We start from the raw sequence: 144,179 nt of genomic DNA on the forward strand, positions 1-144,179 counted from the left end.
TCTCATTAAAAAATTTCCAGAAATAATGACGGCTGACTAGACAGAGTGAAGAGACAAGTATTTTGCCTGGACAAATCTGTCCAAAACAAGTTTTTTCTAATAGCAGTCGTCCCTCGGAAGACAATGGTAAAACTCCGGGTGTATGTCTGCCATTAAAACAGCTCCTAATAAAAATAGAGAAAAATATCTGCCGTTCAGAGTCGGTTCTGTAGTACCCAAAAAAGGTGTAAGCGCCAAATATATATATGGGTATATAATCGGTCCCTTTTTCAGTGAATGAGTATCTGTTTTCTTATTAGGCCTTGATGGCTTGCTCAACACAACCTAGTTTCAGAATAAATACTTACCTACTTTACATAAAATCATAGAGCATAGGAGATAATTTATACAGCACTTTGATTTATGCAACAGACAGGCAAAGCGCGTGCGACTAACAGTCGATTGAGCTTACAACAACGATTCGACAGTCGTATACGGAATATTATAATTACCTTTACCTGAAGTTGTCTGATAGTTTCGTTTCAAACAGGATCGCAATACCTACATTGCAAGTGAACTTTGCAGGTTTTCAAGACATACTTAGGGCCTCTGTATGAACTAGTAACAAAGTACCTATTAAATGAATCGCACAGTTTTCAACCAGGCAGTAGGCTATTGATACTAAAGAGCATTGATTTATTCACTTTCATTATCTTTTCCAGACCAAATAAATATCTTACTTTGACTGGTTAGATTTGGTTAGATTGAAATGATTGACTTGTAGTCGCGCATAGACCGATTCAGTCCATAGCGATAAAAGATGGAGATCATTAGTTAGGCGTCCTGAAATAGTCCACCCGCATGATGTCTGTTTCTATTGCGAGTTTATGGAGATATTCCCAAATTCCAATCCATCAAACAGTGGTGCCCCCAGATATTTTAAGCGTGATTTGAATAGCACAGGGCATCCGCAAATGAGATGCTTTACAGTTTCCCTTGAGCCCTGCCTCCTACAATTCCTGCATTTCTCGCTGTTCGAGACTCCTACCTTAATCGTAATCGACCAATATCGCTTAAGCGGTTATCACGCCAATCAAGAAGAAGAGGAGAGTTCCAACTCGATTCACATTCTCCCTATTTTCCAGACTTCGTTCCCTCGGATCCTTTGAACAACTATGGTGATGGTTTTATCCAAACGAAAAGGTTAGGATTGTCTATTTTTCAGACTTTGACAAATTATGGTTCGGAAGCGATGAACAAAATTTATTGCACTCTTTATGTAAGCAAAGACAGCCGAGCATATTCCACTAGTTACCAACAGAGCTAGGCTATCTGAAACCATATAAGAGGACTAGGCCAATCGACCTAGATTGCAATATTACCTTTTTCAGTTGTTTGGCAGCCTTCAAGTGTTTTCTGATTGGTAGTCCTATAAGATTTTAATGGAGAAATCTCAGCTCTTCATAATGTATCTCACCATCATCATCACAGAATGATTGAAAGATGCAAGATGTCTACTTCTATTGTTTCCTTACCGACATGCCCTGCGCTTTTCAAAATCGTCTCATTAAAGTTTTAATTACAAATTTTATTAAAAAACTTCGCTAAAACTATGCCGTATCGGTGGTGTTAGGTATATCTACCTCTAAATCTCACATAGACCACAAGGATCCGTAGTATCACCAGTATTGTTGGAGTTGTGTCAAACAAAGTTCGTGATACATGTCTCAGCAAGTTTTAATAAACAGTGCAAACTTTTGTCAGCAATATCCGCCAGAGATGAAAAGTATACGGATTCCAGACAGTTGTTACGAGTTATGTTTAGAGCAGGGCAGTATTTTCGAAACTTAATTCTCATTTTTTTCTTGCATCTTCTAAGAGTCAGTTTTATTTATATGTCAGAAAAATATTTCGAATTGGAAGACTCGTAGCTATCTGACCTGCAATAGAGGGAAGTGATTTACGGTGCGAAATCACTAAGTAGCTACTCATTTGCCATTGCTTTTACTCAAAGAAAATATGATTTCTCATATCAAATGTATATTCGATGCACGAATGATTGACGAAACTTCTGTGGCTTTCGCATTCTTTAGTCAGTGCCAGTACGAATTTTCGCGGTTGAATTTTTCACTCTTTTCGAAAGTTGGATTTTATATTAACAATTAAATAAATGCTTTTTTTTTTTAAATTGAATCATGTGCGATTAAAATCTCCTTTGATCGAATAATTTCACAGATCTGATAAGTGCCAAGAGACAGTTTTTTAATGCGATTTAACTCATACATTTGTGAGTAAGTCTGACAAATTTTAGCGCTTATGTAAGTTTACCAAAATTAACATTTTCCATGCGTGCACTTTAAGTTACAGGGTCTAATATAAGTATGCAATATCTTTACGAGCACAAACCCGTATATGCCTGTGGCTTTGTTCCGTTTTATAATATTATTAAATATTTACTATCTATGTTTCATAATACAAATACAATTCGGTTTCGCTGTTATATCTGCGTTTTACGATTTGTTTTAATTTTCCGACATACAGTATGCAAAATTCGTATTAGTACACCCCTTTATATGGTACATACAAAGTAAATTCGTTTATTCTTAAAAAAAAAATTAATTTTCTTCAAAATCAATTTAGAAGTATGCACGTATATAAATAATTTAATAGAGTATTTAACAAAAATATTGAAAAAGGGATACTCTTTTGAATTAAAAAGCATAATAAAAGCAGCATATCTAGTTACTCGTAACCAGATTCGATGATTTTTTGAAAGATAATCGTATTATCACACAGAAAGTATTTTATGGGGCATCTTCCTCCCGGAACATCAAAAAAATTTTTGTTCAAAACTTGAAAAATTTGAGATTTTTTTTTATTTTTGTTTTGTTTTTACCTACATATTTTGAAAAAAATCTGGAAATTATTTTTCAAGTTTTGAAAAAAAAAAAAATTTGTTTTATTCTTGCTTACATATTTTGAAAAAGCTCTCGAAAGAATTATTAGGAAAAATGTTTAACAAATATTTTTATACTACTTGGTGAAATACCTATATTTCGAGACATTGACACTTAAATTTTTTTTCGAAGCCATGTTTTGCAAACCTCTGAGCCGCATCGAATTCATCCTTTGCGATCTTTGGACCACACAACTCGTAGTAACTTAGTAGCTTTTTCAGATAAATATATAAGCCCTTATGCACACCTGGGTCGTAATAATTTCTTTTGGAATGAAGTTGCAAATTACAAGTAAATGCATTGGGTAGTCAATGCCTTCAGTTCCAAACAAAGGAATTTTTTACACTTTCGGTTACTTGGAATTAATTTTAAGGGGGGAGCCTGGTTTACAAGGTAAAAAAAAATCAATTTTTTTTCATTTTAAGCGATTCCTAATATATTTCAGAATATTCACACAAAGTTACAGAGCCTAATTCTCAATTTTTCCCTAGATACAAAGCCAAAGGTAGGCGAGCGTTAGGTAGTTACGCTGTGACCGGACAGCTATAGTACAAACTTTATCTTCTTTTCTCGACTTTTCATTTTTATGATTTCTTTGAATCGGCGTACATGAATGAAATAAAACTAATGAACCTTTTGAAATGAATCATAGCCCTTCAGTATTAAATTATCTTCTATTTGAACTAACAAAATAGATAAAAAAAATTTTTTCAAGATTTTTATACCAAGTTGAAGTGAATTTTTTTTTTATAGAAAGGCATTTTTTTTCTTTAAAACCTTCAAAAAGTTGGCATTTTGGATTTTCTCCCAGTTTTCTTAGTTCATCTAGAATAAAAAATCATGATAATTAGAAATCCATTTGAATTTTTTGCTTTAGATAATAATTACGAGCTGTATCTTGAACGCCAGTTGGAAACTTCAGCGTTGCAGCGCTCTACTAATTTCTATGTTAAACATTTTTTTCAACTTATTTTAACCAGTACAAAAATTTTTTATACTTTTTAAATGTTCAGTAAAATATAGAAAAAACTTTGCAGTGCTAAATTAATTTTTTCCTTAAAAAAAAATCGCAAAGAGATGCAATTTTTAGACCTCATAAACCAGGTTCCCCCTTAAAAGCGTTATTTTTTTAGTTCCATTACAAATATTTGTGCAAGTAATTTTGCTTTGTAATTTTTATTTCCTTTGAAAAAAAGTGTTTTGAAAAGAATTGAATATTTAGTAAATGTTTATCAACGCCATTGCGTTTAATTGAAAAATATATTTTTTGTAAATATATTTGTAAATATAACTTCTTCAAAGTAATTTGAACAGCAATCGAAAAAAATTTAGCAATTAATTTGTTGACTGATAGATTGAAAACGTTCGCCTAAAATGCTTAGTCTTAAATACGAAAACTCACACGCCAGAATTGGATGACAACTACGAGTAAATGCTTCAAGTAGTTTAGCAAGACGCTTGTGACAGCCAGTCGTTAACTCAAATAATTTGCTATGGCTCTCAAGTGTATTTTGAAGAAAATGTTAAAAATTTTTGAGAGTTCAGTTATTAGTGTAGTAAGAGTCTCAATTTGTATTAAAATAATGTCCAGTAGTCAGTCCTCGGTAGCCTACTTGCCCCGTTTCTAAAAACAAAAAAAGCATCTTATTCCTCAAACCCAAAAACTTATCCTTTCCATCCTTACTCCCGCACAATAGTCATCGCATTATTTGCATTGTGGCTGCTAAAATAAGCAAAAACAAAGAAAAGCACACAGTTACACACTGCAAGAGGAAGCGGGCAACGGCGCTAATTAGCGCTGACACACCAAATTTAGCGAAGTCCTCGACCATCTGTGCGAACCTTCTGGCAGAAAAACGTGAAACACAGATAGCGCTCCAAGCAGTAAGAAGGCATTGTTCACAAGCAATGACCGGTGGGCATTCCCACTATTTAGGACTGGTAGCGGCAGGCTAATCAAGGTGATGTCAGAAATGTAAGAAATCAAATAGATTAACGAAAGCAACGGAAGACAAGAGTATTGTCGAGTCCATGTCTTGTCGAGGAGTGAAAAAGGAAAAAACAAAAAAAAAAAAATGTCCAGTAAATGTCTACTTTGACACAAATGCATTGAAAATAATGAAATATCCAAAAAATTTTAATTTAAAAAGGAAGAGCACTCATTCGTGAATGAGTTTTCTTCTTTACAACTACTTTTACAATTCCTTTGAGGAATTGAAAACAGCTAAAGTACTCTTGCAATTCGTTCACCTGGATTATATATTATATTAAATTCCTTTCAATGAACTCAAAAAAAAATAAATACTAGCACATAACTCATTCCATTTGCAAAATATAATTTCTTGTAATAAAATTGAAAAAAAAATACAAACTTTTCAAATTATTTCCAAAGAATTGAAAAAGTAACCAATTTGCTGCAGTCTGAAAGAATTGATTACCTTCTACATGCCTCAACAACTTCCCAATTTTCTCAAGCCCAAAACCTGCAAACGCGGTAGTTGTTTTTAGTAGAAACGTATTATTAGACACCGTTAATTCGCCACAGTTGAGAGAATACAGATATTTTGACAATCTGCGGAACACAGCTCTGCGCTCAATGAGTTTGGCAGAATCAGTTGTTTAGCTGACAGAATTGTAGACTTTTGTTTAGATGCTTGTGTTCACAAATAACTTTTCCTTTATAATATTTTTTCTATAACTTCTTTATTGACATAAACTTAACCTAGCATTTTTTGTTTGTTTACTCTCGCTGGCTCTTTATACATCTCTCTTGCAGCTAATCTTCACTTATATCGTAGCAAAGTTACACTGCGGTCAATGACTATTTGGCAGGCATTCCTCGCGACTAGGAGTTTTCTCCCATGAATTCTGCAGAAGTTGCAGAGATGAGGAAGAAACAGTTGAGCACTTCCTTTGCAATTGTTCATCCCTAGCTAAAATCAGAGCAGGTTGTGTAGGTAAATACTTTTTCAATTCTCTTACAGAACTGTGTAGCGTGGGGTTGGGATCAATTCCACGTTTCATAAGAGCCACAAAATAGTTCCACGAAGGAAAGTAAATTGGGTTCCCGTGCAGTAGAGTGGTATCACAACGGGCCTTTAAGGTCTAAGTGAGTTGGTCATGCAGACCGACTACCACCATAACCTAACCTAATCTACACTGCTGCCGATGGTAGCTCCTACCTCGTTTTGAAAGAAATAAGGACCGTTGATGCTGCGCTGCCAGCGTGTAAACCGCACGTAAACTGGCCGAAGTGCTGTAGGAACTTACGTGAACAGATTTATTTTTTCAAAGTTAGTTTCCATTATTTGGAAGTGTTGTTATGGTGTTAAACCATTAATGATGACTTGCCAAACCATATCTTGTGAAACAGAAATGTCAACATAGTTTGCCACTCTCAGCTGTCGAAAAATATTAGTTATCGATGTCGATAGTTGTCATGCAGATAAAAACATCCTTTGCTTATATTGAAAACCGAAAATATCTGCTCCCGCTTTTTGAAAACTTAAGAACTCGTCGCATTTAAACACTTTTTGCATAAAGCCAAACCATTTTTTGATAATTAATTGAAATAATTCAAATAATACACAAAAAAATAGTTGAAAGCAAATAGCAGCTTAAAAAAAAAAATAAACAAATAAATCGCTAATTGAAACGGATGATGAATGAAATAATATTTTTTTATAGTAAAATTTTTTTTATTTGTTTTATTTGGCGTGCATTTGTACCAACGAAGGCTCCCGAAAACCAATCAATACGTTAGTCGTTTGCCGTGAAATGCCCCGTGTATGAATTTGTGCCGCAATAAGGATTTAACTCACCATTTACTTTTCTTCTCTTTCTAAGTTCTATGGGCACAGAATAGTTGTGGTATTTTATTGTACTTTATTTTATTGTTTAATGGTGGTGCACTAAAGGAATTTTGCAAACTGTGCTATGTACATAACTATGCAAAAGTATGTACAAGGTGGCACAAAATCAATAACCCTATCGGAAGGTGGATCATTTTTGCAAATGGCGTCTTACGTCAAACATATTTAACACTTGTGGAATCGACAGACAAGCAATGGAGCGCATAAAGATTTAAAAAGAGATATCTATCACTGAAAATATTTTTTTTTAATTAGTAAAAAAAATATTCAAAAACCAAAGTGGATAATTAATTTTGCGCCACCTTGTATAATATAAACATTTTGATTGGTTACTGTTTCTGTTTTTTTTTAGCATTTCTGTTAACACATTTCTGTATTTGATACACTAAAACCTTACAATTTAACTACTTACTAATTTATTTACAAAGCTCATTTTACCGGGTATTTTGATTATAATTTGCATGGCAATATAAATTGTTGTTATATTATATTACATATTTCCAATTATGTAGACACCTTCTCTTTATAAATGTTTTTTTATGTTATATTTGAAAAGGTTAAAAATATCCATACGATATTTTTGGTTGCAGTGATGGTTATATGCGGAAGTATTTTTGTTTTTTTTGTAATTAAAGTTTTTATATCTACTTAGTAGCTATACATCAGTATATATTGTGTAGAGAATAATTAGTTTGAATATTATCAGTTAATTTACTTTATTTACGTGCTAAGAAACATTTTTACTTAAATTTTTTTTCATATTTTTTTAACTAATTTTATGTTTACTTGTGTATAAATTTTTCAACTAATTTAAAATGATATGTATGTGTATATTTTGCATATTATATGCAACTATCGTCTAGCTTAAAATAGAGCTCAAATATTTTTTAAGTTACATACACAAAAGCATGCGCATAAGTTGCATATGCAATTTTACTACTTTACATAGAAATAAAATTAATTTTTAAATGGCAACTTTTTATTTTTTATACATGGAGATATGGTATATATGTAAAAAACAAGTATTCTAGCATTTAAGAAAATATTAATTAATATGAATTAATATTTTTTTCCTCCCCAAAAGTTAAGTGTCTCTAAACGACCTGATTTTTTAAATATCCCGCCATAGAGTATTAATCTGTGATCAAGCGCCTCAGAAGGTATTGAAATTTAGCTATGATTGAGTTTTAAAGTTCTCTACAAAAAAGCATATAAATAAATAATAAATAATCAGCCTGGATTTACAGAACAGAACTACCCTTGAGGTGTTTGGAGGGCCGTCTAAGGTCTCTCCGTTTGTTTTCCAGAAACAAAGTTCATTGCTTCATGAATAGCATACACCTCCTCTGCTATCAATGAAGCGCTTACACGAATGTTGCCTAATATTGACGGCCCGCAAGGCAGCAAAAGACGTACCTTCTCGACGGTTGTAGACTCCGTAGTCTTTTACGCTGCCCCGATATGGGCCGGAGCTAAAACGTCCAGCATACAATATGCAGCACAGGTACTTCACCGAAGTGCAATAAGGGTGGCTAGTGGCTACAGAACGGTCTCGAGAGACGCAATGCGAGTTATTGCAGGCAAACTACCAGCCGAAATTCAGGCAAAGGAATTGAGTCGCCTCTATGGCAAGCGACGGGCTAAGCCGTCATTAGAAGAAAAAGCTGCAGAGAGACTGCATTCGATAGAAGAAACAGATGGGATTCGTCCACTAACGGACGTTGGACTCATAGGCTTATTTCAAATATTAGCCAATGGGTGATCAGGAAACACGGAGACGTTGACTACTATCTCACTCAAATACTGAATGGCCACGGTTGTTTTTTGGGGTACTTCTATCGATTTAATCTGGAGAAAACCTCGTTCTGTCCAAACTGCAACAACGCGATAGAAAGTGCGGAACACGTATTCTTCTACTGCGGTCGAAATTTTACAAGAATGATAGGGCGCAGAGTGGCAACGCAACACGCAGCGAAGAATTGAGCAGCAGCTTTTAACTGGAGGTAGACTACCACCTGACGACAAATCACAGACGCCTGAGCTTAGTGCTCAACACGATATCAGACTACGACATGTCGATAATACTTACGACACCTTTTCCGATGTTGCATTTGCTGCAGAACCACTTATGAAGTGGAAGCAATGGATACTATCGACAGCGTATAACCTCCATACGCCCATGTCAGAGGAACCAGGACGCAGGTACTTGTTGTGACAATAGACAAAAACGCGGCTCCACCTTGACGAAATATTACCACGGTCCCAGGGCGGAACAACCTCCTTAAAACCAAAAAAACAAAGAGATACGTACATTCCACAACCAAATTGTAGTTTTGTCCCGCTAGATTCACTAGCGTAACCGCGTTCGATCTGGGAGCCATCCGTGAAATTGCGAAAACAGTATTTGCCGGGCTCATTTTCCGAGTTTGACCACAATTGAGATTCTGGCAGCATCCCACTCTATCTATCTTTTTTCAAGTACGACTCTTGATGGCATGGGGTCAAGGGGCATGGAGAGGATCATTGGATCGGAGTCCATGCCTTCTTTGTTGTCCAATGCCGAACAAGGGGCGTACCAATTCCCGTTATGTTTCAGCCTGCAGATGTCCTACAAGACCTCTCCTTGGATGAAAATATGAAGTGGTGGTAGACTAACCAGAGTATCCTATGCTGGGCACAGTGCTTTGTAGTCTGTACTGACTCACACGAGATAGAGTCTACTCATACAGACCATTCATGCATGGGTCTTATCATAGTTGTGTAGATTCATAGTATCTTGCTAGGAGAAAAACCTCTCGTTGTCCTATAGACACCTTTGCACCGCCAGAAGGCTGTCAGTGCTTTGGATATCTCTGTTTCAACGTGTGACTTACAAAGGAGTTTACTATCGAGGATTCCTCCAAGATATTTGATTTCTTTGAATACCTGGATTGTGACTCCTTTTAGCTTAGTCAGAATGAGTCCATGAGGCTTCCTCCTTCTGGTAGAGGGGACAATACTAGTCTTGGTAAGGTTTGCCGATAGGTTATTCGCACTGCACTAAGTGCCAATCATATACAGAGTTTTCTGCACTTTTCTACAGATATTCATAGGCGAAGGGCATGTTACCAAATAGGCAACGTCGTCCACATATGCTTGTGCATAGACTCGAGATCGAGGATCGATCACCATGCACCAGAGCAATGGAGACAGCACACCGCCTTGAATTCTACGATTCTTTGGGCTAGCATCGAACAAATTCTATTCACTAGCACCCGGTCTACGCCATACCTACAAGCAGAGCCACACATACTGTCAAAAGCGGCATTATCAAACGCCCCCTCTATGTCTCTCCTGCCGATGGCTAGCACTAGCCTAGCAACAAAGTTTTGCAGTGCCGACCCGCAGGATTTTTCGTTTTGATATTTTGAATTTCCCTAATAGTTTGAGACTTTTCAGCATGAAAGAAGTCGTACTCATGGGTCTGAAGCTTTTGGCGCTGATGTAGTCATGTCATCGAACCTTAGGGATGAAGGGTACCCTCACTATCCACCAAGAGCGTGGTATATAGACCACTGCCAGGCATGCAGTGAAGATTTCCCTCAAGGCCGCAGCCACGTACTCTAGGATTCCCTTCAGCATGACAGGATATATTCCATCTGGTCCAGGCGACTTGTAGCCGCCTAAAGATTTGATGGCTAATCGAATGGCGGTCTTATTCACCACAGATCTGGTAACGTACCAGTCGTGCCGAGAAGGTGTAGCAGCTCTGACAACAGCCTCTATCAATAAGGGCTGTTGCCGGCCGACGTTTATCTGATTACTTGGAAAGTGAGATTCCATCAGCAAGCCGACTGTAAGCGATTCCAGCTTTGCGGTTAGATGCCTTTTCAGAATCCTAACCGACAACTTGTTTCGATTCGCGAATAAGCTTCTTATAGTTTTTCTTTCACACCGTAGTGGTTTCCAAATCTGTGGCTAACATTCTAAGGCCGCCAATCCGTTTTTTCGTAAATTTGTTTCGCTCACAAACCGTGCTGTGAGCTTTTTCGGCCTGCCACTGGATATGTGTTGCACGAACACATCAGGTGTATTGCAATAGGAGCACGGCGGCTTTGACGATCCGTTTTAAAAAAGGCTATGTGTGGGAATCGAATGTTGGACTCTTAGTCGCATATAAGATTTTCTACCTCTACAGGAAGAGTGTGCTTTAGTTCCAAGAGGGCTACTTTATTTGCAGTAGTGTCGGTAAGTAGACCAATCATTTGTGACTTTGCTGACTAAAACTATAAATATTGTACCAAAAATTGTCCATGGCCAGCAAAAGAGGAAGCTTGATAACTTTAGACGACAATTGTATGGCTCTAAAAACACAACCCGTTTCTAAAGTTCTAAATAAATTTTGTGACAGATCTCAGTATTGGCATAAGACTTGTGAAGAAGGTAAGCCAACACTTTCTATACTAAGAAAGAAACGAATAATTGCATACATAATTTTACATCCTTTTTCTTCATACTCTGAATTTTTAGTAACTATGTTAAAATATCAGGTCGTCTTGAGACACCCTTTTACGTATTTAGCAGTTTCATTAAATCCAATGAAAATTAAATTTTTTTCTATTTCGGTACTAAACTGGAATTCAAAATCATTCGCTTACATATGTAGATAGGTAGGTAGGCACAATAATTCTCTCATATTTCATATTGTATGTTTAAAACAATTGTAATTAAGTTAACGGTGAAGTTATAAGCAATATTGTATAGTATTAAATTATTCGCGAATAGCCAAAATATGCATATATATGCATATGGCATCCACTTTCGCATTAAGTGTTTAAGTATATTAATAAAATAAAGTCTCAGCAGCTAGGTAAAAAACTATTAGTTAAAACAAATAAAAAAAATTAAAAGTGATGACTTAAGAACTTATCTAGCTACGTAAAAAACTATTAGTTAAAACAAATAAAAAAAATTAAAAGTGATGACTTAAGAACTTATCTACATTTTTATTGGTTCTCATTGGTGCAATGATCATTTATGGATTAGGGTAATGTACAAAAGCCTGCCGTCAGCACCTTAACCACAATGTTCCTTGTCCACGAGTATATGAAACCCCATCTTCAGTCGACTTTAATGACCCGTATTTGGCATATTTGAGCTTTCTTCTCAAATTTAATCAATATGTGCTATTACATGCACGCATACATACATATGCACAATATTATAACCTATGTAAAAAATTTTACCAGAGAAACTCATACTCGACTGCAAATAATTTATGCATATGCCAAAAATAAATAAATATCCAGAAGCACTGCGCGCGAATGTGGCGTACAAGGCTAAGTGGACAATGAATAATCGTAGGCCATTTATTTATTTTATTTTCCTCTATTAAATATTTAAAATTACTCCTTGTTTTAAATTAATTTAATTTTTCGTTTCTTTTTTTTTTTTTTTTGGTTTTTTTATTTTTAATTGTGCACACATTTTGGCGAATGAATTGATTCTTTATTTGTTGATTTTGTCAAAAACAACTGAAACCAAAGCCGAAACCAAAAAACTGTAAATGAAGTTCACTTTAAATTTTTCATTCACCACCAAATTTGCATACAAATATTGCATATATACATATAAAAACTACAATACATACATATAACTGTCTGTAAATACGCAGTAATGCATACATACATACTTACGGTACATATGTGTATAAGTATTTGTGAGCATGCATATTGTTTGCATCCACAATGTTGCTCATACGCCACGCACTCACCCTGCCCATCATTCGTTTTAATTTGACTTTTGTTTGTATTTGTATTTCATAAGTCACGTGATGTTGTTTTGTTTCTTTTTTGGTTTTTTTGTTTTTTTTTTTATTTATTGTTTGTGTGGATTTTTGTTCAAGAATACTGATGGTTTTTGCCGCTCTATTGTGGCGCCAACGCAGCTGCTGCATTGGCAACGCCATTTGTAAGGCTTAATGCCAAAGTGTTGGTCATCAAGCTGGTTGTTGTGCTCGAGGTGGTAGCTGCTTCCTGTTATATGTGTTGAGAGCCAAAGAAGGGGCGCAAAAATGAAATAAAAAAGCAAACAAACAACACATACAAATAAATAAATGAATAATTGTCAATATTTTGCTTTTAAATTTAACTGTTTGCGAAATTGATCACGCCCAACTTGCGGCTGAGCGCATGTGTCGCATTATTTAAAATTATTTGTGTGTTATGTGAACTGACTATTTGTTTGTGGTCGAGCAAAACCGTGTGTGCGTATGGGTATGCGTGCGCTTTTACGCTTCTGGCCAGCAATTAGTGCTTTACGCTGTTAACTTAATTTATGACGAAACCATTTTTTATTGCTCACAATTGGGCCTATTTGTTTTTTTGTTTTATTCTTTTTTCTTGTTTCTTTTATTAATTACATATAAATGCTATGTATGCAGGCCAAAATACACTCCCCAACACACAAATGCACAGATGCAGACAACTAAATAGAGCCAGGCAGACCCAGCAGAAAAGAAGAGAGTCTAATCTCGCAGACCTTTCGGTACGGGCCCGTGGTGTTTTTTGGCGGACCCGTTGATGTATATAGCATACTTTTCAGATAATATCTTAAAAACTGCTTAAGGGGGCAGATACCTGTAAACGGCCATATTTTCTCTGATTTTCATTAAAATTATTTAAAATAAAGAAATCAATATATTTTTTTCAATTGTAGCATGGCGTCAGTGTCCTGAATACAAAAACCCAAAAATTTTTTGTTTATTAATGTCATATTTTTGCTTCGAAAAATTTTCGAATTGTAAATTCACATAGAAAGCAGTATCATAAAAAAGATGTGTACAAAATTTCAAGGAGATCGATTAATAACTTTTCGTGTTATCGTGTACTCCAATTCCAAAAATATAGTTTTGAGAAAAACGCGTCTAAAGTTTGAATACATGAAAATTCCTCTCCCAGCGTTCGAGCGCAAAAAATAGAGTCGTCACGGTTAACGATCTATAATATAAGAAATACTTAAATTTGCGTTCTAAAAATTTTTTGACATATTTTTAAAGGATTATATTAACATTTTATGAAAAAAAATTCTTTTCTTCGAAATTTTGCAGGTATTTGTCCCCTTAAAGTAATTTATAAAGTTCTGCTTAATAAATTTCTGAATATATCAACAAATATATTTAACTTTGCTTCGAAAACTTCAAATAAAAAATCTACTGGCCTAAAAGTATGCAATATAAAATCGACTAACTTCGCATATTTGAAAAGCAAATAATGTTGACCTTCAGTGTTCGCACACTTTTTGGACACTTTTATTAACAATAACTTAAGCTACTTACCATATTTTGAGAGATTCTGGTATGAAAATATTTCTTTAAGGCCTGTACTAGGGATACCTAGGGATACTGGGATCACGTGATTCCGATATTTTCAGGAAGGTAGTCTCGGGAATTTCGGTATTTTTAATTTTTCACACACATATGAAATGTAGACTTAAAAGTCCCCTTTTATAGCAGAAAAGAAACCACATTGATTTACACTTTTTAGCAAATATGGATGTGCATGAACATTTTTGTTTTCAGTTTCTTTTTAACTCAAGATTACTAAACTTAAATCAGTGCTGCTCTGTCACTAGTCATTCGTCCACAGACTACGAACTAAAAACTTTTTTAACAAATTTCTTTTAAACTAAATTTTTTTTATATCAAACAAATGAATATAAATTAAATTATTATTTCTATTTACCTATTTATGAAAATTCTGTTAGTGAGGTACCGTGATGAGAAAATGCCGAACACAACCATACAGGACATGAAAAAACTCAGAATTCAATATTGAACTCTCCGTGCCTGACTGTCTGTGATAAGATGGTAAGAAAACTAGAATCCCCAAGAATTTCAAGGTGGTTTTTAGTGGTCGCTCAGCGTGGCGAAATAATGAAATATCTTCAAAACAGGGCGCACAGGTATGGTTTACTGGTGGGTTCAAAATGGAAGACGGCAGTGCCGGGGAGTTGTCGGACCACACTTCAATAAGGCAATTGCAATGAGAAAATCGACTTCCATTTGTCAGGTGGAGATTCCAGCCTAAGAGCTATGTGCCAGGGAATATCTTCGTACAAGCAGGAGTGTTGTCAATATCAACATTCTCCCAAACAGCCAAACAGCTCGAAATTCGCTCACTTCGATCAAGGTTAGTCTGCAAGATCGGGCATGTGACATATCGCGAGAGAGAGGGCATTACTGTGACGAACATTTATTCAACCAAACATGAAAATTTCGTCGTCAAGAAGGTTTCTTCCGTTGGATAGCGCATAATTTTACAATTGCCCATAAAAGGACTCGTGTCGATGGGTGTACAGAAATGTTGAAGAAATTCAGCCTCAGTAGCTCAAAATACGTCTGTGATATTGTAGTAGGTGAATAATATTGGATCTATGCATATGAGCTGGATGTAAAACGACAACCGACTCCGTGAATGTTCAACGACGAGTTTAATCCAACAAAAGTCATTCGCGCTGCAAAATGTCCCCAGGTCATATCGCAACATAACCAACCGCCGAAAACTAATTCTTCATCAAGGCAATGCAAGTTTTTGAGCAGGATCGACTTAATGGGTCATCCATCCCCTTTACAGTCCTGATTTGGTGGATTTGATGGATTTGATGACTTCTTTTCATTTGCATTTCTGAGTGGTATAATACCTTTAAAAATTAGTTCAGGCGAATGCAGAAGTGTATTAACTTTTAAGTGGAATATTTTGAAAAACAATATAGCTAATTTCACTATTGGTTCACTGTATTTTATTTATGGGAGCAGAAGATACAAAAACCAAGCACTCTTGTATGGAGTAATTGTTGCCAATTTCTTAAGTTAAGTTAAGTTAAGGGGTAACACCACTGTACACGCGTAAAATAAACACGATTTTTAAAGAATTTTTTTGTATAGAAGGAAAGGGGAAACAATCACTCTGATTTGGGAAGTTATTACTTATATACTAAAATACAAAACTACAAAGTTTGATCGAAAAATTTTACAAAATAGCGGCATTGGAGACATTTTTGTAATGTGGTTTCTCTTGAAGGAGCTCCGCGGCACGCAGCACAGAGGGTGCAAATTTTAATCTGGAACAAAGAAACATTTTTTTTCTTAATCTAGATAAGAATAGCTAGAGAAACACGTAGGGGAATTTAAAAAAAATTATTTTTGTGGAATTAACAAGCATTTGAAGGAAAAAACTCTATTTTGGACTAAAAAAACGGCACTTAAATAATTATAACAATCGTTTAAATTAATCTATCGAAAATCCCCTACGCTCTTCTCTTAAGAAGGTTATTATACAGACGTAGTGAAAAACCTGATTAAAAATATTTAAAATTGTTTGAGTTATGCTGCGTGCCAATTTCAGAAAACGTGTTTCGAGAAAAACGCGTTTAAAGTTTGGAAATTTGGAGAAGTCGTTAGGTAGCAGTCACTAACGCTTGGTTAAAAGCTTAAAATATTTATGAAATAGACTTCGGTAACGTATAAAACTTTTTGTTCTGTATTTTAAAAGGTTCAAAGAATTTTTTAAGCTTATAAAAAAAAATCAATTTTTTGAAATTTCTACAGTGGTGTTACCCCTTAAGCCCACACTAATTGAGTTTTTAATTTATAAGCGGGTTTCGGGCAGATGAGAAAAATGTTAAAGAGTTTAAGTTAAAGTTTTTTTTTCAAATAATTAGAAAATGTTCAATTTTTTGTGCGTATTTTAAAGGGATTTTTTTTCAGTATGTTTGAAAATTGAAGTGCAAGTGGAAGTGAACTGAATAAAGTTTTTTATTTCATTTTTCTATACGTTTCATAACACCTTAGGTAAGGAATCTAATTGTACGTATGCCGCAAATAGTGCTTCCCTAAAAATCTGAAACGGATTTGTCAAAGCGCGCTTCGTTCCCGCAAGAAAGTGTTATACGTCACCATATTTTGATATTCCTTCTTCTATGAAGCTCCTGCAGAAGTGTTGAAGCGGCGAATCTCCGTTAGTATTTGCCTTGGGACTAGTTTATTCATTTCTTAGACTCTTAGTCAGTACCACCCCCTGTGTGGATCGAATTTCAAAAAAAGCGAAGACTATGCAGGTCATGGTGAAAAGAATGGTATTAACATAAACATCAACCAATGAAACTTTGCTGCTATCTGAACAACGACTGATTGGACGAGAGTGTGAATACATTGGAAATGATCGTGCAGAATTTGGTTGCGTCGGAGAGGGTACGTTGGGTAAATTCATAAATAAAACTAATTCATATAAAATATAAATAAATGTATTTATTATAAATAAATAAAAATAAATTTATAAATATAAATAAATAAATATAATTAAATTCATTTATATTTTTTAATTTATTTATAATTAAATTTCTTTATATTTCTTTACATATTTATTTATTATTTTAATTTATTTATTTATATTTTTTTATTTATATTTTTAAGTTATTTATAAATAAATTCGCATTCACAAACGAAGGGGTGTCCTTATTCAAATATTCAACTAGAAAATTGGCAAAGAATACCCCCCAAAAAAAATCTTTAAATAGTCTGCGTTAAAAAACTATTTCACAGGGATTTAGTTACAAAGTTTTAAGAATTTTTTATTTTTATTTATGGAATTTCGGTATGATAAAGTACCTGAATGTTTTTTGTATTGAAACCAAAAATACTAAAAAAATTACCAAAACTCGATGGGCTATAGCCACTACAAACTCAAAACTACTAAATTGCGATTAAAACTCTTGAAATTTTTAATAAAAATTTTTGATTTTTTTTTAATTTACACAAAGTTCGAAACCTGCATTTATATGGTTTTTGCAGGCGAATGTAAGAAATTTTTACAAAAACAAAATCATTCAAATCAAATAAGAAATAAATGAATTGCTAAATCTTGTCTATAAGTTCCTCTGCTTTAGATATTTAACGCAGTGTATTTCTAATTCCTCTGCATGTCACAAGAAAGAGAAACTGGCAAACTGGCTCTATTTAGTTATCCACCTCTGTACTTAGCACCATGTGCACCTACTTACATTTTCCCCACTCACACCTACACACATGCATTAGTGTACATATTTACGTATTATTTTATTTGCTTACTTTGCACTTACAATGCTCAGTGTGCGCACAATGCAGGCGGGTTGCGCGTTTTGCTGCTGCCGTTGTTGTTGTTGCTCTTCTTGCTCATCATGCTCCAGAGCTGGTGAACTGCCACGCGATGACAATGAACCGTCCAACATTTTCACATCGTCTCCATCATGAGTGTGCGACAAAATCGAAATGTGGCCATCCAAACGGGCATTATCGCACTGAGTTGCATATTTTTGAAAAAAAAAGAAGATAGATAGGATAGGTAGAGGCAATTAGATGAGAGGAAAACTTTAGTTCAATTGTAATGGAAAATATTTATTATTATTAATCAGCCTTTCGTTAGATTTAAATTTTTTTACAAATGGTGGCGTACGTCAATAACATTAATAATAATAATATAATAATACACTTTGTACAAAAAGAATTTTAGAACAGCATTTTAAAGACACAGTTTCAGAATCATTTATTAAGAAAGCGTAAAAAATTTCAATTAAAAAGTGAAAATAAATATGTATATTTTGGTACTGCAGTAAAAAAACGCACAACTGAGCTTCGTAAATAAAAATTGTATGTATTGTAGAAATATATTATACAGATTAGTGGAGTGAAAATTGTTTTTCGTTATTTTTAAATGGCTTTCGGCAGACCTACAGAACGAAAGCTGACTTTCTATTCCAGAAATAATATCCTCGTAAAAGAGGTGTCTCTGGTGATACTATTTTTGTGCTCGCTCCAGTAATATACTGGTGATTTGAAGGTGTATATATGAGGTCTCGATCCTAGTAGTTGACATTCGTTTAAAGCGTAAAGATCCTTTTTTATCTGACGTCCAAAATGTCTACGTTCGTTCCGAAAAATAACATTTGTGGGAAGTCGTGCTTCACCATTACCTATAAAAAATTTCGAAGGTACTCAACTACAACAGTTATTGGATGAAGACGCATGTCGAACTTTTGATGATATGTCTAAAGAGTTCAACCATCGGTAAACGTTTACACGCGATGGGAATGGTCCAGAAAGCAGGTAACTAAGTGCCATATCAGTTGAAGGAGAGGGATATAGAGAATTGATTGGTGACGTGTGAGATGCTTCTTGAACGGCAGAAAAGAAAAGGTTTTCTGCATCGCATCGTCACTGGCGATGAAAATGGATCTATTATGATAACCCTAAACATCGAAAAAATTGGAGCCTGCCAGGTGAACCAGGTCCATCGACAGGGGAAAAAATATTCATGCTTCAAAGGTTATGTTGTGCATATAGTGGGATCAGAAGAGTAACATCTATTATGAACTCCTTAAACTATTTGAAACTACCACTAGCAATCGTTACCGACTGCAACTAATGCATTTGAATCGAGCTCTCAAAGAAAAGCGGCCGGAATGGGAGGGTAGACATGACAAACTGATTTTGCTGCATGACAACGCCACGCCACACGCTGCATTACAACGTCATGCCCATCGGTCCAGCCGCCGTACTCCGCAGACATTGCACCTTCGGATTACCATCTATTCCGATCAATTCAGTCAGCCCTTATGGGAGAGGTTCACTTCTTTTCTTCTTTCTTCAAAATAACTCAAATTGTTCGTCAGAGGAATTCGTATGCTGTCTGAAAGATGAAGTAAAGTGCTAGGTTTCATTGGCACATACATCACATAATGTTATGTAATGGGTTTTCCAATAACAGATGTTATTTTGAATAGCCCGCTATTTCGGTAGATGTCAGTTTTGAAGTTGTCATTTTCTGATATTTGACAAGTACAAGGAACAATGCATTGAAGTTATTAAAATTTACTAGAAAATTTGGCAGAGACGGTTCGTAAAACTCGAACGGTTTTGGGCCACCTTGATATTGATCTGGACAACGTTTATTTTCAACAAGATGGAGCTACGTGCCACACACGCAACCAAACCATTGATCTTTTACCAAAATAACACCTCTTATTGGAAAACCCTTTATTACTTCTTTGCTTAAATAGTTCGTAGCTTTGACTAAGAGAGGACGGAAACTTATTCCCATACTAAGTATTAGAGAATATTAGAGGGAGTCTAATTTTTTTGTTTTTATAATCGATTTTGGCAGACCTACAGAGAGTCGACTTTCTATTCCAGAAATAATAAACTAAAAATATTGTATATGAAATATTATTTCGCTCATCATATATTAAGAGCGGCCCCCCGGCACCATTAGTTGAAAAACCTTTTCATTTTAAATTACCAAAATTGTGCTAGAATTTACAATATACAAACCACCTTGAACAAAAAATTTTTTTTTTTAGGTTGCCATATCTATGATTAAAATTCGTATGAAATATATACCATTGCTTGAAATTGGTAAATGTTACGCCGTCTTGAGTAAATCTACCTTTTTACCTTTTGACTCCTTTTTTCTACAAAATATATTGAACGATGTGAAAAAAGTGTTATGAAACAGTTTCGAAAATATACCCTAAACAAAGGAAGAAAACAGTCTTTTACGGGGGGCAGAATGCTTCACAAGAAGTCGTGAGTACATCCAGGATGGCGAACGTAGTGCCAAGCCATCGACATCGAGAACTGATGAAAACATGTTGTGAAACAAAGCTGAAGGAAAAGTTAATCAATAACCGCAAATTAATCTTCAGAGAGGTTACAGAGGACTTAGATTAGATTTTTGGGGAGTTAGACAAGTCCAAGCACTCAGTCAGGAGAACATTGTACTACACCCGGATATATTACAGCGGATGAAATAGAGAGAAAGGATAGATACAATATGGGTGGTAAGACGGAAAAATTAGTTTGAGGTCACTCTTCCACATATCTCTTGGATGCATTGATGAATCTTAAGAGATCCGGAATGGGGAAGAGCATGAATTTTATCCATACTCAGTATATCGCAACCCAATATCCTAAGCCTGATTCTGGAAAATACAGGACCGCTACAGAGAAAATGCTCTGCAGTGCCGTCATCTTCAAGACAGAATTGGCATATCGAGCTGTCGACGACCCTCATGGCAGCCATATGCTGACCACAGGCGTTAATCGGGTGATTAGGCCGTGATTACACCCACCAGCACTCGCAGGTCCTTTCTGCTGAGTTTTAGGAGGAAGGCCGCTGTTTTCCTATTTGGTTCTTTCACAAAGCACTTGGTCACTCTGCACGAGTTCAACATAGACCAACGGCTTCTACGGGTAGACCTCATGAAGTCGTCAATCCATAGTTTAATCGATGCAGAATTGACACCTAGAAAGCTTTCAGGGTCTAGTGGCATACTTGCAAAACCTTCATTAGCCAGTTCATCAGTAAACTCGGTCCCTGGAATTCCACAATGTCCAGGCACCCAAATAAGAAAAACTTTGTTGTGTTTTGCAACACTGTTCAGTTTTGTCTTACATTCACAGACTAACTTCAAAAAGCAGCTTGGTTAGCAAGGGCTTTCAGTGCAGCTTGACTCTCACTACAAATTCCAATACCCCCACCCCGCCACTTTTTCTCAATTAGCCAGTATACCAGAGGACTTCAACGAAATACTTTTGATTATTTTGACTATTTTTCCGACACTTTTTTTTTAAGTTTTACAATTTATTTATACTGTCGTTAGAAACTTAAAAAATGCTGACAAATAAAAGTGACAATTTCTCTTTACCTACTCAAATGCTTTAAAAGCTCGAAAATTGAGAATACAAATTCTAGCAGTTGGTTGATAAACGAGCTTCAAGCGAGTATCGAACTACTCGCACTGTTCGATACCCGCATTCCTGCAGCTCTAATCAACGACTTTTTTGCCCCCTTTTTCGTGTACTTAGTTTGTAGTTAGCTGATATTTGCAGTCATTTAGACCAGAAGTTTTATACAGTAGCCCCTTGAAATGGTATCCACTATTTTTAGCGTTTTCTTTAGATCACAATTATAGGAAATGCTTAACTCTCGAATTTTTTTAACTGAGTGCCTGCACAAATATTCGATACCAATAAAATCGGCAATTTGTATGTTATTTTATATACTTTTTGGCACTTGTAGAGTGTCTACTTTCGCGAATTATTGGCAGTATGCTTAGAATCATTGTTAGCATACAGCTTCAAGTTTGAAAAATTTCAATTTTTTCATGCTAAGCTTACGATTTTAGCTAAATGCATTGCTTTCGAGTGTGCGCAACGTAGAGTAGCGAAATGCGCTCTACGCTCCAGAAATAATAGGAAATACATAAGTGTTCTTTTTAATACAAAATTTAGGGGAATCTTCCCTCATGCTTGTACATGAGGCAGTGAGTTAACGGCTTCAAAATCTCCTATCACTGATTGAAATCAATTAATTCATTTTCCACCACCAGTTTCAGTTCAACAGCTAAGCAAATAAAAACAAACAGTTCACAGGCCTAAGCTAATATGGCTTAATAATGTTGACAAGGAGAGCACAAGCGACAAACGTCAAACTCCAACCGAACAACAAATAGTACTCTCAACAAATGTAAATGCAAATATGTACAAATACTGGAACAGATACCAATACGGAGTGCAGCTGAGTGTATATGTGTGTGCACTTGCAAAAGCAAATACAAGCAACAGCGGAGAGGACATGTTTGTTGCATTTGCAAATGCGTCCAAAACAACGAATCTTTATACCCACCACTGAAACATTGCAACTGCAACGAATATAGGAATAGGAGTACCCGAAGCACCATCTCTCATACAGACTTACAGCACACAGAAAGCATCCGTACACATGTGCAACATATATATATGTGTGTGTGTGTGTGTATCACTTACCTCTTTGGCAATTGAGCCATTCGGACTATTACAAATGCCAAATTTGCTATCCATGCAATGATCAGCATCGCTAACATGTCCATGTCCATTGCTGGCTATGAAACCATTGTTGCCAGCAGTCGACAAAATGGTTGTTTCTGCATCGATGTGGTTGTTGTTGTTTTTGTTATTGCTCTCTAATTTGCCAAGCACCGATGTTGGTGCTGGCTGCGGTGGCAATGTTTCGGCTGTTGGCGACAATTGTATTTCATGGCCGCTACTTATGTCGGCATTTTTGATGCTGTTGTTATTGTTTTTGGCAATGTTCTTGTTACTATTGTTGTTGTTGTTATTATTTAACTCTATCTTAAACAGCGACGGTGACGACAACTGTGCACTGTTGGCCAAATCACCGGTGTCAGTTGTATTGGTGCTGTTGTTGTAGTTGTTGCTAATATTTGTGGCAGTGTTTGGTACCGCTGCTAAGGTAGCGCCGATATTGTTATTGTTGTTGCTGGTATTTGTACTGACACCGGCATCAGCACAATCGGTACTGCTGGTATAATTGTTATTAGCCTCATTGCCCAATTCGTAAATGTTGACCATGTGGGCGGCCTGGGCGTGCACCATCAAATCCCAGGGATTGGCAAAGGCGTCCTTGCAAACCGCACATAAAAGTTTGGCGCTCATTGGCGGTGTTTCTGTATGAAAATAGAGCGTAGAAAAAAGTTAATATTTCGCTTAGGTTAGAGAAGAATCAGCAGCAACTTTTAAACATAAATCGGAACAGTTTAATAAAGTGGAATTAAAGTTAGTAGCTGCTCAGGGAAACTGAAGCTAGAAGCGTAAACCTAAGAATATTTCAATTAAGCAACTGAGGTTAAATGGTGACTAACGGCTTTTAGTTTTAACATATAAAAAACATAACTGGTTTTGTTGCAATTTCGTTCTAATAATTAATTAATTATTTTTTATAATCTAATTTTTTCGGCAATAACGAAGAAAACTACAATTTAATTTTTATTTCCTAGAAAAAAATTGTGAGCCTTAGTAAGTAATGCAGCCTTTAACAGAGAAATAGCTACATCAGCACTTACGATAGTAAAATTGTCAACGCAAACCAACTTTATATTCCACGTTTCTCGGGCTTACGACCAGAGTCCACAAATTACTTTTTTAATTACAAGGGTCATTTGACAAGCCTGTGCAAATTAAAAACTAATTAGTTGTTTGCCGCAAACCTTTTTTATTTTACGACTTAATCTCCTACATTTCATCCAATGATGTTCTAGTTTTTTGATGCCTTCCGAATAATAGGATTTGTCTAAGTCTAAGAAATAGCCATTTATTTCTGCAAAAGCCTCCTCGTTTGAATAAAATCTTTTTCCTGTCAGCCTTTTCTTCAAATTGGCGAACAAATATACCTAAGTCTGAAGGATCCGAAGGAGACAAGTCTGGAGAGTAGGGTGGATGTGAAACGAATTAGAATCCTATTTCCACTAATTTTGCGACCATAAGTACTCAGGCGTGGGCTGCTGCGTTGTCGTCATGGAAAGGGAAAATCACTGGACTTCCTTTGTTCGAGCGAATGGCAAACACAAAGAAATAGACCGGGCTTAAACTTGGTGTGTGTTCTTTCTCGGCAAGACTCAGTCTCGCCTTGGTTCCTTTAATCTATTTTGCTTTCTGGCAGGGTAGGTTATTAGCCTGCCGCTACCAGAGAAACTTCAGTAGTAGCATCTCTCTGACTTTGTACAGACTTTTCAAACGATCCACGTAGTGCTCGGTAAAAAATATGTGCGTTTATGACGACGGCCACCGTAGCCGAATGAGCTTATTTTTCCAGAAAGGCAGCACTGTAAAAATCTCCAATGCCATACACAAAAGTTAAGGAGAAAACTGATCTTCCTACTTTCTAGAGCTTTGAAATTTAAAAGAAATAAACGATCATTATATGGTGAAAGAAGTTTAGTAAATCGCAACGACCGCAAAGTATACTTAAGAAAACCCTTTTGAATTCTGAAAAACCTACTGATTGAGAATTGATGATAAGGATACCAAATAAGAGTGACGTATGTACTCAAGGTGAGAACGTATGAAAGAGATGTAAAGTAATTTCAATGTATATGGGTTCGACAACTCTAAGCATCACGTAAGATTTAGAAATAACAAAGTTAATGGCTTACTGAATGTAAATTTCGCATAAAAAAGCCCCGAGGACTTTTATTTGATCAACACTTGGCAGAACATGGCTAGCAATACTAGGATACTAGGAGCTTTCAAAAATAAAAACCGATTTTCAGTAAGTGCCATTAAAGTATTTCTTTAATATTTAAGCGTAGATGAGATCTAGCGCACCACGAATAAAGATTTTCAATCTCTGCTTGAGGGTTCAACATATAATCTGCGGAATTTATTTTTAAGTCATAAGGGTACAACAGAAACTGACAATATGAGAAGCGAGAACTAATGTCATTAACGAACAATACAAAAAGCAACGGTCCCAGAACACTGCCCTGGGACAATGCACGGCAATTACACGGAAGGTTTCAGATGGCACGCTGTTGCTTAAGCCATTGCAAAAAAAGTGAGTGAAAGCCTAAGCAAACTAGTTTATGAATCAGTAACATTCTGCGACCGCGGCAGGCAAATGAGTTGGTGCGTGACTACCATTCGGAGTTCAGAGAGAACGTAGGTTCGAATCTCGGTGAAACACCCCAAAATGCCGAAAAAGTTTTTTCTAATAACAGTCGCCCCTCGGCAAGCAATGGCAAACCTCTGAGTGTATTTCTGCCATGAAAAGCTCCACATAAAAAATACCCGCCGCTCAGAATCGGCTTGAAACTGTAGGTCCTTCCATTTAATAGGAAGACAAGTTAGGCCAAACACCCAAAAAGGATGTACGCGCCAATTATATAGGTATATAAAGGGTTTTCCAATAACAGGTGCTATTTTGAATAGAATAGAGATGATTAACTATTTTTTATGGCCGGAATGGATGGTATTGATCTGAACAACGTTTATTTTCAACAATACGGCGGTGCGTGCCACACAAGCAACGAAACTATTGATCTTTTAAGGGAAAAGTTTCCGGACCGTGTTATCTCTCGAAGAGGTGATCACAATTGGCCACCGGTATCTTATGATTTAACACCTTGTGACTTTTTTCTTTGGCGGAACGTGGAAGAGAAGGTCTATGCCAACAGCCCAGGGTCGATTCAACATCTCAAAGATGGAATTCGTGAGGCTATCGAGGACATAGAGCAACCACTTTGCAATTCGGTTATGGAAAATTGCATGAAAAGGATAGAGTCCTGTAAGCGTGGTCGTGGTGGTCATTTGCCTGATGTTATTTTCCACTATTAACATCATACTTTCCTCTTTATAATGAAATAAACATCCAATGATTTATATTAAATAAAAAATAGTTAAAAAAAACTAAAAAACACGCTTTTATTGCTAATGGAACTAAACAGTAGAAAATAAATTTTAATGACAAAGGGACCTATAATGAAGTAATAGCAAATCGAACGATCAGTCATAGTCAACTACCTCAGAACAGAATTATAACAAAAATTAAGATACAAATAGAGTAATTCAAATTAGAGTTAAAAGCGTGGGATGCTTGATATAGTAAATATTACAATCATTCTATTGGCAACTACCTATGTACAGAGGGTTATGAAAGTGAAGCAAAATGCATCCCACGCTTTTAACTCTAATTTGAATTACTCTATTTGTATCTTAATTTTTGTTATAATTCTGTTAAATTTATTTTCTACTTTTTAGTTCGATTAGCAATAAAAGCGTGTTTTTTATATTAGTTTTTTTTTAAACTATTTTTTATTCTTAATTTCTCCCGATCTAAAGCATTCAAAAGGAATGTAATGATGCAATTTTGTTTTAAGTCTAATTATTGTAACAGTCTAACAAATGTCAAAAAAAAAATTATTTTCAGTAGTTTCTTTAAAAGTTATTCACGAAAAACCAAAAAAATGCACTGACAAAAGTGTACATACTTTATATTAGGACACTTATTTTGCTCTTCTTTTCTGCGAATACTTAACTGTAAAGTACCGTTTATTTTGTGGTTCTACTTTGCATTCTTCTTAAAATTTATGGCATTTTGTCTTTTGAAAAAGTGTACAATCGGAATAATGTCGCTCCGCAAAGAAATCTCTACTGATTTGAGAAAATTAGTTGTTGAGTACAGAACTAATAAGACATCCTTTGGTTAAATAGCTGATTTATTGCATTTAAGCAAGTCTACGGTACAAACTATTTGTAAAAACTTTGAAACAACCAATTCTCTGGAGATTAAGCCGCGTAGTGGCCGGTCCAAGAAGCTCAACCGGAGAGATGTATTCTATATTCGCATAGCATTGAATCAGAATCCGAAAATACATGCTACTGATTTGGCCCAGGAGGTAGCCGAGAGGTATCAAATTGTTGTCCACCCACGTACAATAAGCAGGACCCTTAATAATGAAGGTAACAACTGCAGAACTCCTCGCAAGAAGCCCCTTATAAGCGAGAAAAACTGAAAGCTTCGTATGGAGTTTGCAAAAAAGCACCTTATAAGGGAATAGAATTTCGGAAACTAGTTTTATTCACTGATGAGTCCAAATACAACATATTTGGATACAACGGCAAAGTCAAAGTTTGGAGAAAACCAAACACCGCCATGGATCCTAGGAATCTGATTCCGACTGTAAAGCATGGTGGTGGCAGTGTCATGGTTTGGGGAACAGTTGCAGCCACAGGAGCTGGAAACCTCGTTTTCATTGAAGGAAATATGGATCGCTTCTAATACAAGCACATTTTGAAACAAAACCTGATGCAATCCGTGGACAAACGAGGCCTAGGCTTGAGCTGGATCTTCCAGCAAGATAATGAACTGAAGCATTCTGCGCAAATCGTCAAGCACTAGCTGCTGTATTACATTTTATAATAAGTAATAAGAGGACAAAACGTTCATGGACACACGCTTTTTTCTGTAAAATGAATCTCTATTTAATAATATTTGACAAAAATTTGATTAGAATTATGTTTACAGACCTGTTTTCTTTCCCGGCATCCATTTCATTTAGCTTTTATTTTGATGTTTCTCCTTACATTCGTAATAATAATTATCGATAACACAGTAAACACAAGGTTGTATGCCAAAAAATATCGTTATTATCTAGGATTATTTTATAATCTCAGATTTTGGGAGACAAATTTTGTATGGGAAATCGCGCTTTTTAATTACAGATTTTGAGTTAAGCGCGAAAAAGTAGATCATCTACTTACATATATGTGAACGTATTATAAGACACATTTAGTAGAAACGGTAGATGTTGGGGTTAAATACGCATAAAAGACGGATTTCATTAGAAATAAACATTTTTCATTTTACAACCAAATTCACCTTACTTTTTGCCCACAGGTAAAAAAAGAAAATATTAATCCTGGCAATCCTAATAAGGATAATGGAAAACTTTTATCAAATTATTGCATTGTCATCGGTCTTTGATACGTGTGCAAAATTCCAAGTCGATCAGATTTTTAGAAGTCAGTGAAAATTAAGCTCAAAGATTCCGTTACATACATACATACGCACATACAACCCGAGCTAATAAAAGTGTGTTAAAAATAGCATTTTTCTTTGAATATAAAAATAACACCTTTTATTAGAAACCCCTTTATATACATATATTTCTTAGGAGACGCTTTATCGAACGTTTTGAAGAAATCTGTGTAGATTCAGTCGATTCGACATCCAGAAGAAGAAGGCACAGCCTTCACTAAAAACTATAAGGTTCGAAACTGTAGAACGCCCCGTAATAAAACCATGTTGGTTAGAGCAAATTTAACTTTTAACGGAGAAATAAATCAAAACCCTTAAGAATGCATTCGAATAACTGAGAAATATTAGAGAGTTTCGATATAGGTTTGTAGTTGTATGCATCACTTCTCTGGCTTGCGAACAGTGCTTGCAAATTTCTTATTAAAAATGGCAGATGACTGAATCAATGAGCATTATTTTTTCGACTTTATTAAATTCATAAACGTCTTATAGCCTAAACAGGCGGTGGCGTTAATCGGGCTTAACGACTTAATTGTTGCAGGAATTAAGCGCAACTAATGCGGACTGACAACTACACTTAATGCCCATAATGTAAGCGGATTTGGGGAGTTTTCGATGGCAACATTGCCGAAAAACGACAGTTATAATCTACTGAAAATGAAAAATAATTGAGCTTTCAAAGAGAAGAACAAGAAAGAATGGATGCTATGCTTGTTTCCACACGTTCGAAATTACATTAACTGTTTTGATATTATGGGGCAGTTTGAGAAATTGCAATTTAAGATTTTTTAAATAAATAATAAGTATTTGTTGCAAGCGGTTGATCTTTTACTGACGAAACTATCCAATAAGGAAATCAGCTGTTCACTAATCCACATAACAGCCGTCTGTCACACTACAATTTTAATCAGAATTAAATGCGCCGGTAATCCCGATTAACACCACCGTCTGCCCAGGCTAGTAAGGTCGGACTTTATACTTGATTTACATCTGAAAACCTGTTAATTCTAAATCCTGTGTAAATTCATACTGAGGTGTGAGGTTAAAACCAGAAAAAATTGTGCTGCGTCGAAATGTTTCATTCATTATACTTTAGCAGAATTAAATGGAAATCACGAAACTGCATGGAATTTAAATATTATTTGGCCATACCATCGGCCAAGATGCCAGGCTATCTACACTTGGTTGTGAACTGCCCTCATATGACTTTATTTTTTAACTTATTTTGCACTCAACACCTACACTCACTTTCATTCACTGCAGTAAACTGTAAACTCTTCCATTAAGACAATAGTAAAGCAACAACCATTACCAACTTATGCAAAAATTTTGAAATAATCCTTTTTGCCAGCAAATAACTTAAACAAAGGCACTTGAAAACTCAAACCTGCTATCACTTTCACCTTCGAGGAAAGAGAAGAGGTGTTGCAGAGCTGTGAATGCCTAAAACTATTTTATAAACTAAGCGTAAATGCAAAGAGGGCCTACTACCCTGCTGGAAATAGTGATAAAAAGCTAAAAATCAGTTACTATTGGATTGGGGAATAGGGTCATAGCTGTTTGGCAAAGGCTAAGTATTTGTTCGATAGAACTCTTTCTTCTCTAAAAAATCAATTGTATTTTTCAGTTACGGCGGCCGCCGTAGCCGAATGGCTTGGTGCGTGATTACCATTCGGAATTCACAGAGAGGTCGTTGGTTCGAATCTCGGTGAAAGCAAAATTAATAAAAACATTTTTATAATAGCGGTCGCCCCTCGGCAGGCAATGGCAAACCTCCGAGTGTATTTCTGCCATGAAAAAGCTCCTCATAAAAAATATCTGCCGTTCGGAGTCGGCTTGAAACTGTAGGTCCCTCCATTTGTGGAATAACATCAAGACGCACACCACAAATAGGAGGAGGAGCTCGGCCAAACACCTAACAGAAGTGTATGCGCCAATTATTTATTTATTTTTTTTTTAATTTTTAATTAGTTTTAAGACTTAGAAATGGAATAAGCAGGAGACGAGAAACAATATTTTCACCACCTGCTCTTCTTTGCTTTTAATCGAGGTCAAAACGCTGCCGAAGTAACCCGGGACATGTCAAATCATACTCCTTCACGATAACGCCAGGCCCCATCTTGCACAAGTTGTCAAATTCGCACCCCGAGAGCTCGAGTGGAAGATCCTTCAGCATTCGACATATTCTCCGGACCTTGCACCGACGGATTATCATCTTTAATGCTGCCTATCAAACCATGTGAAAGAGGTCCTTAAAAACTGTCTCAATAGTTTCTTTGACACCGAGAGGCGGGAAGAGATTGTAAACAGCAACGGCGAATATATAATTGATTAATTTATCGATAAAATTATTGTTGCTTGTTTAAATAAAAACGCTACGAACTTATTCCCAAGCCCAATAAATAAAATTTACAAAAATTCATTCATTTCAGAATATCCCTAACATTGATACTTTCCCTCTCCCTAATACGAGTATTTGTGCCCTGGCTGCCTGCCAAACATGTGCAAACAAGTGTCGGCCAACACGTTTGCAAAAGTGTTAAACAATAATAAATTAATTACAAACAACAGTAGAAACCAACGGCAGACAGCAAAGGGTAACAGCAACAACAATAATAAATATGGTATAATACGCAACATCAACACAAATTGCTGCAAGGAGATGCAAAACAAGAGTTGCAAAAAAACGTTGTCTGCCAAGGGTTGGGTAAGTCTGCATAAGGTTGCTCCGCCATCATCTACAGCAGCTGGATTGTGCAATTGGAATAGTGTGAGTGCAATACTCGTAGCAATAAAATAACAGCACTTGGCAAAATACTTACTTGCAGTAAACGCAACATCCTGGCACTTGCAAGTGAAGCGCAACTTGCAATAACTCCGTTTGTGGTCTAATAATTCATCCAGTTCGTTGAAACATTCCCGACAATTGCCGCAAATTAATGTGTCCGGATTGCCTAAAAAAAGTGAAAGTGTTTTTTATAATTGATAACATATGAGTGATTTTATGTTTATATGTGGCTGGCAATTCTTCTCTTAATAGCAAAAAGAAGGTAGTCACGCATTAACCCATTCGGCTACGGCGGCTGCCTTGTTCAAATTATTCATAATAAAAAGTTACTCGAGAAACATCATCTTCAGGGGAACCTTTGTAGATTTAAAACTTTCTTATGAAATACGATTCCAATTGGTATATATTATGATGCCGTTCATCAACGACCAAGACGTTCCAATGAACTTGTTGAAGCAGTGAGGGAGAGCGTTGCCAAGGAGCTAACAGTGTTGTATCGTCGTCGCGCTCAGCATTTTGGCGTCAGTGAAACCACAATGCGGCGCATTTTAAAGAATGATTTGTTTCCGTATAAAGTGCAATTGACACAAAGAATATTACCGACAGACCATTCAAGTCGCTTGGAATACGGCCAAACAATGGCTCTCTGACAGCGGGAGAGCATTTGGGGAACTGAGAGTCCACACGAGATCCATGAAACGCCATTGTATTACCGGAAAGTAACTGTTTGGGCCGGCATTTGCACCAAAACCATCATTGGGCCAACGGTCGATGGACACCGATATCGATGGATGTTGAATCATTATGTTTGGCCACAAATGCGTGAGAAAGGTTTAGACGGTTCTGGTTTCAACAAGATGGTGCGCCATACCACCCTGCGAATGCAACAATTGAATTGCTGCAACGAAGACTCCCGGGACATCTAGTGTCAAAAAGAGACGACATCGACCCAGATCACCTGACTTAACCTTGGAATACAACGGAGAATCTCTTTTGCCAACTATTGCTAATTTAGACTAAGTAGACAATTGAGTACTAACACTCTACAAGGCTCTCATCATGCCCATCCTAAAGTATTGCACAGAAACTTTTACGATAACGACATCCAATAAGGCGTCCTTTGGATTGTTTGAGAAAAAGATTTCGGAAGATTTTTGGCCCTTTGCACGTTAGTGACGGCGATGGGGACAAACGCGTCCAGGTGGCTGCAAACGCTTCGGCTCTGATGCGGTATAAGATGCTGGTGGTATAAGAGGAAAAGGAAGGCCTCCTCTCCGTTGGAAAGATTAGATGGAGAAGGACTTGACTTCACTTGGTGTTTCCAACTGGCGGTCGTTAGCACGTGAAAGAAACGACTGAAGTGCTCTGTGAAATTCGGTCAAAATCGCGTGAGCGGTTATCGCGCCAATCAAGAAGAAGAATAAGACATTTGAAAAGTATAGACCTATGCTAAGCGAATAAAGACAAAAAACATAAGTTGCTGCATATTTCTAGGCGAGGGCAATACCAAGTACAACCCACTTACGGCCACTTTTTCAGTATAAGTTTAACTGTACTTGTGGAACTAAGCTTATATATACGAGTATTTAGTACAATTGGCGCGTACACCCCCATTTTTGGCGTATGGCCGAGCTCCTCCTCCATATTCGTATGGATGTTGTTTCACAAATGGAGGGATCTACAGTTTCAAGCCGACTACGAACGGCAGATATTTTTTATGAGGAGCTTTTTCATGGCAGATACACTCGGAGGTTTGCCATTGCCTACCGTAGGGCGGCCGCTATTAGAACAAGTTTTTTTCATTTGGTCTTTCACCGAGATTCTAACCTACGTTCTCTCTGAATTCCGTTTGGTAGTTACGCACCAACCCATTCGGCTACGGCTAAGCTTAGACGTCCAATTTTCCCGGCAATAACTCAGTTTAAAAATTGATCACAGCCCAAAAAATAGCCTTTAAATAGCATAATCACTTGCGCTGCTACCAACAAAATTTGTTAGCTTAATTTTTCAATTACGATTTATTATTTCGTACTAAAAAAAAATTCCATTCTTATATTATACACCAACTTAATTGTTGAATTACAAAATGTGGATGGTTAATCAACTAATCAAAATCGGATGCCATTATTTACATCCATATTTCCTTCCCAGCTAAAAGGCAGGTCTGGCACATCCACATCTCTCCAATTTATCATATGACTATTGGATTCTGTGTAGATATGACGTGGTCGCCGAATAATTGACTGCCTGCGAGGGTTCACATGCTCCAGAAATCGCTCATGACATTCTTTCTCAACAGCTTTGCTGTGCTTATTTGTATGCCTGTTATGTGGTTCAGTGTTTAGTCCTATTTGTTCGTTACTTTTTCGTAGCTTTACCATTCGTGCTTGTCTATTTGGTGCTCGTCTGCGCTTTGTATTTACTTTATTTAACCTTTTTATTGTATTTTTATGATGCAGCAGTTCCTTAAGTTTTACTTTTTGATGACATTTATCGCAGCTTACTCTCGGTTTGATCCATTTTTCAAAAATCTTTTGCGCCATAGAAACACTTTTAGCTTTCGCACCTGACGATTTACAGGGTAGCTGGTTTGTGTCTCCCAACTTCGAGTTCCGTCCAAGCAAACGTCCCATAAAACTTAACTTTAGCTGCATTGGATCATTTGCCTGCGCCTCGCGAAAATTTTCAAGTGAAATTGTAGCTTTAGTATTCTTTTTTAATTGTGGTACTCCCAAGTCAAAGTCGTTAGATGCACCCAAATTAGGTCTCAGCAAATCATCGGTGCTGAAATCGGTATCTAATGTCGACTCATCAGCCCCATATTGCTTGCAAGAACCATTATTCGAGTCGTTGTCTATTTGTGGTATTGGTATTATAACTGGTGGCAATACATTAACGTGTATTTCCTCGGCGCAGGGGTTACGCTCGATTTCAGGCAATGCATTTTTTTGCATGTAATTCTTTCCCAAACACTTCTCGGCCATTGAAAACGGTGGTGGTGGTGCTTTAGTTGGACAAAGTGGCATCTTAACCCTCATGGTGTCTTCAAATATGCCAGACTGCTCATCTTCATTACCTTCCTCATAATCGGCCAAATGTATATTTTTACTACCCCTGGTGAGCTTTGGGCCAGTTTCTTCGTCGGGGTAATCCGCAATTTCATATTTATTGTGATTATCATTTGAGTTGGACGAACCCTTAAGTCCGCGCAAATAATACCTTTGATATCGTGGTTCACCCGCATAATGCATCAGAGTCAAAATTTTTTTCGCATCTATAGGTTTGTTTTCGTGGTCCTTGAGCTCTCGCACCACCCTGCTGAGCTTTGCTCGCATAGAAGGTCTACCCATAACAAAAAAATCATTTACAGTTTGTCGGCGTTGCATCTGCAATCTGCGTTTTTTCTGTACATGCAGAGGAAGCGCTGCCTTCCCAATTCCACTGTTCAGTGTCGGCGGCTTAGTCACAGGAAAACACATGGCAGCATAAACGGCGAAGGACGGAGTCGTTACTTCTTGAATGGCATTGGTAGGCTCAATTGTTGCAGTTTCATTACCTTGAGTTGTGTTCTTAGGCGGCAATATGAAGGACAAAACTGTTGGATACCCCCGGTTTATTACTTCTGGTGTACCATTAACTGGAGGTTGCGTTATCGGGGATGGAGCGCTTTGAGGTGCCTGTGTTGTATTCTCATGTGTGCTATTAGATGATGGTGTAAGACTCACATTTTGGTACGCCTCTGTTACTGCTGCTTGTGTGTCATTCGCGCGCTCTGTTACCGGAAAACACATGGTTTGATAAACTACAGGTGCACTTGGAGCTGTGACAGGTGTTTGATTCATAGTCGTGTTGTCGGTTTGTTCTGTTGAGTTATTTAAAGGTGTCTGATACGAAGTTTCTTCTACTTCTTCTTCGTCAGGTCCACATGTTGTTGGGCTTTCGTTGATTTCCTCGACCTTGCTTTCCATTTGTTTAGTAAAAGTTGGCTCGAGTATAATAAATTTGAAAGGCGACATTTGGAAGACGCTACCTTTGTCTTCCACTTTTTCTTTTTCGGACCCACCTTTTGTTTTTGTTTGTTCAGGCGCGTTTTCTGCTGTCGCTGCTTCTTCCTCATCTTCCTCTACACATTCTTCATCTTCTTCATCCGCTTCTTGTATAGCTTCAGTCGTGATCTCTGCTATTTTCTTCGTCGTCTGTTCTGTTGACTTATGCTCCATTGTATTTTCGGTCTCTGATTGATTTCTATGCGCGCTCTCAGCTGTTTCTTTCTGGTCATTACAGGGTTTTGAAGTTTGATATGACTTTGAATGTGGCTTCTCTATATTCGTTTCATATTCCCCATGCGGTCTTTCGCCAACGCATTTGCAACATCCATGCACTTTATAACTAACAGTACTCATCTCAATAGCAGTTTTATGAGTTGCTTCTTCAGTATCAACGCCGTGTTTTCTCGAATTCATTTCCTCCTCACGATTTTCGTTCGCATGCTGGCTTTTTGTTCTGCACCACTTATGGGTAAAGCCTTCATCATTCATGCCATATTTTTGCGTAATAATTTCTTTTTCATGGTTTTCGTTTACGCGCTGGTTATTCTTAAGAGTAGCCTCTTCAATATTCGTGTCATGTTTTCGGGTGATCACTTCTTCTTCATGTTTTTGGTTTGTATATTGGTTTTTCCTTGCGTAATATTTCTGAGTAAGATCTTCAACACCCATGTTTTGTTTTCTGGTGTGCTGATCACTCTTGCAGGTAACTTGTTTGTTATCTATATTATTTTTTCTGGAGATCATTTCCTCTTCGGCGTTTTCGTTCCCGTGTTGTGATTTTGCTTTATTAGTCTCGCGGGTAACATCTTCAATACCTGTGCCCTTTTTTCTTGTAACCATTTCCTCCTCACGGTTTTCATTTTCATACTCATGACTCTCGTGAGTAACCTCCTCAATATCTATACTGTGTTTACCGGTGACCATTTCCTCTTCGCAGCTTTCGTTTCCGTGCTGTATTTTCGCTTTACTACTCTCGTGAGTAACATCTTCACAATCCGTGCCTTGTTTTCCTGTAACCTTTTCTTCCTCCCCATTTTCATTTGCATGCTGATTACTCTTGTGGGTAACCTTTTCAATATCCGAACTGTGTTTTTCAGTGACTATTTCGCTTTCAGAATTTTCGTGAGGGTTCGTCTGATAGTTCTTCGTTTTATAACACTTTTGAGTATCCTCTTCAATATCTGTGTCGTGTTTTCTTGTAATCATTTCCTCCTCATCATTCTCTTTTGGGTGCTGGTGGCTCTTGTGGGTAACCTCTTCCATATCCAAACTATGTTTTGTGGTAACCGTTTCCTCTTCACGATTATCTTCTCTGGTTATGGTTTCGAAATTTGGACGATGATATTGCAAGCGGCTTGTCGTGGCAGTTACAGATACGGGTTCGGGAGCTGCGGTGTGGGTTACAGTAAACATATCTGGTGATGGCAATGTAAAGTCTTCTACATGCAATGTCCGTGGCGTTGCAATGGGATGACAACCGAGATCGCCAAACAATAGCCCATTGCCACCGGAATTGTTATTTTTGCTATTACTATCTGATTCGACCTTCTTCTGCTTAGCTGCCTTCATGGCGTTTACCAACATTCTGCCTTTCAATTTGAGCCATCCCTGGATGTATTCATGATTCATACTTGCCCTTCGTGCAACATTTCGTTTTACATAACGAGCATTTAATATAATTATTCTTGCAATAAATATAATAAAAATAAAGGAAACAGCTTTTGAAAAATACATTTTAGAAGTTTATACATGCATGAATGTATTTACACAATATGTACATAAGTGTGTGTAAATGTAAAGGCAGTATTCATTGTTTTTGACAAACTAGAGAAGAATATACGAAAGCTCAAAAAAAATATTTTTTTTAGAAATTTTTTGTGAACAGAATTTAAAATCGATAAGTGTATAGAATTGCTTTACAGAATTATCACCGTAAAGATTATAGCATAAGCAGGTGCCCAAAAAATATGCATCACATTTACAGTATTTCACATCACCAGCCGTGACCACTAAATATTTACAATAGGGGATAAGTGGTTTAATGTCGCACGCCTTGGGAAAAAGGTGTGAACTCCCTAAAACTGGCAAACTAAACCTCTGGAGGCTTATAGTTTTTAAGTAATTTGACCTTAAAATTGATTGCAAAAAATTAGCGCTTCCAGACACCTGAAAAGAACAAAGTACGTAAATTCCTTTGCATTTTTATGTCACCTAAACGGCTTATCAGTTTATTGGCGAAGAAATCATGCAGTGATACACCTTGCCTTCTCTGATTGTGAGCGGCGGTGTGTCAACTTGCTGAAACAATGTGTGTGTATTGAAGGACGGATGTTCTCTCACCATTGGCAGAAAATAATCGGTCAGCATGCGCCGATAAGGGACGTCGTCCTCGACGATTTTCAAAAAATATGGTCCAATCGTGCCACTGCTTGGCAGTGCAAACCAAACCAACATTGTTTCACAAAAAATTTCACTCGTTGCATGCACAATAGTTTTTGGTATCCCCAGGACAGCCGCTCTCTTGTGCACGAACTAACGCGGATTATCGTACCGTGGGCTGTTTGCCACCAAACTTGTTTGCCCGTAACCTTCAGGCCATGAATGAATGAAATCTTGACTTGGGACATCATGTAAATGCACGAATAACGAACCTAATGCGGTTCCCTTCCCGCTAATACGTTCAGCCGTTAGGGAGATACTTTACTTTTAAAACGTAAGTGGGTTGACAATATATGTACCTGTTCGGAAAAACTGCTTACGGTTCTTTATATATATAATTGGCGCGTACACCCTTTTTGGGTGTTTGGCCGAGCTCCTCCTCCTATTTGTGGTGTGCGGCTTGATGTTTTTCCACAAATGGAGAGACCTACAGTTTCAAGCCGACTCCGAATGGCAGATATTTTTTATGAGGAGCTTTTTCATGGCAGAAAATCCCTCGGAGGTTTGCCATTGCCTGCCTAGGAGCAACCTCTATTAAAAAAAACTTTTTCTTAATATAATTTTGGTGTTTCACCGATATTCGAACCTACGTTCTCTCTGTGAATTCCGAATGGTAGTCACGCACCAACACATTCGGCTACGGCGGCCACGGCCACCTTACGGTTTTTTACTGATAGCTCAAAGCTTAACGATAAAATTGGTTTTGGTGCCTACTGTAAGAAGCCAATAGTAATCGTTTCGTCTTCCTAACCACTGTAGCGTATTTCAGGTTGAGATTCTAGACATTAACGAGATAGCGGTCTGGTTGGGCAAAAATGTAACTACCTTCAGAGAAATCTATATGTACTCCGATAGCTAAGCGGCGCTTAGATCTCTTGGTGAGGTTGTCACTAATTCCATCATTGCTGGGGCATCTCTGAACGAAATAGTGGGTGTCAGCGGATAGCGGCATACCAGGAAATTGTAAAACAGAAAAATCGGCGAGAGAGGGCACTACCACTCTTCTCCCTCTTGATATGAAGATTATAAGTAACTTCTGCTCAAATATAAACGAGACGTTATCAATAAAATGGTCCGCGGATGACATATGGCAAAAATAATTTTTTTGTTTTTTGGTAGGACTGTTATAAGATTGGCAAAAATAATGTTAATATCGTTCCGCAAGCACCGTATTCGCCTGATATGGCTCCATGTGACTTTTTCCTGTTTCCCAAGCTCAAGTTGCCGCTCCGTGGAAAACATTTTGAGACAATTGAAGGCATAAAAGAGAATTCGAAGAACACACTCGAGCTTGACTTGTTTACAGTAGCACAGAAAACAAACTATGTGACATATCACGCTGAAATTTGCCATGTAATCTTATAACAGTCCTACCAAAAAACAAAAAATTTATTTTTGCCATATGTCATCCGCGGACCGTTTTATTGATAACGCCTCGTTCATATTTGAGCAGAAGGTATACCCAGATCAACCAATAAATTGCGTGCTGCAAGTAATATTGTCACCTCAGCCAACACGAGATGGATTGATAGTCCGACATGTAGTACTACTAAAAGAATTTGGCTCAAAAGCGCTACTTAATCGGTCAAGGAAAAACATTTCTATGTTAGTTGATTTTATCACAGGCCACTGTCTCATAGGTCGAAATTGCTCAAAGATTGAACTTACCTTATTTCAACTATTGCAGAAGTTGCAAGAACAAGGAGGAGGAAAAGCCAATGAGACATCTTCTCTGTTACTGTCGCGCGTGGTATTCCACTAGGTTTAGATACTTTGGCTCACCGTTTCTAAATGAAATGACTTTAGGGATATAAGAGTCAGCCTGATCGATGGGTTTGCCGAGGAGTAGCAGATAAACAACAACTGTGGTATCACAGCGGATCTGCAACGGTCTAAGTGAGTTGGTTTAGTGACCGACTGCCACTTCTACCTACCTTTGTCATTAATCTCTCAAAGTTTTATAATGACATTCCCACAACGTTTCGGGCTATATTGAAATATGGGAAGTGTGTTTTTCACAAATACCAAAAAAAAAAATTGTTTTCCTTAAACAAAAAAACTTTTTTCAAAGTACATTTTTTAACAAAACAACAAGAAAAGAAGTTTTTTAAATGCCAATATGAACAGAAGATATACAATTCAAATTATTAAATTTCGCAGAATTTCGGGACTAGTAACACTTTTAGTACTAGAAATACAGTTATACCGGGATTAGTAATAGAACAATAACTTAAAAAAAAATTAATTGTTATAACGATATCCCGAAGTCTTAGAATCAAAAGAAAAAACAAAATAGCATCCCTAATATGACATCATTTCTGTCTAGTATACGCATAATTAAGAAGGACGGGGAATTGGTACCTGCATAATTACTAATGGGCCCCTTAGTAAGCAGATTAGCTTCTTCCAAGTAGTAGAGTCCCAACCGAGCTATATATGGACTAGACTCGGAGGTTTGAACGCTCAATAAATGAAGACTAGCACAAAATGGTAATGAATCACTGCACCCGTTTCACTCTTCACTAAACAACTCCCTACTCGTCACGGGGAACGGTACTGGGGCAATGTTGATAGTGCCCTCAACACTTAACCTCTTATCTTGGCATCCCCTAACCAGGAGTCAACCCGTAATCTCCCATTAATTCCAATTGTACTTGTATATCTGTCACAGACTGCGCTTCGAAGTGGCTCGTATGTACGTTAGTACGCTTTCGATGTCTTTTTCCTCGGCTTATCTGTTTGTCCGCTATTGGCCAATTGTCAATAGTCGTGTGGATCAATACTTACTGTAAACTTTGAACGGTCCCCATTGTTGATTCGCAGTTAATTGCTCTTGTTGCTGATGGCTTTGCTGTTGTTGTTGCGGTGTTTGCTTTTGCAGCACTGATGACTTCGGTTGCTGCTGCTTTTGTTGTTGCTGCTGTTGTTGTGACTGATGGATGTTGGGTAGCGATAATGTTAACGGTTGCAAGGCACCACCCCCCACATACTGTGATTGTTGTTGCTGTTGCTGTTGCTGCGCTGTCTGACCATTTGCCATGCTACCGTAATTCGTGGCTGTTGTTGACATTTGCTCGTTACCCCCAACGCTTGCTGTGGTGCCACCATTCAGCAACGATGTTTGATTAGCGGCAGCAATTATTGCTGTAGCGGCACTTTGCACGGACGATGATTTCAATTGTAAACCACCAGACGGCGTCAATGTGTATTGGCCGACCGCCGCCGCTGCTGCCGCCGCCGCCGCTTGTTGCTGCTGTTTAATTTGCTGTTGTTGCAAAAATACGCCGAGATTGTGATGAGCTGTAGTTGTAGCGGCGCCGTTACCCCCACCAGCAGCACCATTGCATGTGGCCGCAGCTGCAGCTGCTGCGGCGGCTGCTGCTGCCGCACTATTAGCATTTCCCAACAAACTGTGCTGATGTTGATGTTGGTGTAGCAGCAACTGTTGCTGTGGCAATAAATTGGCCGTCATGGCGGCCATAGCGACAGCAGCCACCTGCTGTTGGTGCTGTTGCTGTTGCTGTTGATGGTGTTGTGCCTGTTGCTGTTGCACTTGTTGTTGTTGTGAATGATGCGAATGATGCGGATGCGGCAACAAGTGAGAAGTTTGCTGTTGCTGCTGCTGCTGCTGCTGTTGTTGCTGTTGCTGATGCTGATGCAATTGTTGTTGTTGTTGGGCAAGTGCTGCAGCAGCAACGGCAGCATTTATGTTGCTGCTATTCACAGCATCGCTGAGTAAACGCGACGTGGATGTCATTAGACGTTTGCGCTTCTTCGGACGGACGCCGGATGAGCGAAGCAGCGTCGATGAGCAGTAACTGTCATAGAAGTAGTCCCTGTGTGAAAGAAAGGAAGAGAGATAGAGAGAAAAGTGGAGAATAAGCATCTAAATGGTACAAAAGTGGCTTAATTAAATTGTCAACAGTGGTAAATGGTGCAACAGGGACATCAAATAAGAATTGAGTGAGCCAACAAAATGGGCATAGGAGCAATATTGACAAGGCAAATGCAGCGCGTCTCAAATCATTTTGGTTTTTCGACAAATCTCTGACATGGCGTTCTAAAAAAAGACTTAAAAAATGCTCTTGTGTGTTGTGCTCCAATTGTCACATTACTCACGAGGTCATTTTAAATCAAACTTTCCTGCAAAATACCGTAAATGTGTCTACTTCTGCATATTTACATTGCGACTGCGAGTTCAATCTGAAGCAAAAAAAAGGAAACACGCAAAAAATATTGCTAGCCTCAGCATTGATATTTAGTGTCAATATTTGATTTGTACAGTGGCTTCAAAAAGTCATCGTTCACTTATGATATGCAGAAAATATCAATGTCTTCCCTTAAATAAAAAAAATATTAATTATTCACTTCTTGCTTCGGTTTGGTTTGAATTTTATTACTTTATTCCAGTTAAAAAGAGAGTTTAATGATATTTATCAAAAATTCATATATTTGAAAAAACCAAAAACAAAACAACTATGCGAAAAAATAGTAATGTAATGAATCTAATTACAATTTTTTTTGTAGTTTATTGACTGAGATTCATATTCACTTTTATTTTTGTTATTACTTTATATGCACTTGTGCATATAAATGAAAAATGCAGTTTTGAAGAAATACCTACACTTTTTTGTTTGAATAATTTAATATCAATATATTTTATTCAAATAAGAAATAGAATTCAATCAATTAAAAAATTATAAATTTCTCCTCTTGAGCGGACATCTCTCTTAGGCAAACAAAAATTGACTGACGGTGAGTGTCCGCCCTAGGGAATCTTCACTGTATATTTTTAGAAGTAGCAACTAAAAATGAAAGAAGCAAAAGAAAAGTTGTTTGAAGTGGTGAAAATGTTGCGGTAATAAAGTTTTTCAACTGCTGTATATTGTGTTTACGAAGTGGGTTCAATAAGTACCCGTGTTAGAAATAAAGACACCATTTTATCAAAAACGAATTTTTTTATCCCAACACTCCGGGCATGTTTTTAGCCCCTCCAAAAAATAGAATTTGTCGAACTCTCCAAAATACGTCTCTGTACCGGCGATGACTTCCTCGTTTGTGCTAATTTCATTCCCGCGAGTCATTTTTTCATGTTAGCGAACAAGAAAAAATCACAAGGAACTGGATCGGGTGAATACGGGGACTGCGGCAGCAATTGATAATGCAATTCATGCAGTTTGGCAGCGACAGCTCCTTCTTTTTCGCCAAATGACACGGCCGCATTTTTGTGAAAGCGGTCCAGTAACTCACTGCAGTTTTGTCCAGTGATCGTTCTTCCTTTTTCTAAAAGAAATCCATCAAGATGACGTCGTTCGCACCCCATGGGACTGACTTCGCCTTCTTTGAAGCAGATTCACCAAGAGAAATCCATTGTTTTGATTGTTGCTTAGTTTCTGGTGTGAAACGATGAGTTCAGTTTTCATCAACGGCGACAACTCGATAAATAATTCCTCCGGATCCCGATTAAATTACCCCAAACACTGCTTCGAAGTAAACAGCCGCATTCGCTTGTTGTCCACCGTGAACACCCATCAAGCCGATAATTTTTTCATCGCCAACTTATCATGTAAAATATTAATTGCCGCTCCGGTCGACACACCTCGTGAATCAGCGAGAATAATGTCGTGGACTTTTTGAATGATTTCCTCGGTAACCGCGTCTGCCGGGCGTCCTGGTCGTTCCTCATCACAAATGGATGTTCGCCCACGTTTAAATTCGTTGAACCAATATCTAACTGTGGTCATAGATGCGGAAGCAGCCCCATTCGCAGCACCCAACTTTGCTTTCATCTAATCGCATTTTTCCCATACAAAACCAAAACGCGAATTACCTTCTCCAATCCATTCTTAGCGAAAATCACGAAACACGTCTTACTCATATAGCAGCCAAATGCAAACTAACTTATCAATCACTTTGAAATTTGTTTTGCCGTCATTTGATAGATGGCAGCGCACGATGCTAATACCAACTGTGCTCAAGAAGACCCTCTGTCATCAAACACGGATACTTATTGAACGCGCTCGTATAATTGCCCAACAAAATATGGTATGTGGCATACACAATTTTATAATTTTTTATTGCCGAAAAATAGAAATTCTTTCTCAACCGCTTATTAATCTCAAAAGACAACAAAAGGAAAACAATTTACTCATACCCAAATCCCTTCACGAACTTTTTAACCCGCTCACTAGCTATTTCACCGATTGACATAAGAGCAAACACATAAATTTAAGACTGCTTCAACCCGCCCTCTACAGTAGCGAACTCCTTAAACTCTAGGTCAACATGTTGCACATTTTTGAAGTGATTTTTCCATTCACACCCAATTTCTCAATCCATTGACTGCCGCCACTCAACCTCACTCAATTTGCGGTTGTTTATATGGATCGTTTTGTGTTTTGACCTTTCTGGCTGCTTTTATGGTTACACGGTGGTTGGGCAGCATAATTTTCGGTGGGCTGTATTGTGACAGAATTGAATTCAAGCTGTGCTGCATTTGTGGCGTGGCAACAATTTATGATCTAAATTTATATGTACATACCTATGTATGTGTGTGCATGACTGAACCAATTTGTGGTCTAAAGCGTTTGCTCATTTGCTTTTAATGATATTCAATCAAGGTGAAACTCGTACTGATGAACGCTGAATAGTTTCCACTTATTTATACGCACACATGCATGTAAGCTGGTATATGTGATTATGAATGAATGAACACCAGTTTATGATTCCGCTTATTAATTTGTATTTGACCAGTCGTAAAGGTTTCTATTCAGAACGACAACTGACAGAACGACATTTTCAGTATCAAGGCTGCAAGGATATTACCGCAACTTTAAACTTCGAATCTTATATTTTCCATTAACTGGGTAAGCCAGTGGCTGCTTTCAATCAAAACCAGGAAATACCAGGAAGGGGCTGTGATACTTATTGAAATGCATTCGAAACAAACACTTCACGCCACTGTGTATCACATTTTGACTAAGTCTAAAGCCTTCAAAAGCTAATTTCAAGATTTGTGCCACACAAGCTTACAGACGACAATGACACGCCATTTCATCCGCCAAGAGTTGTGCGTGAATTTCTGACAAAAAGGCAAATTATTTCGTTTCACCACACCACATTTTCATCTTATTCACGAGTGTACTTTAAGCGCCATTTTTCTCCGAAAAAATACAACACTTAAATTAAATATCTTTAGCATTTAAAAAAGGTATTTTATTTAAGCAACTTGATGAAACACAATCACGAAGAAATGGAAATTCACTTGACACTTCGCAACTTTATGCGTTCTCCTGCGCACAAAGGCCGAGTGTCGAAAATCGTTGAAAACTGCGCGACAATTGAATGTCAAAGTGGGGCGCATATAAGCCCAGAAGGAAAAAATACCAGTTCCGGTTCTTAATATCCTTAAATGGCATTTATGTAAACCATCTTTCTCTTGCAAGAAATGGAGAAACCGGGTGGTTTATGCCAGCCACAAATTTAGGATTTTCAGAAGTTTCTTCAGTAGCAGAAATAAATTCGGAGGTTTGCCTGCTGAACGGCGTCGGCAATTAAAAAAATCTTGTATACTTATTGATGTACTATAGGTCCTGAATGAGATTCGACATCTAGATAGCCGTAATCGACTTGTCCTCTGAAGACGACTAAATTTTTCACCTACTCGAAAAAGCGACTGCTCAATTAGGCAGGTTTAAAAATATATTATAGTCTAAAAAATCATCTAATTCATAAATGGCAGCTCTTATGTGATGACTTCATTCATCTTAAGCTGCTTTTATTTGTATTATAAAGGGTGACCAATTTAGAGGTATCGGATTTTAAATTGAAATAAAACAATGAAAATTCGAATTGATTGGGCACTCTTGATTATTTTTGTGTTGAACAATTCATGAACCATTCAACCATTCAACCATTCATTCAATTTATTTTTTAAAGATACTCCCTTTCAAATGTTGGCCGCAACTGCGTCGTAATTCGGTCATTCGCAAACAATAATTTTGAATGACTCGCTGGAGGACTTCGGTCGGTATCACAGGAATTACTTTAGTAATGTTGGCTTTCTACGTCTCAGTCGAAGCTGGTTTATACACAAATTATTTAGACTTTCCATACTCCACAAATAAATGTCCAAAGGTGTGATATCACACGATGTTAATGGATAATTTACTGTTCCCAGACGAGAGATAAATTCCTGACCGAAAAGATGATGCTGTAAATCCGCTGTTTCGCGGGCTGTCTAGGTATATGGCAAGCAGCGGCTTCTTGTTCGAAACAAGGGGGTTTCACTTTTCGCCATCAAAAGTCGCTTATCATGGCGCGATAGTTTTCGCCATTCACTGTTACATTGGCGCCAGCCTCGTCTGTAAAGAAATATGGGCCGATGATTCCATAGGTCGCACCAAACGGTTATTTGGTGCATGTAAGTAATGGCTCTTATTGAATGGCTTCTGGTTGCTCTTCAGTCCAAATACGGCAATTTTTCTTTTTGACGTAGCCATTACGCCAAAAATGGGACTCATCTCTGAACTCCATAAGTTGGTCTGAGTGCGCGATGAACACTTTTTACTTTTCGTAATGCAATTGTATAACGGCGCTGTTAGTTCTTCCTTCTCCCAACTGGATAAAAAGGCAAAGCGAATGGGTCTGGTGGTGAACGAGAACAAAACAAAGTACCTCCTGTTTTCAAACAAACAGTCGGCGCACTCGCGTATTGGTACCCACGTCACTGTAGACAGTTATAATTTCGAGGTTGTAAAAGACTTCGTTTATTTAGGAACCAGCATTAACACTGATAACAATGTCAGCCTTGAAATCCAACGTAGAATCTCTCTTGCCAACAACTGCTACTTTGGACTAAGTAGGCAATTGTGTAGTAAAGTCCTCTCTCGACGAACAAAACTAATACTCTACAAGACTCTGATCATGCCCGTCCTAACGTATGGTGCAGAAGGGTGGACGATGACAACATCCGATGAAGCGACGCTTCGAGTGTTTGAGAGAAATATTCTGCGTAAGATTTTTGGACCTTTGCACGTTGGCAATGGCGAATATCGCAGGCGGTGGAACAATGAGCTGTATGAGCTTTACGACGACATAGACATAGCGCATCGAATAAAGATCCAGCGGCTACGTTGGCTGGATCATGTCTTCCGAATGGATACAAACGCTCCGGCTTTGAAAGTATTCGATGCGGTGACAGCTGGTGGCAGCAGAGAAAGAGGGCGGCCTCCTCTGCGTTAGAAAGATCAGGTTAGCACGAGAAAGAAACGACTGGCGCACTTTGTTAAACGAGGCCAAAATCGCGTTAAGGGACTATTGCGCCAATTAAGAAGAAGAAGAAGAAGTGTACAATTTGTGAACCTTGTTGAAGCGTAAGTCTGCTCATGATAATATATCAATGAATACTGAAGATAATTATGTATTTAGTTTGACAGTAGTTACGCTTAATCCGTGAAAATAACCCTACTGGAAGAAGTACCTGCAATCTGAACACCCTTTACTTATAAAACGCCACTACAGAAGATGCCGCATTCTTACAAATTTTGGCATCATAATTTATAAGAATGATTTGTTCACAAAAAATTAACAATTCACAATGGCACTAGTTTACCCTTCGATTCCACCCAACTCTCAAATTTTTGAGAACTAAACTAAATGGCTCAGTGCGCATCCTTTACTCATAAAGCTTTCCTAAGGAGGTTAATACAGGGTGGCTGATGAAAGCCGCTACCAAAAAAAAATTGAATAACTTTTTTTCTTTTTAAGTTATCTGTTCCATTTTTGTTTTAATTTGCAGATTGATCTTTAAAATTTATTAAAATGGATAACTGGGACACGCAAACAAGAATTTGGATAGTCCGCCGCTATCACGCACTGGAGTCCGTAGTTTTGGTACAGAAAGAGTACAGGCGGATGTTTGGCGGCGATCCCCCGAGCAGATGGACCATAATGAGACTGGTGAATAATTTTGCTGAGCAAGGAACAGTCGCAAGAAGGCCTTATCATCGAAACCCACCAGTTCGGACGGAGGAAACGATCGCTGCTGTAGTGCAGCTATACAAAGCAATCCAAGGGTTTCAACAAGAAGCTTATCTGCTCAACTTGGTGTCAGCCGACAGTCTTTGCAAACAATAATGCACAAAGATTTAGACTTATTTCTCTACAAAATTCAAATGGTTAACAAACTGAATGCAGCAGACTTGCCGATTCGCTTGGAATTTTGCCAGAAGATCCTGCAAATGGTGGAAGAAGACCAAAACATGTTAAACTGCCTTTTCATGTCTGATGAGGCCCATTTCGATTTAAACGGCAATGTGAACAAACAAAATTGTCGAATATGGAGTACTTCTAACCCACAGATACTCCACGAGACGGAATTGCATCCTCTTCGCGTGACAGTGTGGTGTGCGGTTTCTTCACGCTATATTGTCGGGCCTTATTTTTTTGAAGAAAATGGTCACACCGTTACGGTTACTGGATACCGTTATTTGAAAATGCTGAAAGAATTTTTCTATCCAGAACTACGCCGAAAGAGAATTCCTTTCAACTCTGTGTGGTTTCAACAAGATGGGGCAACGTCTCACATAGCCCAGACTGTTATGACAGAGTTGCGACGAAAATTTCCCAATAAACTGATTTCAAGAAACTCCGAATTTCGTTGGCCCCCCAGGTCGCCTCACCTTACTGCACCTGACTTTTTCTTGTGGGGTTTATGTAAACAAGAAGTTTATAAAACAAAGCCAACAAATTTGGATGAACTAAAACAATCCATTCGGGCAACAATTGCGGCTATTCCTGTCGCAACTCTCAAAGGAGCAATGAACAACTTTTTACTAAGATGCCGCACTTGTGTCAACGAGCATGGGGGCATTTAAATTCAATTATTTTTAAAACTAGTTAAGCTACATTTAATAAAATTTAATGACCTTCAACTTGAAAAAAAAAAAATGAATTCCATACACTAAAAAAAAAGTTATTTGAGTTTCTTAATGTAGCAAAATTCATCAGCCACCCTGTATTAACACGATGCCTTTCGTTTTCCCAGATGCCCTACCCATGGTGAAAAAATTCAGAATGTGTGGCCAAGATCAGACCGTTAACCGGTTATCAGCGAACTTGAAGGAATCAGCTGATTGGCTGACGCAATCGGGATCATGACAACGGTTTGGGTACACTGCGACAGTTCTCGCTCATGTTGCTTAGTTGCCGTCTGAACAATGACTGATTAGACGAATGTGTGAATGCGCGTGAAAAGAGAGGGCAGAATTCGGCTGCCGAGTATCCGGTGATGTGGCAGTCTAAGTTGCTTCAACAATTTCGTATTTCACCATAACAGATTGGTCCAACCTGGTAAGCTTTTATCCTTGTGCCCAACTCAAATGCCCTAAAACTACTATTAACCAGGTGACGCTCTAAGCTAACTCATTTGAGCTCTGTTTATTTTTTGTTAGGTTAACATATCCAGAACAATAACTTTATTACTGTGTTTCTTAAAATACTCAGCTTTTACAAGCCTTTTATAGCGTTTTTGATGAAGCCTAATGAAAAACGATGTGCCTTTCCTACTGGGCATTGGTAGCAAAGTTGTGTTACACATTAACGCTCATCTGTCAGAAACACGAAAAACACAATGGTAACGACACTCCGCGACAGCAACGGCGACTACGGCAACTACATGAAGTGCACGCCAGTACTACCACTACTACCAGTCATCATTATCCTGGTCATCAGCGCCAAATGTCAACGCCATACAAAATGACGACAAGTGAGTGGAACACAACGCCCAACAGTATTATTTTTGCACTTGCCATCAAACACGCTGCCATCATGAGCGATATAGCCTACACATGTGTGGGCATGTGTGTGTGTGTAAGTTCACATAGACGGATGTATGTACCGATATGCACTAGTTTGATGTGTTTGTAGTGTTGACGGAACACTTCAACGCACATATCACAGCGCAAAGGCGAAAACCATACTGTAGTTCTCTTCAGTAGTGAAAGTGGACTTGTTAAAAAAAAAAGTTGTTGTATATATTAGGATGGCCCGAAAATTTTTTTTTTTTGCCTAGATGCTAGCCACTAAATTTGCACAATGGCTAAAAAACTGAGACACCATTTTTTTTTATTTAATATAATGTAAACTATTTTTTATATAATTTATGAGTGCCGCCAACGCTTTGAAAATTGCCAATGGATTTCTATGGATAAAATACCGTAAATTTGGTGTAAGTGTTTACAGATCGATATGTTTTAATCTCCTGTTTGAATTGCCCTTCACAAATGTCCAAAAAAATATACATTCAGCCCTATCATAGAATCCGTCATAGACTGGTTTTCGTAGAAACTAAGAAATTGCAAACATACAATTCGAATAGCTCCGAACGTACATTCGAAATTCGCAGAGTAGCATTCACCGAATACAAATCAAATTTTAGAGTTTCGTACAATTTTTCTGCGACGACGTTAGACTAAAGGACAAAAATTATTATAGAACGAATAATAAGAAGAGGATTTAAAAGGAAACAAATAAAAAAGTGTAAAATGTGAGTCTATATTAACTAAACTATAAATAAAAAGAAATTTTTGAAGTATGTATATGTGTTTTTATGTAATTTCCACAGGTGTAAAGTTGTAACAACACGGTAGAAGTATGCCTCTTTGTTGGAGCTAATAAAGGAGAAATCAATTATGCCATTGATCCTGTAGTAGCCCTTCCGGTTGTAGTAGAGGAATTTTTCTGTAGTGGGGAAATAATTTTTATGTGCGTCCCGTCTACACACAAATGATGCCAGGAAATCCATATTTTTAATAGAATTCCGTCTTGTTTCACGGTTTCCCTTGGCGCTCATGTCGAGATTTACTCACTGAGGACACAATCGTATTTGTAGTGAGACCAATACGTCTTTTAGTACATAGCTAAATGTCGAGTGCCCCTTTGCACGTTGAAATCTTTGCCAACTCCGTGCTGATAGTCTCCCTCCTCAAGAAACCGTAAAACAGAGGATAGTCGGAGAACTGGAGTTATGGACGACGACCTTGCTGAGCTTGCGCTGCCTTCAATGAAACTCAAAACGTATGTAAATGCAGCTTTATTTAACCCTTTCGCTACTGCTGGGACACTGATATCCCACAGCATCATCCTGAAACTTGCAATTTTCATAGGGAACTCATCCAAAATGTGTCAATGAGTAGCTGCGAACAATACTTACAATTTACCGTTATCTGCATTCCACACTGTTTAAATCGTGCTTAGTTTTGATCAGTTGTTTGTGAGCAGTCGCTAATATTGCATCAAATTTACGTGTAATTTTGGTGAAATAATACGTATTTTTATAAGAAGTGTTGATTTTTCTAGAGAAAAACATTGCCCTTTTACTGGTAAGTACAAATATATATTTTAATAAGAGTTTTGTGAAAAATATTTAGCGAAAATTAATTTTGGGATGCATGTGTCCCAGCAGGGCTTTATATAGGGACATATATGTCCCAGCAGTACGTTGTACATTATGTATCACACAGCTAATTTTTTTATTTTTGCAACCTCGTAGACACCAAAAATGTCGAAATTAAATCGCGATCAAATTAGTGCATTACTTCAAGAAGATAATGATGAATCCATGGAACCAGGAACTGATTTTAGTGACAAAAGTGATGATATTTATAGTCCTGAGTTAGATAAAACCACTGGCAATGACGATTATTCCAGCGATTCAGAGGAGACCGGATTAAGTGACGAGAATGGTGGCATAGACGATCAACCTGCACGAGGTGAGGAAGACTCAGGCACGGTTATTTGGAGCACACCGAATGAGTCATTTGTTTCGAGAAAATCGGTTAGTAACCACCGCGAATGCAAAATTGCAGTAAATATTGGGCGCCACTCAACCCCCTACGAAATTTTTCGCAAATTGTTTCCAAGAAGCATGTCTTTGTACATTGCCCAATGTACTAATGAGAGGCTCAGGAAAATACACATAACGGAGCGAAACAAAAAAAACTTCTTCAGGCGGACTCCGGTGAAATTGATATATTACGAGTACTTGGATGCATGTTTGTCATGTCGTATAAGCATGAGGCAGAGTTTCCATGCCCTGACATCGTAAAGACGTACCGCGCAATAATGAGCGGTGTGGACTTGACAGATCAAATGTCGGGATTGTATGATATAAACAGAAAATCAAATAAATGGTGGAAAAAAGCATGGTGGCATGATGATGGCTGCTGTAAACACTTGGGTTATATGTTCGGAGCTGAATAGGAAGAAACCTGCCTTCTTACCAGTGCTAGTCGAGATTGCTGAGTCGCCAATTGAAAAAGGAAAGGAAGCTACCACATATAAACGATCCCGTCGGTCTGGAAGATCATCGAATAGGTACAAATCAATGACAAATGTGGGGGATAATTTACCCATAGAGCAGTCTAAAAGACGTCGGTGCGTAGCATGCGCCAATCGAAAAGTCGCGAAAAAACTAAAATTATTTGCCGGGCTTGTAATTTGCCATTCTGTATACAATGTTTTGCTTCATCACATTCATAAAATAAATAAAAGTGCAAATCATGTGTTATTACCAAAAAAATGTTTCTACTTTCTAGGTGAAGTTTGTACCCTGTTGGGGCAAATATATCCCATTTTTAAATACTGTTGGGACACATATGTCCCACCTCAAAATACCGTTATCTACATAAGTTACAAGCTTCATCTAGTTTCTACGCACATAAAGTACCAATGGGTATCCAAAAACTCAAAAATAAAGTTTGAGCAAATCCCCTGCAAAAGTCGGAGCGAAAGGGTTAACCGGTCATTTTTGATAAACCTATTTTAAACCTAATTTAAGTAAACTTTTTATTTAACAAAAAGGCAAGCACTTACAATCGAGAGGGTTGCTGGCATCTATCAATATTTTTTGCTCAATTATGAGACTCCGTTTATTTCTCTCTTCCTCCATTAAAACAACCGCATATGCCAACGAATACATTTTAATATGAAAATTCAGCTAGCTTAACAAATAACTTAAAGATTAATTGCCAAATTGTCTTCTTTATATTGAGGTGAGCTGTTGTCGAAATATTAAAATTTGACATTTGAGTTTGGCAGCACGTATTCTATGATAGGGCCGACTATGTTTTATCTAAACAAACATTCTAACTATTTTTATAGGAAACCCTTGAGCACTCCAAAATTTAAGAAAGTGTATAAATTAAAAAATTAAAAAAAAATGATGAATGTGTGTCTCTCTTTTATGTAAAAAACATAGAAAAATAAGTGCATATCTCGCTATTTCGGGTCATCCTAATACATACATACAAACATACATACATACAAACATATGTGCACATTCAGCTATGCAAGTATTGTACATGATGACCCCTTGTATTGCTCGAACCAAAAAAGTTGCCAACAAACTGCGACAAATTTCCGACAGTCACAGCCAGCCGCCAAGCGCCCACAAGCTGCATAAAACAAAGAATTGCCCGGCTGAGGCAAACGAAAAGGACATTCAAGTGATGAATTGTTTGTTGTTATTTATAGAACGTAACCGCACCAAGCCAAGTGGCGCAGAGAGAGTGCATACAAACAAAGTTGGATAAATTATATAAATTGTGAAATGCCTTTCCATTTTCTGTGCTTTCTGGTTGGAATTTAATTTTTGTAGTAAATTTTGCATAAACGAACAAATAGAAGCGCCACATAGCAGAGTAAAGGCAAACATGTAAACGGTTTAATGATATGTAAATGTTTATTTCCATTAGTAGGAGAGTGGCACCGCATGAGAGTGGAAGAATCGATGCACACAAATACTTAATACTTAATAATAAAAAACCAAATAACTGGGTAAACGATGGAAAAGTGACCATCGAAAATTGTTAAATGACGCGATTTTGAAACTCATTTGTAAAAATTTGTCAAAATAAATCAATGAAACCGAAGGGCAGCTAGAAAGAAAAATTTAATTAAAATGGACATTGAAGCATGAATTCGTGTATTAATTCACTTGAGCCAAAATTCTCAGTCCTCCCCCTTTGCGTCATTTTCCTAATTTTATATATAATATATGTATACATATATAGGTGTTTTATGTGCATGTTTGTTTTTGTATTATTTATTTTACCAACATATTTACTTTCAATTGGCTTGGCGTGAGACGGGCATGAAAAGGGACACATGTTTACAATTCGTGCGTCATTAATAAATTTCAATGCCAATACTTGAGCAACGCAATCAATCATTTCTGAAGGAAAGCTATTAAATTGGCAGAAGGTACACACCTTTGAGCTCATGTCTATACTATGGGAGTAGTTATTACTCATGCGAAGTAATGTTAAACATGACAAGTACAGACGTGCTTACTTTTATGGGATAATAAGGGGAAATATCAAGGCGGAAAACAATTGCAATCTAGAATAAAGAAATGGTAATTTTGCTGGGTGCATTCATTTATTTTTTCTATATTTTTTCGCCATGAGTTTATGTTTAGTGTGTTACATAACTTTATTACAAAGACATATTTTTAGTCATTATACATTTAATTATTTTTAGGTCTATTTACAAATACATAGCATCTGCTTATTAAGGAATGCTCGACATTTTTTTTGGGAAGAATACAGCCAAAACCGCCAGAAAAAAATACCTAAAATCAACGAAATTTTTTAACCACTTCAAACCTTTACTTTCAAAAATTCAACGGGTTACAAAACTGCATACTCGAAATTCTTTATATACATACTGATTAAAATGTTTCAAATTTCGATGAAAATTTGTTGAATTTTTTTAATTTTTATTTTCAGAAAAAAATACTAATTTAAATGAGAAATTAATAAGTAATCAAAATCTTGTGAATACGTCGTTGTGCTAAAGTTATTTAAAGCAGAGTTGGCGCGAGGCTACCATTCGGAAGTGCGGGGGTTCGAATTTCCGCGCATGAAACAGCAAAATGAAAAAGTTGTTGCTAATAGCGGTCGTCTCCCGGCAGGCAATGGCAAACCTCCGCGTGTATTTCTGCCATGAAAAAGCTTCTCATAAGAAATATCTGCCGTTCGGAGGCGACTTGAAACTATAGGTCCCTTCATTTGTGGAATAGCATCAAGACGCACGCCACCAATAGTAGGAGAGCCAAATGCTGCCTATGTACTGATGCTAATCGCAGCTAGACAAAGCATATGCCTAGCTCGGGAAAATGCCCGATGACAAAAGAACATGCCAAGATATGATTATACTTCAAGCAAACATGTACAGGAGTAAAAATGCAGACCTGCTAAAGGAGGTTTTTGGAAAAGGAGTTCAAGCAGTATTGATAAGCGAATTGATATGCTCAATCCGAGAAGGTTTGGATCGAAGACGAGTCGGGAACTGCCTTCTTCTGGCTGCCTAGGGGCACAAATTTCGTAATAACCTCGAAAGGATGAGGCGATGGTTTCGTCTACGTTCAAAACAGCCAATTCACAATGATAAGCTGTTTCCTTACACCGAACGACAATATAGATGAATTCACCCGGAAACTGGAAAGTATTGAAGGCAAAGCCCTTAGTTTAGAGGGACGATTAATAATAGCGGGAGACGTCAACTCAAAAGCAACCGAATGGGGCTCGGCGACAACGAACTCCAGAGGTAGACGAGTGCTGGACATGGCAGCCAGACTAGGTTTAGTGGTGCTCAACACAGGAACGACTACGTAGCGAAAGCCAGGTTGCGAAGGCACCACACCCGACATAACCCTAGCATCGAAAAGTATAGTCACCTTTACTAAAGACTGGAAGATTACAATAGAAGTGAGGAGCTCGGCCAAACACGTAGCATAAGTGTACGCGCCAATTATTCACTTTATTTTGCAGGGTCGTCAGATAATCAGTTTTTATGTACAAGTATTTCCATTTATCTAAACGAGCATATAATAAAACTAGCGTACCCTCGGCCGCTTCGCTAGGCGATAAATTCAATGATTTGCTGAAAGAGAATAAAAAAACAAAGCAAATTCTTTGATACAATTTCATTCGAACTTTATTGTAACACTTTTTGGTAGACAACGTTTTTGGTTTTCCATCTTTCGCGTAAATGAATGATGACGATGGTTTGCCTACTCGTGAGCAAGCTACATACAATTGTCCATGAGAAAAAATTGGGTATTCTAAATTAATACCGCACATTTGTAGAGACTGTCCTTGCGCCTTATTAATTCTCATAGCGAAGGCAAGGCAAATAGGGAACTGCAAACGTTTGAAATCGAATGGTAAATCCGTCGGAATCAGTGGAATTCTGGGTATCAAAACGTCTTCTCCTTTGTACTTTCCTTTCAAAATTGTTGCACCGATAACGTTACCCATTAGCTTCTTCACAGTGAGTCTGGTACCGTTGCAAAGTCGTGGCACATTACTGTTGCGCAGCATAATAATCGATGCTCCAATTTTTTTTTATGAGGTGGTAGGCCCGGCAAATCGAGTGAGTTTAAGAATTCAGTTGGATAATTTACGACATCATCTTGATCAGTAATACTGTCCATTGACTTATATGCAACTATTTCACCAGGTATTTGATTCAAAATAGCTGCATTTATATCATTGACGTATTTATTTTCCCCAGCTAAAATTGCTCTTTCACTGAGCCAATTATGGTTTTTGAATTGTTGAACTATGTTTGGAAATACACTCTGTATCAATGCCTCTTTAGACTGTGCAAAAGTGCAGAAATTGTTAGGTCATTCAATTTCGTTAAATTTGATGTTACAAATGTGTTTAGTTCATTACAATCATAATGGTATTAACGCTCCAGTTCTCGATTGAGAACTTCGGATTGTGTTTTCGTTTAGTGATGAACAATTTCCGTCTTTGGCTCGTTGTTTGTTGAATTTTCGTCTGAAACAACAATCACATTGTCCTCATCGATCTCAATTCCCATGTCTTCAAACACGCTCATATCGTTGGAGTTATCTGAATTTTGTGTATTCATGTGTTCATCCTCTTCGGTAAATAAATCCACGACTTTATTTAAATCTGCCATTCCGAAAATGTAATGTTATTTTTTTCAATTCGTATCAAACCGAGAACAATGTATTCTATTGTAATCTTATCGATGTGAATACCCAAAGAAAACTGTCAACACACAAGGCCTATAGATTTACCAGGTCTGCTTGAAACTGCAAAAACAAATTTTTTCTGCCACATCACATAGAGAAATGTATGTATAAAGTGGTATGCGTTGGTGTGCGGTATTCGTAAACAAACCGTTTGAACATTTCCCTTGTTCTTCCAAAATGTATATCTCGTTTGACGTAAACCCAACAACAACTTGTGTCAAATTCTCTGACAGCCGAATAACTGTTTCTTGTCTGCAAACCTTGGTAAATCTATTATCCTTGATAAACACACTTGTTGCTCTCACAAATGAACTGCACAAAAAACATAAATCAGTAGTTCGGTGTTCGTGTATGTGTACTGAAGCATTTCTCTTCATAAAGAGCGTACAAACCTCTGTCTTCATGCTTACTCTCCGTCGAAAAATTTGGAGCTTAGCAACTCGACACAAATCGTTTCACAATAACAAAAAATTCGTATATTTATTCCAAAAAAGTTGTGCACATAAAATTAATGTTAATTCGAAACTTAATCTAAGAAGTTCTGCGGCAATTTTCACTGAAAACACAATTTGTACAATATTTTGAATTTTTCTTTTTTTTTTATTATATGAAGAAAATATTTAAAAAAAATTTTTTTGTGCTAAAAACCTTCCCCTAGTGGATCCCTATAATATGAAAAAAAGAACGAATAAAATTGGCCTCGTATCGGCCCAAAAAAATACGTACAAACGAACATCATTTCATTTTTATATATATAGATTTGCAAATATTTGGAACGAAAATTTCGAGTTTACGCCAAAAAAGTGCCATTTATTCCAATTTGCATTTCCTAAATTTGCAGTAAATCACTTTTTACAGAACTCAAATAGATAGACTTGAAATTTTGTGTTAAATAAATATTATATGGCTGCAAGTGAAAAAATTTCAAGCTAGAACAAAAAAATTGTAGTCGGAAAGAGTTATAAATAAGGATAGTATAAATAAAATAATGGCTGTCCTTCCTTCCGAAATCCTTCCATGGGCTTTAGTCAAATTTTTGGCAACGCTATAGTTTTTGTTTTGTAGCGGGTGTTTTTAAGAGCTTGAGAACTTAAAATGATAACACAAAACGATACAGGGTTTGATTGACAAGTAATGAGCCTTACTTTTTTTAAGCAGTTTTATTCAACATTTTGGCTTATACAACTAATATTCTTCAAAATAGGGCCCTTGAGCGTCAATACATCACCGGTGGCGGTTTTTCCACTGTAGGAAACATTTTTTAAACTCATCCGCCGGAATCGCGTTCAATTCGGCTGTCAGAGTTTTTTGGATCGTCTCGATGGAGTCGAAACACCTCTCCTTCAGCTTTCTTTTCAGGCGCGGAAACAAAAAGAAGTCCGGAGGTGACAGGTCTGGGATGTAGGTATGGTGGGAACCCCCATCTTGGCCAATGCAGAGGTGCAGAGGAAGGCGGTATGCGCCGGCACATTGTCGTGATGAAGGGTCCAATTGTTGACGAGGTCGGGCCGAACCCGGGCGACGCGGTTTTTCAGCCGAAGGAGCACTTCTTTGTAAAATGCCGCGTTTACAGTGCTTCCTGGAGGTACAAACTCCTTGTGGACGATGCCTCGAGAGTCGAAAAAGACAACGATCGCTGCATTTTCGCCACTGCAAAATCCTAACACACTTTTAAAACAGCTTTCACGCGCGGAACGATGTTGACTGCACCGCTGTTGCCAGCGAACTGGGACCGGTTTCTAGTGGAAGGGGAAGGTCCAACGATCATTTTTTCCCACCAGTCGATTCGGTTGATCGCTTAGCAGACGCTCCGCGCAGGAAGGTTCATTACTTTTCAATCAAACCCTGTATATATTGTTGGAACGACTTTTGTTTTATTACAATCTGGTAGATAGTTTCATGGCATTTATTTTTTGAATATGCTATCCAACATAGGTCTGCCGCGGTTAAGAGTTGCTACTAAGGTTTTATTGTTTGCATATCAACACCAGCTTTTGATCAGGAATAATTTTCTTAAAGAAATCATAAAGCTATTGACCGTATTGTGTTATATATTTGTATTAAAAAAAATTAATGAAACCATAAAAAATACGGGAAAAAGCGGGAGATCCTGGCCGAAATACACGTACGAAGCGTTTTTTTTCTTATCAAAAATTATTTTCCCTTAGACATGAAAACCCTAACTATTTGGTTGGCAATTAAGTAATTCCGGACATTTTTTTTGAAAATCAAGGACAATTTTTTCATAGAACTAATTAACTTTATTCTGTAATGTATTGTCCATTTTGATCAATGAGCTTTTGCCATCTTTCAGGCAGCATCATAATCCCACGTTCATAAAACTTCTGGTTTTATTAGCAAAAAACAGAATCAGGCACGATTTGACATCAAAATCATTATTGAAATTATTACCATTCAAGGAGTTTTTTAAAGATCGAAACAAAAAGACTCTATGGTGGATGTGGCAAAACATCCCAAACAAGCTCCAATGATTTTTGCCGAGTGGCCAAAGATGAAAAAAAATATTTTTTTAGCTTACCAATCATTTCCTGTTTTGGAGACATTCTGTCGCTTTCTTCCGATCTGGTGTGGCTTGGGCTCAGCAACCATATTAACATCTGCAAGAAAAAAATAAAATAAATAAAAATCACTTAAGGAATAGTTCGTTGATTGTGTTACATTTTTATAAAAATATCTAGAAAAAATTATAAACATTGTCTATCAACATAAAGTACTTAAAATCCAATTTAAAAAGAAAAAAGCTTTTTTCAATATGCTTACAGAGGCAGAAAATTTAGATTGTACCCAAAATGTCTCCTTAACCATTTCTTGTTTGATTAACTTTCAACTATTTTATTCCACAAAGGTAAATTAAGCGCAGCTCCACTAAACATTTCTTCGGCATCCATTATTTTTAACTAAGAAAGTACTGTAAGGTCTCGTTTTCTGTGGACTATTTTTATACGGTCTTGAAGTTATGCGGTTTATATTTCATTCAAATTTTAATTACTGCTTACATTGTCACAAAAGAAAGAGAATGAAGTTTGTGGAAATAAATCGCCTTTACCGCAAATATATACTGCAGTCTTCGACAAATACTTGGAACCACTTTGCAAACGGTGCAAACCATTATCAGTTAGCGATAACGATTAAATATGTAAAACTAAGTTTGAATACAAGTTTAGTTGCAGATTTTATATGAATTTCTATCGCACTTCGGAAGTAATTTATTACGCAGCCTATTTCTTTTAATTTCTGCAAACTTTTTTATGCTGTTTTAAATTAATTTTAACTCGTTGCTTAGGTTTTATGGGATTTTAGGAGATTACGAAACGTATCCCTGCTTTTTCAAGGCAAGTAAAGTCTTTATAATGCGAATTTTTTATATGCGCTTTTCTGTATAATGTATCCACAGCATACAACGAGACCTTACAATACTTTAATAATACGCACATCATCGCGCTGAAAATCAGACATATCTGGTTAAACAAAGGTATATAAATGAATGGACTTTACTCAGAAATTTACTCATCTCTAAGCCGCCTACAGTAATCGTTATGCTGTGCTAACGACGAGTGAACCAATGTTTATTAATTTTCTTAATAATGTACATACTTATATTTTGTTTTGTGCACGGAGGAAGCATCAAAACTCTAAAGCCGTCAGTGTGGGACTTTCACCCGCGGTAGACTTCCTCCTCCTACCGTCAAATTGCCGACCCTCCCGGTAATACTTTTAAGTATTTCATTCAAGCACTAGTCTCAATATCCGTTACTGTACTGATGCAATACATCGAAGGTAGCATCTGATTGTTACCACCCACTGTTTACGTCATTAGATGAGAGAGCCACCCTTCTCAGTCATAGGTAGGCACTTCGCAATAGCAGCAAATATGCAAAAAATATAATTTTTCACTGATATTGCAATTTGGTTTGCATTACCAGTCAACTTTTACTGATTACTGAAAAAAATTTTAGCAAAAATATTTTTTTACTGATAGCTGAAAAAAAACTGCAGAATAAATACTTTTTACTGATTACTGGAAAAACAGCAGTAAAAATATTGATGATATTAACTTTCAGTATATAAAAAATATTTTTTTTACTGGCTACCGGAAAAAATTCTAGCAAAAATATTATTTTTTTACTGATTACTAAACCAAATTGCAGTAAAATATTTTTTTACTGATTACTGAAAAAAGAAATTCCAGTGAACATATTTTTGAGTAATAATTATTAAAAAAAATGGTGGCAAAAATATTTTTTTACTGCTTACTAAAAAAATGACTGTTAAATATTTTTTTACCGATTACTGAAAAAAATTGCAGTAAAATATTTTTTTACCGATTACTGAAAAAAATTGTAGCAAAAATATTTTTTTACTGCTTAATAAAAAAAATGCTGTCAAGATGTTTTTTTACTACCTACTGAAAAAAAATGCAGTAAAAATATTGATAATAACTTTAATTATCAGTGAAATATTTACTATTTATTGGTAGTTAAAATGTAATGCACTCTCATCAGTGAAATTCAAACATTTATATACTCAACAAATATTTTTAGTATTAGCTTATCGTCTTTTTTTAGAAAAAGAAAAAAAGTATAAGCATGGCTCACTAAACACAAAAGAGTCAGAACTTAAAGCCGAAAATATTCAGCAAAGATTCAAATAAAAACTATGCGGAAATATATTTAGTATTAAGAACTGATTGAAATCATCAATAAAGAAAATGCAAATGCGTGAAGTATAATCTTGAAACAAATTTTTATTATGACTATGATGTGACTATGATATATTATATTAGATATAAACTATGAATTTATATGCAGAAAACCCCGATTAAAAATCTTGAGCTCTGACTCTTTGCATTTCATGTGCGATATAACAAAATCATAACCTCATAACTGTAACTGTCGTTCAATCCAAACAAAATAATTGCATAAAGAGGTAAAGAGATTTGGCAAGTACATCTTGATTCAGTCTCAAGCTTGGGATGCTATTTAGCCGCTATTTCTGTCCCGCTGAACCCGCAACAGCACAAACAGAAGATGAAGTAAAAAAAGTGATCGACGCTTATGTGGTGAAGTATGGACGGAACGAAGAAAAATAATTATTTTCTAAAAACAATTTTTAAATCTAGCTCAAGATATGTATACTGAAGCAAAAAAAAAAAAACAAAACAACAGCAACTCCCATCATGCAGAACACAATAATTTGTCTTAATAAACGTCGCAGCAGATTTTTCAAACCATTCACCATTTGCCACTGCTCGTTTCCTAACTGCTATGGTTGACTTTCAAAAATATCCAAAAACATATTTACACTCATCCATAACTACTGAAAAGGGTGTGACAACCGCAGAATCTGGGAAAATTACATTCGCTCGAAGTTACTCCATGCTACGACATGCCACTCATCATAATTCATAGCGGCTGCAGACCGTTGCCATCACACCACCAACACCATTTTTTAGGACTGTGTTTACAGACGCTGCCACTAGTTGAAAAGGGACGGGCGCACACATCACAACTTACATAGGAAACGGCGTAAATTTTGAAAATTTTTTTCAGCTTTTTTGTTTTGTCTTTCCTCTGAACCCTGAACACCCTCATCCATTATCAATCTCACTTCGCAAGTAGCTGATCCACCTTCTCTGTGCTTTTCCTTCTTCCTCGTTTTCCTCTTCTTCCTCTTGTTCTTCTTCTGATACTGGCAACTACAAGCACAAATTATCAGTATGGCTGTTGAGCAGTCTGGCGCTGAGAAATGTTACCCCCTCCGCCCACACAATCACAGCTTAGAGGGGGGAAAAATTTGCGCGCGTCTGTCTGCTAGCTATAATTAAGATTAAGGATAAGAAATAAGAAGGATTTCCGTACGACTTTAAGAGCTAAGCAGCAAAGCGGTTTAAATGTGCCGGATGGTGTATATGTTGGTGTGATGACTTTTTCAATTGTTGTTGTTGGTGGTGGTATTTTTCTTCGGTGCTTTGTATAATCTCTGTTTGTGGTAGAAGACTGAAGTGGCGTTTGGGAAAATGGAGAAATTTTAAGAAATTGAAGTTGTTCAATTACACTCCTTTTCTCTAGTTTATTGTCTTTATTAGTTGAGTGAGCGCGTAAATGGAGCGTGTCAACTAAAGTTGTTTAAAGTGTTTCGATGCCACGAGTGAGTAAATTAGAGGCTAAGCGCAGCTCAATAAAAAAATTTGAGATTTGTAATGCAACAGTTGATAATATTTTTCTTCTTCATAACAAATGTAGATCCGAGGTTAGATAAATAAGTATCTGAATATTGAAATAAGGCGCAGTATATCATTTAATTGATAGAACATAAATGAACTTTTCATTCGACCCAAATCATTTACCGCCGAACCAGGTCTTTGTGTTATATCGTCATAAGAAATGGCGAGGGTGCATCCCAATATGTAATTTTGATGAAAGATAAAATTTTCAGGCCTCAGCTCGGCTTTGAGTCGATCCCTCAACTCTTCATAGTACACGCCGGTGATTGCTCAACCTTCTTCATGGCAATTGTTGACAGGCTCACAACCCGACAATCTTCTGCTTAGATTCATCATGAGAAGTACACTGCCTCATCAAGTGTTCTTTGTTACCTTCTTATTGTGATAAATCCACGTTTCATCCACGGTTGGATCAAAAACACCTTATGGTGTAGGAGCAGGAGTAGTGGAACCCGGAATCCATAAATCATTCACTCTCACCAGGGACACCACCATCTTCCAAGCGGAATTATACGCAATAATAGAAGCAGCAAATATCATGCAACGTAGAAACCACAAGAGAGTAAATATTAGAATACTCTCGGACAGCCAATCACTTCTGCTTTAGATAGCTATACCTACAACTCAAAAGCTCTCTTAGAATGCCACAAGACACTCAATAATCTGGCATCCAAAAAAAATGTCTCATTAATTTGGGTACCAGGACATGAGGGATATGACGGCAACGAAAAGGCAGACTTTGAAGCCAAAAAAGGGGCTGATGTAAATTTCAGCCTAAACAGCTTAAAACAAAAAGTAAAATACTGGGCCAAAACTCTAATAAATCAGCATTGGAACAACGTAGAGGGTCTTAGACACTCCAAAAAGTTCCTAAGTTTCAATGCTAAAAGAGCTAACATGGCCCTCACTTTAAACAAAAAGAGCATTCGCACTCTCACAGGCGCCCTCACGGGTCATTTCACCTGCAACAAACACTTACACAAATTAGGCATAACTAACACCAGCACCTGCAGATTTTTCTGCGAAGATGAGGAGTCTATAGAACATCTCATCATCGAATGTCCGGGGTTGGCGCATAGAAGGAAAAAGTTTTTAAACAAGTTCATGCTTATAGATGAAGACCTACAATCACTCCCCCAGAAGAGCTAATACAATTCATAAGCATACTTAACAGTCAATAGACAGCATAGGGTGCACAATAGATTAATATGGTCGCAGTGGTAAAGGCCCATACCTTAACCCTTTACTACCATTAACCATTCATCCATGGTTATGAAATGGTAAAAAAACTAGTTCGCATGCGATTGGACATCGTAAAATACACATTTCAAGGTTTCAAACAATTGCCTTTGTTTTCATATCTGCAAAACTGACATCACTGGTCCGCATAATAAGCATCTTCATATTTCATACCGGTACTCGGTTGTTTGACCGAACTCTTTCTCCAATTAGTATTGATGGTTTCCCACTAATGGAGTGACCTACAGTTTTACGCCATCCCCAAGGGGCAGAAGATTTTTATGAGGAGGTTTGTCATTGCCAGGTAAGTGGTGGAAAGAAAAAGAAAAGAAAAAAAAAAAGAAAAAATCTTCTATATCGTTTTTGGCTTTTCTTGCATAAGGCGAGTTTCGATTCTGGGCACCATCGAATGGTTAGGTTAGGTTAGATTAATAAATAGATCTCACATAGACCACAAGGGTCCGTAGTGTTACCAGTGTTGTTGGAACCGTGTTGAAAATAGTTCGTTATACAGAGATGTTCGACATAGACAGAGGCATAGTTCATGCCTTCAGAGATAAAAAGTATACCGATCCCAGGCAGGTGTAACGAGTTCTGCTTAAAGCAGGGCAACGGCATAAGTTCCACGTGTAGTTCTAAACCAATGCCATTTTAGCTGCATGATATGGAGTAAGACAATGTCCCGTCAATGCACCAACCCATTTTTCCTTACTTTAAGTTGGTTGTTGGCCACAGAGACATACCAGGGAACTGTAGGGCTGAGCAACTTGTATGCCAAACATTAATAATTTTATGGGAGTACCTCTCGCAACATGTAAGTTTCTTGCACTTGCTAAGCACTGATCAATTCTGTAAATCCAATATGGATTTGTGCCAATACCTGTGTAATTGCTAAGCAAACATGGCCAGGGCTAAATCTACGAGTATCCTAGAATATTATAAAATTGAGTAGACTTCAAATTAGGACCTTAGTACGGGCCCCCATCGAACATTGCCTCATAGGAAATCACGCTAGGAGATTAGGAGTTTACATGCATGATTCCTGTCGTAGCAAAAGGAATCAGGAGGAATTGGAAACAATTCAACTTCTTTTTTGCACATGCCCGGCTCTAGCCAGAAGCAGGAACCGATATTTATGATCCCACTCCTTAATGGATATAGATAATCTATACATTTTAGGTATCAACAACCTTTTTTGCTTTTTCCAAAGGTCAGACTGGTTAAATCTGGAAGGAGAAATGTAGCCCAGCCTAACTGCAACTCACTACGGATCCATTTCGTGATCTAAGTGGCATCGCTGTACCTATGTGCGATGCGGCTCCCAAACCTAACCTAACCTAAGTTGGTTGTTTTTGTGTTCGCAAATTCGTAGCAGTATTTTGGCAATCCTGTGGGAGGTCGAGGCTTCCCATATTGGCTGTGCTTCCATAGTTGGTTGCTCATCTAGTTCCGTCTTCAAAACTGAGCGTGAGGGATATATGTTCGACGTACTCATTCTACTCAAGCGGGTGCTTGTCTTAGCAAACTCTTCAACTCTCTCATTTCCCTCTTTTCCGTTGTATTCTGCTACATCTGATACATTCATTATTGCTTGAACAGCAGCTTGACTATCCATGAAAATATTTGTGCAAGTGTCGAGTCGCGAATTCAGCTGATTTGGTTACAGCATAGATCTCACCTTGAAATATACTACAGTAATTAGGAAGCCTTTTGGAGATCAAACTGCGGGCAGAATACAGCCGGCACAGAAATTGTAGGTATAGTAATCGGATTCCAAACCCTTGCCAGCCATTCTGTTCTATTACAAAACCAGGCCTATTGCCAAAGTTTACTTGTGGAATAACGTAGTCCGGTGTTCCGTTTATATCCTGTATGTTACGGTGATCAAAGGCCTTGTGAGAATTTTCCAGCCATCATCCAACCGAATGGTAGCCACGCACAAATCCGTGATGCGACGGCTACGATCTGATTACCTTGGAATCCATCATTTCTGGTGGTATGTCCTCTATTGGGCAAACATAACATATGGCATAACATACAGTGATAGTGTTTGTATCCACACGATGGAGAAGAGCCTACATGTTACTTCTTCTGAGCTTCTGTTTGGTTTGCATGATTCGAGTTACCGCTTCTCTGAAAGCAGCAACAGTTTAGTAATGATCAACCGACTTTGTCTATATTTTTTTATTGTAGGATGCTTTGAAAAGCAATGGAATTGCAAACAAATTTTTGCGTGAGATGTGGTGAGGAGCAGGAAGCTGAAAGGTAATGAGATTGCATAACAGTTTGTCAAAACGAAAATATGCTAATTTGAAGTCAAGAGATTGTTTTTATTTTATCCACCACTCGCTAAGTGGTTGGTGGATCGAAAGCAGGTAGTCTTAAATTTGCCAGCGTAATTCACTTTTTTATTGACCTAATTTGCCAGCTTTCTAGGACTTATTGACCCACCCTCGTATGCTTTTTTCCGCCATAATTGAATTCCATAAAATACTCAACCAAACGTCCACGGAGCTACTGTTTTTCAGTTTCAAGTTAAGAACGCCACTGCCACTGTCACTTCCACTGCCAATGTCAGTGCCAATTTTCAATTTCCACAGGTGGTTACTGCCGCCAGAGAAAGGTGGGAAACGTGGGAGTGAGATGTCTCTCCGAGCAGTAGCAATGATACAGTGGCAAGCGAACGAAAAAAATATGCTTCCTTACATACCAAAAGTAAACACATACAGATGCATGTCAACACATACGTACGTCTGTGTGTGCTACTGTTAAGTGCATTAAGATGTTCTCACTGAAATCGCATATTTTCTGCATTGTTGAAAATAAATTTTCACCTCTACACATGGGGCGCACATATATGCATGTATGTGTGTATTCATGTATAAGTGCAAGTGATGTGCTCCAAGTAAAAGTGCGCGCTGGCAGGAAGTAACGCACTTAGTAACCAAACCAGCCGACTGCATTCATTCATTGCAACACTTACACGCGCAGCCACTGGCGAGCATACATACATATACAAATACAAATACGTGTCCGCTTACAAGCGCAAAGGTAAAAATACGCATATGCAACTCCATGATTTTTCCATATCCTTGCCGTGCCTCTTTTACACTTACTTACTTGTGTACATATATCCGCACACACACTTACATACACATACATACATATGTGTGAATGGAAATGTATGACGTTTTTAAACGCTAATGAAATCGGTGTATGCACAGATATGAATTGCTTACCTTCACCATCACGGAACAACAAAAAAACAACAGCTCTCACGTAGTGAAATTTCATTAAGTGCACATTACTGCGTCGCTTAAGTGCTGCAGTGCTTCAAAATATGCTGCGAAAGGGTCGTAGAGCAATTGATAAGATTTTTTTTGTTTTTTTTTTTTGCAATACGAGAAAAGGAAAAAATTAAGCCAGTTTAAGAGGAAATCACTTTAGCTTGAACTTAAATACTGGCCTCTTTATTGAATTTCAATTTTTTACACTTCACGGCAGATTCAACGCTAAGGCATGAAACTGCATGTCAGTCCTTTTTCAAGAGTGGACAAGGGTTTCTTTATACTTGATTTTTCTCACGCTTACCAAGCAACAAGAACCACATCAAATACTTTCACAGGTGAAGTTTTTAAATGTAAACACATGTCGTGATCTAATGGCGGTTTCTAATTCGCCGCCAACGTGTTGGCCTAACAACTCATCGTTCCATCGCCTCAAAAACTCAAACAGCCGCCTTATGGTATGCTGTCATGGTCCAAGACTCTGCGCCAAATTATAGACGCTTTTGATTTGTCACTTCTCTGCTCGCTATCTCTGGGCTCTGACGCTATATTACTTGACGAAAAAATTGCATAAGTAGGGGTGCCTACAACTTTATACAGGTTACAACGATCTTCGTTTAGGATGTTTAATCCGGTAGAGAGCAAAAGGACTTAAGATTCTGTGTCGCTAATTGACCATAGCGAGGTAATGACGAAAGTACAGGTGTGTGAAGGGCTGCTATAAAGGAAAAATTCATAAGCTATTGAATTATTTGTGAGCGACCACTCTACAGTATGCCACGTGTGCGAAACCCACTGTGGGGGAAATGGTTGAAGTACCAATCTGACACTCCTGATAATAGGCACTGTTTTATAACTTTCCAGGTATAGCTGCAGTTTAAAAATCTGGAGAGATTCGGGAAAATATGAAGAGCTGGATCCGAAATCAAGAGGAATTAATGGTAATAACCGAAAGGCAGACCACTAAAATAGGCAGAGCACATGCTGGAAAAGATAATGTGCCAAAACCTGGCACCAAAACCGAAATATGGTCACGCGAATATAATAAGACTGACGATTAGAACCTGACCTCACTTTACGCCAGTATCTCGGCAAATAGAAGATGTGGGCTTAAAATTTCTGATGATATAAATAACAGCCTTTATATGGTCTAGAAAGATCCAGACAAAAATTCAAAATGCGAGCCACTTCGTTTTCGGGCGTAAGATTAAGTCACTACGGAATGATATTGGTGGGTTCAGTTACTATGGAACGTGATTTTTCATCATAAACTCATGCGCAATGTATGAGAAGTGGGCTTCGATGAGTTCGGGCCGCACACGGTAAGTGTTTAACTTCAGGCGATCCAGACACATCACAACACATGAAATTGTCCAGTCACTGTCTGTCTAGTAGGAACATACTTACGATGAAAGATGAGACGAATGTCAAAAAAAATTACTAAATTATCAATGTCTATCAGATTTTCGAGAATCTTTTGCCAAACTGCACAAAAAATTGTATCTCAGTACGCTGCTATTTTTATGACACCACTAAAAAAAACTGCTTTCGAAAGGCTGAAACTGAAGAAAAGTTCCTTCTTTCTAGCCATGTAATGTAATCAATGTAATGCTATGGGCGTTCTCCCTTCGCCCTCTACTGCCTACAAGCTCAGTTTCATTAATAAATCTAAGATTGAGCTGGGTTGTGCTGAGCGTACGTAACTATCATATATGCCAGACATACCAGGCCGAGATCTTTACATCTTCCTCCCACTATGGCATCATATTCGGGAAGCAAGCGTAGTGGTGTTTCTGGAGATAGTTCACAGAAGTCGTTGGATCAATATCCCGAACATACTGAGTCTGTACGAGTTTTACGAGATGTTTAATTCTCCTCTGATTACATCCTCCTTTCTTAGCGAAGCCTCACAGTTTGGTACCACCTTACGTGCCAGCCTTGCTCTTCGTCTCTGAGCTCTTCGCTGATGGTATGTTGTTCTGTGGCAAGGACGCTTTCTGATCCTATTGGCTTCCGCTGCCCCGCTCCCGAATTTGTGCTTATGTTCAGATACCCATATGGGTCGAATGCGATTGCTCCCCGCTAATAAATTTTAGACTATTGAGAAATTTAACTCAAAGATTGGCTATGAGTATAGCCTGACTGTCGCTCAAAATGGCAACCAGCCAATTCCTTTTTTTAGATTGATCTCTGCGCACAGATGGCATAGAAGACATACAAACATGTGTAAGTAAGCTTATGAATGCAGCATTTGCTCGAATTATATCCAAATTCTCTAAACTTAATTGCCACACCTCGTAAGCGATACTTTCTTTTTAGCCTAACTACAGCTCGAATCCTCGAGCTGTAAACAACACCCACTAATATCACTAACCATTGATAGAAATTATAGTTCAAACTTCAATCTACAATTTTAATAAACCTTTGAGTGAAAAATTTCGCCAAACAAAACTTTAAAAAACACTTACTTCCGGATGTCATCAAACATGGAGTGAAAGAAACGCCAAAAGCAGTTTTTCGCTTTCAGCAAACGAAGCATAGGCAGACAGGTGGGGAATAAAGATACTTCAGCGCCTTCAAAATGCAAAGAACGTGCATTAGGGCGGTCGGCATCGTTGCTATTTGAATCTTCTATAAAATTATAGGTAAGATAAAAGGTTCATTAGAACACAGCTGTAAAAAAAATAACAAGCCAACCAAATTTTAAAACGAGCTGTCTTTAATTAATACAAAGTTATTATGAAGCGGCCGCCGCTGGATGCGTGACTACCATTCGGAATTCAGAAAGAATGTAGGTTTGGCTATCGTTTCTGAAACCAAGACTCGGTGGGCGGTTAATAGTTTCAGACCTTATAAATCACCTGATACCGATGGTATTGCTCCAGTAGAGCTTCAGCGAATGCTTGATCCGGTGATATCGTAGCTTCTGGTCATTTATCACGCTGTCATATACCCCTGATAAGTGGGGAAAACCCAATATAGTTTTCGCATATCTTTCCGACGGACTTTAGACCAATGAGCTTATCATCCTTCCTTCTACAAACCCTAATCGATCGTTTGAACGATCTTCACACAAAAGGTTGCTTGAACAGAAGCAACTTCTCGGCAGCTCAGCATACTTACAAACACTAAGGGTAGGTCAACGAATACTGCCTTGCGCCCACTTTTGGGTACTATTGAGAAATCTTTCTTAAAGCAGCATACCTAGGCATTGAAGGTGCATTTACTAATACTTATCCAGAGAAAATACTCTTGGCTCTTTGTTAGGTTGCAGTTAATTGTCAACTAGACAATTAGTATGTACATAGTTAGTCGGAAAATAATTTCGAAATTTGGTGCTTCTTGCACCGCTCGCACAGTCTTGAGAGGAACTCCTCAACGAGGCTTTCTTTCTCCTCCTCACCGTGGAAACTGGTTGTCAACAATCTGCTTTTGAAGCTCGGTAGTCGGGGCTGTAAAGTACAGGTAATTGCTTGTGCAGACGACATGGTTGTTGCCTCATGTGCCGCTCGTAATAAGCTGTCTAAATGGGCTATAAATAGCGGTTCAGTTGTGAATCTTCAGAAAACAGAATTAGAGCTGTTTTGGAGGAAATACAAAATTTCAGAATTTGTGAGGTCAAAATTAAATGGTGTAAGGCTAGAAGTAGGAGATAACGCCAAATATTATATTTAGGTGTAATTCTCGACAAGAAACTAAATTGCAACATGAATGTCGAGGGCAGAGTAAGATAAACTACTGTAGCTCATGAAAAAAGTCAATTGGACGCAGGTGGAGAATTTCTCCGAACACCACTCACCGGCTGTATAGTTTAATTAAAAGTTGTTTGAAGACTGAAGAAAATAATTCAATAATATTGTATAAAAAGGGGCAGTTATTGTTGTAAAAAATCATTTGTATATTCAAAAATACTCAATATATGAAAAATTTTGACGAAATATACAAATTACCCAATATTGAAATAATGGTGCTCGAATTTAAAAAACCGGTTTTTAGTAAAGTATAAAAGTGTGCAAAATTATGCATGCAACGTTTTTGGCATTTTCGTTCCGCGAGAGGGAAAAAAGATATAACGTAGAGGAAAAGGAGAGAGAGAGAGCTGTACCTTATATATATCTTGGACACACTTTAGGCTATTTTTCCTGAGTTTTTGCTTGTGGCTGCTGATTTCTAGTGGGAAGTAACGCTGCTTACTTTTTGGCGCTTGTTTGTTGGTGCAAACTTGTAGGAAATACATTCTTGGTGCCTACTTTTTAGCATTATATTTCCTTGGTGCCTACTGTTTAGGGCGTATTTTGGTCCCTATTTCTTGGCGTTTTTTTTTTGGTGCCTATTTTTTGGCGCTTATTTCCGTTTCCTGGCTAGTACTTGTGCATATAATAAAGTGCTATCCATTCCGGCGTCGGATTTATTGGTATTGCCTTGCGGTAATTTGTGCCGTTGCTGCGGTCCTGGAACCGCTGCGTTTGTGCGGGTGATAAACGCTTGGAGTAGTGCGCGTTGTTGCTACGGTTTGTGCCCGGCGTTTACCTACATCGGTCGACCCTTCTCCGTTTTTTGTAAATTTTGTCTTTTCGCATTCTCTGCAAATGTTGTGAATTTATTTAGATAAAAATTCTTTTTTTCTCTCTCTCTCTCATTCTCTCTCGGGTCTCTCCCTCTTCCTTTGTCTGGCTTGAAAGTTTCACTTCTGTTATGTGTACTACGCTAAACGCAATTTTTTGTCGCGTGCTTACGCATTCATCGATTTGAAAGTAGTATACATTTTCTTTATTTAAGTAAAATAAAAGAAGAAATATTTTAAATAGGTATGCAATTTTTTTGGCCATACAACCAATCTGGCGGGTAGCATCAAGAAGGAAAAAAGTGATTTTTTTTTTACCACCCTAATGTACATAAATATATAATTGGTATACCCAAACGCTTCTCGTATTAAAACACCATTTCAAGAAATTTAACAGCAGACAACTTGCTTGCTTGAGTGAGTTGGAAAAGAAAATTCGCGTAGCTGTTAGAACATTTTTATGCAACCGCTATGCGGCCAATACTCCGGAAATGAAAGAGAAAATTATCGTTGTTTTAACAGCGGCTTGAAAGGATTGAATGAATGAACAGCAGTTTAAAAATAAAACAAAAATTTGCACTAAAGGATCGCCGAGAAGTCAAAGAACGCTGTGGATGGCTCTATATAAATACTCGTACAATATGCAGTCTGTGGTAACGTAGGTGGAAGTATTGAAAGGAATTTCTAAAAGTAAGTGAATGCAAAAAGTACGACCACAGTCGCGCCGCCGACAAATCGAAGGTTAAGAAAATATGTATATGAGCGACTGGTGCAGGCAGCCAAGCAGTCAGACGACTGCACAGGGGGAATATGGCAACGAAGTGCACTACATACCACGCAAACCTTGTTTTCGCAGTCAGTGAAGCCATTAAAAGTGGCAGTTACAAGAAACAGATTAAGCAGTAAAAGTTTTAGACGGCCAATTGGTCGCCTATTTTAAAACTAAGTAGGTTAGGTTGTTGAAACTTTGGTACAAGGAAATCGTAAATAAAATTAAATATAGTGCTAGTAGAAGGATTCAATGAGAAAAATGTATTTAAATGAATTTAAAAAGGATGAGCCATTCACGGGAAAAAGAGTAGAGTTGGATGAAAATTGAAAAAAATCTATTAAGGAAAAAATCTATAGGATTTTCAGAACGGATTGGCAAGTGCATGATATGATTTTAATTTCTAATTTGTGTGATTTAATTTTTAATTTGCGTGATTTTCTAGTTATGAGTTATTTGCGAAGTTGTTATTACGTTCAACTAAAACACTTGAGAGTGGATGTCGTTCCTAACCTTATCATTTAGTATTGAGCCCACAGCGTAGCTAGTCACTGACACTGGCTCGAGATTCTTAAGGTTTTGACGTGATAACGTCTTATGTGTCGTTACCTTGCTCATTTGCCGTTACCTTGCTTATTAGTGTTACCTTGCTCATTTGTCGTTACCTTGAATGAACTGCAAGCGAAAGCGCGGAACGAACGACAAAGCAAACAAAACAAACGAACGGCAACGTTCGACATCTTGCTCTCTCCTACTTAAGTGAGCGTATATATGTATGTATATGCGCATTTGTATATAAATTCACATATTTGTATTTGCATATGCCTTCTTCCTTTGTGCATGGTAATGAACCATTTCTCTGTTGAGAATAGGACGATGATAGAAAAAGTAGGAAATGAAAGGGAGTGTTTCGAGTGTAAAGTGTCTTGAAAACGGCAAATCGATGATGGTGCCTCTTAGTGTTGTTGACTTATTAACGTCTGATGCACAATCGAAATTGAAGATATCTTTCATGAATTTGATAAATGTTTCGTCATTTTTCACGTTTGTGTAAATGTAACTTAACCTATTCCATTGCAATTCCATTTACCTCCTCCTCTATATCCATACAAAATATCTACCAAACAAATAAAATTAAAATTTTGTTTTGAAAATTGCAACCATTACATCAATATTTTCTTATGACGTTGTCACGTTAAACTATCGTCAGTAAACCGACTTTACAGACAACCTCTTTTTTTTCAATTCTTTATGGGACTCGTATAGGAAAGTTATATTCAAAGCAGAACTATGGAGCATAGTAATCTAGCTCCCGGAAGAGTTCCGAGAAATTTTGAATGCCCAAATGTGAAATTTCTTCAAATGACCCCTTGCCCCGAACCTGTTGTTTTGCTAGGATAAGCATCTGCCTGTTATCCAACAGCAAGGCGGAAATCTCCGGATTCTACCTGGGTGGTCTTCTCTTGCTTTTTCCCATAGGACCTTGTCCCAGAAGCGTTCGCTTTATCAGTTTTTAATGGTAGACTGCGCGTAACGAGAGAAGCGTTTTTGTGAAGTGAGGTTGACACTGATACTTTTGTATTTTTTCCAGCCCATCCTCCTCCTCCTATTTTTATAACATGGATAGCTGGAAGCTACTCAAGAGTGTTGAAAGGAAACATAGTCAGAGCTATCTGGAAGGCTTCTTGCTTGCTCAATGGTGGTTAACTTCAATTGCCCCTAGGATCTCACTCTCAGTTACAACAACGACAGTAGTGTCAAAATATGCTTTCTCCGATTTTGATCGCAAGAACTGATACTCCGATAAATTAGGCCATGGGCCGAAGACAAAAACAAAAATTAGCTCGAATAATTTAGGAAAAGATGCAACGTACATATATTATTTTATTTCAAATGAAAAGGATTATCGATCAGGCCAGTCAATTGATACGATATATTCGGACATCGTACGAAAAACTTTCTCTGGAGGCTGTACATTTAAATAATAAGCAAATCGCAGAAATAGCTTGTGCATAGTTTCCAACCACTTAGGACTATTTTGAACGATCAGCGCATGATGGGTGAATGCCGATCACCTCACTTCACAAGCCGCAGTGAGTGGGGTATTCTCGTGGAACTGATCTTATTTTGCACAATGATGCTACCTTACGTGTGGTTTCGAAGCGCTTGTCCATCCTTCCAGATTTTTTCCATTCAAATTAGTAATTGTAGCTAAAACCGAAAGAAAGCTCAGAAGACAAAAATGTGCTGGGGGTGATAAAGTAAAGTCAACTATTTTTACCTATTTTGAAGGCCTAAACAAATTTTTTTAAGTATAAATACATTTCACATACACCAGGTGGCGACATCCGTGAACTACTATCCCGCTCTCAGTGAATTTGACAGAATTAGCTGATTTGCTGACGTAATATTTGGACATTTGTTGTATTTTTTGACATTTTTATTGTTATTAAAGAGTGAATTTAACCGACTCTTCTCCGATTCGCTCCTTGCTATGAGTAAATATGTTTAGGAATCATGGCATGACTTCCGGCATTAAAGGTTTTGTATCGTCTGCAAATCGCGTTTTATGCGCCTCCCTAAAATGACATTCCGCTACTCACCCAAAGTTTGGCTCAGCACCGTACGTCCATCTTCGCCATGACAAGCATTGCGTGCATCAAACGGATTCGTAAACTGCACGAATGCATAGCCCTTATGCATTGATATACCTGAAAATATGCAATTAAAAAATAAAAATAATCTCATTAATTTTCAAGTGATGGATGCAATTCGTATTGAAATAAATTTCCACTTTGACTTACCCGCCAACCGACCATAGATCTGAAACATTCGTTCTACGTCTGTCTTTGAACACTGGAACGTATTCAAATTGCCCACAAAGATTCGCGAATTCACCGCCTGTGGATCCTGCGAGTTCGTCTGATTGGACAGCTTTGACATCTTCATTGTGTCGGCGACGTTAAGAAAATGTGTCGCCGTGTGCTTGTAGAAGCTGTTAGGGCTGCTGGCCGCACTGCTGCTTATGCTGTTGTTAGCCGTTATAGCGGTTATTTTGGAAGCGTAAGGTGGAGGTGTCTCCGTCTCACAACGTGTGGGATGGGTGTGTGCGTGCGGGGAGAAAAGGCGAGTCGCAGGCGATGGCAGGAGCACAACCTTCGGCGGTGATTGCTTGAACAGTGGATGTGTGGTGTGCAGATGAGCCGACAACTGGTGCTGCTGCTGTTGCTGTTGATGGTGGTGATGGTGTTGCTGCTGCTGCTGCGAGTGAAGATGGTGTGGATGGTGGTTGTGCTCGGGGCACGTCGGCGTAAAATATAAAAACGCAATGATGGAAATTTAATAGTAAACCGGGCTGGCGAAAAATAAGAATTACTGGAATTTCAAGGATACGCGCCAGAAATAGATGAGTGTGACGCAATTGCCGTTGCCTGTTGTAGCGAGTGAATGCGGCCACTGACGCTCTTGCGAAATTCCAGCGCAGTGATGGATTTATTTCAGAAATTTCAACTTGACTTTTTTATGCTCTTTTTCAAGCAGGATTCAACGGCAGGATTATTTCAATAAAGCGCCTTAACCGGCAAGACCTAAGCCAGCGTGGATGTGGCGTGCGTCATATGCATTTTCATTGGTATGTGTGTGTGTGTGTGTGTGGGTACGTAAAAGTGTGTGCTTATATAATATTTTTTAGGCGGAGTTGTTTATTCTTTGTCGGCTTTCTGCCCAAACGCCTAGGATTAGGCTCGAGTACTTGTTTGTATGTATACCCGTTTGTTTGAGCAAATGATTTGCCTTTCACTTTTTTTTTGCCTTTGGTATTTTCGATTGTGGCTGCCTGTGGAGTTACCTCATAGTTCGCCTGCTTGCATTGTCCAACAGAAAAAACGATTTGTTGTTGCTGTTGGTGGTGGTTATGCTGACTTAACGATGTTGCTGCTGTTGTTGTTGACGGCGTAACCGCAGTTATTGATAACAATCGGCGCACAAAAACTGTACACAATGGATTAAAAAATCTGTAAAAAAAAGAAACAAGAAAGAAAGAGAGAGAGAGAGCATGAGAAGTGTGTAAATGGAAAAAATCAGTTAAATTGAGAATATGGATAAAAATGGACTGACAAGAAGATGTAAATAAGTCCATCATATAACAAGTTGTATTGTTCAAGCTTGCGCTGGGGGAGGGATTAACGATGGTATTTTAATATACATATACGCGTTTGTGTGTGTGCGTGTGCGGGTGTGTATTTATGTACGTTGGGCTAGTGGTTATATTTTTATGCGCCTAAAAGCACACAACCACCACGCATTCAAGCGAATATCCTCGGCCAGTGGTTATAATTGATTTTTCGCATTAAAATTCGATTTTCGGTATTAAAAATATACATCATGAAATGCACTGAAATTCAATTAATTTAAGTAGCTTAAATTCAGATTGATTGTTTTTATTAAGAACAGACTTTGTGTGTGGTTTAAAGCATATGAAAAATAAATTTTCAGTTCTAAATATTTAAAGTACGAAATTGACTAAATAATTGACTATTTAGTTTAAATTTGATATATTTGTTTGTGTCATACATTCGAACTCCTTTTTAAAGTATTTGCTTGTCTTATCAAACTAAATTGGTATCATTAACGTGGACATGTGGCTTAACTGCTAGCTGAAATTAAATCTTTAGCGCACGTCTGCAAGACCGTGAGCTCCTAACGGCAGATGATTTTAGAAACTTTTTCTTAGCGGAAATACACTTAACGGCTTGCCATCAGCTGCCAAGAGGCGACCGTTATTAGAAAAAACTTTCTATCATTTGATATTTCGTGCACGGAGATTCAAATCTGCGCACTTTCGAATGGTAGTCAAGCGCAAACACTTTCGACTGCGGCGGTCCCATAATCTCAGCAAAAAATCTGAGCAGGGGATTTTTACAAATAAAAACCAAAGTTACCCAAAAATTTTGACCAAAACCAGAAATAAAAAAAAAAACATTTTTTTATGTAATATTTTATTCGAAAAAATCAAAAAAAAACATGTCGAAAGGTATCAAAAAGAACCCAATATATTTGACTTTAAATGATTTGGTACTAAAATTTGCATCATCGAATAAATCTGATAAGTATTAGATTTTTTTGAAAATGTTTTCCATTTACATCTTTTTTTTAATGATAAGCTAATAAATAAAAGGATTTGCAGACATTTTTAATACCATTTTCGAAATACTTGGATCACAGAGCTTTTCTAATAAAAAACATTTTTTTTATTTCTAACATTTTTTGTTTCGGATTAACTCCAACTGCAACAAGGCTCGCCAGGCGTTCCTGCTTTGCACGCACTTTCTTCAATTTGTTAGACCAAGCAATGATAGGTTTCCCTCGGCTGGGTCTTTTTATCGGAGTCATGGTCTTCCCCTACGTCGTTGTTCTCTAACTTTCCATCCGAACACCTTCTCTACTGGAGCTTTTGCATCCATACGCTCGACGTGGCCCAGCCAGAACAAGCACTAAATATTGATGTGCTTCACTATGCTCACACCGTCGTAGAGCTCATACAGTTCGTGGTTCATTTGGCGGTAGTAGTTACCGCCAACAAGAAGATGGAAGATTTTCCGCAGTATTTTTTTCTCGAATACCTCGTGAGCGTCTACATCAGTCTGGGACATGCTTCAGCGCCATAGAGTAGCACGGGCAAGATGAGCGTCTTGTAGAGTGTTAGTTTTGTCTCGGGAGAGAGGTCTCTGCTACACATTTGCTTACTGAGATCATAGTAACACCTATTAGCAAGCGTGATTCGTCGGTTTATCTTCAGGCTGGCATCGTTTGTTGTTGTGATGGCGGGGCCAAGGTGTATACAATTTCCGCTGAAATGGCGTGTATCTTTCCTAGAGGACAACATATGCTCCGTCTTACACTAGTTAACCGCCAGACCCACTTCAGTTGACTCGCTCTCGAATGAGGTATCATCTCGGTTGCAGTTCCCTATGATGTCAATTCTGTTATCTTTTTCATGGGTTTGGCGTAGTATGAAGATCTGGTCCATGCTGGACTTATCAGGTCTAAAGCCACAATGATAAGGTCCCATCAGTGAGCTGGCATATGGTTTTAGTCTTTCACAAAATATGCTCGACAGAACCTTATATGAGATGGCAATGTGATTTCGTTTACTTGTTGATAAATATTACAAAAAATATTATAAAACTAAGTTCTCGCTGTTTTTTTTTTATGAAAATACAACTTTATTCTGAAAAAAATGGTTACAGGTGAAGTATTGCCCGTTGCTGGCTGTCGCGGTAAAAGTGTTCATCTTTTGAGGCTATCCACAGATCAAGCCATTTTTTTGATGTCTTCATATGAATGGAACTGCTGGTCAGCTAGACCATGTGCCATCGATCGGAACATGGCAGGTGGGGTAGGATTTCCCATTTCAGTGTTTCCAGGTAGGTTTTATCGGGTTTGGCAACGTGAGCCCGAGCGTTGTCATGTTGTAGAATCACTTTTTCATGCCTCTGAGCGTACTGAAGTCGACCCCCAGTGATGGTTTCGCTTGGTTTTAATATATTAAATAACACCAACTTGGTCCCACCAAATACATAGCATAACCTTCGCAGCGTGAATGTTCGGGCGAGGCGACGACGTAGAAGCATGACCGGGCAGTCTCCATGACTTTCTTTTCTTTGGATTGCTGTAATGAATCCATTTTTCATCACCCATCACGATGCGATGAAGAAAACCCTTCCTTTTTTGCCGCTGGAGCAGTTGTTCACAGACGAAAAAACGACTTTCAACATCCCTTGGTTTTAGCTCATAAGGAACCCAAGTCCCCTGTTTCTGAATCATTTCCAAAGCATGAAATCGCTTGAAAATCGACTGGCGGGTAACTCCTAATACTGAAGCAAGCTCTTCTTGCGTTTGATACGGATCCTCATTGAGCAATGCCTCGAATTTTTGGTCTTCGAAGGTGTTTGGCCTTCCTTCACGCGGACGGTCGTCAACATTAAAATCACCGTCTTTGAAGCGACGGAACCAATCTCGGCACGTTGTTTCACGCTTAAAGCAGCATCTCCATAAACTTTTTGTAGCTCTCATTGCACTTCAGCCGTTTTTTTCGAATGAAAGAGGAAAATCAACACTTCCCGCAAATGACGATTATTTGGCACAAAATCAGATATTTTTACAAAACCAAAAGTACATGATACCAAAACAAAATCACTAATGTGTCGAAGTAGTTTGTTTACCATATGTCTAAGCTTGGTTTATGACGTTTAGGTTATGTTAGAATCGGCTAGCACTCACTGCTGGCGGCATCTATTGACAAACAGCGGGAACTTAGTTGCGCACTTAATATTTGTCACATTTAAAATGCATTTTTTGCTTTTATTCTCATTCACCTTTGAAAATTTTCTGCGTTTTCTATTTCATTTTAAAAACATTATTTTTTTTTAATATTTTCATATGAAAATTATTAATTTAGTAGTTGGCCTTATAAATATGCCACCCGAATTGATCAAGTCGGTTTCAAGTTTCTAGCTCTTTAAGACATTCCATATGCTTTAAAGACACAACTGATGATTGGCTTTGTAGGTATGGCCCATTATGCCCCATTTACCATTCAAATTGTCATTCATTGTTAGACAGGCTTCTCATATCTTAAACCGACTACTTTTCCAGCAATCCTTTTGAAAGCACTTCACTCGCTTTCACCACCACACGTCGCTCCCAACCCGTTTGCAACCTGCCACGTATCATAATGAAAATGGAAATCTCAATAATGCAAACACCAAAAACACAACAAAGCATTCATTACAAGGACAATGAAACAAACAGCTCACTGTCATTCAGTCAACCGTGCAACCACCCGCTCAGGCGTGTGGCCGAGCGCACAGCTATTGAGGAATAGCGCTGGCATTGAAGAATAGGAGACATTTTTGCATACAATTGTAATGGCAGTCATTGCAGTCGACGCTCAGTACAGCACACAACCGTTAAAACATTAAGTGAGATAGGCAGTCATCCCGTCACTCATTCCTGCGCTCCCGCATTCATTTATACTCTTCAGCCATTCATGCAAATTGTTTGGTTATTCAGGCGAGTTTATTGTCATAAATATTTTTCATTTCCGAAACAACGCGCCAACAAACGCAACTTTGAACGCCGTGAAAGGACACATCTATCGGTATGCGAATGGCAGCATACATCTAGGAGCTTAGTATACGTATGTATATTTAATTTTTTATATTTTTATGTAGGTGTATTTTTTTATAATTTACTTCATTAACTTCCTATGAAATGCAACTGCAACAATTTCTTTCTTTCTTATTTTCTACTTAATATTGCGACTGCCGTCAACACGTCATATAATGACATATGTGTTGCATGCAACATGCATTTCCTTCAATTTATATATATTCCAGATTTTCAACTTCTACAACAATGAATGCCTTTCGTCAATGCATTTGTTTAATAGTTTGCCATTTCTTGCCAACATACTCGCCTCCTTCCAGCCATTCGTTTCACCCATCGTTAGTGTCGCTTATCTGACAATTATTTATTTTATTGTCAGTCACAAAGTCATAATGATATTATGCTGCTTAAACGTCTGATGGCATTTGCTAAAACCGCTTAAGTTGAGATATGAATATTTTGCGGGGTTTTAGGTGAAACAAAACGAAAGGAAATTTAACAGGTGTTTCTGGTTCACTTTTGACCCATTTAAATCGCCAAGCATAGACAGATTTTTTCCAGCCATGCTCCAAAAGATGAGCGATCTTTTGATACCATGGCTAAAAGCGGTATACACAGGATGTCTAAGGCCTAACTATATACCTATTATCTGGAGAGAAGCAAGGGTTTTATTTATACCGAAAGCGGTATAGTCCTCTCAAAGGTCTATAGGTCCATTAATTTTACCTCATTTCTTCTGAAAACGCTTGAGAAAATCCTTGACGCACACATCAGAGAAAATAGGATGTCAGACTTTATGTCTAGGGCACAGCACGCATACACTAAAGGCAGATCCATAGAGACTGCGTTACACTCAGTAGTGTTAGTTATAGAGAAAGCTCTAGAGTACAAGGAATATGCTATAGGAGTATATCTAGACATTAGTGATGCCTTCAACAATGTGTCGAAAGAAGCCATTTTAAGGGGCTTAAATACAACGAATACAGAACCCGCTGTTTATTCATGGATAAAGGTCCCGTTAGGTCGGCAGCGCAACTAGTAGCATATGCAGATGACATACAAATAGTAATGACGGGCAAATACCTAGTCACTGTGAGTGACATAATGAATAATACATTCGCTGCAGTGCACCAATGGGCAACACAGGTAGGCCTAGGGATAAATGCTGATAAAACAAATAGGACACTTTTTACTATTATAGAAGGTACAAGATCCCCTATTGGCAACCGCCGAATCTAAACGACATGGAACTAACTGTTAAAAACCACACAAAATACCTTGGAATAATTTTGGATAGTAAACTATCATAGAAGTACAATATATTAGAGAGGAAGAAAAACGCCAGAAACGCACTATACGCATGTAAAAAGGTGTTGGGAGTTACATGGGGTCTATCTTCTGCTATAATTTATTGGTGCTACTCAGCTATAGTAAAGCCAATATTACTATACAGTGCTCTGCGCTAAGAAAACCGACACATAAAAAGCCTATGGAAAGTACTCAATGTCTTGGTGCACTCTGCACAACAGGTGCATTGAGAACTACTCCAACGGCAGCGCGATGAAAGAATACTCAACTTGTCACCGATTGATATTGCGGCGGAATGTCTAGCAGCTAAATCTGCCGTAAGACTCAGCTCGACAGGCGAATTTACCTGTAAAACATTCGGACATAGCTCAATAGGCATTAGTGGGTCCAAACGGACTATATGACTCCGAAATGCAATTGGGTGAAGATTAAAATGCTTAGGAGCTTTACAATATGAGAAGTTAGAATACCTTTCGGGGATAGAGCTCCAAAGTTTATTTAGATTCGCAAAAGACGCAGACGTATTACAAGATGTCTACTACAAAGAAACGTAAGGGTCTAGCTCCATCTGGTAACACTAAGGATCAATAAGTATGTATATGTGATGGCTTTCAGCCAGCCAGGTCAACCTAACCTAACCTGGTTCTACGAGTTCTAAACGAAACAAGTAATTTTTCCTTAAATAGAGGAATGATTTAGATTTCTTTCAATCATTTATTGTACCATTAGATAAATAGCTCTTAAAATAAACATCTTTTCATAACATTTAAATTACTTTTACGCTACTATGACTGAGAGGCCAGAAACTCTACCCTCCGTGTAAAGTTCATTCTTCAGGTGCAACTTATAATTTTGATAATGAAAAATGTTTCCTATTAGAATATATTTTTCCAATCAAACTACACCCAGAATTCCTGAAATGCTCATTATGATATTTACCTTCACATAAGCCTACACATATGGTATATAATTGGCACTTAAATGCTGTGCTGCCGACTCCGAACGTCAAATGGTTTTTCATGAGAAGCCTTTCATGGCAGAGTTACACTCGGAGTTTTGCCATTCCTGGCGAGGGGCGACCGCTTTTAGAGAAAACTTGTTCTATTATTTAGTGTTTCATGGGAACGTGGGCACTTCCGAAAGGTAGTCACGTACTCGTTCGGCTACGGCTACCATCTACACTTACCCATATACGAATGCAATTCTCCTGAATCTTAGAAATATTTTCTAGTCATAGCCTAGCCTTGCACATTATAAACAGGCCCTATAAATTAATTTTTACTGAGCTTCATTTGTCGTTTGCTCTTTATGTTTGCTTCTTCGACTGTTTCCCGGCTTGGAACGAGACAAAAAAAAAGTTTCCTCGGATACCTTTTTACTAAAATATTAGCTCATTACATTGCGGAAACTGGCATTGCAAAAAAGCAGAAAGAAAGATTCAGGCGAAATATGTAAATCGACAGTAGATACCCCTCTTTATCTTGCGTAAACTCATCGAAAAGGCTGCAGTTTTTTTTATGTTTAGTCGACCTGTCAAAAGCATTTGATAGCTGAAAGATATAATTAAAATTCCCTAAAAAACGCAAAATTCACAAGAATGTTCTGGCAGTAATTAGAAATCTCAACACCGAAAACACCACTTCCTTCAAGACCAATAATGAAATATCAACCCCAATACCGGTGGCAATAGGGATAAGACAAGTCGACAGCCTAAGTCTTATTCTACCGAATCTGATTATGTACGAGAAAATATCTGCTGCAAAATCTACACGGGCAAGAGATAAATGAAGTCAAGATACTAGCATAACAATATCTAAACAGCCGCTCAGATGTAAGCTCGCAGTGAATGGCATGCTGCCACTTGGGTACCATAATTACATCATCGAGAGAATTAACAGCTGAAGTGAACAACCACATGAATAAAGCAGCTCACCTATGCTGTTGAAGCTCGAGCACGTTCAACTGCAAGACAACAAGCAATGGAGAAGGTTGAGATGGCCACATTGCGATCCATCACAGGACAAACTCGCAGAGATCTCATGCAAAACGAAGAGATTAGAGCGATATGCGACATGCAAGACATTGTTAGGTGGAATCGAGCACGAAGAAGGGAATGGAAAAATCACGTGCTATGACTGCCCGACAATAGATTGAATGAATAAGTAATGACGGTAAAGCCGATGACTGCGAGGCCACGCGGACGCCCAACCAATCGTTAGAATAAGTGTTGGATATCCAGCTCTATCGATAACTAATATTTTTTACTTATTATGTAATGGAATCCAAACAAATTTGATGTCTTGTACAAAAATTGTTGAAGAACAGGATTTAATCCTTTAATAGAGAAGAAGAAGAATTATACCTTCCGTTGTGTTTCATTGTGGTCCTGGCACACATGCTTTTACTGTGCATCCATATGTGCCGTTTCGAAGGCACATTTTACTCCATATTATTCGGTATCCACCGCCTATGTTAACACGGTCATAGCTCTGTTATTTTGCAATGGAATAGTTCTCCCGAATGCTCTTCATCATCACCATCATTAATTAGCTTCACAGTCTTTACAGACCATGGCTTTCACAGCTACATTACTCTCATTAACTCCACCATTAGTCAGATCTCTCCAATTGGCAACACTCATTGTTTTCAGAGCATTTACAACAGAATCCAGCAGTATCACTACGCATATTGGTTAGAAAATAGACGGTGTGATTCAATAAATTACCTGGCAACATTTTCAATTCTAAATAAATACCGAAATCATAAAATTTTGTCAAAAATTTTTCCAGTGTATTTCTTATGCTCAAGCCTACAAATATACCAATTTTCAGAAAAATTAAAAAAAAAATTCAGAAAATACTTGATTTATTTGGTATGGTACCGCTCCATGCACTTATATGTGTACAGGTGCATAGTGTAGTTGAGGATATGCAATACTATGTACGAATGTGACTATAACTTCTCGAAACTATATTACTATTGATCTTTTTCTGCTAAGACATGGAGGACTACAATTTAACTCAAGATATGAGTTATTGCATTCACACCCATTTAGAAATTTCTAATTTTCTTAAGTGTACCCATGCATTCCTTCATAAGGTTCGTCGTGAACTTGAAGCATCAGGTGACGATGCCGAAGCTGTTACAAAGCGCAAAAAAACGACGAACGTTGTGGCACTGCCCGATCTGCAGAGTTTATTAAGCAAGTGCAAGCAATCATTGACGAGGAGATTTCAAGATCAATAAGATCCCACGTCCCACGAGGGTCTTATGCATCGAGTTGCCCATGAAGATCTCCAGTATAAATCCAACGTTATGCGTAGAAGGCTGTTTGTGTCGGAACAAACACGAGAGCAGATCCGATCAAAAGATAGATCCACCTTTTAAACAAAATTAAACACCCTGAAGCGCCTGAGAAGTTATGGTATTATTCTAAGGATAAAAATTTGTATCAAGACCAAAAAACCAACTGTAGAAATCAGCAGAATGACAAAAGGCTATGTTCCAATCCTATAGAGGTGCCTGTTGTCATGTACACGCAATTTCCAGCCACTGTTATGGTTTCAGGTGTTGTGAGCAACAAAACGCATGGCATGCGACCTCAACTTTACTCCACCTTTACTCAAGTATTTCGAACGAATTCATATTACATATATCGAGATCCTAGCGACATTAATGAAACCCTGGATTGATTGTGTACACGGTGACATTCCAAACATCTATCAGCAAGACTCTGCTTCTTCGCACAAAGCGATAGCGCCCCAGCATTGGATGGCTGAATATGTCCATGGTCACATAACACCGAACTTATGGCTGCCTTACCCCCAAAAATTAGTTTTCTGTATTAGTAAAGGGTGATGATCAATTTAGACATATCGAATTTCAAATTGAAATAAAACAACGAATTTAAAATTTATTTAACATTTATTAATTAACATTTATTTTTTAAAGATAATCTCTTTCTAATTTTTGCCGTAACTGCGGCGTAATTCGGCTGTCCGTAAACACCAATTTTGAAGGACTTGCGGCTCGCTAGAGGACTTCAATCGGCATCTCATGAATAACTTTAGTAATGTTGGCTTCCAATGCCTCAATCGAAGCTGGTTTATCCATAAAGCATTTAGACTTTACATACCACCACAAACAAAGGTCCAAACCAAAGGTGTGATATCTCACGATCTTGGTGGCCAATCCACTGCTATAAATTGCTCACCGAAAGGACGACACAGTAGATTCTTTGTTTCACAGACCGTGAGGCAAGGAGGGCCATCTTGTTGGAACCAAATTTTGTGGAGATCACAGGCTTCAATTTTCGGTATCAAAAAGTCGTTTATCATAGCTCGATAGCGTTCGCCATTCACTGTTAGATTGGCGCAAGGCTCGTCTTTGAAGATATATGGGCCGATGATTCCGCCAGCCCATAGGGCGCACCAAACGGTTGTTTTCAATGGATGTAATGCCTGTTCTTGAATGGCTTCGGGGTATTCTTCAACCCAAATATGGCAATTTTTCCTTTTGGTGTAGCCATTAAGCCGAAAATGGGGCTCATCATTTACACCATAAGTTGGCCTGTACGATTTGCAAACGATTTGAACACTGAAAAATGCTGTACGAGTATTTAGTTTGACAGTAGTCACGCGTGATCTGTTAAAAAATGCACTATTGGAAAATATACCACCAATCTGATCACCCTTTACATATGGGGCATAGGTAGGTAGGTAGCTGAAATGGGTGAGGTGCCAGTCTGGCATTCCTCAAGTAGCACTAAAGCACCGTTTTGATACCATTATGAGATCTCCAACAGGCAGATATCTACAGCCAGCCAGATCTGTTGATATAACGGAGAAGATTGATGGCATTTAGGTTGGCGCACTCCCCAGGCTGTCGAAGAAAGGAGCACCCAGTAATCTTAATCGTCTAGCTGCCAAACCCGGACGCTTACAGAGAAAGTGCTTAACAATCTCCTCTCTGAAAGGTCCTCACAGCTTCTAAAATGGGGGTTAAATAGTAACCCTAGCTTTTCCGCGTGCGTGCCGATCGTCCAGTGACCGATAAATACTGCTACGAGAGTGGATATTGAATGGCGAGGAGTCCAAAGGACTTTCTGAGTCCTCCGTATATTGTACTGGGGCCAAGAGGTTTTCGAAATAGCTCATGAAGAAATGGAGCTCCATCTTTTCTGCGCTTTCCTGAGAAATAATTTATGCAGTTCCCCCTTAACAACTGTCAGGGGGATGCCGATGACCGGGTAGGAGGTCTCTGAGGCCAATTCGGTCCCCTTCCTTACAAGCCCATCAGCAATTTCATTTCCCTCTATGTTCCTATGTCCTGTAACTCAGATTAGAGAAGTGCACACACCAAGAGATGATGGTTGGACGTAGTTGAGCGTGAAACCAATAAAGTCCTTTTGACAGCATTACTTCTCTGAAGGTTGGAATTAATATCATGATTGTCAATATAAAGGGTGGTTCAGTTCCAACGGCCGGTGTTGATTTTGAATAAAATACATTTTTTTTAGGAAATTATTATCATTTCTCTTTATTATGATAATATTGGTATGGCTCAATTACGAATGGAACAAAATCCGCCGCGGCCTCGGCGGCACACCTCCATCCGATGGTTCAAATTTTCGATAACGCTGAGGTATAATTGAGGTTCTATACTGTTAATGTGCCGAATTATCTCTTCCTTTAGCTCTTGAATTGCTGTTGGCTTATTGGCGCACACCTTTTCTTTCAAACAACCCCAAAGAAAGAAGTCCAACGGTGTCAAATCACATGATCTTGGCGGCCAATTGACATCGCCGCGATGTGAGATTATTCGGCCATCAAATTTTTTGCGCAAAAGAGCCATTGTTTCGTTAGCTGTGTGACAAGTGGCACCGTCCTGTTGAAACCACATATCATCCACATCCATATCTTCCAATTTGGGTCATAAAGAGTTCGTTATCATCTCACGATAGAGAACACTATTCACAGTAACTGCCTGACCGGCCTCATTCTGGAAGAAATACGGCCCAATGATGCCGCCGGCCCATGAACCGCACCAAACAGTCACTCTTTGTGGATGCATTGCATTTTTGGCAATCACTCATTCGCCCAAATGCGGCAATTCTGCTTATTGACGAATCCCTCGCACGAAACCCAATCATCACTGAAGATGATTTTCTTCGAAAATTGGTCATTCACTGTTGCCATTTCCCGCCACTATTCTGACCATTGACTCGACTGTGTATCTTTCCATGATTCAAATTGAGTTAGTCTGAAATGGAAAAATGTGAAATGAAATGCAAAAAAAACTTCACATTTAGGTGTGGTTCACATTCAACATCGGCCCTTGAAATTTAAGCAGCCTTTGCATAAATAAGGACCCGCATCAAGGAGGTTATTGCAGCTGATAGAAATTTTATTGAATGATTTTATAGATATGGATATAATAAATTAGTGTTGTGTAAAAATGCGTGAAGTTTCATTGAATTTTTTGTTCAAAATAAAAGGTAATTACCTTTACTCTCAAGTGGTCCCCAAATATCGAACCCTGTATAACAACTGTGTGCCAGCTAAAAACGCATCCTAAAGTATGTAACATTTTAAACGTTTAGGGTGTGTGTGGCGCTTGTTTTATGGCTATTCTATTAGCCCCAGAGCCGCACACTGTCGACATATGGGCATAAATATGCTGGGCAATTTTTATGACATAAAAGGAAAAATATTTCCGCATTAAAGCGTGCTCATGCGCTACCCACACGAAATTGGTAATGCATCAGAATATTTGATAGCCATTACGTAACACGTTACACGTGCTGCTGTTATATGGTATTTAAGTATGCATGTGTGTGTGCTGCTGATATTAGCAAATTGTTACAGTATTAAAATGTAGCCGACGTACTAAAGCGTTTGCAAGACATTCGATGCTTTAATGCTAATTTAATTCAGCTCATAATTTTGCACTTTTAACTGGCGTACGTATGTATGTGTGTGCATACGTACATATGTGTATTCACTACTCATACATGGCGCACCTAAAGAACCAAAGCTTTTGCTCTTTTGGCATCATTTTTACACTTTTCCTTAGCTGCCGTAAATGTGGAATTCTATAGAAATGACATTCATAATTGCATTTTTATGATTATTTTGCTTGTAAGGGAAGATATGTAGGGGTTTGTGTTGTTGCTGCTGCAGCTGCCATTATCACTGTTACCTTTAATGTTGTAACTGTGCTATTCGCTAGTTAGCCGAGATGTTGCTCGCTCGTTCATTACTTTGGCAGCACATGTTGCCAACAATATTCATAAAATGCTCTACTCAACCAGACGATCTACTACTCTGTTCCCATTAACATGCCTCTCGGGTGTTGTCAATGGCGCCCGAGACATTTGCACAGACTGACATCTGCAACATACGCGTAAACGGCACTCAATATATGTACATGCATGCATGTATGTATGTATGTTCTTACACGCAGGTGTGGGCACACCAACTGGCTTTTATGGCATTTAAAACTTATTCCATTCAGTATGAAGAAAAATACCTAAATAGCTGTTAAGCGTGGCATGGCGCAGATGTATGTAAAAACAGGAATATACAAACATAGTTAATTATAAATTTGTATATTAGTATCCATAACCCCATTTTTCATGGCGCATTCAATTATTTTGCCCAGTTCTTCTAATGTCTCTCTAATGTGCTCACTGCGCTAGTTTCAACACATGCATATATGTGAATATGCATGTATGTGTGTATGCATGAATGACCCTTGATCTCATAAGGCCCATTGAAAGCCATTTTCGCCTTTTAAAATTCCACTGGGCTCTTGTAAAATAAATTCTTACCTACACTTTCTTGAAAGTAGGATATGACAGTATTTATGTATGTCACAGTTTGTTGCAATGAAGCAGGAAATTAGGCCATGTTGCTGTTTTTAATAGCCAATAAAATTGCGCACATTTGCGCGTACCTTCAAAATTGAAACAAAAAAACCAATCTGAATTTAAATATGAAACATCTCACGGATTGCCATGTCGAAATGTTAGCGCAGTCGAGTAGTAAAAATATATAAGTAAACATTTTTCACTCATGCATTTGCTTGTGTGAGTACCTGATGTAAGTGGCGCTGAAAAGTATGTCACGGTTCGCAAAAATACATTCCCAGCCGACCATAAGAACCGTTAGACACTTTTCTGACTACTTTGACGAAGCTTTGCAGTATTTTCAAAATATGTTAAGTTTGAAAAATACAAAAAAAAAAATTTGAAAAATTAAAAAAAAAAAATTTTGAAAAATTAAAAAAAAAAATTTTGAAAAATTAAAAATTCAATTTAATTTTGAAATAAAAAAAAAAATATTTTTAATTTTAATTTACTTTAATTTTTAATTTAAATTATTTTTTTTTTTAATTTTGTATAATAAATATATTTAAAACGTTTGAACTTAATAAAAAATGAAGTATCATAAGGCGTAGATAATAATAATAATAATATAATTGAGGCGCACACTTCTCCTCCTCTTTATGGCATGCGTCTTGATGTTGTTCCTCAAATGGAGGGACCTAAGTGACTCCGACTCCGAACGGCAGATATTTTTTATGAAAAGCTTTTTCGTGGAAGAAAAAGACGGACCGCTATTACAAAAACTTTTTCTATTGTACTATTTGATGTTCAAGCGCGGAGATTCGGAAATTCACGCGCCAACCCATTCGGCTACAGCGGCCGATACCAAATTTATTTACCTTTAGGCTACTGGTTTTGGTCGGTTAATAATTGTTTGGCGAATTCTGCGCCGAATACAAGTTCAGCTGGAACGCGTAAAAGTCAGCCAATGTTTCAAATAAAGTTTTTCTTTTCACAAAAAAGGAGGTTTCTGCGATGAAAATTTCACTAATTGCAACAGATGTGAAAAAATTATACTCAACAAGACCGTAATTTGAACGGTTGAGTCACGAATCCCCAGGATTGGTATCCCTAATAGAGACGTACATAGCTTGGGCTAAAATAAATCCATCATTTTCTCAGTAGATGGCTTTGGTGATCGGTACTTCGTAAACAATTTAAAGCTTATGTTCGTTGTCAAGGTGGCATTTCACACTAAAAAAAATTCTATTGGTGGTTTTGGTTTGTTCCATTCAGTTTTGAGTTAAAGGATGTTAAGAATGGAAGTCAACAAAGGTATTTGGTATATTTTAGCGTTTTTCTTTGACAAAGGCGAAACTGCAAATAAAATTGTAAATGGTGTTTGTGGTGTTTATGGTGCCAATACATCAACAGCTAATTATTTACGTGTAATTTTGGGTTTGTCGATTCCGTGCAGGCATTTTTGATGTTAAAGATGCACCTCGCAAAGGCAGACCGGTCATCAAAAATGTCAATAAAATCACAGAAATAATCAAAGCTGATCGTCAGTTAGAAGTCGTAGCATCGCCCAGTAGCTAAAGATTAGTCATAAAACAGTTTTAAACCATTTGCGCAAAATAAAAACAAAAATAATGAATTTCTTTTCCCAACCTAATATTTTATTTCCAAAACTGAATTAATTATTAAAGTATTTGTTTAACAGGAAAGTTGTCTAAGAAGATATTGAAATCCAAAGCACTTTAATTTACTTGTGTTGCCACCTAATTTAAAAAAAGGTAGGTTAGGTTAGAAGAAAGAGTAAAATGCTCCGGATGGCTGTTTAGTCTAAGCCTGCCAAATATCCAATGACGTAAGAAATTAGGCAGCGATTTCGCGTTCTGGCAAGAACAGGCAAAAGAAATGCGCAGTGCTCTGCACCTCCACTTCGTTCCTGTAGTTGGGACAGAAGTTATTAGAGGGAAGCCCTATGTGCTCCCATTAGGCAGTGTCTGGTGATGATACCGCCCACTGCACTAGTGAAAGTCTAGTCTAAATTGATGAGGTACCTAGTTCTGTGTACATTCCTTCTGCGACAGATCTTTCTAGCTCCCTCACAAGTGGGCTCCGCCGGTTATTTCCTGTTGGCTTGCACGATACAGAGCTTACATGGGGATCAAGGGATGCCCACGCACTGGGTAAAATTAACTGGTTTCAGAAAATTAAAAAAATTTTATAGATATTTTTAAATCAAATATTTAAAATATTTTTTTATTACATTATTAATAAAAAAATTATTAATATATATTTTTAATATTGAAAATTTATTGAAAAAAGGAAAGAATTAGTGGGCTTCTATTCAAAATAGTTATTTAAAAACTTCTTTCTTTGAACGCTCCATTTTCGGTTTGCTGGGTTCAAACTTATGCATACATACATATGCACTTATGCACTACGTATTATGCATATTATTTATGTGTACGTTGCAACTGGTACATATTTTTTACAAAAAAAATCATTGACATACTTGACTTTAAGGTTAAATGAGGTTAAATGGGTTTAAATTAATTGAGGTTGATATTAAAAATGCTAGGTTATTAAGTTATCTCAATGGAAAATAGTTCATAAATACATGCATATGAATAGGTACATGTATAGTTATAATGAATAAGTATCAGTTTTTTCTCTGTTGTATTGATTTCCTGTTATAGTTGCATTAATAGAGTTCTTGAATTTTTTATAATAACTAAATTTAATGAATGAAGTGATTAATGAGAAGTGCCAACACTAGACAAAATTGATATGCCTGAGTAGCATACAAACGGTTGCCGACATACGAGTCTGAAAGGTATGGCTTACTTTTCAAGGCTTATTATAGAGTATAATAGACATGCGACCTTTTAATTCATAAAGAGTTTGCGCATTGCAAAAAGTGGTGGCAGTGAAAGTTATAGTCAGCCATTTGCTGAAATTAAAATTACAAGAGCAAAGTTCAGATTCTGCGAAAAGAAAAATAAACAAATCTATGTAAATGATGAGATCGAGCAGGCATCAAAGTGTGATTCGCACCAAATATTCCTACTTGGCTTCACCACAGCTGTTTCTCATTAATTCTGCGATGTTCTGGAATTGAATTACTGAATGTGTCAGGGCTGCGATGGGTAGAAGTAATTATGATACAAAGGGGTAATGCAGAATTGCTTTAGCCCTGTACAATGAATGTGATTCTGTTTTTTTTTTTTATTTATTTTTATATTTTTTATTTATTTATTTAAAAGAGTAACAGTTATTACAATAATAACTATTCCACTTACGAAATAAGCACTGGCTGCCAGGGCCTTCGGCTTATGGTATCTTAATTAGAGTAATAATATAGGTAAGTAACTATACAAGAGGATGGGAGAGAGGAGTTGAGGGAGTATTAGAAGATAAGTGAGTACTGTGAGTTTGGCCGGAGTATAATTTTATATATGTATATGTAGTTTTCGCAAAGAGTTAAAGTTTTAATTTAGTTAGTTTAATAAATTTACAAATTAAATAATTTCGAAAGTTCAAGGTTAGGATGAATTGCATTTCTAGATCATTTCAATCCTGGGCAGGTATCGAGGGGGTGTGAAGCCGTGTAGTCGTCTGAGTTGCAAAAAGTGCAGGCTGGTTTCACTGTGCTGTTTAGGATGTCAACATGGGTGGCTATAGTGTGACTGATTCGAAGGCGTGTAAATATCTTGAGGCTCTTGGAAGACATGTGTGTAGGATATATCGGCTTGATGCCAGTAGGGTTGTACTTTTTGTAGTGGTGTTGATAATTAAACCATTGGCTATTGTATGCATCCTGAAGAGGTTTTAGTATAATTTTTCGAATATCTTTGGTAGTAAAATGTGCACTGAAGTGAAGGGGTTCTTGGGCAGCTTCTTTGGCTCTAGTATCAGCGCACTCGTTGCCTTGTATTCCGGCATGACCCGGAACCCATATGATCCTTATGAAATTTTTATTTGATGCGATATTATTTCGGATTTCAGTGATTATTGGAGTTTCGTTAGAATGGTTCAATATCGCGTCCATTACGGATTTACTATCGCTGCAAATAATGAATGTTCCGCTTTTGTTGGAGGTATAAACTACCGCTTCAAGCAATGCAGCTGCTTCCGCTGTGAATACTAAGCAGTAGGAAGGTAAAGCCCCGACTGAGATTGTGACACCAAGCTGGTTTGTGACTGCAGACGATGTGCTTGTGTAACAGATCCATAGGTTTAAACGAACTCCCATTCGTTTCTTAAAGGAGCAACGATTTCATTAAAATATTGGACGCGATAAAAATAATTTTTGGATTCAAGCTTGGTAGGAAAACTGGGATTGGTGGCAAAATCGCATCTGATGTGACATTCAGTTTGTGCATTAGTTCAACACAACGTTGTATGGTAGTCGGTTTGCGGGTATTTTTATGTTGTTGCTTCGCTGAGTTTACCAGTTCAAGTAATATTTTATTTCTGCAGTGAAGAGGCTTGGGTAGGAGCATTATTGTGTTGCGGTTGACTCTGTGTGGTATATCCGGTAATCCTGCTTCTGCAAGAACAGCTTTTGTTGTTCCTTCTAGCTGCCGCATGGTAAGGAGCATTTAATAGTTTGATATTTTCTTTGGCACAGTGTCCGTAAATACAAAGTCCAAAATCGATTTTGGATAACAGTAAGGCCTTTGTTACGTTAGCAAGTGTGTGTGGATGAACATGGGAATGCTTAGAAGATAAAAACTTAATTATGTTAAGCCTTAAAAATAAGCTTATTCTAATGGCTTTACAATGTTCTTTATATGTACGTTTTTTGTCGACTGTTAAGCCTAAAATCCTTAGTGTGTTAGAATGTTGGATTAGTACATTGGAAAAGGACAAACTGGGGAAGCAACATTTACGTTTTCTACATATATGAAAAGTAGCGCATTTATTTGCTGAGAGCCAGCCGAAAGCCTCCGATGCTAGCGCTGCACTACTTTCAGTTTGTACAATAATTTTATTGTTATTTAAGCCTTTATAAAATAAAATAAAATAAAATAAAAAAAAATATTTGCTGAGATGCTGGCGCCTGATATAAATGCGCCTTGTGTTTGATTACCGGTAGAATACACTTTAGAGTCGAAGTCTAAATAATTGTTCAAGTTACTTTAGAATCTGAAGTTAAAATTATTAAACCCCAAAATTATTGTGCTGTATAAATAAAGTTGCTCTCGGATTGTTAATCTGTAGCTTCATGATAAGTCTCTTCGTAAAAATTGCCAAGAAGTCAGAATGCATTGGATGTGTCTTTGTCCATGCAACGACAGATTCCGGGGCGCAGCGAAGAAAATTCACTCACTTCTCACCAGCCGGCGCTAAAAGGATTCTCACAACTGCTGGAACATTTGTCGGCTACATCGAAATTGGAATGTGTTTCACTCATTACCTATTCATCGGCTTTAGAGGTAAAAGTTGACTTTACTCGGGATTACGATGTAATTCGCCAGGCGGTTAAAAAGGTGGAACCTGGCGACAAACTTTGTCTCATAAGTATGTTAAAAAATGTGGCCAGTATTTTGTCTACTAACTGGGGCACACAAAACTACTTTCTGGAAACATTTCATTCCACTTGGAAACATGAGGCTTCAACCAAACATTTACATATTATTCTATTAACTGCTGTTGCCGGGTCGTCTGTGTCGTTGAGGTTTCATTCCAACGCTGTTCTGCTTATGCTTCCGCTGTTCTTTTTGGGAGTGTGCCGCATTCATTGCCATTTACGGCTTCTTATCACCTTTTGGATTGGTTCTTGCTCGTGTTAGGTCAAAAAACTTTACATATAATCTGAAGGCATTTATTTAAGCTTAAGCCGTTATCATTTCCTAATGTGATTCTAGATTTATCTCTAATTGTCCAATTACCTCTTTGAATTATAGATTTAGATAATATAATTATAGAAATAATTAATATTATGTATGTATAATTAAGTTCACAGTTATTATTTTCGAAATTGTTATTTTTATGTTTACATACAAGCGGTGCTTTTTTTTTAAATGATAATAAAAACCATTTGTGGAACAACATCAAAACGCACACCACAAATAGGAGGAGGAGCTCGGCCAAACACCTAACAGAAGTGTACGCGTCAATTATTTATTTATTTTTTTTTTAATAAAAACCAGAAACACGAGAGCGTTCAATAAGTACCCGTGATTAATGGCAGAGGGCAGTTGGTGTTAGCATCGTGTGCTGCCATCTATCAAACGTCGACAAAACGAACCCCAAATCAGGCTGATTAATAGGTTAGCTTGCACTTAGCAGCTATTTGAGTAAGACGTGTTTCGTGATTTTCGCTAAGATGGAAAAAGAGATCGTTCGGTAATTCACTTTTTATTTTTGGATTAGGACAAATGCAACAAGATAAAAGCAAAGTTGGATGCTGTCTATGGGTACGCTTCGCCATCTAATGACCATGACAGTTAGATATTAGGTCAACGAATTTAAACGTGGGCGAACATCCCATTTTGATGAGGAGCAACCTGGAAAAAAGTCCACGACATGATTTTCGCTGTTCGACAAACAAAAGAGCGCGAAGTAACAGAGGTTATAGGTGGGTCGACCGAAACGGCAATTAATATTTTATATGATAAGTTGGTGACGAAAAAATTGTCAGCCCGATAGGTGCCGCAGTTGCTCAAAAGCAACAACAAACGGATGCGGCTGTTAACTTCGAAGCAGTGTTTGGGGTAATTTAAGCGAGATCCGAAGGAGTTATGCAACAGTTGTCGCCGTTGAGGAAAGCTGGACTCATCGTTTCACACCTTAAACTAAGCAACAATCAAAACAATGGATTTCTCCTGGTCAATCTGCTTCAAAGAAGTCGACGACATTTCCAACGGCCGGAAAGGTCAAAGCGATGATTGTTTTGCGATGAGAACGGCGTCATCCTCATGGATTTTTTAGAACACGGAAAAACGATCATTCGACAATACTACAGTGAGTTATTGGACCGCTTTCACTAAAAATTGAAGGACACACGGCCGCATTTGGCGAAAAAGAAGGTGCTGTTTCACCACAATAACGCACCAGTACATTCATCCGGAGTTGTCGCCGCCAAACTGCATGAATTGCGTTATAAATTGCTGCCGCACCCCTCGTATTCGCCCGATTCAGCTCCTTGCGACTTTTTCTTGTTCCCTATCATGAAGAAATGACTCGTGGGAAAAAATGTATATCAAACGAGGAAGTCATCGTCGAAACAGAGACGTATTTTGGAGAGTTCGAAAAATTACATTTTTTAGAGGGATTAGAAAAATGGCCGGAGCGTTGGAAGAAGTGTATCTCTCTAAATGGGAACTACATATGTTGAAAACTAACAAACAATTTTTTGAAAAAAATGAGTGTTCATTTCTAACACGGCTACTTATTGAACCCCCTCGTATTGTTGAAATGTCTTTTTCTATTATAATCTGGTAGATAATTTCATGGTATTTATTTTTTGAATATGAGATGCCGCATATGTTCACCGCGGCTACGAGTTGCATGGTCCATTTCATGAGTGCAAGTTTTGACTACTTACTCCAATAAATCTAAATGAACTCAGTCAATAAAGATGCGTCATTTTGTGAATTGTGAATGTATGTATTATGAGTAGTAAATGCGTGTGAATGTAAAGCTATTTTATTTGCAAGCTGTGCCGTGTAAACACCAAGTGAAACCTAACTCATGTGATCAAGATGAGATATAAGACGCTCCTAAGACTGGGCAAAAAATATTATTCAGTGAAAATTCACGAGGTCAAAACTTGTAAGATAGAATAGGAGGGCGCTATTGATTCATGTGAATCCACAATGGGCCCAGCTACGGGCCTACATATAGGTATATGTTTGTATGTATGCCCCTATAGCCATTTGCACCTAACGGAACCGAAACTATTCCATTTACAGATACTCTTATATTTTTGATATCCCGAAACAAGATACTATAAAAGAAAGTGCACAAAAAAATACGTCAATGTTAAAATCCGCTGACAAAATTTGATTGAAGGATGGCCGTTTTACGAGCAATTCAAAGGAAAGTTTTTCTTTTGCAGTTATTTATGAGTTATAAGTTATATACTGAACGAGCAATTGGATTAAGCTTGACTTTCGATGTTGAATAATTTTTTTTACATTTTCAAGATGGTAGCTCGAGAAACGCAATTGTGGCAAAAAATGAATTAACCAGCTGAACAAATTTTACTTTCCTCTACTTACTGTAAGCACTAAATATGGCGAATGAAGTCAACAGCACTAAATCAACTGCTCATAAACTGCTAAGCCGCAGAAACTCCACGTGTCAATGGTAATAAACGCACCAGCGGCTTGAATCTAATGCAACGAATCAAAAGCAGAAGTGTGAAAGCAACTGATTTAAAAAGCATAAACGAGGTGTTTGCCGCTCCGTTAAACCCTTTGCCTACATCTCACTGTGTGCCCTCTAAACATGCCATATGTACAGGTATTTGTGCTCGTGTGCAGTATGTGTTGGAAGCCAAAGTGATATCCCGAACCCAAAGTATTGCTCACTGTGCGACGCCGCGACTTCAACTTGGCTTAATTATAATTAACTGCACTGAAGTGCAACGCCAAGTTAGCGGTAGTGGCAAAGTGGAGCAGCTAGAACAGTGTTGCTTCACCACTTAAGATGTGCTAAAAAGCGTAAAAATGCAGAAAAAGCAGCGAAGGTACGAGTACAACTGAAGAAAGTAATTTGTAGGCAAAGGATTTATTGCGAATAGGCAGTTGGTAGGTAGGCAGTAAGGCTTCTTAAAAGCTAACTTACATGGATGGATGTGCTGGTGTGTATGTGTGGATATGTTTTTAGTGCACTGAAATTTGAGAGTTTGTAGAGGTGTATGTGGTTAGCGAAGGCATTTCTCATTTGCGAAATGAGCGCATTCAACTGCATGTCAGCCACACCGGCACTGCTGAAAGTATTTCAGTGGATTTTTGTTGTTGTTTCCGTAAGTGGTATGCTTTCCGAAAGCAATGCCGTCTAGCAAATAACAAAAGAAATGGACTAACAAGTTCGGGTAGATGAAAAAGTTGGCAACAACGCTGTTGGTAATTTAAAGTGTAATAAATTAAGAAATTACAGCTGCATTGTAGGCACAAAAGTTTGTAATTGGAACTGCAGTAAATAAACCATTGGTGAATAGCAGCAATTAACTAGAATTAGAAAATGTCTACGAAGTAAATGAAGTGCTATTGTCATCAATAGCATCATCAGGCTGTGTTACAGCACGAAGTGAGCTCTAGCTCAAATAGCATTCCCTAAGTTACACGATTCAAGGCTGCAGATCTCCAGTTATGAATTTTCAGAATTTTCTGATAACATCGATGAAGTCGCCGAACCAGCGTTCCCTAGGCCTTCCCTTAGATCTGGTGACCGTTGCGTTGTAATTTAAGAAGAATTTTTGGAGACGTTCCTCACTTTGTGCATGACATGTCTTAACCATTGGAGTTGTAGCAGTTTGACGAACTTCTCCTTTTCAAATCCTCATCTTCCCCTTTGCAAATCCGCAGCAACTCCTCGTTATATCTGATTGATATGATAACAACCATCCTGCACGCGATTTGGACCGCCAAAAGAAAAGATTTGTTGGAAAACAAATCGAGTGATCAATAAATGATCGAGTTAAAAAACCACTACGGAGAACGTACTTTAACAGCCTACAGGAAGTAATGAAAAAATCGGAGACGGCTCTGATGGCTATACCGAAAATAGAGTTCCAGAAATGTATCGAGAGCTGGATCAAACGCTGATATGAGTGCATTGCAGTTGATGGGAAATCGACAATATCACTTTTGAGGAATTCCCTTTTTTTCTCTAATTTCCTGAATATATTCCGGGAACTTTTTGATCAAGGTGGTATTTTAATTATTGGGTATGGAAATAAGTTTCCGTCCTCGTAAACGAGGTGTCGTTGCTGATACTATTTGTGTATTCGCTCTAGTAATATACTGGTAATTTGAAGGTGTATGTATATGTAAGGTCTCGAACGCAAAGTTGCCATTCGTTTTAAGCGTAAAGATACTTTTTTATCTGACGTCAAAAATGTCTACGTTCGTCCCGAAAAAACAGCATTTGCGGGAAGTCATGGTTCCTTATACCTTTTAAAGAAAAGTGCAGCTGAAAAGTGTAGAATATTGATCAATATTTACGGTGATCACGCTCCATCAAATACAACTTGTAAAGAGTGGTTTCGACGCTTCCAAAGTGGCAATTTCGACGTGAGTGCTAAAGATTGCGAAGATGCATCGAAAGAATTCGAAGAAACTCGTCGTCGTAGAGGTGGGAGTATCTGTTATTTGTTGAATGGCAGTGTTCTTACGGCGGTTCCAGAGCGACTTTCCGTCTTTTGCTGCCTTCCACGAACGTCTGTAGTTCAGCGTTACATCTAGCAGCTCAGCCATTTTGGATACTCCAGATTTGATTTCGTTGCTAGTGTTCTTTTGACGTCTGAACGCCTGCTGCATAGACCTTATTACCAACTTACATTGGGAGATCGCATCTCCTCCATCCTCCTCATGTTTTATTAGCTCGAGCCGAGGAGACATTTAAATAGCGTCGATTGACGCACTCTCTTATGTGGGGATCGTTTCTGTATTGCCATTCGCTAGAATGGGAGTGACGAGCCTCTCTGCGACTGCAAGAGTGCTGGTTGGCGTATATTGCGCTAATTGTAGCCCTCCAATAGCGTTATTGGTGGCATCCTTCATCTGAAGCCTGATGTTCCTGTGCCCGTTGCCGTTTGCGGGGCTATCAGCTTTGATATTTGTGAACACAATGCGGGCTGGTCTCTGCAGGAAACTACTTTTTCTGAAGGCTTCTCTTGGATCCACGTTGTCATTTCGACCATCTCTGATTCCTTCATCTGTTCTTTGCTCGGTGGTTTGTTTTCTGTTTTCATTATTCATTTTCTATTCTTTAGAGCCCCGACTTCAGGCCGCTATCCTTAAACGAAAGTGCAGTTTCCCCAAGTGTCCCCATGGTTATCTATGCGAGCAGTGAGGCCATGCAAGGGTTGACTCTACGTTTCATGGCCAATAGCGTTCAGAGCCAGGACAGGAATTAGTTAGGATTTCTCAACTAAGCCTGCACCACCAACTTAATGGTGACGTGTAAGGAACGCACCCAAAGGCTTGCTAGTATTTTAACGGGACGGAGGCGATAGCAGCATTAGCCTATCAACCATTTCGGTGCGGTATCCTGTAGTGAGGTGATAGAATATTACTTTAACCAGCCCATAGACTTTCTAATCTAAGAATATTTTCCAGTATACCGCAATCAGTATATTACTAGTCTCGATCTTGTGAGCTTCACAGCCCTGCCGCTGGAGGTACTCAGAGTATATGAGGCCTTTCGAGCCGAGCCCCTTCTTTTCCTGCCGTATTTTAGTCGCCTCTTACGACAGGCATGCCTTACCGCGGATGTATTCTTTCCCCCGACCCGCTGGGAACCGACCCGTCGATAAACGTTTACACGCGATGGGAATGGTCTAGAACAGTGAAAAAAGTATTCATCAGAAGGGTATCATCTATAATGAAATCCTTAAACCACCTGAAACCATAACTGGCGATCGTTACCGACTGCGGCTAATGCATTTGAATCGAGCGCTCAAAGAAACGCGGCCGGATTGGGAAGGGTAAACATGACAAATTGATTTTGCTGCATAACAACGCCAGGCCATACGTTGCTTAATCGGTCCGAAATTCCCCAGACATTGCATATTCGGATTGCCATCTGTTCCGATCAATGTAGTTAGCCCTAATTTGAGAGCGGTTCACTTCTTACGAGACCATCGCAAACGGCTAAATGAATGGATCGAAACAAAAGAACTCGAAGTTTTTGTCAGAGGAATCCGTATATTGCCCGAAAGATGGAGTAAAGTTGTAGCTTCTTATGGCACATACTTTCTTTTCTTTGGAGAAAATTGGATTTGCATAATTTTTCGACAATGAGCTATACTTTTTTATAGCAAACTAATGAACATTAAAAGAATAGGCAAATCTAGTAAGTTGGTATGCTTTCGTTTTGTCGCGAAGTGTATATTTTTAAAATATTATTTTACAACAGGAGCAAATGTATTTAAAGTCTTAGATTAGGAGAAAATATTATTGAAAATATATTCCATACTTTGGAAGCAATGACAATGAGTCAACAGAAAAAAATACTACGCGTGTGTTCTCTGGGAAGCACTTTGCAAGCCTTACCAGTTTCTGTGTCTAACTGCCGATTAGCGGCCACTGTTGATTACTTCAATGTAGAAAAGGTGTACACAGACACACAGCTTTCATATACATTAAAAAGCCAACATCACCGAGAATATAAAAAACATATTTAGAACAAACAAAAAATCCAATTCATTAACTAAAATGTTTGAATAACTGCAGCCAAGTGAGTGAAAAGGCTTAAATTACCTGCCAGCACTGGAAATGTCTGCTGCATAGATATCGCACACATACAGGCATATGTATGCTCACGGGCATGCGCAGCTCAATAGCTATTCAAATCGAGCCATTCACATAGTAATTTAAATATTTAAACGGCTAAGCCTCAGCCACTGTACGCTATTCATGCTGATATTTAGCACCGATTTCCCTTACTTTTGGTAGCTGCTGCCCATAACTTTAGAATTCATTTACCTCCCTAAGAAAGTAAGTAGAACGAAAAATAATGTTTATGAAAATTTTTGCAAAGTCTTAGCTAATATTTGTTTTACAGATATTGCACAGATAACTGGCCGAAGAAATACATTCAGACATGCCTGTATTCATGTATTTGCATCAAAAGTCTGTTGTGATTTGAAAAGATTGGACACTAATACATATGCATATGCTGATCTCATTTAAAGGAAGCATACGAATTTACACACAAAGACACACAATGAAAATTTTCCCATATGCAACAGAATGAGTCTTCAACTGTCTACGAGTATTAGGCCGGGTCGACCATGACACAACCACCAAAAACCATCAAAATCAATATTTTGTCTAAACATTAGTTGAAGCGCGATTTGCGTGAATGATAACGAGTGAGTAATAAATTTGAAATAAATAAATTTTTCCGATTTTTTTTTCGACACACTGTAATGTGCAAGCATGCTTAGAGAAATTGATAATCGCGCATACACTTCACGCATAGGTACAATTTCTTTACTCAAAATTGAAATAAAACTCAAAACGAAAAACCAAATAAAATCCATTTAAACAGAAAGACTTATGAGTTGTAGACATCTGGCCTCGAATCATCACATCAGTGAACGTACCACACGACACTGAAAAATGCCTATTTCATAATTTGACATATGTGAACGAGTGTTAAACCTACACGTTTGATCGAATTGTCATGCGAACACCGATAGCCTCCCGTAAGCAATCGAATTTAATCAAAGCTGTAAGTAAATTGTAAAAATATTTAATTAAATATTGTTTTTGTAAAAAATTTATTATGGGACGAATTTCAATAAATAATATCAGTGGTAGTAATTTCAGTGACGAGGAGGCAAATTCTTATCATTACTCCTTACCAGGCTCTTCGACGTCACCCTACACTCCTGTTCGCACCAAAATTCCACGAAGCAGAACATCGGGGGAAAAAAGTGAGAATGATGAGAAGCTAGCTTTACTCCAAAAAATTTTAAATCCACAGACTGGTGCTAGTGCAAGAGAGAATGCTGGCATTAAAAGAGGAGAGCATAGCATTCAACAGGCAAAGTGCAAAATTGATCCTTAAACAAAAATACTGTAATTGAAATCCCCACTCGACAACTTAGAAAATTAAGTACCTGCCAATTTGAAGTTTAGTTTTAAGTATTCAGTGGGAATTTTTATTTTATTTTATAAGTGGTTAGATTTTATTTAATTTTTTTTTTACTTTTGTATTCTTTAGTATTGCTCCAAGCAATAAAAAGACGTTGTTCCTAAGCAACGACAGGTGGGCATTTCCACTATGTAGGACTGGTAACGGCAGGCTAATCACCTACCCTGTCAGAAGTCAAATAGATTAACGAAACCAACGCAATACAAGTCTTGTAGAGGCCCTATGCTCCCGAGAGGAGTGAACAAGGAAAACAATAAAAAAAAGAAAGTATTGGTTCGAGGAATAAATTCATAACGTCTTACCGAAAACTTTTTTTAAACAAAAAACAGCACTTACATCAATAAGTTAATCAATTATATATTCGCCGTTGCTGTTTACAACCTCGTCCCAGCTCTCGACCAATTTGTTGAAACCGTTCCGCCAAAAAATCTCTTGGTCTGGTGTCAAAGAAGTTTTGGGCCACTTTCTAAGGACCTCTTTGTTATCGAAGGTAACGCCATTCATATGGTTTGATTTAGCGTGAAAGAGATGGTAATCGGTCGGTGCAAGGTCTGGAGAATACGGTGGATATTATCGTATGGTTCGGTAGTTTGGTGGAAAGCTCTAGGGAGAGAGTACAATACCAAATTACTCGGCAGAATACAAAGATCAGCCTGTGCAATAACGGTCGGAGCAATCAGATCATGTCCTAGAGAGGATCTCAATGCACTGACACACTTTATTCCAATAGACCTACATATAAAGAAGACGGCAACCATGAGTGCATTTAGGTTAAATGAAGTGGGTCGCTGGAAAGGAAAAACTTATGGTCACGCTAGTCTATTATTGCGATAAACTCAGTTAACCTCGGTAAGGACTGACTACATCGTCCCGATGGTAACGTTCAATAGGAATTTTGCCACACTCTTTCCATCTACAAAAGAATGTAATAAGGGATTCTCTCTAGGCAACTTCGATACCACAGTCTATACAGATGGCAGTAAAATGGATTGTGGTGTTGGAGCTGGTATATATTCTCATAGACTTGGAATTGAAAAATCTGTGTGTCTCCCTAATACCAGCAGCGTCTTCCAAGCGGAAGTACTAGCAATTGGGGAAGCCTGTAGGTTACTAATCGCAGATTTCTCTTTTAAGGGCAATATCGCTATTCTTTCGGATAGCCAAGCCGCAATCCAGGCGCTGGACGCGACTATAACAACCTCTAAAGTGGTGGAGCAAAGTAGGAATAGCCTCACCAACTTGAGTGAAAACCATAGAGTAACCTTAATTTGGGTCCCGGGACACCGGAACATAGAAGGTAACGAAAAAGCTGATGAACGGGTAAGAGGGGGGTCTGCCATGAATAGCGCTCTTGCAGTACCAGTATTCACTCCACTAGGTGCGGTCAAGAATGCAATTTTCCTAAAATACCTTCGAATTGCAGATTGTAGATGGAGAGACCAGACGAAATGCAAAATCAGCAGAACGTTATGGCCCACCTACAACCTCAAGCAATCGTCGACATTAATAAACATGAAACGACGGGACACCTGTAGACTTACGGCAGTCATAACTGGCTTCTGGTCTATCGGAGAACAAGCAGCCAACATGGGTATCCCTCACAACACATACTGTCATAGTTGTAAACAACCGGAGAAAAAAGAAACAATCTTCCATTTCCTCTGTGAATGCCCTGCCCTATGGAAGGACAGAATGTTAACCCTGGGCAAACCGCTGTTCGAGAGTCTCGAACAACTGTCTGGCTTAGACGTCAACAACCTAATAAGGTTCCTAAACCGTACAGACTGGATATAGTCCTGCTGCAAATAACTGTTAAACAATTTGGTAACGAGGATGTGGCAACAAAATGGTGCGAAAGCGCTAGTTGGATTCTGGATGAATCCCCACTCTAACCAACCAACGGTGGATTATGAAGAATCTCACATTCGAGCTCTTGGAGTGCAGTTTTCACGACTTGCCCAACATGGGGCCTGGCGTTGTCGTGAAGGAGTATGGCTTGACTATGTCGATCAGGACTTTTCAGTCGAATAGCCTCCTTCACGTGGTGTAGCCGGGCATTGTAGAACTCCTTGTTGGCCGTGGCATCCTTTTCAAGCATTTTCCAGTGCACCATGCCCTTCCAGTCCCACCAAACACACATCATGATCTTCTTTGGAAGAAGATCCGGTTTGACACTCGGCTTTTGCATATCTCCTGGAGCCACCCACTCCTTTTTTTCTTCATATTGATGTAAAGGCACCATTACTCATCTCTCGTGACATTTTGGTACAAAAATCACTGTTTATAACCGCAAGTTGATCGATGGCGGGCGAGATGCTGAGAAGCAATTTGAAGGCAACTTTCTTTGTGTTTTTTGGTTGAGCTTATGAGGCCCCCAGGCTCCCAATTTTTCGGTAAATCCCATTGCATGAAGGAAATTGAGAATCATTTTATGATCGCAGTTCCTTTTTGAGGCAATTCACGATTGGTTTGACGACCGTTCTCCCTTAAAAGTGATTTTCATCGAATTCAGAAGGACTTCCGCTGCGGGATGTGTCTTTGACGTCAAAGTCGCCATTTTTGAACTTTGGAAACTATTTCCGTGCTGTAGACAACTATGACAACATCGCAAATGTCCCGTGCTGCTTCGACAACGTTTTGACCTCGAAGAAAAGCAAAGAAGAGCCAGTGTCGAAAATGTGGGTTTTTCTCTCCTGGTTATTCCATTTCTAAGCCTCAAAACTAATAAAAAATTAAGTAACTAAGAATAAAATAACCATAATTTTGTAGAGCAGAAAGAGCTCTACCGAATGAATACTTACCCTTTGCCAAACAGTAGGCAAATCGTTGTAAAATTAAAGAAAATATAAAAACGCTACAAACTTATTCCCCAACCAAATACTTAGTTCTGCACATAATAAAAATTGAAGTCTTCCTGAAAAAAATGTCTACATTCAAATCTATTTGTAAAGTTAGTAATTTTCTTCCTATTTTTTGCATTCTTTATTTTTTTGTTTTGTCTGTTTTTATTCTATCAACATTATTCCCGTTTTACAACCACATTGCAATAGAAGCATATCAACAGTGAACGATCAAATGTCAAAGGACACATTCTTCTGACAGAAAAACGGTAATTTTTTATTTATAGCAGTTTTTTGTGTCTAAGCGAAAACTCATCGGGAATAAATAGACGAGCCGGCTAGCTAGGGGAAAATTCCGCAAAGTATGTTGGCAAAATAGATAAAAAAGGTAAAGCTACTTTCAAAGGCATACAAAAGCTGACAAAAGTGAATGGCGAAAATTACAAATATTTAGCTACATATGTATGTGTATATGCATGTCTATATGAATGCATGAAGCTGCGAACTTGTGTACTTGTGTGCACATAAAATGAAAGACAGTAGGCAGCCTTTGGCCAATTGGTTAGAAACTTTTCATACCATCCATTATATTCTATCATATGCATACATACATACACACATATGTACATACAAACATACATACCTACATATATACATGCATGCCAAATGAGCCCAAACACATTCTGCCCTTCAATACACCCAAATGTGAATATGAAATAAAAAATCGTATTCGCATATACCTGCATACATATGAGTATGTATGTATGTATGTGTGTAGTTATGTAAACGTGCCAGTACGCCAATTGAATATCATGAATCCATAAAATATCGAAATGTGAAAAAGTTGATGACAGCCCAATAAGCGTACAGTCGAACAGTCGAACACCCGAGCAGCCAAGTAACCAAACAACCAAGGAATTTGATAGCAAACTTCTACGGAGCTTCAACCACAACCAGTTGCTGCGAGCGAGTATGTAAAAGTAAAATGGAGAAGTACCACGAAGGAATTGCTATTGTAGCGTATTTGTTATAACAGCGAGTGCTTTTTAATGTATTGCGGCTGTTGATGTGGACACGTGACATATTCATAAAGTCGGCCGCAGATGACTGCACGTCTAAATGTGATAAATTCAGCGCCTTATACATGCACACATACATACATACATACATACATACATACATACATACACACACACATACATACATACATACATACATGCATGCATACGAATATGAATGCACATTCGAAGGAGTGAAATAAATGTGAGATAGCCAGTCGTCCACGTGTGTATGTGAGTGTGCATGTGTGAATGCTGGAACACAAAATAACAAACTGAAAAAGAAAACTAAGCGTTGCTTTAAAAATTCAACATTTACCAAGGAGTAAACAATCCGCGGACGAACGATTCTTGTCTCTTGTATATACTGTGGCTCGCAACCAAAATGGTACAGAAATCACTTATCGTAAAACTAAACTAAAACCTAGGAAGCATAGAATATTACCCCAACATTTTTTTTTTATTTATTTAATTTTTTTTATTTCAATTATTTAAAAAATATCACATAGTGGCTTTTCTCGATATATCTCAAGCCTTTGACCACGCTTGACAAGATGGCTTACTCAATAAAATAAAAGACACTCTACCAAAAAATTATTATATATTTATTAAGTCCTACCACGAAAATCGCTCTATGCCTCACAAGGCGTTAAAGGAAAGCATACATACATATATATCTCGAAAATCTATGATTTTTGTCAACAAGTCGAAGAACAGTCTCAACTATGTGAAAGTTCAGCTGGTGTGTCTCAAGGGGGGGTAAGGGTTTGCACTTTCAAAAAATCGATTTTTTTATCTTATCTTATTGCTTAACATTTCAAGAATGTATTCCCAAAATTTTAAGCCGATCTGAGCAAAACTTTTGAAAATATTGTCCAATTAGTCTCGCGTCTTAGCTCTGATGATTGAATGATAATTTGACTAAATTTGAATTGGTTTTTTCTTCAGATAATTTCCGACCGAGATACAGTGATCACTCCAAAATTTTTTTTTTCAAGACGTTCCCGGACATAGTCTGTCACCGGCTTATTTTTAAGTATTTCCGCATGAAAAAATTACAGAATATAGTTAAAAGCATTCTTAATAATGTACAAAAGGTTTTAATAAATTTGCTCAATCCATATTTAAGAAAAAAATTCGCAAAAATAGTGTATTTTTCCGCTGAAACAAGACTGGCGTCATAAAACTGTTTTTGAACGCGCCATCTTTTTAATGAGTTAGTGCGTTGGAAGTTACATCCCTAGCTGACTTTCAGTGAAAGCTTGGTGACATTCGGTTTAGTGGAAGCGAAGTTATTGTGTCTAAAGTGTCAGTATGTTTGTGCCATCGGTACAAAAATTAGTTTCGAACAAAGAGCAAGTATCAAATTTTGTTTTGAAATCGGTAAAATGTTTACCGAATGATTTGAATTGATGAATAAAGTTTATGGCGATGATTGTATATCTTGTGCCAGAGTTCATGGGTGCTTTACAGGTTCAGAGATGCTTGTGAGGACACAAATGACAATGAACATACGGGCCGCCCAAATCAGTAATCACTGAAAACTCCATCGAAATTGTTCGTAAATTTATCAAAAATGAACCGAAATCATCGATGAAATTCATGGAATCGAAGTTGAATATCTCCAGAGCATCGACTTATCGCATTTTAACTGATCATTTGGGTTTACGAAAAGTCTGTGCATTCAGGTCTGTGTTTCATTTCGCACAAATTAATTGAGGACCAAAAATTGCTCATAATTCAACATTCGAAAGACCTCATTAAAGAGGCGAGAAAAGACTAGAACTTCCTTTACAACATTGTAAGTGGTAATAAAACGTGGGGTTTCCAACATGAATCTAAAACTAAGCGTCAAAGTGCCGAATGGTAGGTCCCAGACGAGCCACCACCCAAAAAATCGAGTTTGGAGAACGATACTAAGGGAATTGTCCACAATGAGTTCGTTCCAACGGGCCAAACCGTCAATGAATTTTTTTTTCTTGGCGTTTTGAAGCGTTTATTGCATAGCATTCGTCGATTTCGCCCTGAATACCGCGAAGGAGGAAGCTGACGCTTGCTGCCTGATAATGCACCATCTTATCGATCCACTCTTGTGACTGATTTTTTGACTAGAAATCGCATTTTAACCATCAATCACTCATCATATTCGCTTGGTATGGCTCTCTGTGACTTCTATCTATTCCGAAAATGGCAGTTGGCCATGGAAGAAAAAGCGTTTGGCGCCCGTAGAGGCCATCCCAACGGCTTGTACCGACATTCTGAAGGACATTGCGGTCAATGACCTGAAACACTCTTTCGAAAAGGATTTATATCGCGCAAAACAGTGTATCGAGGCCAGATGGGACTATTTTGAATAAATAAGCTCGAAGTTATCAGAATAAAGCTCCAGCCTTTCTATTTTAGCTTAGTCTTGTTTATTTAATTTCTTGATACGCGGACTTCAATATATTGATAATATTATTTCTACCTACAGAAACGGAACGACTCTTTTGAAGAGTGTTGCCAATGCAATACACAAAATTATACCTAAAAATATGTATCGTTTTAAAAAAGTTTAAAATCGAAACATGAACGCGAAAACCACTTAAATGGATTCTAGTACGATTGCTGAAACGCTGCCCTCTTCAGCTTAAGCTGCTTCGTGAAGGACAGCTACAGGCTTCGGAGATATACGTAGAGAAGGTTTGGCATAGCCAGTTCGCTTAAGAGTCAACAAGGTTATTTGCCATCGCTCCTGATTTATAGGCTGTGAAAGAATAGAAAGTCTAAAGTCCATCCATTTTCAGGCCTGCCAACTCTATTAAATCTAATATAGTTTCAACTACCGAATATCTGAAGATGTAGTCTGAAGAGTATTCTATCATAACAGGGGCTCCAAAGTCAAAATTCTCACTGATTCTGTGAACGAAACATAGACCTATTTTTTTGCCATTGCATGGTGATTTCTTGTTATATTTTCGGCCGCGAAATAGGAATGAATAGAAGAAAAATCAGATCTGAGTTTTTGAAAAGATTTTTTTATATAGATACATATTATATATATACATATATTTTCCAAAATACTCTTCTTAATAAAATTTTGTCCAGATAAAACTTTGACCAGATGACATTAATGGCAATCTGCTACAGTTATTTCCTACATCAAGCAAGCATTGAGGTAAGATTAAGTTAAACACTTTCAATGACTAGTTTAAGAGTAAGAGCTTTAAGAGCTACTGCCGGATTTCTCTTGACTGTCGTCCATTAAATATCTTGCTTTATTGTGGTTGACTCTCAAAGCCTTCGCCTTAGCGATGTTGACCTCCAGTCCAAAAGTGCGTACCAGCGTGACTAATCTCTCTGCCTTCGATTGCATGTCAGCGAGTTTGTGAGAGAGGAGGCAGATGTCACTGGCGAAATCCGGATCCTCAAGATGTCTTGTGAAACTCCGTACGTTTACGGTCAATTGGCTCATGACGTTGCCTTGCACAATGGCGAAGAAAAGTGGCAACAGGGAGCAACCTTGCCTTACTCCAGCGTTGGTGGTAATTGGCTCGGAGTTCTTATATAGAGCTCTGCTGAGACGGATTATTTTAGCAGCAACTTCCTTTCTACTCTCCACCCGTCATATTGCGTCTTTAATGCGATTGTAAAATCCACTTTAAAATCAACTGATCTCCCTCATTTTAAACCCAAACTAATTTTCAAACTTTTCATGCTAATTTATTTAAATATCCACAAATCCTGTCTATAATTCATAATCAACACAATTTAAAGTTCTCTGGAAGGAATCACTTCAAATTGAATAATCCCAATTAAAGTAATTAAATTTTACGCTATCTGACCCAATTTTTAGTTGGCGCTAATTAAGTGAAAATTATTCAAGTAAACTATTTAATTATTTAAAATTAATAACAAAAATGTATATATAGTTGTAAATGTATGAATATAATTTTATTTATACGAGTGTGCCAAAAAGGAATCAAGTTTCCTACTAATAAATTCACTTTTACATATTGAATAATAAAAGCGTAAATGCATTTGACATATACACGCAATGAAACAGATGGACACACATACACAAGCAAAGAGTTGTTTGTATAAGTACAAAATGAGATACAGTTTCAAAATATCCACTACAAACCATACATCCACTTGTACTTTTATATACAGCTGCGGACATAAAAATCTGGATACCACATAACTCGCTTGTTTTTGTAGTTTTTTCACATTTATAATTTTCTTTACTAGCAGGCCTTTTTATTGATTGCATGGTTTAATCGTTGGTCATTTTATTTTAGATTTTTCATAATGGCATCTAAAGCAGCGTCACTTAATTTTTGAATACCCACGATCGTCTTCAATGTGGAAAACTTAAAAAATGTTCCTGCTCAAGCATTCTATACTTAGTCTTGCCATAAATTCTGCAAAAAATTTTACAATGCATCTGGCGATAACTAATTCCCAGAAAAAAGTTCCGTTAATTTTGCTTTTGGGTTGTCTACTCAAGAATTATACTCAGTTTCAGGGCAAATTTCGCTTGTTAACAATGGGGTGGGGAGCTAAGTTAAATCGCATTGTAGTGATTGCATTCCATAAGAGTGATAAAAGTGCAAGTGAAATTTACGAATTGCTGTCTACGCTTTTACTTTTTGAATAGAGCTAGTCTTCTTCATTTACTTGATCCTTGCACTTATGGTCATTCTCTCGAAATATTTTAACTTTCACTGCAATTACGCAATCACTGTTCATAAGGGAAAAATTCTTCACGATCTAAAAAGACAAAATATTGCAGAAACGTATTTATACCTAAATAGAGATCCACCCCTTACTCTTGTACACAGCAGACCCTATAACCCTCTCAATGAAAGCTTACTACCTGCCCGCATATTTATGTGCGCTACTGTACGATTCGTATGTTTGTGTACACTAACTGTTGTACTTGTATATGTATAAGCGCCGGAAGCGTAAATAATTACGCGATTTGAGTGCCACAAATGGCGTCGAGCCGGAAGTGATGTTTGTCGGCTGCGATGACAAAGGCTCAAGCAATGGTCAGTAACAACTAACAGGCCTGTGGGCAGATGGCTCCACATTAAATGTACATAGGCGCGTAGGCACTGCAATCCGTATATGTAAATATATATAAGTATGTAGATATGTATGTCTATATGAAATCAAAATTGATCTACAAAAACAATAAACCGGTAAAGACCTTTCGGCTGGCGCACCACCTGCTATTTGTTGCAAGCGAAATTTATTTAATTATTTATTTGTGCCAACCATTTGATTATGGTTCTGAGTAAAAATGTCAACCACAATCGTACATACATGCGTACGTATGCGTATAGAGCTGTGTGAATGCAGGATATTAATATACATAGATGTATGTGTTCTTATTGATATACCCGAAAAATAACACTTGCAATAACACTAACAATAACAAGGGATACAAAAAATTGTGCTAAGTGAACTGAGAAGATTCCTAACAGCGGCTATTTGGCCGATCGCATCCAGAAAACCACACTAATCATCTCTGTTTCCTTAAAAAAATGTATCTAAAAAAAAATATGAGGCCACAAACAATCCTTTCTATCCACAAATCATGAGATCCAAGTTTTTTGAACAATTCTTCTAAAAATTGGTTTAATTGTAGACTTGAAGAAGTTGGAAATTTTTTAAAATGCAATTTTTTTTCGCCGTTTTTATAGTTTTCTTTTAATTATTTAGCACGAGATAAATTAAAACAATTCGGAAAAAAAAATTAATATGAAGTTTTTAAAGTGAAAGAACTGAGTACTCGTGTCGCCTTTTTATATTTTTTTTAATAATTTAGCACAAAATAAACTAAAAAAAATTATTTTGGGAATATGTTTGATATGAAATTTTTTAAATTGAAAGAACTGAGTATTCGTTTCGCAATTTCAATATTTTTCAATTGAATTAATTAGGACAAAATAAACTAAAAAAGTTTATTTTGGGAAAAAAATTGATACGAAGTTTTTCAAATTAAAAGAACCGAATATTTTTCTCGCTATTTTAATAAAAAATAAACTGAAAAAAAAAATTCTTTTCAAAAAAATTTTGATATGAAGTTCTCTAAAGCAACATATCTTCGAGTCGCCCCTGTCCCTGTCGCCATTTTTATAATTTTTTTTTATTTTTTTGGACAAAATAAAATAAATTAAAAATTCTTTTGGGATACAATTTTGATGTGAAGTATTTTAAATTGAAACACGCGAATATTCCATCGGCTATTTTCGGCCACCATAGCCGAATGGGTTGGTGCGTGATTACCATTAGGAATTCACAGAGAGGTCGTTGGTTCGAATCTCGGTGAAACCAAAATTAATAAAAACATTTTTCTAATAGCGGTCGCCCCTCGGCAGGCAATGACAAACCTCCAAGTGTATTTCTGCCATGAAAAAGCTTCTCATAAAAATATCTGCCGTTCGGAGTCGGCTTGAAACTGTAGGTCCCTCCATTTATGGAACAACATCAAGACGCACACCACAAATAGGAGGAGGAGCTCGGCCAAACACCTAACAGAAGTGTACGCGGCAATTATTTATTTATTTTTATAACTTTTAGAATTATTTAATTATTTAGGACAAAATAAACTAAAAAAAAAATTCAAAAAAAAATTTGAATATGAAGTTTTTTAAAGCGAAATATATTTTATAATTTGTTTACATTTGTTTTACAAAATATACTTGAAAAAATTTTGTTTCTTGGGGCGAAATTATTTTTTTAATTTTGTTAAGCTTTTTTTTTTTGTTTATAATTTTTGAAAAACATCCACTTCGGACTTTTTTTTTTTTTTTTTTTTTAATACCTTGGAATTCCTATAACTTTTGGAGTTATATTCAAAAAAGTCCAAGGAATGGGACAAAAAAATGAGTTTGAAAAAATTAAAAAAAAGTTTGGGCTTCGATGGACGAGCGAGAAAGGAGAGTAAAATTTCAAGGTCATGTAACGTTTTGAGCATTGTCGTTCCGCGAGAGAGAAAAAAGATATATCTCCTCAACGTTATCTTAGATCAGTGCTGTCCAAAATGAAAAATGTGAGTGTATAAGTGAGAACGAGAGAATGGGAGCAGCCCAGTTGGAAATTTAAACCAAAATAAATAAATATTGGATTGGAGTAGAAAATTTTTGTGGGAGGAATCGAAATGCCTTTTGATATTACATCTATAGCATCCTTTGAACGACTTGTAACATAAAAGGTATTGCAAGTCGCCAAAGGCATTTTCTAGCATAAAAAAGTTCTCACAGGGCATTGTATTGCATACACTAAGCGTCGCGCACAAACTCGGTTTTTATTCGTTGCTGGTTTGCTAACGACTGAACGATGGAGAGTAAGAATACGTGTGATCAATTGATGTATGGGATGGACAGCACTGTCTTAGATACACTTTAGACTATTCACGTCTCCCTGTTGTGCGGTCCTTCTTCTTTTCTCCCACTCCTACGCTAAGGCTATAGTCGAAGTCGTACGACGTTACTCGTATTGTAGGAGTAAGAGAGAACCACGTATACATTATATACAAGGCGTTAGAATAAAACAGAGAAGGAAAGAGAGCGACGCGAAACGTACAGCACTAACGCCATATTGTAAATTTTGCCTATTTGTATTCTCTGCAAATGTTCTGAATTTATTTAGATATATATTCTTTCTCTCTCTCTCTCCCTCTCTCTAGGGCTCTCCCTCTTTCTTTGTCTGCCTTGAAGGTTTCACTTCTGTTATGTGTACTACGCTACACGCACTTTTTTTTAATTTGCTCAGTTAGCTTCTTCACGCCTGCAAATAAGCCAATTTTTAGAAGTCGTCCATTCATGTAGTCGTCCATTTCGTTGTATATTGTATTTAGCGGTTTTAGTATGTCGTTCTCTTGTTCAAATGGTAGTATAATAGTACTTTTGCTATCTCATCTACTATTTCGTTTCCCATAATGCCTTTGTGACCAGGTACCCAATAGATGACCTCCCGTTGAACATTTTTGGAGTTAATACAATATGAGCTTATTGCTTGTTTGACTGTCCACGTATATATTAATTGTTGAGTTCTTTCTTGTTCCTGTGTAGGCTAGCTCCGCGGCTTCCCCCAGACTTCATGCCTTTGTGCCATCCCTCCTCTTAAATTGTAGTATGAAACCCTCTCTCCCAATCAAAGTGCGGAGTCATGTAGTCTGCGCAACCTGAACTCCTCTTTTCTATTGAGCTATGTCCGAAGGTTCTACAGGTGAATACTCCTGACCTCCCAAGGCTAAGAGTCAAGCATCTCGATGTGAATGAGGAGCTTTTTAAATATTACCATTATGCAGCATTTATGACGTCCATTCTTCCTACACTCGAAAAAAAAACGAGGCAGTCCCCAGACATCCGGCTAACCGTTCGAAGTAAAGTAAGTAAAGAAAATTTGTAGAACTTGTGCACTTTGGCGCTGACGAATATGGCAGATCATGACACAATAAGCTGTATGAGCTTTGCGATGAATAAAGATTCAAACGGAGCCCGATCATATAGATCATGTCGTCCGAATATGGATACAAAGGCCACAGATCTGAGGCGAGGTACATGATAATGGCACTAGAGGTAGAGGAAGGCCTCCTCGGTGCAGAAAAAACTAAAAAAAAGAACTTGGCCGAGGGATAAACGACTGACGCGCTCTATTAAACTCGTTCATATATATAAATATATAATGGGCGCTTACTCCCTTTTTGGGTGTTTCGCCGATTTCCTTCTCCTATCCTCCTATTTCTGGCGAGCGTCTTGATGTTGTTTCACAAATTCACAAATGGAGGGACCTACAGCTTTAAGCTGACTCCGAACGGTAGATATTTTTTATGAGGAGCTATTTCATAGCAGTTTCGAACCAACGCACTCCAAATTCCGAATGGTAGTCAGGCACCAACCCATTCGGCTACGGCGGCAGCATAAGCCAAGGCATAACTTACCAAACAAAAATACGAAAAATCTGAGATGAAATGGAGTATGGACGCCTGACATACTTTTATTTACGAAGGTTCCGCTTTAAAATTGAAACAGTAGTTGTTGTTGTTGCTGCTGTATAAGTATACTTTACCCTGTCAGTGTAGTGTAATCACCCGTCGTCTTCATCTAGTTCATCTAACGGTAGGCCCAGGAAACTTGCTGTTTTGACAGGTTGGGTCCAGAAGGAGAGGGGTGTTAGATGAGTAGGCTTGCCGAGGCTTGTGAAAAGGTGGTTAGTGTGTTTGATGAGCAGTTTGTTGTGCTCCTTTACAGGAAACATTTGTGCCTCATTATGTAGGTGTTGTAGAGGGGGCATCAGGAGGCATCGCCTCGCTGCCGGAATAGCAGTGTTTTGGCAAGTCTGGAGCTTTGTCCACTACGTATCATTAGTTCCAGGCAACTAGACAGGCGCAGCGTAATTTAGAACCGACTGCTAACTTGAAACAGTCCTAAACGCCGATGTAGATATGCAAGAAAAACCTTGAAATACCAGCAGCAAAAAGCGTTCACTAAAGGAAGTAGGTCCGAAAGAAAGAAAAAGTCCCAAGTGGAGATTTGCGAAATCACTTAGTTCTCAGCTCAACCTCAAATTGATCTCAATCCTAATCGATTACTAACTAGGAAGTTCAATATGCAAAAGCTTGTTGTGAAAACTTTTCATTGAGCGAAAAACAAAAGTATAAATAGATGTCACTCACAGGATTTATTATTCCATTTAATTTCGAACAAACAGAATATTTTCACACTCGTTTCCATTTTGCAGACCTGCAACCTATTTGCTCACAAATTTATTATTTTACGGTTGACTTTCTGCGGCTGTTGCATCAACTTAAGCTGGCCTACAATTTAAATTAACAGCCTCAGCAGCAACATATAGCAATAATGATAGTAATTACAAGATTTAATTATTTACATAATTTCCATGCAATTTAATTTTTTATTTTTATTTTTTATTTTTTTGTTTTTGTTTTATGTTATTGTTTTTCATTCATTTCGCTGCACATCGCGTTGCTGAGCCAGACATTTATTGTTCATACTGCTGTTGCTGCCGCTGCAGCTTACACACAGCAATTGATTTTATTGTTGTTTTTCTAAATGTTACAGTTGATGCAGCCACTGTTATTGCAATTGCTACTGTATTACATTTGTTATTGTTATGCATTTTGTTGTAATAAATCATGTGCAGATTTTAACGCGCTGAACACATATTACAAATACCTCTACATACAGACACACGTGCATACATACGTACATACGCACACTGTGATATACGACACACAACCCTAAAAGCTTTAAGCGTAAATATTTAAGCGATGGAGGAGATTTACCTTGTGAAATGTGCGGCTTCAGTTGCAAACTGCAGTTTAGCAGGTGGGGCATTTGGGGGTAAATTCCCTACGGTTGTGTTGTTATCAGCAATTTTTGGCAGCGTTAACATAAAATATTTTGCTACTTGAAGTGGTATTAAATGGCAAATGCACATGCGTACATATTTATATATTTACATACATTCATACTACATAAATGCATTAAATACTCCAATTACAGATTTATTTAAGTACTTTTGTTCACTTTTGCGCTTTTGCCGCCCCTCCAGCATGACAGGAAACCAATTTGTGGTTTTGATGTGTTTGGCTGCAGTGTGAAAAACGCAATTATTTTATTTCATTTATTTTAAATAGGCGCACAAACATTTTTTTCTCAACCACTGCAGCAACAACAACAAATTTAAAACTAGCAAAGAAGGAAGTAGTAAACTCGGTCCGGATTGAATTCTTTACAGCCTCGTACAATTTAGTAAAAGTTAATTTGGACTGGCTGCTAAGTTTTGGAATCAAATAAGCCCATAAATACTAAGAGTTATAGATTATAACTTTAAACTGACGTACTTACTCTTACCGACAGGTAGGCAGGCTAATCACCTACCCTGTCAGAAATCAAAATAGATTAACGAAACCAAAGCAAGGCTGAGTCTTGTCGAGGCCCTATGGAGCGAACAAGGAAAAAACAAAAAAAAAACTTAGTCTTATTATAGGCGTGGCACCGCTTACTTTTTCAATTTTTACTTCCGCCATCTTTCTTCTTTTGGCTTCATAATTTGTAGCAAATTTGAGTGATTTTGTTTAATTTATAACGGAGATAATAACACTGTCTCTTCTTTTTTGAAAATCACCGCCATATGGAATGAGGACGGGACTATCGACTGAATTTGACCGAATATATAACCTCTGCTCTATATAACGAATGGATCAAAGTTGGAAGGAAAGGTTGGCGGAGGAGTTTTCGCGCGAGGAGCTCCCCATCAGACTCAAATTCAGGTTACCGGACCACCGCAGTGTGTTCCAGGCAGAGGTAGTGGCAATCAAGGAGGCAGCTGATTGGTTGGTCACATGCGTACTAACAATCAAGAAAGTAAATATCTACTCCAACAGCCAAGTGACAATAAGATCCCTCGGGTCAGTGACGGAGCATTCGAAACTGGTCAGGGAATGCCTGAACACTCTTTCGACTGCGTCCGAATTCTTTGACATAAGCCTCATCTGGGTTCCTGGTCACAGCGACATTGCGGGAAACTGTGAAGCGGATGAGCTGGCCAGACAAGGGGTGAGGTAATTTCCCCGCGAAGGGAAAGAATTGGGATCCCCCTGAGTACCTGCGTTCTGCTCCTGGAAAGATGGACTTCGCGCCAACTCAGCGAACGTTGAGCAAGTAGACAAACTTGTAAGGTGACGAATTCCTTCTGGCCACGTGTGGACCGGGGGCGCTCGGGCGAGCTTCTGAGGTTGACAAATTAACAGCTCTCGAATCTCGTGGGTTTTCTCACAGGTCACTATATGCGAAAATGCATGCTGTGAGACTTGGAGTCTTGTCCCGAGTCCTTTTTGCGTTGGATGTATGGAGGATGAGATGGAATCATCTCAGTACCTTTTCCTTAGCTGTCCTGCTCTGGCGGGACTAAGATCCAGGCTTCTTGGCTCATACTACTTTGCTACGCCTGTTGGCGTTCACATTAAAAATCTGATGAATTTCATCAGCAGCACAAAGCGGTTGACGCAAAATCAGCACAGTCCTCATTTGTAATACACACACTCTAACCCACTTTGCTAACCATCCCACCACCATCTCTCCCCGCCCTCTCCTTGCATCCCATCGGTTTTTCTCTCTCACCTCACCTCCTCCATAATGGTATCACAAAGGACGAATCTGTTTATCTTCGTCCAAGTGTGACATTCCTTGGGCTACCATACCAACCTAACCCATCACCCCTGCAGACGTTTGCTAGAATATGAGCCACCTCCCAGGCACGCCAACTACTCAACTGTTTCAACTACTCTAATGAGATTCAGAACAAACTCATTTACAACTACTGGACCAGTGGGCAGTATACAGACAAATCTAAACGACATTAATCGGGAGACACTTACCACCTTTCTAAACTCCCGACACCTCTGAATGCCGTCATCGGGGTCCAACCATCCAACCTTGCAGACGAATAACTTCGACTGCCTCTGAGGACCCGTTTAAATTTGTCGACTAAAGTCCTACTAATCCAGAATCGACCCCGACATTCCCAATACATGACCAGCACACCGCACGACACTGAACACCTTCAAACCTACTTATTTAATGACCCTCTCCCTATTGAGCAAGCGGTCAAAACAGCATTTTCCTGTGGCTACCGTTAGATAAGTTAGACGAAGACGACCTGTAACTACATCGCACTGACATGGTTTAGTAATCTACTATAACAACAGCTACAACCAAATTGCCAATTTTTAGCATAAACTTACTTTGGTCAAAGAATAATAAATACGTCAAGTTTCCTTAAAATATATTAACTTCTGCTCGAGTTATCGTCACACGGGCATCCAGAAGTCGCCTAATCGACCCCTCTCATCATTCCTGTGTTTTTGTATAAATGTCTATATCTACCTCAATTCCTTAATGCTTTTGCATGCAATCGAATTTGAACAAAATTATAATACCCTTATGCGTGTATAAAAATATGTACAACACTGTTCGTCCATGGCAAAGTTGCTTTACACATTGCATGCATAAAATGGAAATTGATAGCTGGCATAATCAAGCAGCTCAACCCTCACTTCGGCGCAATCAGAGCTCTCAATTCGACGATGTAACCGCGCAGTGGAACGTCATCTCCCGCTTCATGTGCACCGCTGCTTAGACGGCAGTTGGATTCCATCAGCAAAGGCGCAACAATTGGTACGCCGACGAATGCCGGCAAAAAACTCAACATGCCGGGCTACACTGCGGTCGGCTACAACGCGCACTACAACACAACAATACCGCGAGACGAGAAGGGACGAGAAGGCAAGAAAGGGAAAATGGAAAAACATGATTGCGGAGAGCTAGAGCTGTTGGGTAACAGGAACATGACCCGAAAATGTTTCCAAACTGCAGTTTTCAAGGCCGGGGAAAGATCCTGCAAAGATGGGTTGTGGAGAAATCACTTCGTACAACTACTACACGGTGGCAGTAGCAGTATGGACAACAAAGTTGAGACCGATATCCCTGTCGTGGACGACGGAATAGGCATAGCACCACCTGAACTTAAAGAGGCTCGAATAGCGATATCGCGGGTAAAAAACAAGAAAATCGCAGGAGTCCATGTACTACCAGCAGACCTTTTGAAAGCTGGAGGTGAAGAGCTAACACACCTTATGCACCAGCTCGTCAAAGAACTTATTGGAACTTATCAGTGCAGCTTCAGGCCTGGTAAGTCTACTATTGACTAGATCGACACCATACTGCCAAATCCTAGAGAAAACCCAAGAATGACATATCGACACGCATCACCTTTTCATCGATTTCAAAGCCGCTTGTGCAATCGCACAGGAATGACTTCTATCCTGCTTTGTCTGACTCTGGTATCCCCGCAAAATTAAGGAGGCAATTGTGAAGTAGAACCCTCTCTTAAAAAAACTAAAACAACGATGTACAAAAGCCTATTCATCCCCGCTCTTGTATATGGTGCAGAAGCTTGGACGATGACATTAACTTATGAGAGAGCACTGGGAGCGTTCGAGAGAAAAATTATACTAAAAATCGTTGGTCCTCTTTGCGTAGGCGAGAATGAGTTCCGTATGCGATGGCACTGCGAGCTGTATGAGCTATAACGAGATGTGAATATAGTGAACCGTACAGCGCCTGTCTGGTCGCCTGGAACCAGCGATTCGCAAGGGACGAAGCTACAGACCTGTCGAAACACTGCTATAAAGACTGCGACAAGATGTCTACTGATGTCCTCAATACAGCATCTGCATGACGAGGCCCATATGCTCCCTGAGAAGGAGAATAAAAATCTGCCCAGCAAGCAATTCTTGCTAGGGTGTTACCGCAGGTCCAACCCATGTAGACACCTGATTGAGCCTGAGCCACCTTCCAGGCATGTCAGGAGGCACCTCCTTAACTACGCAATTACTGAATCGAACAGTGTACAGACAGACAATTAACGACATTCATCGGGAGACTCTTACCACCTTCTTAAGCTACCCACCCCGAATACCGTTATTGGTGTCCAACCACCACCAATCGCAGAGCTCCAGCTTCCCCGATAATCCCGCGTAACCTTGGCACAATTACGTTCTGGATACTGTAGCAGGTTAAACTCCTACTTATCCAGAACTGACCCCGACATACTAAACATATGTCTGGCATGTGTAGGCACCCCGCACGACACTAACCACCTTTTCACATGCTCCAACAAGCCCACTCATCTAACACATCTCTCCCTCTAGACCCAATCTGTCGAAACAACAAGTTTCCTGGGCCTACCGTTAGATAAATTAGATTAAGACAACCGATACAACAACAAAAACAACAGCGGCCGCGCTGGCTTGACCATGAACGAAAGTGCTCCGGCACGGCAGTCCTAATCGACGTTGGGGAGATCAAGGCAAAACCTTGGTGCCACCAACTGGTGCCAGCAAGCGGTGAACCAAGCTAGATGACGCAAAGTAATTAAGTAAGCAGGAATCTAGAATAGTATGAGGGTATGGAGCCATGAAATCGAAGGGAACATAGAGCAAAGCCATTGGAAATATTTGGATATGTTCAACTCGAGTTATATGACAGACATGATGAGGTCTCGAGACGTAAGATCCATATTCCACTTTAGAATGAACAAGTGATGTGCAGAGCAATTCAAGAGCATAAGGACTTGCAAATTATGCACAGTTGCACCTTACAAATTCTAATATAAAAGGTTTTTCAATTGGCGTGGGTCGATTTTGGCGCTCTGTGGCAGCCATTTTGTTTTGGTGACATCTGTCAAACCTTTTGTTTATTATTCAATTGTTTATGCCAAATCATCATGGCAAGTTACACGATTGAACAGCACGTTCAAATAATAAAACTTTATTTTCAAAATGAGTGTTCATTAACGCAAACGTTGCGCGCATTGCGCCCATTTTTCGGTAGATGTGGTGGCCCTTCCAATTTCTTATGGCCCATATTGAACCATATGGGCCTAGAAGACATGTGGTTCCAGCAGGACGGCGCTACATGCCACACAGCAAAAGCCATTTAATTCCATTTCAACATCTACCCGCCCTTATTGAAAAACCCTTTAGCATTCGATTATCGAAATTATATAATATAATTAATATGACTTTACTAGTTACTAGGGAAGTTTTGCGTCAAAAATACCTTCTAAGTCCAATATTTCACTGAGATCTCAGCAACAATCAAATGTAAATGAAAATGTCTTCAAAGGAGAAATATACTGGGCGAAAATACAGTTTTAGCAGTCCGATATACTTAAAATGAGTGGATTAATAGAACACCAGTTTTTGGTGCATTTGTCAATCGAATGAGTTCCTTAAAATATAATAGAATTTAAGGCCGTCAGATTAAAGTAAAACCTTGTAGAATGAAAAACAGTGCCATTGCCATGAACAAGACTTTTTTTTTACAAGATTTAAAGCCTTGAGCCGCCTCAGTTATTTCGTTTGGTCATTATTCTTCAAAGACATGGACGATCTTATCCACCTTGCGGCACCGACTTTGACTCAGAGCATAATAGATTATGTGTTACTCCATGTACGGCACATATATGGCATCTTCGACTCATGACCTCCCCTTGTATAAACGCGGTGTAACGACGAAACTCTCTTAAAAGAGAGTTGGTAATACAAGCGGGAAATCTTGCTCGATAACTTAGTTCTTACTTTCACATGCTAATTTTTCGTCCAACAAGCAATGCCGTCGAAATACAGAAAAATATATTTGAAAACTTTTTTGCTTCACCTAATAGTATATAATATATGTGTGTATGTATCAATGAATTATCTTACAATTCGCAACCGCATAATTATTTATTGCATCCTAACGTTCATACGTATTTATGTAGATACGTACATATGTACATATACATACATATATTACTATGTCTTATCAGCAATCAATTATTATTATCGACGTGTCGTTCCAATAGCAATCACCACCTATTGCTTTCTAATATCAAACAAGCATCCGTGCGATTTTTTGGAATGATATATGAGTAATAAAATGTACATACGTATGTACATATGTATATAACAAGTTGTACATTGGCTTATATTTTTACATGAAACTATAAAGAGAAATGGAAAAATATTGGAAAATATATATGACACAATAAGATTTAGTAGCACACAACAAGGTGTTACAGAAGTAGATTGATTTACCGTCAACATTACGTGGGTTCACAATTAAGTGTCAGTCAATAAGTATTATAAGAGAAAAAATATGCCTTGATCAGAAAAATATCGCATGCGTTAATTTGATAAGTTCGAATGCGTTATCTAAATGTGAAACCTTTGGACAAACATACATACATATATGCATATGTGTGTGAATACAAGAATGATATGAACTATGAAAATAATGAAGTCGAAAAGCAATGATAAAAATAACAAAACATACATACATATGTATGTACATACATATAACATTGTGCAGGAAAATTATCCGAACAAGTTCAAGTGGAGGAAGATGTGAAGAAATTTTAAGATACATATACGGCAAAAGAAATGAGTGAAGAGTGTGTTATCAGTACGGTAAATAGTTTTGACATATGGATGTGTACTATATATGAGTACCTGTGACGGTGGTGGACAATTATGTGCCATGACTCACTGGCAACGTAATAAGAAAAAAAGTAAATAACAACAAACAGAGCACAGAGTGGAAACAGTGTGAGTGAAAAATATCAAGCAAACAATTATTCGTAGTGTAAAATATACATATATATGTAAGTGTCTGCATATATATGTATGTATGTTTGTTGGCTATAATTATTAAAGTTGAATATATTATTGAGCGTAATTGATTGAATTAAGACTTGTGCTCACATCCACTCACGAAAACAATAAATAAATTTGAATATTTATCAGTAGGGAAATGTGAAAAATTTAACTAATAGAGACAGAGCAAGAGAATAGAGTGTGTGCAGTGTTGCCATTTTTGGAAATTTCCCAACCAAATAGCGAGGACTTTTCATTTTGGTAAATTGGTGGGCTAGAATGGATTTTGGTAGTCTATGGCAAAAGTAAAATCAAAATATTTACGTACGAGTATACTCGATATTGTGTCAATAAATCATTTTTGATTACCCATTTTTTATGCTGCTCATTATTATTATTGTGTTAATCTTAATCGTGAATAAATTCTTAACATAAATTAAAATGCGATTTGGTTTTGAGCGGGAAGATATTAGGAATTCACAAATAATTCCGAAAACTAAAGTAAAGAGTTTTCCAATGCCAGGTGTTATCTATCGCTATCGAGAGATGATTAACAATTTTTTATGGTCGGAATTGGATGTTATTGATCTGGACAACGTTTATTTTCAACAAGACGGCGCTAGGTGCCACACACGCAACGAAATCATTGATATTTTACGAGAAAAGTTTCCGGACCGTGTTATCTCTCGAAAAGATGATCACAATTGGCCACCGAGATCTTGTGATTTAACACCTTGTGACTTTTTCCTTGGGGCCACGTGGTGTTATCTATCGCTATCGAGAGATGATTAACAATTTTTTATGGTCGGAATTGGATGTTATTGATCTGGACAACGTTTATTTTCAACAAGACGGCGCTAGGTGCCACACACGCAACGAAATCATTGATATTTTACGAGAAAAGTTTCCGGACCGTGTTATCTCTCGAAAAGATGATCACAATTGGCCACCGAGATCTTGTGATTTAACACCTTGTGACTTTTTCCTTGGGGCCACGTGGAAGAGAAGGTCTACGCCAACAGCTCAAAGTCGATTTAAGACCTCAAAAATGGAATTCGTGAGGCTATCGAGGACATAGGGTAGCCACTTTACAATTCGGTTATGGAAAATTTCATGAAAAGGATGTTACTTTCCACTATTAACAGCATACCTTTTTCCTCTTTAAAAAGAAATAAACATCCGATCATTTATATTGAAAAACCACATTTTTCTTTGAATATCAAAATAACACCTCTTATTGGAAACCCCTTTATTATCAGAAGAAAAATAAAACTATGTTCCTTCCTTCTTCTCATTCCCTTCATACATTTACTAAATTGTGACATCGAAATTATACAAATAATGATATGATATTGAGGATAAGTAAGTTTAACCCTTTGTCTACCGGTTGTGTCCAATGAATCCGAAAAAAATTATGTTGTATTCCCATATCAAACTCTGATGGTGTCTGTAATAATCTACCAAAATTATACACATTTTTTTTTAATTGGTATTGCTAGTAAAAATTTTCTTAGGAATACTTCTATCTGAACGGTAGTTAATATTAGTTTTTTTTTTCGGTAGACGAAGGGTTATTGTCTTTACCGACAAAATTTATTAGGAATTTGCTATAGTTTTAAGCGATGACGAAATGCCATTCGCCACGGATAGTTCAAAAATAGGCATTCAAACCACAGCTATTGAGAAAAGCTTACAGGCTTCCGCACTAACTTAGGGGTTTCTAAGCCGAGGTATATGTACTGTCGCACTGCGATCAGTGCCTTATGATCTGGAACAACTAATTTGTAATAATTTGGGCACCATGAAGTCGAGGTGCAAACCTCGATGTGATCTAACTACCAATTCGAAATGTTTTCAAAAATATCGCAAATCCTTACAGTCTCTTCGGCAGCTCATCAATCTTTATGGTGTCCTAATTAATGCGGCGTACTGGCAAATGCGGGGTTCTGTTGCGCGAAGAAATCGTCTGAGACAGGATTTGGAGAATCGAGTCCAAGCAAATTGCCTCTTTTTACAAGTTGGGTTTAAAAGATTACTAGAACTAGTGCAATGGGGTTCGGTGGGCAGCGAATGAATACTTGCACATTCTGTCGTGGACTCTAATAGCTAAAATGTGGTTGAGATGTGATTTGATTTTAATTTCATTTTCTATGATATACTATAATATTTCCACGGAGCATAAACATTTAGTAGTAACCATTAGATGGCTATGCATATAAGTGTACTTTACCTAATTTCTTTGTGAAAAGCGCTTGTTAGAGGAATTTCATTTCAATTTTAGTAGTATACGATATACTTTGGTAGGGAAAATGTACGATGGCAACACTGTCACCTGCACTTGCTGAGAGCGACTAAACGCCAACACATAGTAAGTATTCTCATGCTAACGATCAACACTCGATCAGATCAGAGTGAGACAAAACTGACCTCACTGAAGCAGGAACCAGCAAACTAACTGTTAGAGGAAAAGAATCAACCTGCTTAATATAGCGTGCGGTTAAAGTGAGTAAGCAGTCTCTTACACGATCAACTAAAAGTATCTCTGTATCTCTACGCTACCTACACACTAGCGGCCTACTCACTCAGATGTTCCTACAGCACAGCACTGCATGTAGTATTTGTTGCTTAGTTTTAGCAGAGATTGCAAAGCATTTGGGTGTGTTTTTTGTGTTGTCGCTGTGTTGCTGTGCTGTCATCGTCACGACCACTGCAAAGATTGAAAGTGTATTGAAGAAAAGCAAAAAGCTACTCGCGTTTATAGAAGTACATGCATATGCACATACACAAATGTGAATAAAAAGCCAGCCACTCAAAAAATTGGCAATTTTTCAAGAAATTAAATAAAAACAATAACAAATGCTCAATAGTCGAAAAGTAGCTGTGTGCCGCGCTTTGTTGACATTGAAATTGTGTTGAAACGTGGTTGAAGCAAAAATTTTATGAATTTTAATATAAGAAGTTGTGTAATCGCAGCAATAGCAGCAACTATAGTAAACTGATTGGCTTTTAATTAAGAGGTGAAACGAAAAAAGTGAAATAATTTTTTAGATAGTGAAAAATAGTGAGCAAAATCAACATTATTCCATACCAACACACACACACACAGTCCAGCCGCACACGGATAGAGGAAGGCAGAAACGAGTAATTGAGCAACCAATTGAATCAGATAGCCAGAGTGGAGGTCCCCCACCACCCGCAGTAACGCTGCAGACACGTCAACTCCAACACATCCACCAACAACGCGAAAAACTGGTAAACCAAGCAGAAAATTCTGAGAATTCAGCTTGCAAAAACGGCACTCGTGCTACAACAACAAAAATTGCTAAGATAACCACATAATCAACTAGCAGAGTAAAGCATTCGCCACACCAATCTTAAAGCACAGCTACAATACAAGTTTTTTCCGCCATCCCATCGCACTATGCAGGCCATCAAGTGCGTCGTCGTCGGCGATGGTGCCGTGGGTAAGACTTGCCTACTCATTAGTTATACCACAAATGCCTTCCCTGGCGAGTATATACCCACCGTCTTCGATAATTACTCCGCCAATGTGATGGTCGATGCGAAACCCATTAACCTGGGTCTTTGGGATACAGCCGGACAAGAGGATTACGATCGTTTGCGCCCACTCTCCTACCCGCAGACTGATGTTTTTCTCATATGCTTTTCACTTGTGAATCCGGCCTCTTTTGAGAATGTGCGCGCCAAATGGTATCCAGAAGTTCGTCATCACTGCCCCAATGTACCGATCATTTTGGTTGGCACGAAATTAGATTTGCGCGATGATAAGGCTACTATTGAAAAGCTGAAGGAGAAGAAACTCACACCCATCACCTACCCACAGGGCTTGGCTATGGCCAAAGAAATTGGTGCTGTCAAATATCTGGAGTGTTCGGCGCTGACGCAAAAGGGTTTGAAAACGGTCTTCGACGAGGCCATACGTTCAGTGTTGTGCCCGGTGATGCGCGTCAAGCGACCACGCAAATGTTCGTTGTTGTAAGTCGATGCCCAGCTGTTCACCGTTCCAAATGTAAGATGAAATGGAGAAATAAACAAAGCCACGTTGAAGGATTAAAAGAAGACAAAGTGAATTTCTTCACGAACTCAAAAGAAAGAAAGAAAGAAAATAAGTTAAGCATAAATTGTTAAATTATTTCATGTAAAAGTGTATGCACGAATACGAATGCATATGTATGTATGTACATGTGTTATTTGTCAGCAGGTAGATGAGGCAAATGAAAAATCGAGAAAGTGGAAAATCAGCGGAATAATAATTGTTTTGAATAACTAATAAATGCACTTTTTGTTATTGTAAATACATATTTACTGAACTTTAACATTCATAAATATGTATGTACATGTAAACAATTATATCAAAGTATGCGCGTAGGAGGTAGCACGCATATCTTTCATTCTAATTTTTATTCTTGTTTTTATGATTTTATTTTCTTTTTTTAATTTGCATGTTTAATATGAGTACTTCACACACACACACATAATGCAAAAACAAGTAGTCATACTTTAATAAAGAAATATGGAAAGAGTCAGACCAAAGCCAGGGCTTAACTCGCTTAATTTCAATCGGAATTTTTTTTTCTCCACCAAACCGAACCAGTTGGTCGTGTGTGTGTGTAGTCGAAGAGAGGGCGCATTTGCAGTTGTGCTCCAGACAAGCAATCGAGCGATGCTCGAAAAATATTATTTTTATTTGTAGGCAATCGAGTGATGCTCAAAAGAGAATTGTTCTTTTTTTATTTGTAAACTAGTTTACGCTTATTTTTGTTTTTGGATGACCATTTGTTTTGAATTTATAACTAAAATAATTGAAAAATTAGCAAAATTTATAAAATAAAAATTTTAAAAATATAGTTTTGAAAATTACAGAAGTGGACATAAAAGTATCAACAACCTTAAAAAAATAATTTCTCTGACGTTATTAAGTAATATACTGTAGCGGGCATACAAATGTTGCTACTGAAAAAAAAAACTAATTCTAATCGTTTTTGGAAATATACAGCTGCGTGCATACAAATGTTACCACTTAAAAAAATTATTTTTTTTTTATCTTATTCTGCTATTTGCCAAACGAAAACATTTTTGGCAATATACAGTTGCGGCCGTAAAATATTAACTACATTGAAAAAAAAAATGTCCGTTGTTTCTCAGACAAAACTATTTTTTTTATATGGAAATCAGTAGAATACAGCAGTGAGCATGCAAATGTTACCAATGAAAAATAAAATAAAATTTTTGAATTCTAATTTATAAACGAAAATTTGTTTGGAAATATACAGCGGCGTCCATAAAAATGTTACCACTGAAAAAAATTACATTTTTTAATGTTATTCTCTATTTCTCAAACGAAAACATTTTTTTATATGGAAATAAGTAATATACAGAAGCGGGCATCCAGATATTTGACATTGAAATTTTTTTTTTAATTCCATTCTGCAATTTTTCAAATGAAAATTTTTTGGTAATATACATAAAAATAGCAACAATAAAAAAACAAAAAAAATGTCTGACGTTTTTCCGATATCTCTCAAACAAAAACATTTTTTCGTATGAAAATCAGTAATATACAGTAGCGGGCATACAAATGTTACCACTGAAAACAACTTTCAATTTTTGATGTTGTTCTGCTATTTCCCAATCGAAAACCTTTTTGGTAAACATTTTTTATAGGGAAATCAGTAACGTACAGCACAGGCAGAGGGCAGACAAATTTTACACCTCCAGAAAACAAAAAAAAATGTATTCTATTCTGTTATTTTTCTAACCCAATGTGTGTGGTAGTAATATACAGCTGCGTACATACTAATGTTACCACTAAAAAGTAAAATTTTCCATTTCTTAAGATTAACATTCTTTGTAATATACAGTAGCGGACTTAAAATTATTAACACTATTGAAAAGTAAATTTTACTCACGTTATTCTGCTGTTTCTCAAATCAATTTAGTGATATACAGTGGTGGTACATGCAATTTTATCACTGAAAAAAACACAAATTATTGTTATTCTGCTATATCATAAAAAAAAAAATATTTTGAAATCAGTAGTATACAGTAGAGCGCATAAAATTATTAACAACTTTAAAAAATTAATTTGCTAATTTTAAAATCAGTAATTTACAGTAGGGGGCATAAACAAGTTAATACTAGAAAATAATCAATTTTCTTGTTGCGATTTTGTTATTGTTATTTGTTGTAGTACTTATATAAATATATTCTATTATATCTTCTCAAGCGGTGGTTATTCTATTCATTACAACTTTCAATGGTGCACGATCTGTGTTTACACAGAGTTACCTATTAGTATCCTATTACTATGGGCAGAAGCTGTAAATTTTATTTTGTACAGAAACAATTTTTTGTAAGGGGGTTCTCAAAAGACGCGACTAGATGTTGTTTTAAAGCGAAACATGTAAAAATATGGATTCTTTCTGGTTTCGTTATTTTTATTCAAAATACGGCGCCTAACAATTATGTGTGAAAAATGACATCATTTAAATGTCCGCCACGAGCACGTCTGCAGGTAAAACTCGCCAAATACACAATGCATGAATGCTTAATTGATGTTGTAGGCTGTTCAACAGCAAAATACTCAACAGAACGTCTATCTTTTGGTCTGCTAGTCCTTTTTCGAACCTCGACAGAACCAGTTTTTTTTTAATTTTTTCACCAACCTTTGAATTTTCGACTCATTTGGATGATTATTTTTAATAAAAAAATTGCAAATTTCGCGAAATTGTTATTTTTAAAGATCGACCATCTTTATTATAAGTTTCCATAATTTAAGCGCCTTGTTCTATCACGTAAATTTGTACGCTTGTTTACTTGACAAATAGCAAATCTTAAGAAAAAGTCTTCGAAGAATGACTACTTTGGCTTCATATGTATGTACAATTGTTATAGTGAACTAAAATTTGTTTTCCTTACAACATCCAGTGGCTCGAAAATCTCTTCTGATCATTGTTTCATTGCTGCACAGCGCACTTTTCAAATGCTTGAACTAAAGGCTTGAGCAAAGAGTATCTGGCTAATAGTGCTCACACTCACCAACGTAAACGTACGCCCGTACGCCCTGTCAGCTGACACAATGAAACAACTATCTACGATAGTACGGAACGGAACGGTGGTGAGAATTTATTTACATACAGCTGATACGGGCGTATGTTTATGTTGGTGAGTGTGAACACCAAGTGTTGGCATATGTGCGCATGCCAGGTGCGATTAGTGGTGCCGTACCTTAGCCATAACCGTAACCATAGCAATCAGCTGTTGTGATCAAACGTATGGGCATCAATGTGTACCATTAGAGGTGTCGCACCGTAGCGCCGTAACCATAATCATAGCTGTATGTATCTGTTGAATTTTGGTTTTGCCCGTAACCGCAAGCAGCTGTGACATGATTTATATTTGTTTTGATATTAATGATAAAAATTTGACTGTTAGAAATGAACGACGAAAATTAATTAACTTAATGGAAAATGATCCAAGTTTTTATATTTGTTCTGACATTTACGATAAAAATCTGAATGTTAGAAATGAACGACGAAAAATTAATTGACTTATTCACATTATTGTCATTAATTCTACTTCAATATCAGCTGTTTATGGTTCGGAATGCCTAATCGGCACAGGCTGTAATACTGCGGCTAGGGTTATGGTTACGGCTGTGGCGTTATGGCTATGGCACCACTAATTGCAGCTTAAGACAGGGCGGTTCCAACATAAAAAAATAAAGATTGTAACTAAATTGGCTCATAAATGAAAAAAGGTTATGATCTGGGTGGATCTTTGCAAGATGCTAAAGTCCATTCGATGTAAACTTCTCTTGGAAAGGCTTGAAGAGGCTTATTACAAACTTTTCTGCCCAGGCAATATAAAAGTATCGCAGAAATTTAGTTCATAAAATACTCAATGAAGCTTTAAAAAAAAATGTATTGTAAGAATGAATTATCGCTACAACAACTACAGTTTTGTGTGAGACTTTGTGTAAATAAAAAGGCAAGAAAATCAAGTATGTGTCATGGAAAATCTCGCCGTCGCACCTAAACACATGAATCTAAGCACATGGAACCCAAACGTGTTTGTATGTATGTGCATTGTTGTAGATGGATATATGCATGTATGAATTTATATTAGAAATTAAATTCAATGACGTATATGTACAAAAAAATAATAATAATATTATATCATAATAAATTTAATAAAAGCTAAATGGATATAAAAATAATTTATCTGCCTTCTTGGCTGGTAAGATGAGCTGACAAATCGATACCAACTCATTAATCAACTTATTCGAATTTTACTATTTTTTTGTTTTGTTTTGTTTTTTTTTTGGATTCACATACATATATTCATATACTTATGCACATACATATGTAAGTGTGTAGCTTTCCCCCAAACATAAGCGCATATATGTACATAGCCCGAACTCGTACCCATAAAAAACATCTCTGTTCGGCAATCAGTAAAGAATTTAAGTAATTTTCACCGCTAACCCCGCAAGGTCAACGACGCTGGACGACTGTATTAATTGGCGGCGCACACTGGCACACACATTCAGCAACATGAGAAGTGAGAATTGTTGAAAATGTAGGTAAATAAATAGAATAAATAAGATTTGTCTGCCACCGCTGCTGCACCACCTTTTCCTCTAGCCGTCGCTGAGCAAATGTTCCTGCTACATAAATATTTCGAGAGTAACGTATCCGTCTGCCACATGTTGAACAAACAATTCCGGGAAATAGTAAATTTTGTGTCTTTGATCTGGTTTTTGTTAGCTCCCCCTAAAAAATCTACGAAAATTAGAAAAATAAATATTTAAACTAAACTAAAATGTGTGCGAAATTTGTGTTGCAAAAAATTTAAACAAAATTTAATTTAAAAAGGAAGTCAATATAGCGCTCAGGATGAAATTTTGACAATTGATTTATTGACGATACAGTGATGGACAAAAGTCCATACGCAACGTTTTTCAAGTTAGATTTTGTTAAGCAATGCCTTTGTTCTTGTGTTTTTTTATTTTTATTTTGTTTTTTTATTTGTTTTTTGTTTTTTATTTATTTAATTATTTTTTTTTTGGTTTTTTATTTATTTATTAATTTTTTATTTTTTTTGTTTTTTATTTTTTGTTTTGTAGGAGACAAGCTCAGTTTTCTCGCTACGCTATTGCAATAAATAAACAATGCAATTAATAAATGAAAATTGTTTAACCCTCCGTTGGCCACTCGGTTCTGGCTAGACATTTTGGACTTTGGACGTGAATTTAACATATTTCTATTATAGCAAACAACTTGAGCTTTCAGGTAGCTTTCTAAAAATTAATTTTCTGCCGGTCAATAGATAAAACCTTTTAACAGGACCAAAAATGGCCCAACCCGGGTTGTTTAACCGAAGGTTTTAAAAAAAGTGTCCAAAGGAGGGTTAATAAAACTTTAAGCAGCGATTATTGAAATTTATTCTGAAAATACAAATACATAAGTAAAATTATCACAAAAAACTAAGTGAAAAAATTTTGGAAAATGTGTCTAATAGCCGTCGCACCTCGGCATGCAATGGGAAACCTCCGAGTGTAGTTCTTCCATAAAAAGCTTCTCATAGAAAATCATTTGCCGTTCGTAGTTGGCTTAAAAATTTACTTTTCCCTCTTGGCTTTTCCCCCTCTTGTGTAACAACAAAAAAAATCACTCCACAAATAGGGTGTAAGCGAAAAAACGTTTGCTGCAAAAGAAAAGTAAACAAAAATGTTTCCTTAATTGCCTTTCATACGATATTCGCTTCTTTAGGCCATGTCTAACTTAAAAATTTTTATATTTTAAATTCCATAACCAAGACCCCAAAAAAAAGCTAAAAATTGATATGTTATAGCCTAGACAGACGGCGGCGTTAATCGGGATTGGCGGCGCAGCTCATTCTGACCACAAATGTAGTGTGACAGACGGTTGTTATGCGGATAAGTGAACAGCTGATTTGCTTATTGGATAGTTTTGTCAATAAAAGATGAACAGCAGCGAACAAATACTAATATTATTGTAGCTGCCCTGATACTAAGAAATAATTATTTATTAAAAAATCTTAAATTGCAATTTCTCATCCAGTCTTTCTTGTTCTTATCTTTTAAAGTTTCATCATTCTGCACTCACAATAGATATTAACTGTGACTTTTCGGAAATGTTGCCATCGAAAATCCGCCTAATCTGCGTAATTTATTGAAATTAAGTCTAGTAGTTGATTCGCATTAGTTGCACTTAATTCCTGAGGCAATTCCAAATTAAGTCGTTAAGCCCGATCAGGTCCACCATCTGTCTAGGTTAGTAGAGAACAGAATAATCAATCGTTTTCCAGTTTTTTTATATTTTTTCCCCGAATTTTCCATGCGCACAAACCCTAATCGTAGCGTTTTATTATTTTATTTATTCTAGCATTGTTTTTAGAGTTTTCTTATGTAAGATGCGCGAATTTTATTAGCAAACAATTTTGTAATTAAATTAAAAAAAAAAACAAAAAAAAAAAATATGCAATAATCAAAATCCGTAGTAAGTTACTTCTTGTGTCTTCCCTATATAATTAAATGCAAATCGAAGTCCAATATTGATATGAAAGGTTTTTTCTCCATTATTTGTGCAATTAAATGCTTTATTAATAATTAATTAATATGAATTAAGTACCGTAATTAATTTCGTATTTTATATTTGCTTTTGCCACGATAAGTTCTTTAATTATTTTCACTTAATTATTTTTTTGTATATTTAATATAAGCAATATTAAAAACAAAAATGTATCGATGTATGTTTTTATATAAAATTAAATAAATGTATTAATAAAAGCAGTTAATAATAATAAACAATTCATGTTTTTTTTTGCGAGTTAATTACGAACTGGAAATATATTATAACCGATGTCATATACAATAAGCCCCGATATCGTTCATTGTATGTACAAGGTGGCACAAAATGAATCATCCAATTTTGTTTTTCAATAACTTTTTTACTAAATAAAAAGTTGCGTGTGCTTGAAATCTTTATTTTGACAGTAACCGACAAAAATTGAAAATTTCACGCACTTCTTTGAGGAGAATTTTGCATAAAGACCTCGGTATGAGTGCTTACAAAGTTCAATTGGTGCAAGAACTGAAGCCTAATGATCATCTAATGCGTTTTTGGTTCGCTCAATGGGCAGAAAATCGTTTGACCGAAGATAAGCATTTTTACCGAAAAATCATCTTTCCTGATGAAGCTCATTTTCACATCGGTTTAAACCCGTTGGACTATTTTTTTTGGGGAGCCGTTAAGGACAAATGCTATGCGAACCATCCGGAGACGATTGATGCTTTAAAACACGAAATCGAAGTTGCCATTCATGAAATGGCAGTCATTTGAACGATATTAATGTTTATTCATAAATGACAATATTCAATCTTTAAAATAAAAACAAAAGTTTGAAAAAATATTGATTAGTTATTTTTTATAGCCGATTAAAAAAGCAAATTTTACATGGCCCACCCTATATTAGTCGTTCTTTGAGTACTGAAGCGCTTGAAATCGGATGACGGAGAGATGTGAAAATGCGAACAACAATGCAAGAAGAAGAAAAAGTACAGAAACAATACAGGAATAAATTGTAAAAGTGCGACACAAACGCCGACTTTGTCGAATTCGCTAAGAGCAAAGTAGCGGTACCACGATTGGCAACAACCATGACGGAGAGAATAATGAGATGACGCCTATCGTGGTACCGTTACTTTGCTCTCAGTGAATTTGACAATGAGTGACGTCATATGAGCGCAATTGGTGACCAGTATGGCCAGATTACCATTTTCGTAATTTGATTTAGCATTTTGTTTTGTTATTTAGTTTCTAAGTTTTAGTTCTTTCTTCATGACATTTTTCTAGCCTATTCTAATTTAAATGTAATGTTTGTAATTTTGCAAAATATGCATTTTTTTAAAGTTAGTTCAACAATTCTTTACTTTTTTTACATCTGGTCAAATTGCCCGCGATTGCGGTTGTTGTTGATGTTCTTCTCCCTCCAGCATCTAAATCTCTCTCTCGCTACTGCAGTATTGCCTAGCTTTGGATATAAAAACGTACTAAACTGCCCATTTAAAGAAAATGTAATACCAAATTTTTATTGAATTACTTAAAAAACTTTGTATGTGTGACAAATTGTCTTTAAAATATGCGTTTTTTGAAATAAATGTCTTATTGATATGCACAACTTAATTTATGAGTTTTTGGTTAAGAGAAACTCTTTTGTTAAAAGAACGACTCTTTTGCCGTATTTGAGGTTATGCAACAAGATAAGGTACTCTTTTTGGAAAAAAGCCGTTACAGTTTCTTCAGTAGTAGATATTTTGTTGCTTATTTTTATTATGAATACACCTCTTGATGCCCTATGCCCCACTAAGGGTTGAGGACTGGAGGAAACGATTACACCTCTATGGTTTTAATTCGCATTCAGTGCATTCAAACGCTTTTTAAAGTGTGTAAAAAGGTTTTCAATGTTGAGAAGAGTTGCGAAAAGAATATTTAATTAATATTCTTGCGTAACCTCTTTGGGAGCAAAAAATTAAATTTGCACTTTCAAAATATCAAATTTTATAAGAACCAACAAATTGTCATTAGCACTAAAATCTCAGAGTGACCTGTTTTAACATTCTTTTCTTTAATAACTCAGTTTTTTTTAATTTACAGTTTTGGTAGTTTTAAATTAAAAAAACAAGAGAAACAAACACCAAACTTAAAAATTTTCGCATTTTGGGTATAAAAAAGCACTAAATTTATTGCGAAGAGCAAATGGTTGGCAACACTGCACAACTCAGCTAATGTGACGTCATGCACTCTCTGATGGGCGCAATCTTGTTTCTATCATTCTTGCGCTATCGGCATATTTGGTTTTCTGCACCCATCTCCGTCAAAAAAAGTATCGAACAGAACTCTTCGAGAAGCACAGTCCATATTATGATAGGACTAAAGAAAAAAATGAGCCAAGGGCATTATAGATTTCTTGAAGTGTTCTTCACTTCAGAATTGATGGATGAACTGCTTTGTGCCTTCACGAATATATAGACCAAGCAGCTACGAAGAATACCACTACATCACCAGTCACAAATGACGAGCTTCGTGCTCTTCTAGGCATATTTGTCTTGAGCGATGCGTTGAAAAATAACCACTTGTCAAGTAATGAGCCATTTGAGCCTACGATTTGTTGTTTTGCGTTCCTTGTCAAGTGTCTGCATTTCGATGATCGTAACACTCGGGACGGTAGGAAAAACCGACAAGTTTGTGCCTATCCGAAATATTTACGAAAAGTGTATCAAACAATGTACGTAAAACGGACCTCACTTGAAAAAAAGGGAAGACGTCATTCGGAATTATAAAGAGGGCAAAAGCCAACGAAAAATTGCAGAAATTGTTGCTGTTAGTTCCTCAACTGTCCAGCACATTATAGAAAGGTTGGCCACGACAACAGGATAGAAGATAAGGGCAGATCTGCGCCAAATAAATTATTTAATGATACAGATAATAGGTGGATTGTTCGCAAAGTTGAAGAAAAACCCGATTTCAGCGCTCCAAAATTAACGAAAGAAGTCGAAAAATACTTAGGCAAGATCTGTAGCCCTGAAACTGTTCGTAGAGTTCTGCGCGAAGAAACTTTTCATGGAAGGACTGCCCTAAATAAGCCGTTGATTAATGCTCGCAATAGAAATAGTTTAGAAAAGAGTTTTGCAGACAACATTTGAACAAAGGCATTTCGTTCTTGAAGTATAAAGTGCGGATAAAATGGGCATTAGGGAGTCTTTTAGGTTCTACCAAGCCAACGATCCCAAGCATGCGTGTGATATTGTAAAAACTTGCCTTATCAGGAACTGCCCACATGTAGTACAGACACCTGCACAGAGTCCAGATCTCAACGTTATTGAGAATTTGTTGGCAGTGCTGGAAAATAAAATAAGAAACCACAATATTTCTTATGCTTCTGATCTGAAACGGGAACTACAAGAAGAATGGAATAAAATTAGTTCCGATTATACAGCATAACTTTTAGAATCGATGATTTCCCGATTAAAAGCTGTTCTGAATCAAAAGGGAAACCCCACTAAGTATTAGCCGCAATCATGAGTCGAAATATTTTTTGTTATTTAATAAATTATGTTATTTAGCAATAGAAAAATATAAGATTTTTTTCTATAATGGAAATACCATAAAAAATATTTGATATTTTAATAATTTTTTTTGGCTGCATCAAATAAGCTGTGAGTCATTCTATTCATCCATACTGTCATCGTCAAAGGTAAGTGTGCACCACATATTGATAAGTTTTGACGATTTATTCATTTCTTAATTTTATACAAAAATATAATTCAATTACCATACAAATCAAACACGATTTTTAAGAATTTACTACTTCATTTTCAGTTTGTATAATTTTCTGAAGTCAAAGATAGTTTTTCCATATATTTTTTTCTAGAATGCAAAGCCTTTTTCTGATGAAATACAAGCATGTTGTTATATTATCCGATATCTTTGAACAAAGATATTGCCACACTGTAAAATAACTTATGGTTTTGTGTTTGATTAAGAAATAAATAAACAATTAATTTTAATTCTATTTTATCTAAATATGTACAAAACACAATTATAAATAAAAAACTTAAACTCAGTTTGTGTGTAAAAGTTTATGAATTGGGGTGCAAGTTACGCCAGCGTGTCGTTTACGTCAAAAAAAAAAATTAGATGTGTTTTCCTATGGTTAAGAAGCCAGCTATATTAGTTTTGTACTTTCAATGCAATTGCAGATGTTATTCTAGTTTTTTTGTGTTTTAGTTCAATTTAATGAAATAATATAATTTATCATTTCTATGTATGTGAAATTCATCACGACTATTACTAAACGTGGGCACCCCATGTAATTACTTAGTTTCACTTTTGTAGCAAAGAAGCAATTATTATCGAGTTAATCAAATTAGTTGAGGCATACTTTTAGGCGTAAGTTTTAATTATGCCTCCATGCAGTGTCAACACTTGCTTGTTACTTACAAGCTGAAAAAATGTGTGCTAAATAATTAGAATGCCCCACTTATAAATATTATGCAATTCTTTCTGCGTTGTGCCAAAAACCTACAAGTTCCGCGCATCATTAAAAAATATATTTTTCTTAACTTGAGCTAAGTGACACCCAACACAAATGTACAGACGTACATACATATATACACACAGCCCCACATCCATAAAAGCAAACAAGAGCAGAATTGTTGATTGATTGTTAATAAATTGCCTGTTGCTCGACGCTCATTAGCTGAATGTGAATTCGGTGAAATATGATGGCAAGGTGAGATAAACACACAACAATTCACATACATGTTTACACACATCGACACACTTTTATACATTCATACGTTCATGCATATTTGAATATACTGGCGACAAATTAGTAGGACTGTTAGAAACGCACACCATACATACACATGTACATCCGTGTATGTGTATGCTATATGTGGGTGTATGTGTGTGTATTTCATACATTTAAGTGAATTCGCATGCTGTGTGTTGCGCTGTGGGATGTTGCACCTCAGCAGGCGACGCAAACAATTGCAGCCAAGTGTAGCTGTTGATTTGTGTAGTGGCACTGTGGCTCAGGGTGCCGCACTGCTGCCACCGTTTTTCGTATCATCGCGGTTTATCTGCACACGGCATACATATAAATGCTTGTAAAAAAAAGCTTGTGTGTGAGTAGCTTTCAATGCCAGTGGCAGAAAATTGCCAACAGCAGCAATGATGGAGATCGCAGTGCTTATGGTGACAAACAGGCAGCCTATAGCCCCCATCGAAAAGCTAAGTGCCGACGTAGCAAATTCACATAATTGACCTATATTCTCAGACACCCCTGTGCAAAAATCCCGCTGTAACAGTGGATGCTATCAAATGCGTAGTAGATTTAGCAAGAGAAGCCATTGAAGGCAAGAGATGGCGCGGCGGGGGAAAAAATACTGCGCTGTGGTAACTCTGGACGTTAGAAATGCTTTTAACACAGCTAGCTGGCAACGTATACTAGGAACCCTCGCAAAAATAGGGTCACCTAGCTATATAGTCAGAATAATTGAGAGCTATTTCGCGGACCGTAAACTGGGGTTTAGAAGTGACATAGGCGTTGAGGAGTATATCATATCAGCAGGGGTTCCTCAAGGATCAGCTCTGGGCTCACTGCTATGGAACCTAATGTACGACGCGGTTCTAAGACTGGATATGCCCCCTAGAACTAAAGGGGTGGTATTGGTAGCAAAACATATCCGTGAAATTGAGAGGATCGATAGCGAATTAGTAGCATAATCAAGACTTGACTAAAGTCTATGAAGCTGGAATTAGCTGAGCATAAGACCGATGTAGTCCTAAGGATGATAGTCCAGCAGGAAGATAGTAGAAACTATAAATATATATAAATATTGGGACCCGCTATTAAATAACTAGGAGTGATGGTTGATAGCTATTTAAACTTCAAAACACACCTGGAATACGTTGCGAAGAAGGCATCGAGTGTGCAGCCCCGTCTGTCGCTAATAATGCAAAACACATGGACCTAGCCACAGCAAAAGAATGCTATGTACCTATATAGCCGGGTAGTCAGCTCGGTTATTTTGTATGCCGCACCGATTTGGGCTGATGCACTGAACTTAAATCGCTTCACAAAAAAACTGATAGCCGTCTATCGGCTAAGCGCTTTGCGAACTATCTACGGCTTCCGTACAATTTAGGACGATGCTCTTCCTTCGTTATAGTAGGACTAGTCCCCGCAGACACTTTGGTGAAAAAAATGCAGAGATTGTATTTTAGGCTACCCGAGCCCGACGACTTGTTCTACGTAAAAATATTGCAAAAGAAGGAGGCCGTCGTTCGATCGTCCACTGGCAAGACCATGGAACAGATCACCGAAAGGTATATAGACGCATTCTTACTAATATACGTGGTTAGAAAGGAATCATAGGCAAACAGACTTCCACCTAACCCAATTCCTTTCAGGGCACGGATTATTTCGAAAATACCTCCTTAGATTCGGCCATGACAGTTCGCCGAACTGCCCAATCTGCGCGGCAGAACCTGTGTGCACCCCGAAACCTGTGGTGTATTAAACGGAGAAAGTGTTATAGATTTTATGCCAAAGTCGAGTGAGAACTGGAAGCGAATCTATGCGTATGTAAATATATATCCAATGCGGAGATTCGCAAAAGAAAGAACTAACAGCCTATGAGCAACCCAGTACCGTGAGGTAATTCCTTTTTGGACAGTTCCGCGGGGAGAAGTGTATATAGTGGAGAGGTGTTTAGTACGTAGGTGTAGCTGTGAGGCTACTAGTCGTTCATACGCTATGCCGGTATAGCAGTACTCATGAGAGTTTCCTTTTCACAGGCGTCATTCCGAAAAAAAAACCACTGTGCAATTGAAGGGAAAGGAAAAATGGGTACAGTAACAGTCCGTAACTCCATCTTTCATGACAATGAGAGGATCTTTGAACAATGCACCGCATCCTCAGAATTATCGTCAAAGCGTTTGATGCTGTGCTTCAATTTCTAGCCGTTTAGTTGCCCGCCGCGAATTTATTTCACTCCTTTTGAAGGAAACTCAATATCGAAAATGCATGGTGATACTTTTCACAGTGTGAGCTCCAGAGTATATCAACTAATTGGTAACCGATTCGTATGTTGAGTGGTTAAATTGTTTTGCTCCGCTTTTGAAAAAAATCTGCGAGCATATTTTATTACACCCCCTGAAGCAAAACTGCGCCAGGAACGAAGCTGCTGGTGTCAGTCTTCAAGATAGCAGACTAATCTTGGCCTTTTAATATGTGAAGTGACTAACGATTCTTTCAAGCTTTTGAAGGCATTCTGCTGTGCACTCGTCTCCAAATAAGATTCAGTTGTGCCAATGGTTTGGACACTTCAGCAGAGTTTGGTACGAAACGTCTGTATTAGGAGCAAACTTATGAAAATAAAAAAGCTCTCTTTCACCCGGGGTGATCTAAATTTTGTAATATCTTGAGCTTTGGCTGAACATTAAATCGTAGCCCTCGTATCTGTCAGCATTTATTCTATGAGTGAAATCCGCAATTACTTAGTTCCGAAACCAATATAATAAGCGGCGCAGTGACCCGAGTCGTATGGAACGCGATGGGGCTCACCCCGAGCTGTAATTGACATGAGGAGGATGATGATTTAATAAAACATTCATTTCAATAATATTTCTGTTTGGAATTATCATTTATCAGTTCTCAAGCTGTTACTCATTAAGAAATTAACATTAAGAACGTTCTGTACCTTTCTAATCTGTAAAATTTTTATTATCATAGATTTAACAAAAAAAGGAAAGGCCCTTGTCGCATAAAATTTTATTAATATAATTGATCTCACTAAGTGCTGAAGGGGGAAGAGTCGAGAAGGAAACTATACTACATTTTTTTGCACATGCCTTTGAAATTGCTATAAAAACTCATGTAAATAAAAGCAACAAAAATACATACAAAATATATTACGAGTTTTCGAAAATTTAATTAAAATCATTCATATTGAAACTTAATTGTATTGTTTTTTATTTTGTTTTGTTTTAAAACCATTGCGTTGGAACCAGCATACAACATACACAAAATTCCGATCTCACAAAAAAGAAACGAAAAAATGCGCAGACACAAGACATAAATATGTTCACAGATACTACATTTCGCTCATTTTTATTATTTATTTATCAATTCCACAAGTTAGTTAAAAGTAAATAAAACGAGTATTCGCAGGCAATTAAACATACGAAAGAAATTTGTTTATTTTTGAATAAATAATTGGTAGTTTTTATTTTGAAATGCACGACAATCCATTTGGGTATAGTGTGTGATTGTGCCTTGGCGAAGAGTAAAAAGTTCGCAAACGAAAGTATTTTAAGCACAACAGATAGGCCAGACAGATAGACAGGTAAGCAGTTGTACTTGTGTACGCCAAAGAAACGCCATCAATTACCGCATGGCAGGCAAAAAGCGATTCATCTTTTTCAAAAACATTTTCAAATACACTTGGCGTCACTTGATTAGGCGCACCGTTTTAGTAAATGGATTTAAACGCTGTGAAGATCAAAGCGTGTCCAGAATTGCGTTGAGGTGGTTTTTTCAATTTTTTAAGATATACACCTAAAGTGACAAAATATTAAAGAAAAATTAATAACGAAGAGCGAAACCTCTTTTCGAATTTCATAATAAAATTTAATACATTTTTGCGT

At 37.6% G+C, this 144,179-nt stretch overlaps 2 protein-coding genes across 2 annotated transcripts; one reads left to right on the forward strand and one right to left on the reverse strand.

Moving 5' to 3' along the window:
- Positions 1–12,566: 12,566 nt before the first annotated feature.
- LOC129242573 (putative mediator of RNA polymerase II transcription subunit 26) lies at positions 12,567–75,594 on the reverse strand. The gene is made up of 8 exons (XM_054879299.1): positions 75,450–75,594; positions 75,249–75,356; positions 59,082–59,160; positions 40,258–41,306; positions 31,017–31,148; positions 22,654–23,326; positions 17,924–18,140; positions 12,567–12,822 (listed from the first exon to the last, which is right to left on the reverse strand). The coding sequence occupies exons 1-8, from the start codon at positions 75,592–75,594 to the stop codon at positions 12,715–12,717; spliced, it is 2,511 nt and encodes an 836-aa protein (XP_054735274.1). The 3' UTR covers positions 12,567–12,714.
- Positions 75,595–127,560: 51,966 nt separating this feature from the next.
- On the forward strand, positions 127,561–129,239 carry LOC129241462 (ras-related protein Rac1). The gene has a single exon (XM_054877794.1). The coding sequence runs from the start codon at positions 128,339–128,341 to the stop codon at positions 128,915–128,917; it is 579 nt and encodes a 192-aa protein (XP_054733769.1). The 5' UTR covers positions 127,561–128,338; the 3' UTR covers positions 128,918–129,239.
- Positions 129,240–144,179: the final 14,940 nt, after the last annotated feature.

Source organism: Anastrepha obliqua, chromosome 3, assembly GCF_027943255.1.
Source record: "Anastrepha obliqua isolate idAnaObli1 chromosome 3, idAnaObli1_1.0, whole genome shotgun sequence".
NCBI lineage: Eukaryota > Metazoa > Arthropoda > Insecta > Diptera > Tephritidae > Anastrepha > Anastrepha obliqua.

Coding starts and splice junctions, on each gene's coding strand:
- LOC129242573 (XM_054879299.1), bottom strand. CDS start 75,594: ATGAAGATGTCAAAGCTGTCCAATCAGACGAACTCGCAGGATCCACAG. Junction 59,161..75,248: donor GGTGCTGAGCCAAACTTTGG/GTGAGTAGCGGA, acceptor TTTTTCTTGCAG/ATGTTAATATGGTTGCTGAG. Junction 23,327..31,016: donor GGATGTTGCGTTTACTGCAA/GTAAGTATTTTG, acceptor ATTTTCATACAG/AAACACCGCCAATGAGCGCC.
- LOC129241462 (XM_054877794.1), top strand. CDS start 128,339: ATGCAGGCCATCAAGTGCGTCGTCGTCGGCGATGGTGCCGTGGGTAAG.